At 36.0% G+C, this 144,179-nt stretch overlaps 2 protein-coding genes across 2 annotated transcripts; both read left to right on the top strand.

The window, feature by feature from the left end:
- The first annotated feature begins 29,043 nt into the window (after positions 1-29,043).
- LOC128860136 (frizzled-2) lies at positions 29,044-135,282 on the top strand. The gene is made up of 3 exons (XM_054097413.1): positions 29,044-30,377; positions 71,765-71,848; positions 132,882-135,282. Exon 3 carries the CDS (start codon positions 133,168-133,170, stop codon positions 135,280-135,282), a length of 2,115 nt encoding a protein of 704 aa, XP_053953388.1. The 5' UTR covers positions 29,044-30,377; positions 71,765-71,848; positions 132,882-133,167.
- Positions 135,283-135,309: 27 nt separating this feature from the next.
- On the top strand, positions 135,310-136,276 carry LOC128860137 (uncharacterized). Its single transcript, XM_054097414.1, has one exon. It carries the CDS (start codon positions 135,310-135,312, stop codon positions 135,721-135,723), a length of 414 nt encoding a protein of 137 aa, XP_053953389.1. The 3' UTR covers positions 135,724-136,276.
- The last annotated feature ends 7,903 nt before the right edge of the window (positions 136,277-144,179 follow it).

Genomic DNA, 144,179 nt, shown 5'->3' with positions numbered 1-144,179 from the left:
GATTCACTGCTTCTTAGCACAAAAGTGTGAAATGACCTTACATCTTTATTCTGCTCTTCACAAATTTGCATTGGAAATTTATTTGTTGTTTGCGTGAAGGTGTTAAAGTCATTGAAAAACAAAGTAAGGCATGCAAATGATAGTGAAGAAGTTGTATATTTGTACAATATTTAGCTTTTGGTTGACCTTCACTTGACTTTTTGGCCGGCCGTAGAAGTGTGAAATTTCAATGGAAAATATCTTTTTATACACATACGAATTTGAATAAAGAAATTTAGTTGTGAATTTTAATTTTCAACTCTTTATTTTCTAAGTGTTTGTCTAAGTTTTAGTAAATACTTAGAACCACAGCGCATGCAAACAATCAATGATAGGATTAAAATTACTTCGTAACAGCTCCCAGTATGGCATAATAATAGCCATACACTCTCAAATTTAGCCATAGAAGTCGAAATTAAACTCTCCAATAAGTGGAGACTATATACTTTTTAAAATCGTTAACCAAATAAACTCATAAGTGTACATAATTACTTGGAATAAAAGTGCATGTGTGAACGTTCAGCATCAGGATGAAAATACTTAGACACAGGCTTTCCCTGCGCCCTATGATCCACCAGGAGGTAAAGGAAAACACATATATATTTCACTGCAATAATAATAAGTGATTAGTTTCGAGGCATAAAAATAGACGTTTAAAACGAACTCTCCAAAAAATGGTGACTTTTTACTTTTACTTTAATTACAATAATTTATAATATTTTCATCTTTTATGGACTGAGTTACACACTTACAACATTGTTTTAACTCGCAAGCTTTTGGAGACTTCATTTTTTTTTTTTTGTAAGTTGCCCGTTTTAAGCTCAAATGAATGTCAATTCTTTTTTAAAGTTTGAAGCACAGTTTTATAAATCATCTATTTTATGGAAACTTAGTTTGTAACAAAATTTGTGTATAATATTGCATAATAGCTAGTAAAAAATAACAAAAAGCATAAATTTTAAAACATGATCTGTAAAAAGCGAGTAGTTCTAATATATTTTTTATCTACATATGTATGTTTTGTTACATATGTGCCAGAATATTAGAACATCCAATGCAAAACTTTACAAAACTATTAAATTCCTAATCATATTAAATCCTTTTAACTCTCCAACAATTGCGGTTGCAAATCGACAACTTATTTTCATTTTATTGATTTTTAGCACAATAACGTTCGAACTTTTCGTAATTAAATTTGACACTCCATTAATGAATTGGATTTGTTTACGAAATTCAATCAATAATGGATACAATGGGGAACTACCACAAATAAGAGCCATTATGAAAATTTAGATATTTTAGCTAACCAAATAGTTGCCAAAAATGAATAAAATATTGCACAAATGGAATTTAGCGAAGGACAGAATTGTAAACCAGAATGCAAAACAACTTGAACTCTAAAACAATAATGATTTAACAAAAGCGGTCAAGTGGAAATGTTTTCAAGTACTTGCTTTCCACAAACAAGCACAAGTATATTATACAATTTTTACCAGTACCAAGTCAGTGTTTGAAATTTAATTATTACTATAATATTTCCACAAAGTGCACTTTAAACTTGAATAATGAAAATAGAAGAATCATTATTTAATTATGCACACAGACATACAACCACATGGACGATTGAAAAGTCTGTGCAACTTTTTCTTTTTGTCCTTTGTGAACGGAGAAAAAAACGAAAGCAACACCCTTAAAATATAGCCAATAAACATACTTACATATAAAAAATGGGCTAAATAAAACAGGCACTTCAAGAACTTGGAAATGAATTGGTAAAGTATGCAGAAATAACACAGAAAGTAGTAAAATAGTGCAAGCGTAATTTTCCAGCATAATATTGACGGAAATGAAAACAGCAACGCTGTTCGATAGTGCGAAGAACGCAAATTTATGAAGCGTTGAAGTTTCATTATCACTTTCAAAACTAAAAAGATTAGAAAGACACAAAACTTGTGGCTAAGATAGCAAAACAAAAGCAAAATTAAAAAAAAAAACTTAAGAGTTATTTTGGAGTCGAACTGAAACTACTAGCACATTACTAATAGAAATACTATATTTACATCATACTCATAGAATATTATTTATTTTTATATTTAGTATTTCTGTGCAATTTGTTATTTTGTAATTTTGCGCATAATAATAAAAAATTATACAATTTTGTCATATATGTTGCGTCCATGTGCGCAGTGGCTATACAATTGTGCCATTTTTCATGACCTCTTGAATTTTCAACATATAGGTTTTATAAATAAAAGTCTACACTTGTTGCATGGCTATGAAAATGTAGGTAGCGAGTTTGTTTATGTGCCTACTCACTTTTCATTTGACTAACTGCTAGATTGAAGGTTCATAAAAAGTCTCCAATTTTTGGAGAGTACCCAAAATGATATTATTTCGTTTCTCTAACCATATTAACGACATAGCGCGTCAAATATTTCCACTTTTATAATAAAACAAAAGTCTCCACAATGCCGAATCTTTAAAATTGTGCAAGTTTTGCAGTATTCTGTTTTAATATGTGTTGAAATTCACAATCAATGAGCTCAGTTTGCAAACATTTTGCTACTTTTTGATGTAGAAGAAGAAGAATGTGGAAAGCATGAATTCGTGAAAAATTCTACACATGTTGCAAAGTGACGAGAGCTAATTTCCAGACCTGATTAGTTGCATTAGTACTAGTCTTAATACTATTAGTACTCGTATGAATATGTAAGGGGATACGATTGTACAAGTAGCAACGTAATAAGAGAACCTCATGTATCGGTTTTCCCTTACACTTACTAAAATGAATATACGTATTGACTTTTAAATTATTATTTTTTAGCATATGTATCAAGTAGATAAGACTACTCGCTCTTAAATTACTGTCTTAAAATTGTGTATGCATGAAAAGAGCAGTTTTGGTAATAAAAAATAATCCCATTTTAGCTTAAATTATCAGCAGCAAGTACAAAATTGCACTTTTTTTTCTTTATCGTAAAAAGTCTCCACTTTCTAAAATGTCAGCTAAAGGTTGCTTCGATTATTTAAATTCTGCAATACTGAAGCTCATTTAGTTCTAAAACTTTGGATTTGTAGTATGCTTTGATTTAAAGCATACCTAAGTCTCCAAAATTGGCACACTTCTTCCTTAATTTGTAAGCTGGAAACCACTTTTACAAAATTATACGTATAATTTTTCAAATTCTATAGGTGTTTTACGAGGGGTGCCTTTTATATTGCGGGATTGGAGAACAAAAACAAATTTTAATCATCGAAAATCCCTTTATTGTTTTTCAAAATATTCACCATGAAGATCTATACACTTTTGCATGCGTTTGAACCAATTGTCGAAGCACTTTTGTCACTCTGAATGAGGTACCTCCAAAATATGCATTCTGAATTCCCCAACCGCTTCTTCAGGTGTCGAAAAACGTTGACCTCTCAGTTTGTTTTTACGTACGGGAATAAATGACTTCGGTGCCAAGTCAGGACTATACGGCGGATGACCCATTAATTCGATGTTTTGGGTGCTCAAAAATGCAGTTGTTTGAGTCGATGTGTGAGAGCTCGCATTGTCCTGGTGAAGAGTGATCCATCTTTGGTGATTGGTTTTCCTAATTTCTTGGAAGACAACTGGCAAACAAATAGTTGTGTACCACTCAGAATTTACTGTTCTGCGTTGTTCTAGTGGTACACTTGCGACATGTCCAGTTTTTCCGAAAAACAGGCGACCATTTGCTTGGAAGTGCTTCGTGCGCGAACAACTTTTGTTGGATTTGGCTCATCTTGAAACACCCATACAGTCAACTGCTGTTTACTTTCGGGCTCATACGCGTAAATCTATGATTCATCACCTGTCACGATGTCATAGACGTGTTTCGAAGCCCCGCGATCGTATTTTTTGAGCATTTCCTTCGACCAATCGACACGAGCCTTTTTTTGAGCGATTGACAAATTGTGTGGGATCCAACGCGAACAAATTTTTTTTGACAGTCAAATGTTTATGCAATATTGAATATATGCTGGTCCCACTAATGCCTAAGATTGTCTCAATCTCACGATAGGTCACATGACGATCTTGCAATATCAGTTCGCACACAGCATCAATGGTTTTCGGAACAACAACTGATTTTGAACGAACTTCACGAAATTCATCTTGGAGTGAACTACGACCACGATTGAATTCACCATACCATCGATAAATACTGGCCCTTGATGGAGCTTCAGCACCAAAAAATGAATTAAGTTCATCCATGCAATGTTGCTGAGTTAATCCACGTCGAAAGTTGTAAAAAATAATCGCACGAAAATGTTCACGATTTAATTCCATTTTTGGACCGAGATGAATCTTTCAAATTACTGTAAACAACACAAATAGCGCTGGTATTTCAAAACGATCTGAGTACGTAAAAGCCAAAAAATGTCAAACTTTGCGATACAGCTGTCAGTTGCCAGATTGCAACACCAGGGTTGCCAAATCCCGACGTATAAAAGGCATCCCTCGTAAAAATCAAGTACAGCACTATTTCCAACTATATTTTAACTGAAAATTAAACAAATTCAGCAACTAATAAAATCAGTTTTCAAAACAAGTTTGTTCATTTTAAAAAACGAGTGCAAGAAATATATTTCCATTTTAGCAAAGTAAATGCCGCAGTCATATGTAACTGCATTACTGCATTTTAACGAAATCCCTATGCAGTTACTACATATCTGACAATTTCTTAGCTATTCTTTTGCGTTACAGCTTTTATACACACAGCCGCTCCTTTGCGCACTCCTCAAATCACTCTTGAATCTTTACTTCTCATTACATTCAACTTCCTGTTGCCAAAAGTTAATTTTGCAAATTTGCTCCAACTTATTCAAAACGAAGTCACAGAGCACAGCACATAGTTTAGGGGCTAGTACTGCGCTGCCAGAGATCATAAAACTTTTCTAGTGCTGCTAGTTGAAATTGTTGTTTTCCTGCAGTTGGCATCTTTACCAATAACCATTATTCCTCTTATCTCTTTGCCACAAGGGACACTCCGTTATTCTCGGTTTAAATCCTTTCTGCCAGCTTTGCTGTTGTTGCCACCTAACAATTGTTCTGCACAATTTTGTCTGATAAATGTAGGGAAATAGTTTTCTTCCATGTAAAAAAAAAGCAAAAAACGTGTGTATTGTGGACGGCAACAGGAAAAAGTTTAATAACCGAAAGTGAAGTCGTTGAAAGTAGCAGAGTGCCGTTGCAGATATATATTCGCATTGTGTTGCATTCGTCTGCAGTGGCTGCTGTTTGTTTCATTGGCGAGAAGTTTGTCGCTTTCGCTTCATTTCCAACTTCCTGAATTTCTTTGCTTTTCCTATTCATTTTATACTATAGCAAGTCCCTTTGTGGGTTATTGGCAGTCTTCAGTGTCACACTTATGTCAACACACTAAAAATGCTTTTAAGTAATGAGTTGTGGTAACTGACCCCATGGATAAAATAGTATTCCACAATTGTACACAAAATAGTGATTTCTTTTGTTATTGGTGCAACGTGAAAAATATTTTTCTTCTAAGCTGTTAAAGTGTATACAGATACATATTTTTATTTATGTATTTGAGCTCAGCAGAGACGTGCAAGCTGGGTTAAAGTTTCTAGGCGTATATTGCTGGTATATAGCAAAAAAATAATTGTGTTGAGAATTGCAGGCATATAAAATCAAATGGAAAAACATATAGGAGACTCATTTAAACGAAAGTTTATAGAGGCTTCAATTCTAAAAATGATAAAGAAATATTTATCGCAAGAATATTGTATTTTATGCATTGTATGTTTTATAATCTTTGGAAGTTTCGATTTAAATGCACGGCTTACCATGTTAATAGGTATATGGAGTTTTCAATCTCAATTTAATTGAAAATTTGTAGTAAAAAGCTTCCTGGTATAAAAAGTATACACTAATGGAAATGATGTTAGTGCAACTTTATACCGAGTATTATATATACGAGTAAGTTTATGAATTTATATCTATTTATAAAGTAGTATTAATGTTAAGAAGTCACGCCTTTTTGGAGCCCAAACAGATTCATGCAATTTAAAACTTGTTTAAAGGCAGCAAGTTTTTTCAGGATATACAATAAAAAGTATTAAATATTATTTATTTGTTAATAAATTGTTAATATTAAGAAGTCTTCAAATGCAATATTATATAAATTAAAAAGTATCCACCATTTAGAAATAGCGTATTAGTACTATATTGTATCTAGTTATAAATAATTTGTTAATATTTAAAAGTCTCCACTTCTGGAGAGTAAATGTAATTTACAATATCTTGCTGCAATCTAAAAAAATTTAAGAGATGCTATTTTTTCTTTATTTAGGTGAAATTAGAAAGTCTCCACACTTTGTAGAGATGATAGATTTTTGTCTCCACCGCTAAAATTACTGAAAGTAACAAGTTTTTACTTTAGTGTACTTAAATGAAACGACTACTCCAACTGCATTAATTACTTCTTATTATTTTTTCTTTGTTTAATTGAGAAACTCGTTCTCTAAAATTATCTCTTAAAATCTCTTCTTATATTTCGAATATATTTTCTTCACTATTGTATGGCATTAAACTGTCACCAACTATACAATATAAGGCATGTGCTCTTTTGAAATTTATGACTTTAATTATATACAATCATTCGACTTGCTTGCATATCTGACTGTTGACACCGTAAACGCAGAATGCTTGGGTTACAAAATACCCGTTACTGTTGCTGTGCACCCATTGTGGCTGTCAGCATCTAATTTAGCCAAACTTTCACTCTAAGTCATCTTCATACAAATGTATATTAAAATTACTCTCAATGTCATAGAGAAATGAGTTGATATACTGCAATTACAAGCCAGCACTAGGGTATGCAAGTACACACATGAGTATGTATTATATATCAATTTGCATGCGTGTAATTACATATGTATGTATGCCTCGTTTATATATACATATGTCTTCACAATTTCCGATACTGCGCTTCGTCACTCACTCATCTTCAAGCGCATCTAGCCGACAAAGCGACAAATGTCGGAAATTGTCTGTAGGAATAGGCAAATATTGTTAGGGCGTTGAAAGACCAGCAGCAGCAGAAACAACAACAACCCTACTACCATTAGCAACCGCTAGACACAACGGGTTATCTGAGTTGTGGAAAGGGAGCACAAAAACTGTCCCACATGTTGCTGTCAATTTACGATACAATAAATTTCAATCTACTGCCCACTCGCGCGCCAAACACTTTAGCGGAAAAATGTATGTAAATCCACATATATACAAACGCAAATATGTGCTGCAAAGTAATAGAGGCTCTGAGCGGTCCTCTGCAGCTTTTTGAAACAAACAAACAAACAAGAAGGAAAGCGAGCCAGCGAAGACTACCAGCTAGTCGGTGTGGCGCGCTTTAGCTTCAAACAACAGTTTTGAAGCACTACTTATTCCACCTCACGTCTACCCTAGAGCCCCAGAAGCCATGCTCTCACCCAGCGTCTAGCTATGAGCTTGCTTGCTTCCTTGCTTGCACATTCTTATTCAATTATCTATGCGGGTTATCTGCGTTGAAAAGAAAAGGTTATCAGTATCGTGGCTGTGACTGCGTTTCAGCGCCCAATCAAGCGTCGCTTTCCCACTGTCGGCCTGTGTCGCTGTGTTGCCTTTGCTTTGCGTTGCTTTGTTGATCTTGTTGGTATTGTTGTTGCCGCCAGTTGAACGTATCTCCGCGTGTCTGTCCCTGGTTGAGGTGGTTGGCTGCCTTAGCGTACTGCTGCTTGATCTCAATTTTCTATACGGTAGTAGCGGTGACATATATCTCACAAACGCTACATACAAACATGCATACCTATATATATATTTATACAAGCATACATACATACCTACATGCATCCACACATAATATACATATATACATGCGGACACAGAAGCACACGGCTCTGTGCAGTATCTTATTAGGCGAAGGCGGCGGCGGCTTTTAAAATATAAAGAAAAAAGTAAGCTGCTCAAGCAATATTTGACTTATTGTCGTTATTTACAATATTTACTAACAATTGCTACTTTTTACTACTACTTTTCGACTGCACTTCTCCCTTGCCTGCTTTGTCGCCACTCTTATCATTAATTTATATTTATTACAATTTTATTCTATTTTCCAAGCTATTTTTATGGCATTCTACTATATTTACGATGTGTTGTGACGCACTCTTGTTGTACTTCGCACCCCTTGGCTTTGTCGCACTATAACTCGTGCGGCACACACGCAATTATATGCATACACACACACACACAAATTCATACGTATGCATTTTACATTTTAGTTCGGCTGTCATTGGTGTAACTCGTTTAGCGCAAATTTTATTATTCGGCAATTTGTGGCAACTCATTAAATTACAAACATGCCTCATGACAGATTGAATGACTAACTATAAAATCTTATCGGTTTTCCGAACCTGCATACCCTGTTTTCACAGATCCGTTTTAATGTGTTTCATACTTTTTCCACATGCAACAGGCAATTCAAATAGACCGCTGATACTGAGTCTATTTGCTTTGTGAGAATTTATGGGCAATAAATTGATTTGTTGTCACTGCAGTGAGTGAACTTTTGATAAGATTTGAGCTATAAATGGAAATGCTGCCAAGTATGTGTTGTTGCTTTTTCGAGTTTTGATTTCATATTAAATCAAAATGGTGATAAATTGCAACAATTTGCCTCTACTTGTGCATTCAAATTGATTTAATGATAAAGAAAAAAAAATGAATATGAAAGTATGTAGGATTTCATAAATATGTAGAATAAGGAATTTTAGACAGTCATTCTATTAGTCAACTTCTTTCTTCTATTTTGAATTAATAGAAGTCTCAGTCCGATGTGTACCGTACCGATTACTTTAAATACATTTTTCAAGTTGACATGAACAAATATCGACCGAATGACTTGAAGTTTGAAAAAATTAATTCATAATTGAATTCTGCATAAAAATACGTGGAGCTTTGTTTTATAAAAAATATTCGGATTTCTTTTTTTTTGTCTTTGAAAATGTTTCAATTTGTAATAAACAAAACCTTGTCGCTTTCGCTAAGAAGCGAAGATACCTAGAAGTTTACGCTACCGCCGCACAGCAATACCTTTTTATGAGTAACTTTTTTTCATGGCCAAAATGCAATATTTTATTTATTTTATTAATTAATTGAAATATCTATTTTATATCGACATTGCCCAATCAATAGAAACTGTCTAAATCCCACAATAAGTGCAACCGTTAAAAAGTGTCGTAAAAGCACAAAAACTAAAAACTTCAAAATATTGCCAAATACTTCAATAAAGGTCGACGGAGTAGGGATGAATACTCCAAAAATACTCTAAAACTACGTGTGAAAAAAGAAATATGACAGCGCCAGCAACAAAAATAAACAAAAAGTGAAATCATAAAAACCAATAAGGCACTAACAAGCCATTTACGTCAACAACACCAGCCGTCAAAACAACAAGAAGCCCCCGTTGCAGCAACAGCGGAAATGATGCGAACGAGCAGCAATGAAATTGCCACGAAAGGCTGCAACAGCGAACAAAGCAGCTGAAGCAGGGGCATTAATGTACAACCTGCAAAGGCAGCACCAGGCATAAACAACAACAAACGCTTCGAGTAGTGGTGTAGAGTAGTTAACTGCAAAGACATTCTATGTGGCAGCACTCAAGACTCACTGCCACACATGCATATGTACGTACGTACGTACTTGTGCCAGAGTGATCAGCGAAGCTAACAAGAGGTGTTGTTGCCACCTCGGTCGTCTGTCAGTTTGTCGGTTGCCACATCCGCGAACATATCCGCCCCAGTGAGATGCAAGCAGACGTACGCTCTTTCATGCTTACATATCTGCAAGTGCATGAGATGAACTGCAAAAACAATGCAAAAAGATGCGCACCACTTCGCTTTTAGTGGCAACATTTTAGTTGTGCAATATGTCTGTATGTATGCGTGTAGTTCGCAAGTTATGATACGTTAAATTCGCTCTAACCAATTCGCAGTTATCAAAGGCACACATATTTATTGCTTTTTTTTGTTGCTATTCTTATTTTTTTTATATGCCGCTGTCGTTGATGTGCTTGCAAGAGCTCGACTCTGCGCAGCACTTCATCAAAGACGTTTTTATTGACTGAAATCATCAACAACATGACGATATGTTGCAGATGAACTTGCGTACTTAACTGTTTGCATATGCACGGTCTTAAGTATTTACATTGTATGTGTATTGGCGCTCGACGTATCCGAATGGGTTGGTGCGTGACTACCACTTGGGAGTGCGTAGGTTGGAGTCTCCGTGGATGAACATCGAAATGATAGAAAAACTATTGCCTAATAGAGGTCGCCCCTTAGCAGGCAATGGCGAACCTCCGAGTGTATTTCTAGCATGGAAAATCTCCTCATGAAAACTATTTGCCGTTCGCAGGCGACTTAAAACTGTAGATCCCTCGATTTGTGGGAGAACAGCTAGACGCACGCCACAACAGATTAGAGAAGCATGCTCGCACACATCAATGAAGCTGCACTGAAAGCCTTTGCTAACCCACGCTGCTCTTCGAAGTTAGTCGGTGAATGTAATGAAACTGAACAGTACAGCAAAACACAACAAAGTTAGTTTTATTTGGGTGCCTGGACATTGTGGTATTACAGGGAACGAGTTAGCTGATAAATTAGCTAATGAAGGCTCTACAAGTATGCCACAAGGCCCTGCACATTTTCTAGGTGTCTATTCCGCATCGATTCAACTATGGATTGACGACCTCATGAGGTCTACCCATAGAAGACGTTGGTCTGGATTGAACTCGTGCAGAGTAGCCAAGTGCTTTGTGAAAGAACCAAAAAGGAAAATTTCTCCTAAAACTCAGTAAAACTCAGCAGAAAGGACCTGAGAGAATTGGTTGGTTTAATCACAGGGAACAACGTCTGTGTTCAGCATATGGCTGCTATGGGGGTCGTAGACAGCCCGATATGCCTAACCTGTCTTTAAAATGACGACACTGCAGAGCATTTTCTCTGTAGCTGTCCGGCGTTTTCCAGAATCAGACTTATGATATTGGGTTGCGATATACAGAGTAGGAGTAAAGTTCATACTCTTCCTCTTCGGAATCTCTTAAAATTCATCAATGAATCCAAGAGATTTATGGAACAGTGAGCTCGAACTAATTTATCCGGCTTACCACCCACTTTTTATCTTTCCTATATTTATTCTTTCTACTTAAATCTTTCTGGGTGTAGTACAAAGGTCTCCTGACTGAGCGCTTGGACTTGTCGAACCTCCCACAAATCTAATCTAAGCATGCTCGGAACATCAGTCACCAAGTCGCCGCAAAAGCAATAGCAGAATTTAGCCACGACTTAAAAACATTTGCAAAGGAGCGAATTTTGGAAACATTCAGATGCTATATTGGTCGGCGAGCATCTCAAGGTCTCGCAGTCCCGTATTTCGGTCCCTCTCTTTTTTCTTCCCTCTTCCTTTCTTAAATCCAGCAGCGTTCTATCCAAACGCATCGTGGCAGCGTTGTCCATCCTTCGTATCAACTATTTATTCGGTCTCGTCGTGATACAACTTTTTTTTATCGATGATACACAGATACGGTGTTACGAACGATACGTAGAGATCGAGAAATGTGTCTTTACTGCTCACGCGGTTCATTTTTTTTTAGTAGTAGGCTCTAGGAGTGGGAGTAAGGAAGGCTCTGGAAGTGGAAAGTGGTGAATCTACAACACTTATGTAGCGATTTCAGCGACCTCTATTTTTCTTTGTAATACCGATTTTAGAAGTTAGTAATGCAAGCCCATGTTAGGTCTACGGATCGAATATAATTCTAAACAACTCAAAACATGCCCGACGCCATGAACACGTCATGGATTGGATTTCTCACTTTCAACCACATGGCAGCCAGGTTGCTTATCTAAGGCAAGACACTCGTTGGTCCTAAGGTCCATTGCAATATCTGCATTTGATTTTCTTCCCCTAACTAAGTTTCTTAAGCCACTTAGATCTTTTTAAGAAGGTAAGTAGCCCCCCAGTGAGACATATTGCAAATTTCCCAGGTCTTCAAAGAAATAATCGGCAAAATATTTAGCACGGCTTCTTCGACATACAGGACAATCACAGAAGAGGTGCCATACTGGCTCAATTTCTTCTTCATCTCCACAAATTCTGCGCAAGCCACTGTGAAGTACACCCATTCTACTAGCTAGGGTGCCAATAGTGCAGTGAGCCGTTATAACACCTGTGGGGGTGCTGGTGGTTGATCTGTTGAATCCAAGCTGACATTTTGTCTTTTCAAGATTCAGTTTTGGTAAGAGCGCTTTGGAGACCCTGCTGATAGTAGTCAGAGACCACCTTCGATTGCTTTCCGTGATTACACTGGAACCATTCACAGTGTACAGTTCGTTTAGAGAGGAGTGATTATGTCCTCTACTACTCTCTCAAGGTCAAGCTTAGAGCCTTTTCTTGCACACTCAACTGCTTTTTCACATCCCTCTACTCCAGAGTGGTCGAAGATCCAACAAAGTGTGGTGTTATGTCGTTGGATAAGCGAGAGCGACTTTCTGCATTCTTTAACACATCTTGAATTGATGCGCTGAGGTTTGTTCCTTGATCGCTGCTTGACGATCAACAAAAATGGCAAAGTTTACCGGAGGTAAGTCCGTTAGCCTTATCGTTTTTGCTGCTTTAAACTCGTTTTTTTTTTGTCTGAACAGACTAGACACAATTAAGTCCATTGTACTGCACTCAGATTCTCTATTTCATTTTCTTTAAATCTACTTGACTTCTGAAGAAATCTGAATAGATCTTGTGGTTCCAAGGTGCCAAGCTGGTGCGGCTGAGTCGAGCGAAGGCTAGGCAGACACACAGAAAATGGTCCGCCGTCTCATCCTCCTCTCCACATGCTGGGCAGAGTGTACTGTCTGAGATGCCTATCTTTTCCATTTCCGTTGCACATAGAAAGTGGGCCCGTCATCACTCCAAACAGCTGCCTACAGTCCCTTCTGCTTAATGAGCATCTGCGACAGTCGGTGGGGCATGACAGGTAACATCATTTTTGTCCATCTGCAGCCTCTCTCAGCCTACCATGCTCGCTTGTGGGTTAGAGAAACCCATTTGCTAACCGTGGCATTGATGGCTGCAGAAGGGAGACTCAGAACGGACTCCGGCCCAAGAAAGTTGCCACCGCTTTCTTCTTTCCCTCCTTGTCACGCTCTTTTTTCGTCGTGCCACCAACGAAGTGACCTCACAAATCAGGACTTCCGAGATTTTTTCAATATTCTTTGCGTTGGACTACATATCCCTTCCCACAATAAAGTTTTAGTAAGACTGCCTTCCACTGAACTGGTGCCTACATTCCTATCATAGTTCAACATTCTTTCACTTAGCTGGCACCAATTCTATCGTACAAAGTTAATCTGTGGGGCTTCCAACAATATCTCGGCATCGTCCCTCCAAGCTCTTCGCCTTGCTGTCGCCTCTGCTTTATCCTACGCTACTCGTTGTATTAAATCTTCTCATCTATTACACTTTATTGCTTTTGCATTCGTCTGCAGTTAGACTATAAATTATTGGTAACTGCAAATTATTGGCAAAATGTCATGCGAATAGCAATCGTATATTAAAACCTAACATCTTCCATTCCTTGCCAAGCTCATTCGCGAAACTTCCAGACAAGTTTCACATAGTCAAAGCAGCTCTATGGCCAAAGTATTTTATTTTGCAATACAAAACAGACTGGCAAAAGCAATAAAAGTATGGCATAGCAACTTAGTATTTCCAATAACCACAAAGATTATAATAGCGTGTTTACAATGCCAACGGAGAAGGCAACAACAAACATTGTATTAATAATATATTGACAGATTACGAGTGACATTGTATTTACTTCTATTTCAGCTCTTTTCAAAGCATATGTTTGTACAGATGTGCGTACGGAGCGTTGCAGTGGCGTGTTACCTTGCGCTACGGGTAACTGATGGCTCGCTGTGATAATTCAATTATGTACGTTGAAGAATCGCAAGCAGGAATTCCCGCTGGGTTGCATTTTGACGGAAAGGGAGGAGGGTTTGCGCTGAGATATTCTCGGAAATCGCTGATAACTGGACAGTGTTTTGACAAGCACTTAAACATTTTTTTTGTGTGTATATATGGAAACATATTAATTTTTTTTTTTACATTTTGTATTTAGTTTCCAGTCGAGTCGAAAATGTTGTCCAACGAAAATAACTAAATAAGTTAATATGAGATGCTTGAGAGAAAATCTTGAAAAATGTTTTCAAAGTTTCAAGCGTTGAAAATTTTAACAACTTGCATATGTTGTTAAGAGGGATATTGGAAAATATTTCATATTTTTATTTATACTTATTTACTCACATATTTTAAGTATTTGTCGTATAAACTTTTCCCTTCCGATCGGAAATTTGACTCTTCCACTTCTTAATTTCTGAATTCAGAATTCTCGAACCCTTCATATAGCAATTCGGGTACTAAAAGGACGCAAAAAAATTTGAACTGGCATAAAGTGGTACATACACAGCTGGTAACGAAGGTAATCCCAAGAATTTTCCTCCATATACGAGGGTCCTTAGAAAAGTTCGTGATGAGTCAGAATCTGGGTCTATTGGTGCCGATCGAGGTTATGCTTTATAAGTAGCATCTTATGGAAAAACACACATCAAGTTTCAGCCATCAAGCTTATATCTTTGTGTTTGGCAGCCGTTTGAATCGATGTCGAAGTCGAGGGTCGAAAATGGACGAAAAAGAATTTATGGAATTTCACGCCTCAGCAACTGTGGTCGCAAAATTAATCGAAATAGAGTTCCAAAACGTTTCACATCCACCTATTCTACAGACTTGGCTTCCTCTAACTACTATTTCTTCCCCAATATGCAGAAATGGTTGGTGGTAAAAAGATTTTATTCAAACGAAAAAATATTATAAAAGGAAAAAGTGACTTATTCTGATAGCACAAGTGAAACTGTATTTAGCTTTCTAAAGGCATAGAACTTCTACATCAAAAAATGCAGTCTTTTTCAGCACACCTTCAGAATGAAGTAAAATAAGGGGATAAAAAATGGCTACCAATTTTAGGAATATCGAGTTGGAACCCAACTTGACGGTATTTTTCATCATGAATCAGCCATAAAATACAATCTTAAAGGCTTTGTAGCCCTTTTTTCTTTTTTTTGTGGTTGAGGTTGGATTCAAAATGCATTCACACTTACAGCGACCGTCGACTACTGCTCTGAGTGTATGGCCACTAAAATAGTCCATCCTCTGGGAGACTCCCATCCCGGAACTACGTTCGGGAGGGCCCATAACTAAGTCCAGGAAGTAGACCAGTTCTATTCACCCACATCTGGCTGCACTATATTTCTAGCCAGTCTCCTGGTATAGGCTCGTGTTCTTATGCCTCTTTCTGTGCGCGTTTGTATCTATTGGTTACGATTGGTTCCTGCGTCCTTTCCTTTTGACTCATGGAGGTTTTATGTCCTCCATTGCTCCGCGTTTCGGAACAAAAGGAATATCGGAAGAATGCGATATCAAATTTATTAGTATCGACTTGTTCCCATCATGAGCGTTACCTCAGGCTTTCGTCAGTAAAACAGTTAGTGCCTCCTTACTCAAAAGTTCCTACTCTTCAGCCGCCCACTCCGCATATCGTAAGTACTGCATTATTTTATCTGAAAAATGAAATAGGAAAATTATAATAGCAGAGTGGTGACTACCGACTTTTTCCAGCCTTAACTTTATTTTATGAACTTGTAAGTTCTTTGGTTTTAGCGATATGATGCACTATTTCAATGCGCTCATCTACCTAAAAAATTTTTTTCAGTTTAATAATCGGCCTTCTACCGATGTCCATTTAGAGTTGTGAATTTACCCTGATATACGCTTTTTGTAGGAGACCATTACATAATGATGTTACACGGCTAATCTTGAAACGATGTGCAACGAACGTAAAATGGCTACAGTACTGGAAATCGTGACATACAGCCAAAAATCATCATCAACAAGGCCTTAGAAAACTAAAAAAAAAGTTTTCCATAAATTATAAAATTTTCTATAGATCTAGTAACAAAGGACTCCCATAAAGAGTCGTATGTTCTTTACCAATCCAGGCAAGGTATCCTGGTGCTATGGCCAAGTGCCCTGGTTGTGCTTGTTGTAGCAATTTAAGGCAATGTAGGTTCTGCCAGTGCGGTGTAGTCACCGATCGTCATCGTCTACCTCAAAGGCTGTCTGCAGCGGTGCTTCCTACGGTAACAACCAATCAGAAATGGTGCGCTAAGCATTTTTCAGTGCTCCTTAACCGGGAGCATGGAAGCCTCGTTGTGAGGGTGTTGCAGGGAAGACATCCCTTGGATGTCCTGACAGTAGTACGTTGACAGGTCTGGACAGTTTTGTGCACTGCGACACACTAGTGCCAGGCCACCAGACGAACGCAAATAATTTAGTATCGACCAGCGAATTACTTTAAATGGCACCAGCAATAATTCTTTGCATTTGCCTCAAGTGATGCCGGCTAGCGATTTGAGAACCTTTTTGCGAGCTTAAATCTTAGTGGCCATTGCGGTTGTATGGGCCGAGAAAGAATGCAAACTGCCCACACCCAAAATTTTCGTGTTGTTCACTGTCGGTATTGGTGTCATCGACTTTCACCATTAACTGCAGTGTGACGTCCTTCGTCCAGGTGGTAAAGAGGGTCGCCGTGAATTTAGCGGTGGAAAGTTGGAGACTCCTCGCAGCGAAAAAGCAAGAAAGGCTGGCGGGTTAAACGTTAACTTTGGAGCACAAGTAATCGATTTGCCTTGGTGCTAGAACTCTCTTCAACTTGTGAAACCCGAAAGCACAGAGGACGGATGTACTTGAACATCGTTGCCCAACTCTTGTCTCAAACACCATCTTCGTATTCGTCTGCTTCTTCAATTCGCGCTACACCAATATATTGGAGTACAAAGTGCAATTCGACGATGTGGAGTCAATGAGATTGTGGTTGGTCTATATATTCTTGAAGGTCCTTCGAGCGAATCTTTGTCGCTTGGGAACAGGAGATTTTCATCTTGAAGAGGAGAATTGGCGCAGAAGCGTGGACGATGACAACATCCGACGAAGCGACGCTTGGAGTGTTTGAGAGAAAGATTCTGCGTAAGATTTTTGGACCTTTGCACGTTGGCAACGGCGAATATCGCAGGCGATGAAACGATGAGCGGTATGAGATTTACGACGGCATCGACATAGCGCAGCGAATAAAGATCCAGCGGCTACGAATGGATACAAATGCTCCGGCTCTGAAAGTATTCGATGCGGTACCAGCTGGTGGCAGTAGAGGAGAGGAAGACTTGGCTTCACTTGGTGTACCCAATTGGCGCCGGTTAGCTCGAGAAAGAAACGACTGGCGCACTAAAACGATACTGGTAGTGCAAAATGCCCAACCCTGCTTGGAAGCCTGTAGGTATTTCTCAGTAAGATTTGCTTCTGATGTTTTTCTAAAACCTTTGTAAAGTTTGAAGTTTGAAATGCCACAGTCTTTATCAATAGAAAAGATAGAAAAGTCTGGGCCGACGACAATCTACTGGGTTGCCCATATTCGACGGACCCATTTGTTTTTCTTTTAAATCAAAGAAAAAGACAATTTTTTTGATGTTGACTATAATAATCATTTTATATGGTTCAAGTAGATTTGTTGACATCACTTTTTGAATATGATATCTCTTGAGCCTGTACGGCGTATTGTGCCCTTTTTGCAGCATTTTCCATAGTTTTAGCTAACGTTTCGGCTGGAATAGCGGCTATTTCCTCACGCTCATGTTGTTCTTGAGCTCTTCTATGGTCTTTGGCTTATTAATATAATCCTTTGATTTTAAATATCCCCACAAGAAGATGTCAGGTGGCGTTAAATCGGGCGAACGCGGTGGCCAGTCAAAATCGCCATTTTTCGACATCAAACGACGAGGAAACAATTTCTTCAAAAAATCGATTGTGGTGCGAGCTATGTGTGGTGGAGCGTAGTCTTGTTGAAACCAGAACTGCCTCATTCGCTTTCGACGAATAATTGGCATCACAAAAGGGGTTATCATATCGCAATATCGCTCCTGATTGACGGTAACAGCTTGACCATCTTCATTTTCTTTTTGGAAAAACAACGGCCCAATAATCGTTTTCGCACTAACGCCGCACCAAACAGTGACTTTTTCGTCGTAAAGAGTTACTACATGGTCCAATAAGTTCATAAAGTGAGGCATAGATGGCGGCGTCAATATCAAGAGCATATGGTATTTAGTGAGAACCGCCCTTTAGGAGCTACTTGTCAAATTTTACAGTCGTTTAAATGAAGTTACTTTTGGTTTTGTGAAAAAAATGGATTCAAAAGATTTTCGTGTATTGATAAAACACTGTTTTTTAATTTTAAAAACACTGTGGAAACACACCAATGGCTACCGAAGTATTATTCGGACTCCGCTCCGTCGATCGGAACCGTTCAACGATGGTTTCGTGAATTTAGATGCGGTCGTACGGGCACTGATGACGCAGCGCGTTCAGGACGTCCAAATGAAGCAGTTGTTCCAGAAAACATCAAAAATATCCATCGTATCATTCTGTTCCATCGCAAAGTGAAAGTGCGCGAGTTAGCAGAGGCCGTAAGCATATCCTCTTGAATTTCATGAGGATTTTCAGTGGCGTAAATTCGGCAATTTTGCTTGTTTAACTTCCCATTCAATAAGAAGTAAGCCTCATCGGACATGACGATTTTGTTCTTCTACTTATTCTTTTGACTTCTTTTATTGAATGTAAATTTCAACAATTTGGGAGCGCTCGCTTGGCGTGTTCTGTTCCATGGTAAAAATCTGCTTGGACTGACGCTTCCAACGCGGTATGTCATTAAGCGATCTGACGTATCTGTCAAAAGATAAAGGGTTGCCGGATGGGTGCGTCGAATATGGGCAACCCTGTATTCTTCATCGTTCCCACTACAGCCTGGGACGATCCGAATTTATGCATATCCGGCAAAGGATTATCACTCCGGCAGCATTACTCGAACATTAATGTGGAATGTTTTATGCTACAACAACTGCTGTTAGTGGGAAAATTCTGTTCGGGAAGTTGAACTCGCGTTTTTCATTTAATTTTTTTATCTTAAAAGCTTAAATTTATCTTCTTCTTGTCACTACTTAATTTAACCTTGCCTTTTGAGTGTCTTTCTTTACATTTTCACACCCTGCTTTCGGCCACAACCCATTTCTCGAATAATCAACTCAAATAATCGATGCATTTAAAGTCAATTATAAATATTTCAACACCAATTTAAACTTCCACACCTACCTTAACCCCCGTCCCTATGCCCTTTGCTTGTCATAGCTCCATAGTTCCTTCAACACTTTCTTGCCACTGCACTTGAAAATCGCCTGCCGGCCAGATGCCACCAATACTAACACTAACACCAACACCACCGCCACCAACTCCAACAGCAACAGCAATCAACAGCGCCAACATTAACATTCGATGTTCAGTTCATTAGCTTGAAGCGCACGAATCTCTTGTCCAACAACAAATGCATAAGCACCCAAAAACAATGGGTATCAAGCAAACGGCACAATTTTGCACCTCAACCTCCTTCGAAATTTTTGTTTATTTTACAAAATTGTGCATCACCTCGGGCGGCTTCAACTCCAAAAGACACATGCAATTTCGTGGAGCTCCGCATGACATTCAGTGAGACGAGCCAATATTGAAAAGTATCTGCTAAACAAGCGGGACCATTCGGGTCAGACCACAAGCCAGTCAGCCAACCAGCCACAGTGCCACATTGGTGTGGTGACTGGAGGTGCGATCGGCGCATGTTTATGGGAGATAACTAAACCAGCATGAAAATGTGAAAGACGCAAACAAGCAGAGAAGAAGAAATAGCGCAGAGACAGGCATTTGTTTGGGACACCCTGTGGCGCGCAACATGTCCAACTATGTATGTATGTATGTATGTAGGTAAGTATGGGTTCATGTGTGTATGTATGTGTTCGCCTGCTATATGCCTAATTGTGACGGTAAATGTTGCAGGTACACTCAGTCGCTCACTTCGTGCACAGATACTCTGTAACTCTGATCGGCACAGCAACATAACACCACCAACAACTATCAAGAAAAATCATATAGCATTGCGGGCACAATGGGTGTATTGAACTTGTTGCGTTTATGATGAGCTAACAAGCTGCAGTGATCGCAGGGAGAGCACACCATCCGTATAGCGCAGCAGCAGAATGCAAGAGAAGCAGACGAGGGAAACCACAAACAAAAAAAAAAAAAAAAAAAAAAAATTACGCAAAGCCACAATACAGTGTGGCAAAAGTCAAAACGTGAGTTGCGCTGCTGCAAAACCGGCAAAAAGAATATGCACCAATGTGTATGTATGTATGTATGGGTAGATATCCGCGTGCACTCTTGCGCTTGACGCTTCTTGTTGATTCCATACAATTGCTAGCATGCCTTGCTGCTAACAAGCCACAAGGGTTGGAGCGTGGCTTTCTGCTTTGCTTTCAGTTGAGTTTGCTTTTATTCTTCATTGCTTCAACTGCTACCACAATTCTTAGTTTTTTGTTTTTTTTTTCTGCCCGCCGATACTCAGATTGAGCTCGTTCTCATAGCCGCTGGCGTTATCTGGTAACAACGTGTTACGAATTACCTTTAACAAGACCCTTAAAAAGATAAAAGAACCAATAACATCGCAAAGGTGAATTAAAGAATAGTATTTTGCTACAGAGTAGCAACTCAGTGAGTACAAAAAAAGAGTAAGAAGTTGTGGAAGGTATGCGAGAGAGAGTGCATACCACTTTAGAGTAAAACATAGCAGTATTATCACTGCTCGGCAAGTGTGTTTAGCGAACAGTGGCTGTGACGAACAGTGGCTATACAAATATATGATTTAAAAAACTGGTTAGCTACACTTCACTATCCCGAAACTTGATACAACTAACCACCTTTTGTTACGTGCGCTCTTGTCTCTTTTGCTCTCTCTCTCTCTCTCTTTAATCAGTTATTTTCTCGGTATATTTATTTTTAAATATATTTTATTTGAAGAATTTTCTAATAATGTAAATAAATTTGTTATGAATGAGCATTACTGGCTGCCTACTCTCCCTCTCTCTCACTTTGTGACTTTCTCATCTCTTTCTACTCTTTCTCTGCTTCAGTTCACCTTAGTTGATGCCTGCGTGTATTGCTATGCTTACTTGGTCTTGTCTGTATGGAGCACAAACAATTATGGCAAGGGCGCCCAGCTATTAGATATGGGTAACGATTCTCTAATTACTATTATGATAAATGATGTTAAAACTGCTTGGCGTGTTTTTTTTTTTACTCTTTTTCTTTCGCTTTACTATTCTTTACGTAGGCAGCGTGAAATATACTTAACTTTTTTGAGTAGTTGGTGATGCGCATATGCCTAGACGATGTCATTTCAACTTGATCCTAGGTAAATATTTTGAAATGAATACCTTTTGTGCTTGGCTCTTATGCAATACTACAAACGAGGTATAATTATAATTGGAAAATTGATGAAAAATTGTAGCAGACAAGGCGGGGATCATCAAATTTGTTTACAATTTGTATGAAAACAAAAACAAATGGTTAGCCTCTAACTTTACCATTCAAGTGATGGTTTTAAGACTGATCCCCTCACCACAGTGCCAATTAAGGTTCGCTCCCGGTCCGTTCTCGGTCAAGTAAAACACTATTAAACAGGAAGCAATTTCTGAATTCGTACTATTTGGTGTTGTTGGGGTTGTAGCAGTTCATCCAGCCCTCCCAGTACGATGTATTCACCGATTGTCACCGTCTATCTCATCTAGCGGAAGGCACAAGAAAAATTGCTGATTCGATAGGTTGGGTCCAAAAGGAGAGAGCTGTTACGTGGGTAAGTTTAAGAGGGCATAAAAATAGGTGGTAGGAATCGTGCGGAATACCTTGACATGCAGGGCGTATGTCGTTGAATATTTCGAGACTGATTCCGGATAGGTGGGAGTTTAACCTGCTACAACACGGTAACACGGGTCCCACAAAGCAGTTGAAACTCTTCGTGTGCGGTAGGTGGTGGGGTCCGATGACGGCATCCACGGGTCAGGACGTTAGCAAGGAAGTAAGAGGTTCCCGATGGATGCCCTTTAGTGCTTGTCTGTAAACCGGCTGATCCAATAGTTGGAGTTGTATTCGATCCTGGTTGTCATCAGTATAGTTCAACAGATGTCCTCTGATCTCTTTCCAGCTTAGCCTCGAACAAGAGCCTGCAGCGGTGCAGAACCATTTTAGCAACCCAGCGGGAATTCCTTGATGAGTATCTTACTACGCTCTTTCACTGCAAGCATAGTAGCCTCGTTGTGGAGATGTCTGAAGCTTAATCCTTTGTGATTCACTAGTGCCAGGTGACTAGACGGGCGCAGCGTAATTCAGAACCGATCGGCGAATCGATTTAAATGATGAGGTCAAGATTGAAAGGGCACCACCCTCGGGCACTTTTTGCTTTATCATCTTCTGTTTTGAATTTTGGTCTCGCAATATGACAGACGCTTGTCAGCCACATAAGTAGTTCGCGATCAATTCTTCAGTCCCGGTGAGAGTGGAATATCATCTAGCAGCATTGAGTGACTAAATGTATTGAAAGCTTTCGATAGGTCTAACGCTACCAAGGCAGTCCTCTCGCAGCCCGCGATTAACCTGTGTGTTTATGGCGGGAAGTGCTGCGGTTGTAGTGCACGCTCTGCGTAAGTCATACTGATGCGTAGCTGGGGTCAACAGTTTTGTGAAGAGTGGGAGTCAGTGGACCTCAAGTGAGTCAAGGCTTGCCCCGATCCTGCTACAACAACAACTGTATTCCATTCCAGACGATCAGTTTGAAAGAAATCGCTGTTTGAACAAAATCGAACTTGGAAAGATGTGATCCCTATTATGGCTAATATTAGTCTATTATAAGACTGAACGGTGAACTAAGCCTAACCGCATAATGTGGACAGAATAACATTTTATCATACCGAGAACGAGATCGAACAGAGGATCAGTACCATGAAGTAAAGCGGCCCTTAGACCGCCCATCTGTAAATCCGAATGTTTCATGTGCCTCCTTTATGGACCTCTTTGATGTAATGTGTGCCAAGCTCTAGTACTCTCTAAGCCGATTCGGGTTTCCTATAGGGATTGGACTCTTGCCATTAACCTAAGATTGTTGGCTTGATTAGTTGTTTTGACAGAAGGGATGGCCATGCAAAGGATGACTTGAATACTTCTTCAATGCGCAACACCTTTTTGGGTGTTTGGCCGAGCTCCTCCTCCTATTTGTGGCGTGCGTCTTGATGTTGTTCCACAAATGGAGGTACCTACAGTTTCAAACCGACTCCGAATAACAGATATTTTTTATGAGCAGCTTTTTCATGCCAGAAATACACTCGGAGGTTTGCCATTGCCTGCCGAGGGACGACCGCTATTAGAAAAAACTTTTTCCTCATTTATATCACCATCTTTATTTTCACACTCAATATTCCTTAAAAGCATCATCCCAGCGAGCAAAAGCAGCGACGATGCCGTTATTTTCATCCTTTTCCCATCTTACACATACCACCCTTAGAATTCTGCAGAAAAATCGCATCTTTCGAAGTTCTATTGGCTTGTATGTAAGTGCGAGCAACGTGAAGTTTCACTACAACTCAAACTATCTCAGCACCTATGTAGATGGCAAGCAGGTCATCGCGACACTTCAAACTCCATTTGAAGATTCCAAGCACCCAGTGCAAACCCTCAGCGCCTACCACTGCACTCACATAAAAGTTTCAACAACACCTCTACTACATCACTCCAAATTGTAAGTCTACGGAACAGTAACACCAAAATCATTTAAAACACCGAATCGTTTACCCAACATCTTTCCGTCCAAACCCCCACCCCTTCCTGATCACGCTGCCAAATGAAGAGCAACCAACCGAGGCTGATGCTAATGATGAGGCTGCAATGCCATTCCAATTCCAATTCCAAACGAAACAACGAGCAGCCACAAGCCAGCAGACCACGCAACCAAATCAAACAATCAGCGGGGCGCTACATACATAAATTACTACATTCTATACATACATACATATGTGGATGGATTTTGCATACAAACAAACGCACATAAGAAAAAATTTCCATATGGTTACATGAAGCAAATGAGTGGTGGCTGCATCGCAAATTGAAAACGCGCACATATTTTTACATTCAATTTTTTGCTATATTCTTTTATTATTTTCTTATGCATGCAGGCAACAACACTGCAAGGCAACTAAAATCTGTTGCAATGTAACGAGAAAACCAATTTGTTGAATAATCTCACTCGCTCTTACCGACGCTCTTCCGCACGCTCACCTGCAATCGAACATGGGGAAGTTCGCTTGAAAGTGAGTGTCAAAATAGAGCAATAAATGCAAAATACTGTCAACTGTCAGCGCTATGTGACAGTTGCGTAGTTGCGTCAGATTTACGAGGCTGTTGTGTGACATGGTAGGAAAAGGATTTGAGGATTAGATTTTACATTTAATTTTTTGTCAGTTGTAGATATGCTTGTTTACAGACACAAATGTTAATACTTACCTATGTGTGTACATATGTATGTTTGTAAGTTTTATTTCGTATTTCGCATTGTTTGTTCGTAGTATGGACGCGTGCAGCGGATATAGGGTGGAAGCGAGCTTCTTGGGGGATTATAAGTGTGCATAATGCATCTAGCGTTGCAGCAAATATGGAATAGGTGTGGGATATTTAACTTACATACAGACATAAACATATCTATATCGATGTACTTACATATGTAGGTATGCTCAGATATTTTATATCTAAAAAATATAGTGAAGAGAGGTTTCTATATAGCGAATGCGCGATATTTTCTATTTATAGGGAGAAAATACAAAATATGGTAGGGGAAAAAAACTATAAAATATCAACGGAAATTTTGAGCGACTTTAAACTTGAAATTTGATACTAAAATTTAATGCTTTATAAAACTGCGTATTCCAATTTTTAAAATTTGATCAAAATCTTTAATAAAAATTCTGATTAAAATTTTTACGAAAATTTATCGAATTCTGGTATATTCTGTATAAAGTTTGAAACTCTAATTATTGCGTTTTTGCTATTGAATAAATTACACTTTGTGAAATAATAATTTAAATAAAAAAAGTTTTAAGTAAATATTCAACATATTTAATAAAAATTCTGATTAAAATTTAAAAAAAAATTTTGATTAAAAATAAATAAAAAAATGGCGAAAATTTATCGAATTCTGGTAATATTTTGTACAAGTTTGCGTTTTTTGCTATTGAACAAATTACATTTTTATAAAATAATAGTTTAAATAAAAAAATAACAAGTAAACAGTCAAAACTTGTCAACTACAGCTTAGACAACATTAGTCAATTCTCTTATAAGGTGCGTTTCATAATCATAAGACACCTTTGGTATACAATTTTTGAACTACCATAAGCTCGCTTTTACTTTCCGGAGTAGCTTTTATTTGGCATCATTTTAACAGTTATAGACTTAAGACTTCTATCAATTGTTTCTGGTGCGAAAGTTCACTCTATTTTTTAGAACCGTTGTATTTTTACAAGAAGCTGCACTTTTGCTAGTCTTTTCAGCGTTTCATAATGATAAGACACTAGTCGAAAATAAGCTTCTGAAGAGATAGAAGGTGCTGATTGTTGTTTTGGGTGACTTTAATTATAATTTTATTAAATTTAACATAAAATGCCAAGGGGTTTCATATTATCACAAGGGGAGTGTGGAAAAATTTTGGCCTACAGGGATTCAAAGGAATCAAATTAGTTACAAAAAAAAACAGGCAGAAACCGTTGTGTTATCCGGAATTTTTTACGGAGTCCTGAGAATTACAACATTTTGAAGCCTGTTGGAAGAAAATTATCTCTATCAAGTCGAGAACAGCGTAAGAAAAGCTTCTAACTCGACTAAGTCTTGTGCCAACTTGGCCGCTGTCGTTCAAAATAAGGTTTCAAAAACAAACAGTTTGCGCAACTTTTATTATGGTTTGGTGCATTTACATCGAAAGCAACTCTTGATATAGTGGGACTGCAAAAACGTTTTGAAAAATATTCTCCTTCCTTCTATTCAGGATTATCGGGAAGTGCCCGTCGTTTCTCAGCAAGACAACGTCCGAATCCACGTAAGCAGGGAAACAAGGCAGTATTTGACCGATTGTTTCATAGAAACTATGGACTAACCGGCGTGTTTTCCGGATCTAAATCCAATAGATATATTAGTCAGAAGAATTTATGCCAACAATCGCCAATTTGATAACACCAACGAGCTTAAAGCGGCAATTAAGGCAGAATGGACTTCTCTAGATGTAAATTTACTTAAAAAGTTCGCATAATCAATGAAAAAAGTTATTTTGTGTCGCTAAAGCAAATGGTGCTTCCATAGAATACTAAAAGATTCTAGACGACAGAAAAAACAAAAATCGAAAAAAGTATACTTTTAGTAACGATCACTTTAATTAAACAATGTCTTATCATTTTTAACCGCCTGGAAATACGTTTTTGCTAAAAATGTTCTTTATATATTAAAAAAAGTTCTAAATTCTGTAATCAAACAGATCACTTTTGTTACTGTGATCGATGTGTAAAATTTTATTTTTTCCTCTGAAATCTATAAACTAAAATACTTTGAAAAATTACGGGTATCTTATGATTATGAAACGCGCTTTAATAAATTCCGAGGGTGATGTAAACGTCCAAATCAATTTTTTTTTTTTTTTTTTCAAAATAATAAGGTTCCACTGACCTATTATTGTAAAAATGTATAAAGTATAATAACTAATGCATTTCCAATTTACGGCTAAATTTTGATTTATGCATGTCAAAGATATTCCCTTCTTAAGGATGAAACAGCTTAAAAAATCGCAAGGGCCATGACGTTCCCACGGCAGTCGGTTATATGCTACCAGAACGACCCGAATTTATGTATATCAGGCCAATGATAGTCACTTAAGCAGGGGAGAATGTTTATGCTGTTACAACAACAACAACAAGACTCATGTATTTGTAATATCAAATAAGTCCAACAATTTTTCCCAGTATACAGCGAGAATACTTTTTTTGAAACATATATATCCTTTACCCTCTTCATATTGAATCGTTCCTTACTGAGAAAGTGGGCAAAGCACATCAAACTGAGGTGAAAGTCATCAAATTTGTATGTTTCTGGCTCGAAAAATGGAACTTAAACTAATTGCTTTTGTGTTGATAGACATTGCGAAATTTCAGGCATTCAATTCTCTACAAAAATGGCAAACATTCCGCTATTTATTTAAGCACCAAAGTGTGATTGCAAAACACTGTATGAAAAAATTGAAAAATGCCCTGCCTACTCCAACAAATCCCACTGTTTTCGGACACCTTCTATGAAAACACACTAATGTTGTAGTCTAGCGATCAATACATTGATGGTTACGGCAGAGGTAACCATTTAAGCTTGTCCTGATTTGAATATGTTAACGTAGAGATGGACTAAATTACTTATACACATTTAAGTATGAAATTCGATTTCTTTTGCATGACCACCGCGTGCACGGTTTACGAAGTCCAATCGTTGAACCCGATTTTCGACCACTCTTTTGCATAAATCGGCCGAAATTCCAGCAATTTCGCGTTCAATATTGGCTCTGAGCTCACAAATCGTCGCCGGCTTGTTACTGTAGACCAATGACTTCACATAACCCCAAAACGGGACGGCTTGTTAAATGGACCGTAAAATGGCCGTAATGCTCTTAAAGTAGCAGAAACAGAGCGATTATTTTCATAAAAAATTTGCACGATTTGCAGTCGTTGCTCAAGTGTGTAGCGTTCCATGATGAAATGTATACTAATGAAGTTTGCAAATGACAAGCGAAAAATAAAAAATATTGCGTCGTTCGCCCTCACTATCGGAAAAAAGTTGAAGCGCACCTATTGAACAACCCTATAAATGCCTTTGTATCATCATCCAAAAATATCAAGAAACTGACTTCTAGCCTTACTGTTATGCCATAAGTCTGCCTGTAGTGTTGTCACGTATGTTGCACTGAATGTATCCAATGAATTTGCCAACTTTTTTCTTTGCTATTTCGTTATTATTTGCTAATTACTTTGTTTTCCAAGCCAGTAAATGTATCACAATAATTATATTTTTCGCTCAATTTCAACGTGTTCTACCTTAACTTTTCTTTCTTTTCTATGTAATTAAACATCCTTTTAGGAAGTTAATAGTTCCTTACTAAACACTAGTCGAAACAAATGTTTCATGACACAAATCGTAAAAAATCGCATGCTACTACGTAAAACCCAACATTAACAAATGTAACCTCAAACGAGCTACAATATTCTCACTCTATCAACTCACCCCTCATTAAACTGACCATATTCAACGCTCTTTAATGCTCCGCAAAATTATTGAGTAAATATTTCATAAAATATTATTCTCAAAAAAGGAAATGCAAGTATCTAACTACACCTTGCCTGCGTTCACTGAGGAAGCATTGTGTATCTCGCACGCCGTCTACAAACGATATATTTCTCAGTACTCTTCTCTCGAATATCGCACAATTTGACACTCACCCTCCGGAAATCTCCATACATTACACACATATTTTGGATTTGTCCATGATTCATCTGAACCATCTCAGTTATGTAGCGCATAAATAGTTTGGGTTATTTTCTTTTAAACTAGAGGGAATACTCGCATGCTCACCTACTATACTGCTCATACATTTTTTCTTATGAGATGTGTGTTTGTATGGTAAGCAGCAACCGGTTAGAGAGAGCCGCAGCAACAACGAATTGGGGGAGAAACACTGCCACTACCACTACTAGCAGTAAAGGAAAAATAAACAACAAATTGTTCGAATTTTCGTTGTGCACTGCTCATCGTTTGCTCTGCAACGTTGCCCACATTATCTGCGAGCCACTTTAATTCAGTTCATTTCTGGCGATCGTGTCGTTTGGTTTGTTATAAAATTCATGCGGAAGTGGTAGAATATAAAGCTTAGCAATTGCATTTGCGGCCGAAGGCAAACGTATAGGGAGTGACAATAAAACACTGCACCATTAAATGGATGTATTGTGTAAAGTTATGAAAGAAAACTGGTGATATAAATAATGTATCGACTTTGCTGATACAATTAATCGTAAACTACTTGGGCAATTGTGTGTACTTTTCGTTAACTACTTATTTTTGTTTGTGTGTACCATTCACTGCTACTCTCAAACACAAAATTGATTTTTGGCTTAACTCGCAAAATTCTCGTTACAACCACTACTCTCCGTTGGTCCGGTTTTTGGACATACCATACCGGGTATCTTCGTATAAACGTCGCTGTCATTTCGTTACGACTCGTTTGCAGTAATTTATTTTCCATAAATAAATTTGTTATGCTTTGTTAAAATTAGCGGAATATAAATACAACAAAAGAACGATATAAGAAACGGAGTATAAAAACGAAAAAAAGCAACGAGCCAGTAATTCAGCTAAAAGAAAATTGGGAGAATTTTCGTTAGCGGCGGCAAAACAATGACAGCAACAATAAACATGTGAACGAATGCAATGAGAGCAAGAAAAGTTAACGAAAACAAATTGTACAAAAAAAGCTCTTCAAATCAAACGAGTTAAACGTAGAAAACGCGGTGAAAACGTTGAATGAAAATTGAGAATTTCTCGCGCTGTTTACATGCTGCAGTCAGTCTGGCAGACAACAGACAACGAAACTCATTTATTCTTACACATTTTTTGGTTAATGTTGCTATTGTAAAAACTGTTTGCTTTTGTTGTTATTCTCAATGATTGTGAAAATATGTGGCGGCGGTGCGTTGGCCGATGATCGATTATGATGGCGGCGTCAATGAATGCAACAGGGCAGACAGCAAGTGGCACAACCTGCCAAGCAGCACCAACGATTTATAAAAAATAGAGTAGACGAGTTTTTTATGTCTGATATTAAGTGCTATAAAGTAACAATTGCTTGAAGAAAAAAATGAATAATAGTTTCCAATAAATTACAAGATAAAACGCGCGCGCTAATAACAATTCAAGTTATCGAATTTATTAAAAACCATTTGAAAAAAAGTGTGAAACTTCTGCAATTTTGTACGCTCAAAATTTGTTGGCAAGTTGTACTGTATTTCTACTCACTCGATTCTTCTACACATTTCGGATACAATCATCCAAATCTTCTAGTTCTGTGATTCTTGTGTGCCAAATTTACTCAAAATTCGTATTAAAAAATTTTCTGAAAACTTTTTTTGGATAATCAACTGCTGAGAAAAATAAGGTATGTAAAGTAATTGAAAATTAACATATATGTCGATGTATGTGTTCATTTATCTAAATCAGTTAGCATCTATATAAAAAATATTACGCTGGATTAGCTCAGCAATGTATAGCTGCATTATTTTTCGACAGAGGCTAAAAAAAACTTTTTCCTTTGGGTCCCTAATGGAGGTATTCTGGAAAGAGTCACTAGTCACTATAGCATAACAAGGGATAATGTAAAAAACAGCTTCCAGTTGAAAAATCTTATAAAATAAATATAAAAAAGATGTATAAATCCTTTTAATTACTGATGCAGAATTTACAAAAATACATCCACAATGTTTCATTCAAAATCAATTTGTAATATTTGCCCTACTAATATTAGTACTGAATGATTGGGAATATTGCCATCAAAAATCAGTCAGCGATCACTTTAGCAGTTGGTAATCACTAAAAACACTGTGCGGCAGTGAAGACATACTTATGATACTTCGAGATATATAAGGACATGGGTCGTCGTAGGCGAATGGGTCGATATACGGGCTCACGGCTCAGTTTATTCAGAATTCACTTGCTGACGCTTGCCAAAAGAAGAATCCTATTTATTAATTCGATGAAAAAATTCAATTCACAATAAGGTATTTATCTGCTTATACTCGCATATAAAGTGTTAATATATTATATATTATGGAATGTTAGAGCTAAAGGGTGATTTTTTAAGAGCTATAGGGAAGTTTTCAAAAAAAACACACGCAAAATTCAGAAAAATCTTTGAAATTTTTATTTAAATCGATAGTAGAGTCCATATAATTTAATGTTTGAAGATTATTTCATGCATCCATCCGCTTAGTCCAATTTTGGCATACTTCTTCCAATGTTTCGGCCGGTATCTCACATATAAATGCTTTAATGTTGTCTTCCAATGCGTTAATTCAAGCAGGCTTTTCTGAATAAACATGAGCTTTAAAATATGCCCACAAAAAATAATCTAAAGGCGTTATATCGCACGATCTGGGTGGCCAATTGACAGGTCCCGAACGTAAAATAAAATGTTCACCGAACTCGCCTCTCGACAAGTCCATTGTTACGCGTGCTGTGTGGCATGTGGCACCGTCTTGCTGAAACCACATGTAATGCACCTTTGACCTTTTCTGGATACATTGGCAACTCTTGCAATTCTTCTGACTGATCTTCACTCGATAAAAAAGTGGATATTCGGCCAACTTTCCAAGAGGCCATTCACCAAAAATTTTGCGTTGCGGTAGGTCGTTCGGCTTGAATTCTTGCACCTAAATCCTTTCGCAAAATTTTCCACGTTGTTGTGTAACAGAGGCCCAATTGTTGCGAACGGCGACGAATCGATAATTGATGGTCATCATTAACACTGGCCGATACAGCTGCGATATTGTCTTCAGTTCGCACTCTCCGTAAGCGTGTTGGTAATTTCGAATAGCCGCTTCAGTTGGTCGATTAGACTGACCATAAAACGAAAGAAGCGCGCGATAAACTTTCTTAACAGAACACGCATTTTTATAATAAAATTCAATGATTTGCAAGTGTTGTTCGTTTGTAAGACGATTCATGGTTAAATTATAGACCAAACTGAAGATGTTTGACAGTGAAACAAAACACGAAACGTGCGTCAGCTATTTAAACCAACTGTTTAAAAAGATAATAGCTAAAACATCACCTGTTACAAACTAAAAGTTAGGAAAGAATTGGATAGGATTGAAATTTTTGTACACTTTTTCATTTTGAATAGCTTTTTTAATGTCTGCTTGTTTATCAATGTATGTTTTAAAATTATATGAGAATAAGCTACTTTCAATTCTGTCTTCAACGTAAATTATAAAAATCAATTGAGGCTCGTCGAACACATTGGACCCTTTTATTTCAGTACACAAATGGAATGGAACAAGGGCCGCACAAACCGACTGTTTAAACTAAACAGGAAAAACATGAGAAATCTTCTTGGTTCAATGAGGACAATATAGAGTGAGGAGAGGGGACAGCCCTGATGCTATCACAATGCCTGCAGCAGACCTAGGTGTGTCACCTGCAACCACTATACCTACCTACCTACCCACCTACTCTGAACAAACAAAAAAAAAAAAAAATAGGAATCCGATCAAATAAACGTTTTTCATTTACTATGCGTATCTACTTTACTAAGTCTTGCTGTTCTTTCTAAAATCATTGAAAAATGATTTTATGATGACAAATCTCCGAACTAGCTTTATGTAATAATTTCAATACGTATCAGAATTACTAGTTTTTTCGGTCATCCTGAGTTCGCAAGAGATTCAAGAAAAACTCTATTAGTCTTCAATGCTTCGTATTCAATTTCTTGGATTCCTTACTTAATAAATACATGAATGTGAAGAAGTTTGCCCATTTCGACGAGATTTTCATTTAATTAACATGAAATATAATGGGTTCTATTATATAATATTATATTTGATAATTCATTTTATCATTCATTTTTTCTATCATCAACGACCTTACAAAGTTTCATGCAAAGATTGGCTGTGTTTCTGATCTACCGGGTAAGATCGGCAGATCACTGCTATATTCCCTTCGCTTCTATATTCTCTTTGGATTTAAGTTTATTAGTAGTAGCCCTTCAAGATAATATAAGACGTAACAGCCTGGCTTAATAAACTTAGCTAACAATTTCAGGATCAGGGTACTAGCGAAACTAATAGGTAATAAATACCACTCAAACCTTTTCTACGTTACCGGAACAACACAGATTTATATTCGGCAAAGGACTCTCATTCCAGCAACTTTCACCATGCATGTGTGGGTAATGTTTTTGCTACTACAACAACAACAAGAACAAGAATTATCTTTTGAAACCTATAATTAAATCTATAGTCCTTAGATGGCTTTATATTACAAGAGAGTTAGCTTTTTGGCAAAAATATTAGCTTGCCGTTTTATTTCGTGCTTGCCGCAAGGAGGAACACTTCTTCTATCTATACATCAAAGTCCAAAGATCTCGATAGAGATCATTACTACGTTCATTATGATATGCCGTAATACTTTACTCAAGAAGAATTAGTGGCATTTAAAATTGCATCTGAAATCTAAATAAGAAGCTGCTTCTTGATAAGTAAATTTGTTCGCAAAATCATTAATGAACCCCACTGAATTCTGCACTCGGATGCTGTACGATTGATAATACAAATTTTGTTGCTTACTTCGGAAAAGTTTCACTAATTCATTTAAGAGGTTGAAAAGAAGAGTAGAGCTGCTTTTTCGCTCCAACTATTAACCCTTTTGCATCATTCGACGGCTTAATTCGCGAACAAAAACTTTGTTTTATCACCAAAAACGGAATAGTCCGCAATAAATTATTTATTTTATTTTTAAGGAAAAATAATAATTTTGGTAATCCTGTGATATTCTTTGTCATTAAAACAAACAGTGAACATCTTGCCGAGTTCATCGCGCATTTCGAGCAGTGATGCTAAAGGGTTTATTACTATTTAGTATAACTATTCCACGCTATATCTACATTTTGTATATGACAAGTCTTTAAAATTTTATTTAAAACTATTCATCTGCTCATCAGGCAGTACTATAGGGTCCGATACTCGAAGTGTAACCAATTAAGAAGCCCATAAATTTAGTTTAGAAAATAATAAAATAAATAAAAATATTCAGTTCAAAGTAAAAAATGTGTGAAAATAATATAAAATTATGAATCAATTTACTTTTGCTCCATATGATCACATTTTGCTTTGAATATGGCGTTGAGACGGTCCAGAAACGAATCACAAGCTGCCCGAATGTGACTTGCAGGTATTTCGGCCCACTCGCCGACAATGGCTTTTTCAGCGCCTCAAGACTGGTGAATCTTTCAGTTCGGACTCTGCTGTCCAAAATAAGCCTAAGAGAATAATCCATCGGATTCGCGTCTGGTGAATTTGAGAGGCATTGTGCGGACGTTATAAAGCTCGGACCGTTGCTTTTTAGCCATTCTTGCTACTCCTTTGCTCTCTCAAATCTGACTTGTTGCTGCTTTGATGTGAAATCATGCGCGTTTTGGGTCTTCAAAGGCTTAACTCTGAGATCATTTTTCAGTATGGGGCGGATGCTACGGTCGAATATTCTCAGTTTTTTTCGCCATTTGATTGGTACTTCGTCGGGGATTTCGCTCAAGTCGCCTCTTCAGTTTTTGAACCATTTGACGTGACGTTGCAATCTTTTGATGACCACCTCCATGACGTTTTGCGACGCTACCAGTATCATTGTAACGAGTAATGGTGCGATAAACAAAAACTTTATTTACTTTAAGGGGCTCGAGCTCACGCACAATCCCTGCTTGTGATTTTCTAGCCAAATATGATGCAATCACACTATTGAAATCCATTACTTTTACTCTCGGCAATATGCTTCCGCGCGCTTGTAAACATTACTCTGAACTGTCATTTAGCCATGCCCGTGCATCACATAATAGTTTTTTACTTAATTGTGCTACCTTTACGTTTAATTTTATCTTATTTTATTTTTTTCTCTTTATCTGTTTTTTTTTTTTTTTGTTTTGTGAGTAAATCGACACCATCTCGAAACCGCAATATCGTTAACTTATCAGACAAATCTCATATCATCCGTCTCATAAAAATAGAAAAAAAATACATGTATGTATGTATGTACATATGTATGTAGCACCTCCGATCAAATTGAAAGTTAGTTGCTTCAAAACATGATTAAAAATTCTGCAGCGCCTGAAAAAAAAAATTATATTTCGTGCAACATTGAAGCAACCTTCGAACACAAAAAAAAATAATTCGTGCAATGCATTTTAAGGTAATGAAATTCAAACTAACAAAAGTGACAGAATGTGTGAGGTTAAAGTCAGAGTTGTGAAAAAATGTGAACCCAGAATTATGGATTCAATAATTTTCATATTTTTTTTGTTTCATTTGCTTCCAGAGCGAAATTTGATACTTTGACGCAAATGAGCACTCAAAATAGAAAACAAAAATTATGGACAATATATTCGAAGAAAAACAAAACAGTAAAAGATATTATGTAGATTTGTATGTAAACTGCTTGAGTGCATACTAATGTGTGCACATACATTTCTACATATGTATGCATGCGTTTGTTTGGCAAGTCAAGTATTATTTTTCCAGCAAATTGTTGTCACCATTCTCAGGCGCATTCGTTGCTTGTTTACCAAGTTAAATTTTTGGTTTTTTGGTTAAATTTTTGCTCTTTTGGCAGACATATGTGCGAGTATGTGCTTAAATACAAACATACATACATACATACACATACATATGTGCAAGTGCGAAGTGTAAAAGGCGTTCAGTTGTGATGCAAATATATCTATAGAGACTATTCAGCTTGCTTCACATTTTTTTTGCTGGGCTCTTTAACTTTGTTCGACTTCTAAGGTGTTATTTTTGGTAACTTTATCTAGCCACTGCTACAGAATAATAAAAGAAAAAAAAACAACAACAACCTAAGGCCACATATGCATTATGTACAGCTATACAAAAATGCTCAACCGAACTGTTATACGCTTTTTCAAATAAAAAAAAAAATTATGCCCATACATTTAATTCAGTTTTTTTCTTTCATTGCTCCAAACTGTTTTGTTTTCGCTGCCTACATTCCTTCTTTGCACTTATAGATCAGTGTTGTTTTTGTTGTTCTACTTTATTACTGTTTGGTGGCTCATCAGTAGTTGTCAAAAATGAAAATTTATTATTTTTTAAACGTAGTTTTTTTTTTGTTTTGTTTTTGTTGCCACTATTTTGTTTGATATTTACACAGTTAACAGTCACTCTTATTATCTATGTTTTCCCCCACTTTCCACTGAATATTTTTCTAATCTCTGTTGTTGTGTGCCTGCCTACATGTACGTGTACTTGGCGGGAGCGAGAGAGCACCTGAACTAGCGAGTAAACAATCTAGTTCGCAAAAAGAGCAATTGATAGGTAAATACGAACCAGTTTGGTAGTCTGAAGGTGTTCACTACAATGGGATAATAAACGTAAAATTAAATATCTGCTATTAAGGGATTTTTTGTTTCAGCTAGGAAATATAACGGTGTCAACTGTGTCAGCAAAAAAAATTTTCAAAAATCACTGAAAATTTTGAGGCATTTCAAATTTGGACTTTATTTTTTTAATATATATATTTTTTTAATTTGTTTTAATTTTGATAAAAATGTAAATAACAAATAAACATAAATTACAAAATTTGTAATCAACTTTGCACAAGATTTATAAAAATTCTACTAATTTTTATTAAAAACTGAAATTGAAATTCTAATTTTAGTCAAAATTTTATATCTAATCATATTCAAAATTTTTTTTTTTTTTGAAGTTAGTAGAATTTTTATAAATCTTGTACAAAGTTTGAAACTTAAGTTAATATGGTATTTGTTATAAAATGAATAAATAAATATTTTTATTCATAAATATATTAAAAAGAAATAATAATAAATAATAAAGAATATTTTCCATTCATCCCTTATGCGCTCTCTGCATTTATAGCTCACTTCTAACACATTCGCCGGGTATTTAACAACAAAACACTTTTTTTTCCGTATTCCGACTTTTTCTCCAAAGTCTACTAAATTGGCAACTCTGGCTTATACATGTCACCTACTTAGATTTATATCATTTTTCCTCACTCATATTTTTGTTTATACAATGAAAATTTGTTAGCATTCGACAGGCCGTCGGCATTTACGATAAGCATTGAACGCCAGCCAGTTGATTTGCCGTCGCTAGATGTTGTCGTCTTGTAGCGAAAGGTGTTGGCGCTGCTGCCCGCCGCCAGAGTTAGGTGTATTGATGATGACGGCGGTGTGTGCAGCAGCTGATAACATATGCGTGCTTATCGCTTAGTTGTTTGCTGATACTACAAATTGTCCGATATATACTTTTTTTTTATCTTTTACATATTCCTGACATCGCTCATAGCATACATATGCATACATACATATTTATGATTATTATTGTAAAGCCTCGAAAACTGCACGATTTGTACGTTGCTCGTCGTCGAGTGTTAGTTGTGACGTTATTCACGCAGTTTCTAACAACTTGGTAGTAAACAAACGGCCTGATAAGCAAGCTGCTAAGTTTGATGTTATTGGAAGTTTTGAAAGCGCATAAAATTACACGAAGTACATTCTGAATTTGGTCAAAATTTCGCTTACAAAAATTTGCACAGCCAACAACTATTCGTGCGCGTATATTATTTTTGCACTACTCCTTAGAGTTAGAGTCTAGTCGCTCTGCTTCCGCGCATAATAACGACCTCTAATTTGAAAAATTGCACACGAAACAGTTCTCTTTTGGGGGAATCTTCATACAAAAGTACTAACAAAGGCTCCAAGAATTTTTCTTCTGTTCATATAAAGTACCTTCGGAATATCATAAGCTTTTAGCAAGCCAACAATTTTTGAGATCAATTGTGTCATCCTTAACTTCACTGGCGGTTTTGCACTATATTCCGCGCATAGATTCCTACTATAGCTCAGTTCCCTGAGAAACGAATTAACATGAGCGAAGGTTGTGTTTATTTTTTTTTTGTTTTACCAACACAGCCTCAGGTCAATCTTATAAAAACCATCATAACGCAGGTGACATCAGCTAATCAGCTTCACCTTCTTTATCTCCTTCAAAATCGCTGAGAGCCAGTTAACAGCCTGATATTGGTTACACTTCTGCAGTCTGTACTCCATCCATTCCTATGACAGCCGATTCTACATGGCAATGTCCCAAATTTTCCCCAACCAAGGGCTGAGGTCCCAGTAAACTAGCACTGCCTAGTGCGCTGAGCGTTACAACAACAACTAAGTGTTTACAGTTATTTTGCATTGTGAAGCCGTGGTAGGGGCGCAACCATCACTTCCTTCTCTCTCTCTCTCTCTCTTGCTCCCTATCTTTCTCTAACTCCTCATTTCCTCAAACTTTTTTATCACTCTTCGTATATACATAAGTATCCGAACTTCCTTTTATTGAGTGTCAAATTTCTCTAAGCCTTACTTTTAATCATATAATTCAGCACACACTTTGGTGCGTAGCCTTTTCATTTCGCATCAGTTTTGACGCCAATCTGATCGTTTTCAAGTTAGTTATCTTGTTACCTTCATTTTATTGCAATTTATTATCCATTGCAGTTAATTTACACATAACTTACTGACGATTACATGCAGCTGGCCGCACTCAACTTCCACCAAACCGCTGGATGCGCTAAATTTGGTTCCATATGAACACTCAATTTGGCTTATAGGCGGTCGAACGCATTGCGACACCGCTCCATAGTTTGGCCATGGTGTTTGGTGTGGCTGTGGCAAGTACCATAAATGTCAATACAAGTTTTTGCAGCACAGCAACTCCATTCGTACATTCATACATACATGCATACACCCTATACACATACATGGCATCTACTCGTTTGGCAACTTGCGGCTGACAATGCTTTTTCTATAAAATAAACATTTGAAGCAACATTCATGCCGCGCAACATATACCGCTAGTAAGCAACATGCTGCGTGACGTTCATTTGGCGAGTCGATCGTTTGGCCAACAAGGTCAGCTCGTTAAAATTTCACTACCTGACTGTTGTCCATTCCATTGGGATCGGTACGTGTAGAAGAGCAATTTTCTCTACTCTACGCGTCGTCTTCTCCATTTTAATTATTTTCTTTTGAAAAATGTCAACATTTTCCGGCGACAAGGTCCCTCATCTACTTGAAATTGTGTTGGACATTCGTCGCCGCAGGGCGCATATTAAGTAATTGAAAAATGTTGCTACGTGTTTAGAACTCCAGTTGAAGGTAATAGTGCAGTCAGTGACTGAAATATCGCCAAGACCTTTTACCTATATCAACTGCCTTTAAATATAAAAATAAGTTTTTCGATATGTCGAAGGGAAAACTGGTAATCTACTCGATCAGTAAATTCAGTTTAACATGAATTTTGGGTGACAAGCCTGCACACACACATATGTACGTGCTTACGTATATATGCTGGAAATTGTATACCATGCAGTTATGGTGGATATATGAATGTGTGTAGAGATATTTTTTAAAAATATACAATTTGTGGCTTGTGTAAAGAGAAATACTAACTATTAGCCACAGAGTCATAAATTATGCGTAACATGACACCTTTTGCTTGTTAGGTCTGCTGTAAAGCAACTTGCTGCCATATTTGAACGGCTAATAAATATAGCAGCCTAGCATATTTATGTATTATACTACGTACATATATATTGGTATTCGTATTCATGCATGAGGTGACACTTGAGCGCCGACTTAATAGCTTAAAACAACAGGTTTTCATCGAATAGCCAGCCACCAAAGTCAGGTCAGGCATCCAGCCTGCCAAGTCCGCTAGCCTAACGAAATGAAACTTATTTTGTTAAGTTTTTTTAAGTTTCATTTTAGCCTAGTTCAGCCTTTTCTCTGTTGTATGAGCCAATGTGTATGTATGTGGTAAAAACTTTGTAATTGAATATCCCAAGGCTATGGCTACGCAGGAAGATTGCGAAGCATCCATGTTAAAGATTTTCTTGTTTTAGTATTTTTATCCTCATAAAAATTTCAATTAAATACTTAAGTTTAGAGGCGTTTTGAATTACAAAATGTGTAATGTTGGCAAAGTTGAAGAGGACTTTATTTGATTATATTACGAAAGTATTGAATTTAGATAAAGATCGCTGATAATAAGATAACTTAATATTTAATGTGCCTTCGTTTCATTTCATAATCTTTGGATGTTAACAGCTTGAATGTGACAGCTTAAGAGTAAATAAATAAAGCTGATCTTTACTGAGATATTCGTAGAATAGGCATAGATATTTGCTCTGTAAGAACTTCATTTACTATGGTAGTTATATTTTAGAGTTCAGAGCATTTACATTAAAGACCGACCGAACTTCGGATACGGACATGTTTGGCAACAAAACTTGGTACGCTCTATGTTCGGCTTCAGCAAAGAAAACCGAACTTTGGCCACATATTTCTTAAACTATTTTTTTGTTCAAAATTTTATAAACTCTTAGTTTTTGTGAAAAATGTGTTTAATACTGCTGACAAACCCACATTTTCTTAAAAAAAATGGTTTCAAATACCTACCTACTGGCCAGCGGGGGATATGCCATGAGTAACGTTCTTCACTGTATACAATCAAGCATAGAACTTCCTCAAAATAGCTCCGAATCGATGATTGTAGATGGAGAGACCAGACGACATGCAAAATTAGCAAAACGTTATGGCCCACCTATACATTGATAAACACGAAACGACGGAACGCTTGGAGACTCACGACAGTCATCATTGGCTTTTGACACACTGTCACAGTTGTAAACAACCCTGTGAATGCCCTCCTCTATGGAAGGAGAGTATGTCAACCCTGAACAAACCGCTGTTTGAGAGTCTCGCACAACTGACTGACTTAGCCGTCAACAACCAAATAAGGTTTTTTTTTTGTTTTTGGAAGGAGGTTGAAATCAAAATGTCAGAAACATCTCAGAGGTGCTGTCACACCAAGGGTATGTGGGGCACGATCCCACTAATATATTACTATAACAATCCTCCACCTCGGCTAATTTGACCCTGGGACCATAAAAGTATAACTTCTGGGTAGAGCCGCGTTTATGTCCGAAGACACAACAGGTACCTGCGTCCAGGTTCCTCTCCTGCAGGCATATGAGGGCTATAAACCGTTGATAGTCCCAATTACTCCCACTGTGTTTATAGGTTTAACTCACTACCGTCTGGTCTTCTATACGATACTGTATTGAGTGTTTCACTCAAACGTCTGTGCTTGTTGTCAGTTCGCCAGAAACTAACCGCCTTCTCTGTTATTGCAACTGTTGCTGAAACGCTTTGCGTTCCCAATCATTATGGCGAAGTTGCAAATAAGGTTCTAACAAAATTGTGCAGAAACGGTAGTTGGATGCTGAAAAGCACATGGAAAAGGTAGGCATCTCAGACAGTGCACTCTGTCCAGCATGTGGAGAGGAGGAAGAGACGGCGCACCATTTTCTGTGCATCTGCCCGGCTCGACTGAGGTTTGAGGTCCTTAGCGCTGATGTGTTAAGAAGCAACCACCTTGGCTCCTTGGCACAACAAGATCTATTCAGATTTCTTCGGATGTCGAGTAGATTTAAAGAAGTGCAGTACAATGGACTTAATGCTGACTGAGTGCTGTACTTACTTGTTGCCCCGATAACAAAAACAAAAAAAAAACAGAAAAAGCACTAGCGAATTGCGTAAACTTTGGAAAGTGAACGCTATTAACTACGCGTTTTTGGTGTACCATCAACTTTGTCTTCCAGTGATATTGATAATTCAACCTCTCAAAGCCATGTTGTGGTGCCAATATCGATAAGCGTCTCTTCCCACGATAGTCGGTTCGAGATCCAGGACCAAACGGACCTACGGTTTATTGGCAGACCTTAAACGGCATTCATAGGGAGACTCTTACCTGTTTAAACTCCCGCTATCTGAATGCCGTCATGGGAATCTAACCATAGGCAACCGTAGATGACGAGCTTCAGCTGCCTAACGTTGATGAGATGACAACCGGAGACTACACCCTACCGGCAGCGTTCGATGAACTGCAACAATACCAGCAACAATTTCAGTCGGTACTATGTTACCGAAACGACCCGGGCTTATATCCGTCTAAAGACGGCGGGCGTATTTCCGGGTAGTATTTACCATCAGAAACCTCGGCAATCGTCAGTGTATAAGATCAAAGAAACTCTCAACTGGTAGTTGCGGCAGTTCGGAAATATGGAAGTTGAAAACCTAAAGGAAAGGATACCCGCTTCGGTACCCCTTGCTTTATGCTCCTCTATTTTGAAATTTGGTAACGAAATACTACCGACTACTGCCGTCCACACAAAAAGTTTGCAGAGGTGGTCAGTGCCTGAGCGCTTATGGACCAGTGGAAGAGTAGATTGTTCAATATTAGCCTAAGATCGCTGGGAAAGCTTATTACATTGCAGATAAAAATTGGATTAATTTAGCAAGCGATCACTCATTCTCATCTCCGAAAAAATTTACAAAATTCAGTATTACTATCAATATTTTGTAGGAAAAGAATCATTTAAGTTTATTTTTGACTCTCAAGGAATTTGGTGCTGTGATGGCATAACTTATAAGTAGGATCACTTTACGATCATCACTGAAATGCGTAGCTTTGTCACACAACTAAATAATGTGTCTGTGTCTCTGCCTGATCTATGAACTCTACTAATTAACATATCGAAAGGAAAAAATACTTTTAATGTAATGTCACTCTCTCGTTCCTAAAATATTCCGACCTTCAGCCAGTTTTATCAATTTAAATTTAGTGATCTTTGTGCCTTGAATTCGAAAGTATTTTTACTCCAATGTGACTGTTCATTGATCTTTTATTTCATTCTCTCCATTTTACTCACACTGAAGAAAATTCGTTAAATCGTTTACATAAATTCGCAATTCACACGCCCCGCTTGCAGCTTCACAATTTTTGAAAGAAACTGCGTAAACTTCATTCAAAATATATTGGCAGTGTAACCTGTAGCAGTGCCGCTTAATCAGCTTCCCAACTGCCGTAAACCAGGCACTAAACCAATGCCAATCATCTACCTTCCTTACCTCACCCCAACGCGAAACCCTCGGATCTCCCGCATAGCATGTCCACATATTATTAATCTGTCGCATCACCTCAGGAGGTGTTCGATCGTATGCGAAAATTTGTATGCACCACCTCGCCGACGCCATGAAAAATAAATATCAATTTACATATGAGCAAAGCAAACAAACAAGGAATATGAAGAATCGTATAAAAAATTACTAAAAATAATTAAAAAAAAGAAATAAAAAAACAACACACAACAGCACAAGTTAGTTGAGGCCGGATCAGCATCTTCCTGCCAACGTCCAACAAGATCGATCGTCTGTTGTTTGGTGCCAAACAAGTAGAAAGTCAAGCGACAACAAAGGGGGGTGCGCAAAAAGAGAGGAAACAAAACGAGCGAAATGACTTGAATAAAAAATTCAAAAAATTACTTACTCTTGTCACTTGGCGTGGCGCAGCATGTGTGCAACAACAAAGCAAGCAAACAAGCAACATGCAAGGATCAGACCGATCGCGCCGTCTGATCAGCCGTGCCATGCAGCCAACGGCATGATCGCTTTTAGCCGATGTACGCACATACGCACACACACATTTTTACAATGCTGCCCGCTGTGCACATGAAAAGTACGTACTTATTTATGTACGCATGTATGTATGTCGTGTAATTGTAGGTTGCTTGCTCGCCAATGCAGGCGTGGTTGTGAAGCAACACAACAATGAGCTCGCCAAACTACATACAACAAGCAATGACTTTGCAGCAGTCGAGCTCCCGCAGCGCATTGTCTTCTCGGAATATTGCCTTGCCCACGTTTTCGTTCAAAAATTCATATGGCTTTGTCAAAAAAATACTGATTTCCTATAAAGTATGTGCATATGTACACAGTTCACAGCGCTGGCGAAATCTCGAACAGGTGATCGGTTTAACAAACACGAAATTGGGCAAAACAATGGATTATGGAAGGCAAAAAGTCAAAGTTTATGAGCCTAGCCATTCATCCATGCACAAGTGTGGTTGTGTGTGTGTAGCTCAATATTTACCTGCGTTTTGTTGGTGCAGCATAAGTTGTCTAAGGTAGCCAAATGACCGTATAAACCAACCAAATGTGGCTGATGTCTGTGGTACTAAATAGCTGTGTGCTGTTTCCCGTGTGGCAGTCTGATGTCCGTAAAGAGATGTGTCTCTCTTCGTTAACGCTCATTAGCGCGCTCACGCTCTCTCGCAATAAGTTTACACCGTTTCACGGTTTTGTTTTGACTACACTGGCGATCACTTCCTCGCTCAGTTCCTGTCTTCCGTTCTGGTTGTCTGCTTTTGTCTACTACAGAGCACCCAATCCAAGTCTCTCATCAACTCACTTCACTTGAAAAAATTCCTCACTTTTTGCGTCTACCGCCTGGCACTCTTTACTAACTACTCAGCTCATATTTTAAAATTAGCCCGTAAATTATGATTTTACGGGCAACTTCTGGTTGAGTTGGCTGTTTATGCGCCAACCTTTTTTGCCTCCGCATTTTTTCCTACGCTACTCAAAAATCCTACCAAGCTTTTTAGTTGTGTTCTGCTTGTTATGGTTCCAAGACTTTACGACTTTTTTTCTTTTTATTACTTTTATTTTTCTGCATTTCTTCTACATTTTTGTTTTCTACTTTTTTGTTGTTTTTTGTTTTTTTGCATACTCCACGTGCTTTTGTCGCAGAGCAATAAATTTTTCGACTTCTTGACTAGCTGCCAACTCGCATATCTCGCTGTCATTCTCCTTTCTCCTCGCCTTCATTTCTCTTTCACTACTTTAGTTTAATGCAACTCTGCGTATGTTTAAATACTTATATGTCAATGTCAATGTTGCAATGGGGATATGTTGGCAGGATAATCACTTGCAATTGCAAAAGCAGCATATTGGCAGCTAGTGAGTTTTTGATATTTATTTATTGGCTTTTGACTCTGCTTCTTTGCTTGATTACTTTTCTGTCTTGGCTGCATTTTTTACGACTTTTTATTGGATGAATTAATTTTTTTGCAATTCTTTTGGTTGCCTGATTTATTTGTATGCATCCAGCGCTTCGAGATTTATTGACACTATTGACAGTTCAGTTGTCATTTGGCGTTGATTCGAGTTGAGTTGTCAAAGTTCTGGCGGCGTTGTGACGCGAAACGCTTCTGCCTTGCCTTGGAGAGTAAAAGTGAAAAAAAAATAAAATAAAATTGGTAAAACTGTATTCCGGAGGTGTGGGAAAATATTTGCTATAAATTTAGAGTTACGTAAATAATTATTTGTAGTTGCATATGGAGGCTTCACTTTGTGTGAAGTGTGAAGCACAATAAGTATTTCTTTTATTTTGTGTATATTGTTCATTGATTTTTCATTTGTATAGACTAGCATAACTTTTTCATTTTTTATTTCTTTAATTTAATTTTTTGATTTTGATTTGGTACGGACTGAACGCGTTAAGTTTCACAATAGTGATTACTAATTATGATTACCAATACCATTATCAATTACCAATACCATTCTCCTTACCATTAAACTCATCAATATCATTACTCCTACTCACCAATACCTCTAAATAGCATTACTATTATTGATAAAATTACTAGTAGTATTGGCGTTACTATTACTATTACCATTATCATTGTCATCATCATCATCAATCATATTACCCTCTGAAACCATTAACAATACTATTACCAATCTCAGTTACATTACCATTACCAACACCTTCTTAGTGACCAATATCATTATCTTTACCATTAAATTCACTAATATCATTACTCGTAATCCTAGCTTTATTATCACCAATACCTCTAAATACCATTACCATTACTGATAAAACTACTGTTACCCTTATCATTATCATCACCAATCACATTACCTTCTGAAACCATTCCCAGTATCACTACCATTACCAATACCATTACCAATATCAAGTACATTAGCATTACCAATACCATTACCGTTACCAATTCCACTATCATTACCAATACCATTATCAATTACCAATCCCAATATCTTTACCACTAAATTCACCAATAACATTACTCCTACTCCTAGCATTATGACCACCAATACCATTACTAACTGATAAAATCACTGTTACCATTATCATTGTCATCAGCAATTACATTACCTCCAGATACCATTACCAATACCATTACCATTACCATTACCAATACCATTACCAACACCATTACCTTACCACCATTATTCTTACCATTAAATTCGTCAGCATAATTACTAGTACTCCAAGCTTTATTATCGCCAATACCTCTAAATAGAATTGCCATTGATAAAATTACCATTATCCTTATCATTATGATCATCAATTACATTGCCTTTAGAAACGATTACCATTAACATTACCAATACCATTACCATTACCAGTCACATTCCCTTCCTAATGACCAATTCCATTATCCTTACCATTAAATTCAGCAATATCAGTAAGCGTTCTCCTAGAAACGATTACCATTACCATTACTATACAGTAGAGTAGAATGGGGTAAGATAGGTATGGGGGCACAATAGGTAGGTGGGGTTTTCGCCGCACTGTTTTTGCAGAGGTCACTCGTCTTATGTGAATTGAATACGTGGTGGGGAACAACGTTCGCGACTGTCATTTCGGCCGTCACCATTGATTAGTTATCCTAGTTCTGGCGTCGTTTAGGTTTTTGTGAGCTTTTCTCCGGCATAGCATTTTTTTTATTCTACGGTGCAGTGCATTTAATGTATGTAAATATTTGTTAGGTGAGTTTTATTTTACGTAGAAAATAATGCTGAACACGAATAATGTGTTAGTTTTTTGATATTTTTGTTTTTAAAAAAAATATCGACACCAACATAAAACATGTGCTTGGGGGCACTATAGGTCAGCCGTCTGGGGGCATTATAGGTCACTCCTTTAATTGAATAAAATAAATTTCAATTGTTTTTTCAGCAAAATGGTGCGTAATTATGTGCGAAAAACGCCGAAACAAAGTGAAGAGGACGTAAAAAACGCAATCGCGGAAGTCCGAGATGGCGCTAGTGTTCGATCAGCCTCTAAACAATTTAAAATTCCGTTCGAAACATTACGTGCTCGCGTGATGAATTAAAGAAAAATTCCTAACTTTTATAACATGTGCAGTGTTCATACTCTATAAATAAAAGTTAAAACGTTACTTTCCAAGCCATGTACATTGTTCTTTTCCCCTCACATATAGTGACCTATCGTGCCGCCCGATTTTAAAAATATCGGAAAAAAGTACCTTGGTCTTATTGAATGCAGCTTCCAAAATATTTAGCCAAACATAAGTCAGTATAACCAAAATGTTAGCAGATAAATAACCTTTCAAAACCTTGCTTATTTCTCAAAATCAATGCAAAAACACCGTAGCAAGAGCTCTCCAAAAAAAATGACCTATCTTACCCCATTCTACTCTAATGTTAACTACTTTTATTCTCACAATTACTATTAACTTTCACTATTACCATGAAGAGAACTTGAATGCACCAGCAATTCTGATTTTACATTTTTTTTTCATAGCAACTTCATATCTATTCGAACATTAAATACTCACTTAGCCTTGCGACTATTAACTACTCTTCTACTTTTATTATTCAATTTTTATTCCCTTTCGAACTACTTCGCATTTGTATCACTTTTCAGGGCATAATTTTTCAACTCCCAATTACACATTTGTTGTTTGTGGTAATTTTCAACTTGATTTACCGGCATCTCGTCATCATAAATCATCGGCTGTTTTGTGGTGTATGCTTTTTTCTACCGAATTACTTCTACAAACATGCGCTTACATACAAACGTACATGTATACGAACGAATACATATTATATGTACATATGTATATGTATGCGTGTGTGTTTCATTGCAGCCTTCCCATAATGGGTGATATGACAGCGCTACCGTTCTTTTAGGTAGTACATAGTTATATTTTTATAGTATTTATCTGTGAGATTGCTGCTGCAAACACACGCACATGCACAAACATACATTCCCCATTTTCCCCACTTATACACACACTCCCAACCAAAACGACATCCTCGACATACTCAATCAATTTCATAGCATATCTACTGGTAGGTAGGTGCTCATAGTTACCGTTTTGCTGCTCATTCAACTGCAAGCAATAAATAAAAATCATACACATATACATATTTATATGTCTGTAGGTGTATGTGTGCGCATGCTTTTCGACTAGATACGACTATCCACGCGTTCGCGCGCTTCTCATGCGCTGTGTTGATCAATTCCTCATCGATATCTACAGTCAATAATTTCTTGTCTCATGAAAAGTTTACATGTACATACATACATACATACATACATACATACATCCATACATGGGCATGTACACATATGATCACATGTGGGGTATACGGGTGCGTGTGTGTGTTTATTTATAAGTTTATTTCATCGATTGGTTGCGTTCTTAATCAACAGCAGCAACAGCAGTTATTGTTCTGATTGAACGTATGACGGCATTTTGTAGCACTGTCGGCCTGCCGTGGCAGTGAAGATAGAAGAATAGCTTTCTAAATTGGAGCTATAACGCGTTTCGTGTTTGTTTCGTATATTTGTAACGTTGTTTTCTTTTTTTTTAATTTCTTTTATACCAATTTTTACATTTTTCCTCGCTCAGCCGCCTAAATTTTTTTTACCACCCTTTCAGCTATTTATTTATCTCTGTTGCATTGCTTGTTTGTGTTATTGAATATTTTCCTTATTGCTGCAAGTACACGTGTACTTGACTATGCGCGCCTACATCCATGTGCGTCTAACGCTGCTCCAATAAATTCTTCATCACTTACACACTTATTTACATATGTAGGTACAGACATGCATACACACATAGGTGCAAGCAGCACCCGTACTTCCGCTCAGCAATTGCTCACGTATCGTTAGCTTTGCTCTTGTAACTGTATATATTTGTATTCATGAATATATGCGAGTTAACATGAATTTATTTTTAAACCTCCGCCTACATATGCACGTATGTGTGTGTAGACTCTGCTTTATAATGGCATGCAACCTTAGCTGCTGTTTACGAATTCCAATCCTCATTGTCTCTCATATTTAGGTTCTCATAAAATATGCCGAGTTGATTGAATTACTTGAAATCGGAGAATATATACAGTTGCGTATACACTGTTGATTGGGGAAATAAGAAATGCAGCCAGGGTGTACATGGAATGTACTTTCTTGATGTAATAAACACCTTATTTTTTTGTTTTTTTGAATTTCTTATACTTTTTATTGGTGAAAATTAGTCTTGAAATTGTCGGCAACTATCGTGGCGCCTGATTTTTTGCGGCCATCAAATGGTGTATTCCACTTTTACATAAAAGGTTTAGAGCGTTATATTTTCCTCACTTTCTCTAGATGAACCGGTGACCCTACTAAAGAAATAGTCCCGAAATATTCATGTCAATATCAACTTATGCACAGATCAATGAAAATTAGAAAATTATAATACGTACTTGACTCCCAACTTTGGCGCTGCGCTGATGTATTTTTTAATTTGTTGTTATGATATAATTTTTTTTGTTTTGTTTTTTTAGGTTACTAACCCAGGCTAAGTCTCACCTCTTGCTTGTAGAGTGCTCATATATGCACTAAAATTTAGTGTAATTTTTCGAAAATATTTTGGCGCTAGCCTTACATAATAATAAATTTTATAATTTCGATGGAAAAATAGTATTGTTTTTTTTTTTTTGTTTTTCGTATATATATGTATATGAATATATAAGTACAATATATAAATACAAGCGTATATGAATAGCACATCTATGGCTTATTTTATCTAAGCCCGTATTTATTGACAGCAATAATTCAGTTTCTATGTCTGGTGGAATTGACACCTTTATACAAATTAATTCAATTCCGTCTCATTTTAACTTTATCGGTTTTTTATTAATATTTACTAACAAAGAAATATTAGAATGAAATTTTTATAAACACATGTGTCTATATTTATGTTTACTAACAAAAATAATAACTGTACATTTTGTTTTTAACACACGTGTATGTATGTAGAAATGCTTTGTCTGCACATTGGTGTTAATTGCATTTAACAAGCTGTTCGAATTTTTTTTAATTTATATATAATATTAGCTCGTTTGCTTCTCCAAACAGTTTATTTGTTTAAGCTGTTGGCTTTTTTCTTAATTTGTTTGTCAAATACACACATAAACAATAAACTAATTTTATTTTATTTTTTATTTTTTTTGGTTTATGTATAGAAAATATTTTAAATATTAATTAATAATACATATTAATAATAATTTTAATATTCATAGAAAATATCTTTAATATTATAAAAGAAATTATTTATTTTATCCATTTCAAACACATATTCAATCTCTTTCTAATTACCCAATATTTAGCAGCAAATTTCCAAATTTTTAGCGGTGTTGTTTCTTCTATGAAATGTTTCAGCTATTTTAATTGCTCAAATTGCTGGGAAAGCGTCAAGTTACTGCTTTTGGGGTTGGGCGCATAAAAGCCGTTAAATAAAATTGCGGTAGATATTTTTCTGCAAATCAATTATCTTGAGGGAGGTGGCTGTGAACAAAAACATATTTAATTTTTTTATTTTAAATTTCTTTTTTTATTAATTTACTTATTTTTTTTTTTTCTTTTTATTTAATTTCAGTAACACATTTTATTTAAGTAACACATTTTTTCAGTTTTCTATTATTTAATATAATGGAGCTATTCAAGACAAAATACGCCTTATAATCGAATTTGTTACCCTTTCCCATTCTAAGCACTGAGTATCTAGCTCTGGAACATTACTTTCAATGTAAAGTACTCATCTGGATATAGCAAACCAGTGGCGGAGAAGGTGCTAATCCAACTCGTCTTCTTCTTCTTCAACCAGACAGTCTCCGCAGAAATTACATGTCTACTCATCTTGCCTCTGGCATTTTGTTGTTGTAACAGCATAAACATTCCCCATAAATGTAACGTAGAACCGATTGTCAAGAGAACATACTATCTGGGCGTGTCTGCCTTTTAGCTAGAGGGGAAACAGAGAGCAAATACCTTTGCTACATCTTCTGACATCGAAGTCAACAGTACCAGTGTATTTTGTTTTTATTTTAAGGTAGCTATGCTTGGGGTGTCTCCAACAACGCTATTTCTTTTCCAGCAACAAATATTAGGGAATTAAATTGTTAGGTACTGCGAATTTCAAATTTTTCTCATTGCTTACTAGAATTTTCTCCCCATGTTTGTTTTTTAGTAAATAATATGGCCTTCCCATTAAAATCTACCAACAGTTTGACTAATAAAATGTCATCACGCACTATTAATTTCCCAGCAAACTATTGCATTATTTATTGCCTGTTCAATGAACCTCAAAGAAAAATGATTTTTCAACAAACGGACTCGGACCCTTTAGCTTTAAAAGCCATAGTAGTTACATAGACACACATATACACGCATTTATGTGTTTACTACTCACAAAGCCGTATCTCCGTTCTTCAGTTACTAACTTTTTGTATTTATTTGTTACTTTATTTTGACATTCCTCCAATTCATTGTGTGGCAAATGATTAATAATTTTAATTTACTTGATTAATTTCCGAACAACATACAAAAAGCTTAAAAGCATCATTTGGTATTTAAGACTTTCTCAGTTTCTCAAGCTGATGGTTTGGTTGATTGCCTAATCGAATATTTAACTGATGGAGTGACTGATTGGCTGATTGCCTGGTTGGCCAGTTAGCCAGTTGGCTGATTTGCTTGTTTCGCGCGAGTTGGCTCAAAGTGATTGTTTAGCTCACAGCGCGTGGAGCCCATCCGATTGCTGTGGCTGACTTTGAAGCATCAAAATTTGTTTGTTGTGCACAGCTTTGGCAACATTTTTTTTCATGTTCTTCTTGTATTGTTGAACCTCCATCGTGTCATCTTCGAAAACATCATTCGCATCATCAATTCTTCTTACCATTCATCTTTTGTGTTGTAATTCATCAATCTTGTTTGTTTGATTTATTTTGCAACAGCGATTTTCGGTTTTAGTTTTTTGTTTTATTTTCTTGAAAGTAATGGATACTATTCAGTTTGCTTTCATAGTCTTTGAATGGTGTCTTATTTGCAGTCGCTGGTGGTAGCCAGCTCATTTAACCCCACTTCGCTGACATCTGTGTGCATACTCGCAGTTGCTTGAGTATCTGAAATCGAACTGGCTTGCCCAGTAGTATCGACAGTAACACTTTTTGGATCGTTGTGTGCTATTTTACATTGCACTGTTTTCTTTTTACTCCTCACTTTTTCATTTGTTGACTCTGCGGCTTGTCGTCAATTTCAGCTCTACAAAAAGCAATCAATTTTTTGAATCTGCAGCTCCCGGCTACCAAAACCGCAATTTCTTGTTAAGTTTAGGCTGGGTGGCTGTGGATAACTCATTGTGGTTCTAGGCGAAATGATAGCTACTTGGTTGATTGTTTTTTTTTTTCAACCATTGACCTGTGTGTGGGCAAAACATCAATTTGACATGATTGCATTGTTCAATTTGCTTGTCCACTGCGATTATTAGCGTTCATAATTTTTGCCTTTGCCTTATTTGCTTTTTTCAATATTAATTTTTCTTCTTTTTACTACTTTTTTCCTTTTATTTATTTTTTCTTTCTCTTCCAACTTTTTGCATGCGCAATTTTTCCCTCATCTCAATTTTCCAAGTCATCTTCAACAGCTACTTGCAACTTGCCTCCAATATTTTCTTTTCATCTGCTTTTTTCTTCCTTTGCTGTTTGCTTCATACTATCATCATCTCCATCAAATACTCGCTTAACTCGCTTGTTTGTTTTGGCTTTACAAATTGGCCTGCTTGCTCGTTTGGGCCAGCAGTTGTTTGCGCGCCCTGTTTTGACTGACGGAATGATGCTCCAATTGACTTGGCTAGCTCACTGCTAGCGGATTGGCAAACAGCCCTGTTGTGCCTCCAGAATAATCATTTATTAGAGAACGTTTTTGTGATGAGTTCCAAGGGCTTAAAAGTCCCTTACTGTTGCCCCTCCGTCTCACTCTCTCTCATTCCCTCCTTCTGCCTATGCTCTGCCCAATCATTACCTTATTGATTACTGCTTGCGCGCTTACTGCCCGCCTGCAGCTCAATATTCATTATACACACTAACATATTGTGTATGCACGCTCGTTGGAATTGTTTCGCCAGGCAATTAGCCTCGTCAAAATACGAGCACATAATCATATACATACATATATGAAAAATGATAACCCCAACACATGCCAACAAATACACATATCATGTTTGTCGATATGTATGTATATACGTACATATATTTCACACTGTGCGCTGATTTATTTTCTCATCTCCCTCACTCATACTCACGATCATCATTACCGACTAAGCTTAACAATCATTCGGCTGTATTGCGGCATTAGTTCGGTGAGCATCATTATCAACCAACATTTGCTGCAGCAACTTGTAGCTAAGCTATGCTAATCAACAATACCTCCGCAGCCTCGTGCTGTTGTGATTTCTTTTATAATTTTTGTCTTTTTCGGAATATTTTTCACGGCATCCAATGAGCCACAGGCTTACTAGATGTACATAATTACTTGTATATTTATGTATATCTCTTTAGTTATGCTGGCGTCTATTTGTTTAGAAAATGAAAAATGACAAAAGATTAGTCACAAACAAAAGTCAGCAACATCTTCAGTTTTTGTGTGATGTTGCCGCCTCAGCTGCTGCCTAAGGGTTGATGTTGTTGCTATTATTAGTTTATTTTTTTCATTATGTTTTATTGTGTTTGTTGTTGTTTGTAACAAATTATTTTTCCTCGTGTGGCTTAGCGCAGGTGCCGAAGTTGTAAAGATGATTACAAAAAATAAATTTTGACTTCAAAAATTAAATGAATACAAATACGTTTTTAGGCACTATACATAGATATATTTGGTATGTACAATGTACAGACATATGTACATGTCTAAAGATTTTAACATTTTTGTTTAATAGTTTCAATTTTTGTATTTTATTGCAGGCGATTCGCAGCAGTTAATTGATTTTTGGTTAATTTTTCTTAAATTATTTTAATGCTTTGGCGGCTTTTTTATTGATGTATTAGACTCATCGCAGAATATAGCCTTGAATTTATTTTAGTTGAAATTAGTGCAGACTATTAGAAAAAACTAATTTTGTGAAATTTTGATGAACAATTAAATATAGCCTTCACGTAAACAATTTAAATTTAATTGTATAGTCTATCCCTGATAGTTATTACTTATTACTTTCGAAAAAATAGCTGAACTCAAGAGATGTCTGCAAAATCGGTGTTGTCTAGAGAGCTATCCAAGGCTTATCATGGTAACTAGACCGCAATATCGAGCCACTTCAATAATATGACCAGGAGTATCAAATAATTTTACGTAGAAGTACACCCAAAATATCTTCTTAAGTTCTTCCAATGTGTATACATCCATCTCGGTTTTACTATTTTCCCCACATACCATCTAACGTTGAATTTCATTCAGAAAAAGTCTGTTGTCTAGACATTATCGTAAGATATCAAGTTAATACAAAATACCCTGCATAAATATTCCCAAAATATTGGCATACCTACGCTCACTTGTCGCGACAGCCATTGTTTGCCTGCTATCGTCCACCTCCATCTGTGTAACTGCTCTACCCTTTCGCTCCACATGCTTTCCCCATGCACGACCAGAACAACAAAACTTTATGCACAAATTCCCTTTGGTTGTTTGTTTGCCCAACAGCATACGCTAACAGCAGCCGTCGGCACACATACATACATACATACGAGTGCATAGCATCTTTATACACCCTTGCATTCGACTTTACACTTCCTTTTTCTCAATTTAATCAATTCACTAAAAATCTTCGAAACATGATTCCCAAGAATCAACTTCATTAATTTTCACCCATTCGTGGCCTGGCTGATGAGCTTGAGCGCTTACGAAGCGCATCAATTCCAATTAAAAATGCCAAAGGAGCATCACGAGCAACAACAACTGCGGCAATTAAAAAAATAAGCATCGAATTAAACAAATAAAAAGGAGTACGAACATGTTTCAATCAAAATAAAAAGAAACACTAACCATTAAAGGGACAAAGTCTTTAAAATAACATGCATATGTATTTATATGTATGCAGGCTTGTTGATATATAAACAGTGGGGCGTAAAAGTTTATTGCCACAACCGTTGCAGTCGCCTAATGAACTTGAAGATATCAATCTGTTATTGCCAAGTACCGCATGTTCCCTACGCATCAGCATGTTGCAGCAACCAATGTCTCCGATTGAACGCGATTGCAGTTGACTGCTGCGGTCACCGGTAGTGACGGCCCTGGTGCGCTGCGTCTGTTTAACCCTGAAATGTTAAGATCGACATTTTTTAGGAAGAAAACATAAACACCTACCTAGCATACATAAATGTATGGATGTACTTGAACATTGGCTGTATGTGTGAGGCTCATTAAAAAATCTTACGTTAATTAAAATGTAAATAAAAATTTTAAGCTAAAAAAATTAATCAAGAGACCATGGAGGAACAATATTAACGAAAATTATAATAAAAAATAAAAAAAAAATTATGTTTTTTTTACCAGCAATTTATCGCGCATGCCTTGAAATAAATGCTTAATTCTTATTATGGAAATTTTTAGCCAAAAGAAAAGCATAGAAATTTCACATCATTTTAATAATTTCTACTTTCCTTCCTATTTTAATTGTTGCAACATTTGAACTATGAAATATCTAAAAATAAGTGTATTTGTTTGTATGGCGTGATAGCAATCGCCTACACAGCGGATGCTGGTGTTCTTTTGCTACAACTTCATCAAAGGGGTGGTTCAAAAACAAACAAAAAGCGCTAGCAATGAAAATATCACATCTTTAATTGTCAGGAGGAATTTATTAGAAATTAGAGGTCAAGTTAAACTAAATTCAAATTGAAAACAGAATTAAAAAGTTATAAACGTATTTTTTCTTTATTTCGACGAATTATTGCTTTATTTCACTTTGTTTGGTCAACCTTCAGTACCTCTACACAGTGTTCACATGCCGATCCGACTCCACGTTTTGCATGATTTCGTAAACGCTTTCCGTATTTTGCCTCACTTTTGATATCCATGTCACCAAAGCAGTCAGGCCTGCAAAATCCCTCAGACGAGGTGAAGAATGCGAAACAAAGTGCGCTAAGTAGCGTTTTGCAAAGTGTTCAGTAATGACAAAGCATTCTCACAAGAGTCGGTTCTACATTACCGGAACGAATCAGATTTATATCCAGTCAAGGGCTGTCGCTCCAGCGGCATTCCCCGTACATGTATGGGAAACATTTATGCTGATACAGCAACAACGACATTGATGGCGCTACTCGAGCATTGCTTTTGTTTAGAAAGGACCATATGCACTTAGGACTTGGATGGGCCGCGTGAATAGGTTAATTTCCAAACTACTGTTCTATCTACACTCTATGTAACTTTGGCATTACAACAAAACATTGATGCATGCAACAAAGTGTTTGTCTTTAGAATAAAACCAAAGAAACTACAGATTTCTAAATCTCTTCTAAGGCTGCAAGTTTTTACATTCACTCCATCATTGTAAATACAAGAAAGATTCGTATACATTTTTCCTTTTATGTATTTTTAGGTTGCATCACCTTCAGTTATGATCTAGACGGACTCGCAGTATCTAATCATCAAATACCCGGGACCGGGTCGTTAGGGAGTTTATTGTTTAAATGGGTTTTTTTGGGGTGGCTGTCTTCCATGTGCACAGTGTCTCCTAACCTTCGAAGCCTTTGGCGATTTATGTGTTTAACGACATCTTCTCCCCGGCAATTCAAGTGCCAGATGAAATGTGATTAACGTACGATGCTATTTTCAAAAATTATAAATTTTCTGATAGGGTGACTTATTTTGCGCCACCTTGTATAAAAAAAAATTACCATAATTTTGCGCAGCAATAACAAATTATCACAATTTTTAGTTTTTTAACATACAATAATTACCAAGTAACCTATATAACAAAATTTAAAAAGGGCGTGTAACTTGGAGCGCCATACATATACAGCATATTTTGTGGGTCTGGTCGAGTAATAAGGAACTATGTACCCGAAATTTTAAATATTTCCTCAAAGTCTGAACAAATCGTCAAATAACAGTTCTTTTTTACTAAATAAGGTGGCGCAAAATTAATCATCCAATTTTGTTTTTGAAAAACTTTTTATTAATTAATTAAAAAAAATTTAAAAAAAAATAAAATAAACACAAAAAATCATTTGAGCGATGAAAATATTTATTTTGACCTTTACGTGCTTCATTGCTTGTCTGCTTTTAAACAAAAAAGAAATAAACAAAAAATACGTACAAAAAATTAATTTTGAGCGATGAAAATATTTATTTTGACATTTACATGCTTCATTGCTTGCCTGCTGTTATTTAGGGTGATTAATTTTGCGCCACCTTATTTTTAATTTTATTTATTGTTTAATTTATTTAATTTTTTTATTTTTTTATTTCCTTATATTTTGCTTTTTGACTCCAAATGAGTTCTTAGTATTGGAAAGCAAAAAATTTGTATTACCTTTTGGGCGCCTGATTTTTGAACCACCTCGCCGCACATAAATTTACGCGCTCACTTGCTGAAGTTGCACATTAATTTAAATTAACCGCAACAAAATTGTAGAAAATTTCAATTACGAAAAAAAACCAGCCTGCCCCATTCAATGAGATGGAGGAGAACAAAATGATGCAGCTGTAAATTGTAGGTATGTATATGTGTGTATGCGTGTGTTTGAATATAAGTAAACAAGCGCTTAAAGTTAGTACTTCAAGTAAAATTATCTGCCGGCTAGTTTTTTTTCATCGTTTCTACGCGTGAATGTATGTGGCGGCGTTCATGATGCACTCACAACCGCCACAGCGCAGTGAATTTTTCGGTTGTTGCATCTGTTTTGCATTTGCTTGCAACAGTAAAGAGCCCAGTGTAGTATTTTGTTGTAGTGGAGTATAGCCTCATTTCAGCATGCTTCATGGCTATTTTTTGGAAACTGTTTTCTTTTTTAGTTCTTTTTTACTTTTACTATTTCTCTGTTTTGGTAGGTTTTTTCTTTTCTTTTTATTTCCGTAATTTTTTTTTTACGTTTTATTTTTTTTCCGCTTTTTTCGCTCTTGTCGAGCCTTGGCAAACACTCGGTTACTTCATTACCGCTCTTACGTTTCGTGCCACTTCCTTTGACTGCCTACTTTTGCCTTTGTTTCCCTTTTCTGGGTGTATGTTTTCGTATATTTTTTACTTTTTTCCTTGAGTTCGCTTTTACGGCAACAGCATGTGGCCAACAATAACAACTGCAGTAATTTCGAAGTTGCTATAATTCGTTTGTTTTTTTCGACTTGTTGCCTCTTTGCCACAGCTGCAACAGCAGCAACAACAAAAAGTGCGTTCCTCTGCTGAGCTACGTAGCTGTTCGCCGGCCTTAATGTTGCCCAGTTAGTTTGTTTTTGGTTCACTAGTAGTACGCGCATCTTCATCAACGCCGCCAGCATTTATCGAGGAAGTCAGCATCAACACTAACAACAACAGTGGCAACAGCAACAGCAACAACAAAAGCATCAACATCATCAGAAAACAAACAAGCGGCCATGTATTTATTTTCTTTATAAACATACGCAACGCAACTAACCAAAAACGGAGCGCACAAAAAACTACAAGTTTCGTATTGAAACATAATTAATTTCTGTTTGTTTTTCGCCTTGCGCGTCCTGCTTCCCCTCACGAGTTTTGGATGTCGGCACGACGTACATACCTACACACATGTGGCACAAACACATGATGTGGCAAGCAGCAGCAGCGACGGCAATAGTTGGCGCTGACCGGCCTGATTACTGTTGACTGCTTATAGTCAGTAGTCAACACTGCCTTGGTTCGTTCGCTTGCCTTGCTTGCCGGGCTTGCCGTCTTTTCACTGCGAAATTCTTTTGAATTCAATTTTTGTAATTCACAGATACGAAATTTATACAATGAGCGCGCATACATACATATTCATTATATTGTCGCGCTGATGCTGACGCTGCACCACCACGAAGCCACCAGCACTGTCGTTGTCTGTCGCATTTAAATTAACCAAGAAATTACACATACAAAAAGGGAGACAACTGCAATAAAATTGCGAAGGAAAAAAATGTATACAATAAATAAAATAAAAGTGCAAAACGCTCGTTGAGCTCGCTCGCCTGTCAAGTTGTTGGTGGCTACACTTGCTTGCTGTTTGTCTCATCCTGTGTTTGCACATTCTGTTTTTTTTTTGTTTATTTTTAGTCAAAAAGCTCATAAATTTGCAGCACTCATAAATTAAACATTTGAAATTGATCGGCGAGCGACAAGGCAATGCAAACAAATTTTATTATTTGTATATACAATACCTATTTAGTAGTTGTTGTTGTCGACTACGTTGCTGCTGCATGACAGCTTGAAGCGTCCATTAGTTGCGCCAATATCCCACAGGTATTTGCTATAAATCTTCAAAAATACACATTTTGTCTTCGTAGTATATTATTTTTTTGTTTTTGTATTTTTTTTTTCAAAAATTAATAACATAAAATTTGTTGTTGATTGTCGGGTCTTTGCAGCATTTTTAATTTCATTACCTTCAAACATAAAATAAACGAACAATCATCGACAACACGCCCTTTTTATTGCACATTCCGCTATGAGCGTCCTAAGCTCCTCAACTCAGCAGCGGTTGGGCACCCGGTGAGCTAAGGAGCTGAACACAATTTTTTTCTTTTTATCTCTTCTTTTTTTTTACAATTTAAGGTTGCTTCCAACTCATAAATATTTAATAAAAATTCTTGATTTAGTCCCAAAACACAGTTCCATCCTATCTTTTCACTTAACTTTTCTTATTTTTTCCACTTTGGCTATATTACTATAAAATTATGCCATAAATTAGTTTAGTAATTAATTGCACTGCGCATGCCATATAAATGTGCGTTATTTTCAAATTCAGCGCACTAACTGAGCAAGAAACTGTATTTTTTCTCAATTAAGTGTAAGCAGCCAGCAACGCATAGCGCGCAAGGATAGCGCGCATTGAGCTTAGTCCGCAAACTCGTGAGCCACCACAAGCTCAATACTATTACACTAGGCTTGCTCTGTATATGTGGTAATTTAAAAAGAGTCACTTGTTGTAAGTGAACTATTTTACGCTCTTACAGCTGCATTAAGGGGTAACACCACTGTACACGCGTAAAATATACACGATTTTTAAAGAATTTGTTTGTATAGAAGGAAAGGGAAAACAATCACTCTGATTTGAGAAGTTATTACTTATATACTAAAATACAAAACTACAAAGTTTGATCGAAAAATGTTACAAAATGGCGGGGTTGGAGACATTTTTGTAATGTGGTTTCTCTTGAAGGAGCTCCGCGGCACGCAGCACAGAGGGTGCAAATTTTAATCTGGAACAAAGAAACATTTTTTTTCTTAATCTAGATAAGAATAGCTAGAGAAACACGTAGGGGATTTAAAAAATATTTATTTTTGTGGAATTAGCAAGCATTTGAAGGAAAAAACTCTATTTTGGACTAAAAAAACGGCACTTAAATAATCATAACTATCGTTTAAATTAATCTATCGAAAATCCCCTACGCTCTTCTCTTAAGAAGATTATTATACAGACGTAGTGAAAAACCTGATTAAAAATATTTAAAATTGTTTGAGTTATTCTGCGTGCCAATTTCAGAAAACGTGTTTTGAGAAAAACGCGTTTAAAGTTTGGAAATTTGGAGAAGTCGTTAGGTAGCAGTCACTAACGCTTGGTTAAAAGCTTAAAATATTTATGAAATGAACTTCGCTAATGTATACAACTTTTTGTTCTGTATTTTAAAAGGTTCAAAGAATTTTTTAAGCTTATAAAAAAAATCAGTTTTTTGAAATTTCTACAGTGGTGTTACCCCTTAAACAACAACAAATTCGTGTGCTGATTTATATTAGATCAAATATAATATTTTAGCCAATGGCAGTGCTTGCACTCCCTCTCTCAGTACCTCAGCTGTGCTGCCAAATAATAATATAAAGTGCATTCGCTCAAAAACGCTTATATAATATTTTACACTGGTGTTAATTGTCAAAATATTATATATATTCTGTTTTTAAAATTTTTGAACGAAAAATGGATAATTTCAAAGGGCCTTTGGTAGATGACAGTAATGAATAATTCCAAGACGATACCTTTTTTATGTCATCTTTGACATTTGGCAATGAGACGGGCGTACAATTTTGCACGATAGAGCAACGCATTAAAATTATTGAAACTAATTATGAAAATGGTCGATCTTTAAGAACAACATATCGCAAAATTCGTGATTTTGTTTGTGTAAATATTCATTCGAAACTTGTGCTGTCGAGGATAGAAAATGAACTGGCAGACCAAACACTGGACAGTTGAAGAATGGGTTTGTACAAGTTCTACAGATAGCCTAATGAAATTTCAAACCGAGTCGTTTTACCGATTCGAATTAAAGAATTTTTGTCTTCAAATTGTTGCCACCCAGCTCGAAGGATTTTCAATAATGCTCAGATTTGGGGAATACAGTAGTCATGCTAAAGATTTAACGTTTTTGGGACGGTATCCAAGTTTTCACCACACTTGAAGTGTGCAAAGGTGCATTATCCTGTTGAAATATCCAATTGATAGGTCTAAATGTTTATCGATTCTCAGGAAAAGACGATTCCAACAGAGCTTCAAAGCCGTTTCGCGTCATTTTGTAGTATACAGTTTTCTATTCAAACGCGGCATTGTACGATATTGCTCCCCATAGCGCAACACCGCCCTCACGGCTGTGGTGTCAACTCAAGTATTTTTCCTTCTTTCTTAATTCGCGGAAATAGTAATTGTATCTATCCGGCTCATCCAGATTGAAATTTTTTGTTACTAAATACTACTTTTTTCCATTCACTAGGATCGTAATTTGTAACAGAACTCCAAGCGATTTTGCAAAGGAAATCGAGGCAGCATTCATTACAAAATTTATTGCAAGGTTTTTTTCGTAATTTTGTACGCTTCAGATGTGGCGCATTTAGGCCAGCCCTTCGAAAAGTGGATTTGCTGGCTGCAATGCTTGCCATTTCCTTAATTTTTGTTGCTGTAAGAGCGGAATTTGAGGCAATCCTAAAGATTTTGCGGGTTTTCTTCGCTATTAAAGCCATCGTAGTTCTGCCTTTGTAGTTCTTACCATAGGAAGCACTTTGTTACACGTAAAGATCCACAACATTTGGACTTGGAACTATCTTTTTAGCAATTCGGCGATTTGAAAGATACTCTAAGGTCAATAAAACGATTAGTTTTTTTTTTTTGCGATCTTTTAAACCTTTTTGCTTCTTAATTCTAATAGAAACTTTCCGGCCAAAATTATGAATGTTAAAAAATCCGATACCAGCTCTAATGCACCAATAATGTAGGCAAACTGAGCGCCTCCATTCAAGTGAACCAATAAATCAAGCACAATATTATAGCTGCTGAAGTTTTACTGTTGCAAAATACCGTTAGCTGGAATAATATATTATTTCATAATTATCAAAAAACATTGGGCTACTAAATAAAATAAGGTAACCATTTTATAAAATAAAATAAAAAGTAAAAAAATTGTATAAAATAAAATAAGAAGTAAAAAAATTTTAAAAAATAAAAAAAATGTATAAAATAAAATAAAAAGTAAAAAAATTTTATAAAATGAAATAAAAAGTAAAAAAAGTTTACAAAGTAAAATAAAAAATAAAAAACATTTATAAAATAAAATTCAAAAAAAACATGTTATAAAATAAAATAAAATAAAAATGATTGCCCCTGTATGTAGATTACCGTACTGCAATGCTTCCACTCTCACAATCCACCTGCCTCTCTGTTTCCGCTATTTACCAACAAATAACCACCAATCAGCTTGCTTTATTTCTTCTGAGGCTTTGAAGTTTCTTGTTCCCTATGATTGCTTTTTTTTTTGTTTTGCGCTCTTGTCTTGTAGAAACATTTCAGTATTTATTATTTTGTTTAATGGGCATTTCATTTGATTTTATAGGCGAAAATTTATAGTCAAATTTAAATAAAAAACATCCGATACATATATACATAAATAAATAATAGTACCTATTTTGAAGCTAAATAAATACGTATCTCCTTGGACTCATACATACTTGTATATTATATATATATGTATATGTATATGTATGTATGTATATATATGTAGGTATGTAAATGCATATACATCTACTCATTGCATAAACGTTTGGTTAATTTCAAAGCTTGTTGCTGTTTTATTGCCCACCAACAGGCACCATTAAGTAAAAGCATTGATTTGAACATAAATTTGCAAAAGTTTTTGCTTTGATGTTTTTTCAGTTGCTGGTTGTTGTATTTAGTTTTTGAATTTTTATCATTCTTTTTCGCCTTTCTTGGAATCTCCTACCATAAATTTTCTGTTAGTCAATTTTTTTGTGTATAAATAAAATTTGCTGTGACTGTTTTGTGAAGCTGAAAAAATAAAAATAAACAATAAAAAATTAAAAATAGGAATTCACCGAATTCATCTGTTTTATGAAGTCGCGCGAATTTGTTGCTGCGTTTTTTTTTCTACTTCGAATTTACTGATTAATTAGCATTGAAAGTGCTTAACAAGCCACGCACCAAGCACCAAACACGCACACACACGCCCACACCCACAAATTAACTTTCAGTATATAAATCAAAAAATGCAAATATGACACATGCAATGTATGAGATTTTTTTTATTAAATAAATAATTTTTGATAAATTGCAGCTGATTTAGCGCAAACTCAATTTATTTGCGTATTCTGTCGCTTTTTTTCCTACATCCATTGTTTCGCAGAATTAAATTTAGAAAATCATTTTTAATATTGCGCATGCAAATGATGTCAAATGGCGAGAATGCGCCTTGTCACACCTAAAGAATGCTAACAAGCCTCTTAAATTAACTGAAGCCTCTGAAAAATATCTTCTGCGGGACAAATAATAAATTCATATGAATCACTGATTTATGACTTCTTCGTTTTTTGCACTTTATTGCATCAGCAAAAATGCGGTTGAGCAAATTTTATTTTTTTTTAATTTAATTAATTTTCTTTGGTATTTAATTTGTAAAATTCTATTTCTCTGATTATCATTCAAAAACACTTAGACAGCCTCTTAATTAATCTTCAAACATAGTCTTGAAATGTCTCATCCTTTGTTTCGCTTTACTCGCCTCTATTACCCACCAGCATCAGCCAAAACCTAGTCACCGAGTAGCGTTCGTAGTTTATCTTTTGGATTCCACCCTCCCTCTAATAACGGCAAAACAATATTATCTGCGAGAGCTAGCATTGACAAACATTTGTGAGACAAGTGACGAAATTAAAAAGTTAAAACTTCAAAGACGCGCCGACCCATAGCTCGGTTCTGTACTCTGCAGGTACCTTAAATTAGTTGGTTGGTTCTTCAACTCGTAAATGAAATGAAACCTACTCTCCTAAATATAATATTTAACTACCTCAGCGGTAAACAAACTTGCTTGTCGGCAGCGGTAGTGAAGTGGCTTATCATTGAAACTGTTAGTCGAAATACACACTGAGTAGTAGTGGAACAGGGTTGCCATGTACAAACAACTAAAATACTAATTCATGTGATGTGCTGAGATTTATTTTTTAGGAAAACTAGAGTTGTAGATGGATTGATTTTTAGCATTGCAAGGTAATAAATGAATCTAAAATTTTAATCTCACTTCCATATAAGTGGCATAGCTGACATGGAAGTTTTGAGATCGTACTACGAAACTGTATAATATAATAAAAAATAGCGTCGATTGTAGATGAATTTTGAAAGTCATCTTGAGAGTAATCATTTTAGAAAGAAAGCTTTCATCTACGTTATATTTTTTTTCTCTCTCGTGGAACGAAATGCCCAAAACGTTGCATGGCCTTGAAATTTTACTCTCCATTCTCGCTCGTCCATCGACGTATAAGAAGTTTCACTTCAAAAAATTTTAAAGTGTAAGTTGTAAAAAAAAATTAATAATTGTAAAAGTTATCGCTGTTTGTGGGGAGCTCGTTTCTCCAAACGTTCCTTGCGGTGATCATCACCAGTCCTTGGAGATTCATCTAAAATCAATCGGACAAAAGAAATTAGTTTTATTAATAAATAATCTTGTGCCTGATCAAAGCTTTTTGCATTCAAAATTAACAATATGGCGGTCTCAAGAAATATTTTTCAGATTTTCGAGAAAAAAACCGGCAATTAATTGTTTAAAAAAAATCAAAATATTTAAAAAAAAAAATCCTTCAATCAGGCATAAGTTTTTTATGTTTTTCAAAAGTAGTAGAAATTTTATTGAAATCTACCAAGCGGTTTTTAAGTTGCAGTGATCACCAGTTCAAAAAAAATAGTTTTGCGACAAACGCATCCCAAGTTTTGCTATCTGCTCCAGAGCGCCCTTTGTTAATTGTTGAATAACTCGAAAACTCGAAATATAACTTCTTGAAAATTCAGACTACCCTTAACCCCTTTATGGGAGTAAGCAAATTAATGTAATAATAGTTTCTGAGCTTTTTTTTTTAACTCTTTTAGATACTCCAAACATTTCTTTGTCGTATTTTTATTTGTGACCTCATAATCTTCTTAACAATAAAACAACAAATTAAATTATTTCACTTACTTATTTGTCGATATTTCAACCTTAATTAAAAATCATCATCATTAGCTCCGCATTCTTTGGCAGACTATAGCTTCCACAGCTAAACTCCTCCATTTAACTATATCCTCCGCAGCTACACTCCTCCATTTAACTCGATCATTAATCAGTTCCTTCCAATAGTCGAATCTTATTGTCCTTAAATCATTCCCGTCAAAATCCAGCCACCTTTTCCGCGGTCTTCCTCTGCTTCTTTTCCCCACCGGTGTGCTGAGATACGCTATGCTAGGAGCTCTAGTCTTTGGCATTCTGCTAATTTGACCCTGAAATTATCTCTTGGCTGTGCCTAAACGTTTTTTTTTTTTTCAATAAAGAAAGTTTTCTATCCTATCTAAGTTTTCTATTGCTATCTTCAGTTCTATAAAATGCATATACTCTCCTCTTGAAACCTCAATTTTTGCTTTATAACTTCATAGATTTTCCAGAAATTACTTACGTTAGCTGGCAACTCAAAATATCACCAAGTCACTCACTCATAACGCGTTGTCAATCAAATAGTTAATTAAATTGTAACGAAACATCTCTTAATGTCGGCATTCATTGATTACGAAATGACAACGCAACAGCAATAAACAACACTTATGTTATAAGCTCATAAGCGCATACACTATCTGAGGCTTTTATTAAAATAAAAAAAAATAAAAAAAAGCATCTGAAAAAATGGCATGCGCTACATTTCATAAAAATAACCCAATGGTGTTTGCTCTGAGTTATAAAAAAGTATGTTGAAGATCTTAATTTTATTTACTCTTTTCTCACAAATTCACTTGACTGCGATTCCTAAAAATTGTTCTGGTAAGTAGACATAATAAAGTTTACACATTCACTTTTCACAACTCGAAGAAAGATCCGATGTAGCTTTCATTGTAACTCTTTAGCCCAGAGCTCAGAACTGGGAAGAGTACAACGGCATGCGTAAGTAGATTCGCCAGCCTTATTATACTCGTATGTAGCCCAGAGTGACTCAAACAATAATTTTTGTTTGGCCTGATGCTACACCGTAAATTTGTTCTAGAAGGCGCCAATTTCTTTTTTTTTGTTTTTTTTTTTTATATTTGAAAATTTTTTCTCCACTCTCAGGAAGCGGAAGGAGGCGAAAATTCGTTGAACACTGTTGCAATTCTAGCAGTTAGCGACAAGCGAAAGAATTCCTGACGCCGGCCAAAGGAATTTCTGAGAAGTTGCTTTCAGCTAAGACGTTTAACTGGTTACTTTACCGGGATACTGATATATCACTTAAATAAAATTGGCCTTTCTGAGACCATCTTCTGCCGATTCTGGGAAATGAACATTGAAAATTCGGAACACATTATTTGTAGCGCACTTAAAATATAGGGCACCTCAGCAGTCTTTGCACAATTTTTTGGTCGCGGTGCGAAGTAGCCTATAATAATAAAATAATAATACAGGGTCGGGCACTTGAAGTGTAACCAACTTCAGACCACTCGCGCAGCGAACGCACGGCCATCTCTGTCTGTTATTTGGCTAAATGACAGTCCAGACTATTGTTCACAAGCGCGCAGAAGTATTTTGCCGAAAGTAAACGCGAAAGAAGCAAATCAGTAATGGATTTCAAATGTAATAGTGTGATTGCATTATATAATATTTGGTTGGAAAATCACAACCAGGGATTGTTCGTGAGCTCGAGCACCTTAAAGTAAATAAAGTTTTTTTTTATCGCACCATCATTCGCTACAATGATACTGTTAGCATCGCGAAACGTCATGGAGGTGGTCATCAAAAGACTGCAACGTCACGTGAAATGGTTCAAAGACTGAAGAGGCGACTTGAGCGAAATCCCCGACGAAGTGCCAATCAAATGGCGAAAGAAATGAAAATATCTGACCGTATCTACCGCCGCATACTGAAAACTGATCTCAAAGTCAAACCTTACAAGATCCAAAAGACGGATGATCTCACACCAAACCAGCAACAAGTCAGCCTTGAGAGAGCGAAGGAGTTATTTCGCTTAGTCGAAAGTGGTCAATTTCAGAAAGTCAATTTCGGGAAAGTATTTTGAAGGTTGCTTTGCAACAGTGGGCAGACAAACATTCCATTGGCAGACCATGGACGTTCCAACAGGACTCGGCACCGTCTCACAAAGCTGGAGTGAACTAAGAATGGCTAAAAAACAACGTTCCGAACTTCATAGCGTTCACACAATGGCTCTCAAATTCATCAGACGCGAATCCGATGGATTATTCTCTTCGGACCATTTTGGAGGGCAAGGTCCGAACTAAAAGATTCACCAGTCTCCAGGCGCTGAAAAAAACCATTGTCCGCAAATGGGCCGAAATACCTGCAAGTCACATTCGGGCAGCTTGCGATTTGTTTCTGGATCATCTCAAGGCCATAGTCAAGGCAAAAAAGGCTATAGCCATATCGAGCAAGAGTAAATTGATTCTTAATTTTGTATTATTTTCACACATTTTTTACTTTGAATTGAATAAAAGTAATTTTCCTACCTAAATTTATGGCCTTTTTAATTGGTTACACTTCGAGTGTCGGACCTTGTAAATATACGATAATAACTGCACACATCAGTTCTGCTATTTTTCATATACCACAATTATAACTGTTAATTACATTATATAATATTTATAAATTTTTATTTTTTTATTTTTTTTTTTTGTTCAATTTTTTTTTTGTTTTTTTTTTGTTTTTTTTTTTGTATTTTTCCCGTTTTTTTCAATTTTTTTTTTATGTTTTTGGTTTTTTGTTGTTGTTGTTTTTGTTCCTTTTACATTTGCGTCTTTTCTTTTTTTGTTTGGTATATAGGTACATAGTTTTTTTGTACTTTTTTTATTGTAACTTATTTGCTATTCTGAGGGAAATGCGCTAAAACCACTTTCCTAATCAATCGTTCCACCGTTTCATAAACTAAAGATAGAAACAGTTTATATTTATATTTTAGCCACAATGTCAGAAATTTTCTTCACTACTCAGTACTACTTTGAAATTTTTGCATTCCCTGCTCCACAGCATCGTCCTAAGCGTTCTTACATCCAAGTTTTACTTCCTCGTTCGTTTCCTTCTCTTCTTAGGCAAATTATAAACTTTATTTATGGTCACAGTTTATAGTTAGTTAAGTTATGTCCACATTTACTTTCCTTCCCTACTGTGAATTGAACATTACTCAGCCACTAAGTTGTACTATCATTTGGCACTCTTACCTTTCTCGCGGCTGTTTACTTTATCTGTCTACTTTATCTTTGCTCATTTTATTTATAAATATCTAAGTACATACCGTATTTTATGCATTCGTATATTCTGCCTGCCTCCACTTAATTAATTTTTTCAGCTCTTATTTGTTTTGCCATTTTTATTATTTTCATTTTATTATTCTTGTCGCTAAATTAATTAAACAAAGGAAAGCGGCGACGACAATAGCCTCCCACAAGACCTCAAAGCTTTGCAGTTATTTTCCAACCCACTATGCACTATAACCACTTGATATATGTATACAGTATATGCATAGTGGTATAGTAACGGAAATATACCCAGTAAAGGAAAAGTGCAATGCATCTAAAATCATTCAAATTCTTTACTAATTTAAGCATATCTTCTGTTATTACAAATAGCGGAGAATCAAAAGCGCGAGCAAACTGTGAGCATGCCAAGAAGTTGGTTGACTGCTGTTAGGCGCTTTTGCCGAAAATTTTCACACTACTCTCCGTACTCTCAAAAGAAGTAGCTGCTGCTATTCCAAAATATCAGAAATCTGTTGGTTGGGTTATTGTCCCTACTTATTCTTAATAAAATCTCCATTCTCGCACTGCTCCTTTTTGTCGTCACCGCCGTTTACACTCGGCCACAAATAGCCTCTGCGGCAGCGCGTGGAAAAATATTCTCTCACTTCCCCTCCGCGCATTTCCTTATCTTTTTGTTGCTGGCAACTTTGCTTTTCATTTTCAATTTATCATAAATCCTTTTACTGTTTATGTAAATGTGGTATATCCTTTTATTTGCGTTCATAATTAAAAATGCATAATTTTAATGTAACTCTCCACTTATGCTTACAATCCGTTGTAGCAGCTTCCAAGCTTTGTTGCGCCTCTTACCTTCTCTTCAACGACTTACTGATTCACTTGTTTACCTTTTTCATATCATTTTGCTTATCTTTACGCTTTAATTGTGGACACTTTTCGGAATTTATTGTCTTGCGCACTTACCAATGGCTGGGGTTTTACAATGTAGTAGTTGTTGTTGTTGTTTATATTTCGTTATATTATTTTCTATAGTATGTTAATATTTCTCTTTAGTTGATTACTTTTCATATTTAATTAATAAATAAAATGCAAATATTTATGCAAATTAATTGAGTGAGTTGAGTAAATGTTGATAGAGTTGGAGAGTAGGAGGCGAGGAAGGATAGTGCCAGTTGGGTGAGTAAAAAAAGTTGTAAATGAGTCATGAAAGGAAGACTTTTGTTGATTTTGCAACAAGAACGCGTGTTTATAAATCAAGGAATGAAGTGGTTGTGGATTTATCTCTGATTAAAGCTTTAGCTGTGTTTACAGAGTGGGTCATAGTACTATACAATTACCAAGTTTGGCCTTCAACTATGGCGAAAAATCCAACTGAGCGAGTAACTCTGGCTGCCACATCTCCGGGTATATGCCACCAGATCTCTGCCCGCTCATTTCTCACTCTTCCAATCAGCAGTTGTTTAGACAGACAACGAAGTATACTGAGCGGAGACTGTGTTGATTTTCTTCCAATATGACCAGCGATATATCAGATTTTTCGTAAATAAACCGCTTTCATGACCCTGTTTGGCTGGCGTAACTAGCTGATTTTTTCAAATGCGCTTAGAGCCGGTTAACGGTCTGATATTGGCCACACCTGAATTTTTTCACCATAATGCAATTTCTTTTTTTTTTTTTTGGTTTTTCCCCCTTGTTCACTCCTCCCGGGAGCATAGGGCCGCGACAAGACTCAGTCTTGCGTTAGTTTCGTTAATCTATTTTGATGCAATTACCACATTGCAAATTTTCCGACGTAACTAAAAAATACCTCTAATGCAAATGAAGTTTATGACTCTCTCCTAACGGACACCTCTATTGGCGAACATTTTTTTATACCATATCTTATGCATCGAGAGAAGTTACCCTCTTTTGAGTGGGCACCTCTCTTGGGCGCACAAAAGTTGACTGCCGGTGAATTTTCACTCAAGGGAGATTTCACTGTACTGATTTATTTACAAAAGTGAGAGGTACTGCATTCGAAAGAGAAAGCTTCAGAATAACTATTGTTTCGCTCTTACTTATTTCTTCTTCTTAATTTGATTAGTTCCCATTTATTCACGCTAAAATTATAGAATTTCAAATTTACTGCTCAAAACTGTTTTCCTCTGACTGTCTTGACATTCTAGAGGTCAAAAGAAAATAAAATACTCATGGTTTTTACATTTCAATCATGCGCCGTCTTAAAATTATATGCATTGATTTTTATTGTTTTTGTAGCATCGTCTAACTCATCTAACGATGGGTACAGGAAACATGCTGTTGGAGTTGTGTTCAGAGAAAGAGAGAGAGAGGTAGAGAGAGATAGGTGTTGCGGGAATAGATTTAAGGGGACATATGAATAGCGGGCCAACTGACAAACGGCATATATTCAAAATGGCGAGGTGGATTCTGGATAGATAGGAGTTTAGCTTGCTACAATATCCTGAGCGTGATTGTGCCAACGTAATGGGAGTCTCCCGAGGCAGGTGAGACTTTCCGCTTACGAGGGGTGATGGTTGGACTGCAATCGGTGGTCACTGTACTGATTTATTTACAAAAGTCGGAGGTACAGCGTTCGAAAGAGAAAGATTCACAGCTGGCGATAACGGTTGTTTGGCTCTTGCGTGTTTCTTCATCTTTAGCAGCATTTGTTTCGTTATTTGATAGCCACATTTTGTTTCAATCACTTCACCAGCTCTTTCAGCGTGTTCATCACAGAGTCCCGTAAATTCAATTTCTCTCTCATTACTATGTAATTACGTATGTATGTATATGTCGTTAAAGTTAAAGCGCAACTTTTAGCAATTTTACTCATTTTAAAAACTTTATTCTTCTCTTTACAGATCTGCAAATTTTTCCTAATATTTCAAAGACAAATGCCGCTACGTAATTAAACCATAAACAACGACAAAATGGAATTGGAAATGGTAAGTACTAAAATGGAAAATTATAGCGCATTCCATTAACAAAAAATAATTAACAAACCAACTTGCCACTAAACTATTAGCAGTAAAGAGTACAAACAAATTAATGAGCTCAGCTGTAGGCAAAACTTGTAAACAGAAAGTGGCCTGAGATCACTTTTGACTTTTAGCGCTGAATAGAATTGCCATTTAAATACGAATTGAACACATTTCAACTTAAAACAGCCAAAACGAATTGACTTTTGCACAGTGAAAGAGCCTGGCGATTTGCACACACTCGTCTGTATGGGTGTATGTATGTGTGGGTACAGGGTATAGTAAATGCGCACGAAATCCCAATAATATAATAAAATTGCGGCTACTTAACACAGGCGCAAATACCAGCAAGTACACACACATGCATATAAGGTACTTATACACACTTCAGCGTCACTTACTCCAGCGAGCACATACGCATATGCATATGTATGTATGTCCGTATACAAGTAGCTGTAAGAGTTAACAGAGTGATGGCTCATTTACATCATTCCAAACTGCAACGCTGGCTTTAATATTCGAAACCCATTTCCATTTTCACACCCCTACCCCCTTTGCATATGCAATTTCAATTTTATATTTACTTCGGCGGCACACATAAAAAAACAACAACTGACGCTGTCCACTCTTGACCCTGAATACCACCTAAAGCTTCGTGTATGAGAAATCCAATTTTTCAATCCCAGACAGTGCGGCAGTCAAAGTGGTGATGCACTCATCATCAGCTCGACCACATCAGACATCATTCCGCATTTGAGTTGAAGTCAGCGGCGGCAATGCACCATCAGCGTCATCGGACTACTAGTCAGTCACTCAGCTTACAGCGCAGACAACTAAGCTTGTAAGCATTTTGACTATTTCGTTTGGTATTATTAACTTTATTTTCTTAGTTTCATTTTTTCACCATTTCGCAAAATAGTGTTTTATTGCATTTCTTCTTCTCTTCTCACTGGGCATATCACAGCTATTCTGCAAGTAAGGCATCAGCAAGAAGCGCAATTCTTTGCGTTAAGTGTGGTTATTGCGCTGCACCGACTCCTGTTGCCCGCAAGCGACTTGTTGCCCATTGTTAACACTTTGCTTTGACTTTCGGCACTCTCAAGTTCAAGCTAACCTTCTTTGTCGCTTTGCTGCCTGCCACTACTTGAGATTTTTATTTTCGTTTGCTTATTGAAACGAAAAATTTTATATTTTTATTTTCACCTTTTTTTGTGCTGCTTTTTGGTAAATTTTAAGTCTTTGCCACATTTTATTTCCTCTTTGAAACGTTTTATTTCGTTTTTGTGTCCCTCTCATTTGCATGCTGCTATTTTGACTACTTTTTTCCACTCCATTCCATTGCTCCCTACTTTTGTCCAATGTCAAATCGCGTATTTGTTGTTCCTTTAAGCCCGATTTTGACTACCTGGCTGCTACGCTGCTACCTTGCTGCCTTCTTTCTCACTGCAGCCGTCCATGCAGACGAGCAGCCAGCCAGAACCAGCCAACTCAACACTTTAGTACTCGTTGCGCTTCAGCACTTTAACTTTAACGAGCTGTTGACTTCTTTCTTCAAAAAATCGCATGTTTTCCTGCTGCCACTACAGTGTTGCAAGGTACATTTTGTCAAAAAAGTTCCACGGATTCTAAAAATTCACAGAAAAAAGTGTCAGACCAAGTCACATTGAGCAGATAGTAAAAGTAGAGCAGCTTATTTGATTTGTTCCTAGAAAAAGAAAAAATAAAATACTCTTGGTTTTTACACCTCATGGTGAAAAGATTTTTAAAGGTGTACCACCTAGCAGACCGTTATTCGGCTCTGAGCGAATTTGACAGGTAAGCCGACGTCATTCGTTTTATGTTTCACTAAGCTAAAGCTAAATTTTGTTAAACACAAATCGAATGACGTAGAATCTAAAGTTCCCTTAAACATTTTTTTTCACCATACCTAACGAGCAAACCTGGTATCTATCATCCTTGTTTACACCGCAATCATGCGCCGTCCTAAAATTATGTGCATTCGTTTTTGTTGTTTTTGTAGCATCATCTAACTCATCTAACATGCTGTTGAAGTGGGGTTCAGGGAGAGAGGGAGAGAGAGCGAGGTATTAAGAGAGTATATTTAAGGGGGCATGTGAAAAGGGGAGCCAATGGCATATATTGAGTATGTAGAGGTGGATTTTGGATAGGTAGGAGATTAACCTGCTACAATGTCCTGAGCGTAATTGCGCCAAAATAAGGGGGGACTCACGAGGCAGCTCAGACTTTTCGTTTACGAGAGCTTAGGAAGATGGAAAGAGATTCCAGATGGATGTCGTTTAGATCCTATCTTCAAACTAACTGACCTGGTATGAATTGATCATGATCCTTTGTTCAATCACTCAACTGATATATTCTCAAAAGCACCCTCTTCCCCCCGCTATGACGGCATCTGACATTTTTCTCATTCCAAAACTCGAATTACTACTTCAAGGCAATCATTTTCAGTCGATAGAAGCCATAAAAGAGTATACACGGTTAGAATTGAAGTCGATTCCGATAAGTGGGTTTAAAAAAATATTTGTTTGAATGAATTAATTTCATTACCGTAAATGTATTATTTTGGCCTGCACTGAAGGCAATACAATAATTTTAAATAAATAATAATTATTTTGTGCTTTGCTAACCAATTCCCGACAATTTTGTAACAGTATATATTTCTTTGCATCGTCGTGTCTTTCTTCGCCTGCCTTGCCAGCTCTCTTTAACTATCATCAGCATCATCCTTGACTGCAGCTGTTAGCCAACTTGTCTGCTCATTCTTATTTTGCTAGTTTTTGTTCAAGGTCTTTTCTGTTTTCCTGCTTACTTTTATTGCTTATATTTTTTTATTTTTTATTTCTACTTTGGCTGTAACGCTGCTGCCTGCCTGCCTGCCGGTTAGCTTATCGGTACCTGCTGCTTGCTACTCTCATTCCAATTGCCGTTGCACATTGCCTTGTTGCTGCTCATCTCTTGAATCTTGTTTAGCCTTTTATTCTCCGCATAGTTCTGTGGCTTCTTTCTTCCTCTGTGTCTGTCGTAGTTTTGTGTTGCTTCAGTTTGTATACAGCATGCAGCAGGTTTCAAGTGTTTGTCTGTTTGTCTGTTTGTCTGCCACAGTCGTTTAAGTCTAGTTAGCATCTTTGTGCTTCACCCTTCAGTTTCGTCTCCGGCGCTTGAGTGTGGCTTGTTTAGTGTTTGTGTTATGTCTGATTGCCTGTGTTGAGATAAGCAGGCACGACATGTAAATTCGTATGAATTTAAATTTGCAACAATACAAACTATTAAATGGATTGAGGAGTAGAAATAAAAGATATACTTGAATTTATATGAATGATGCCGAATAAAAAGTAAACTTGAGTAGGAGGGTTAGCGTTTCTGAAACTACACCTGAAGTTTGAACTAAAAATTAATTTCTTGTTGTACCTTTTATTAGTTGACTTAAGTACAGCTCATGAATTTCCCATAAAAGTCGAAAACGCTCCTTGCCTATCCAGAAACATATGGAAGATAGCAGTTATAAATCAAAGCCTGATTTTAAAAGAATTTGTAGGGATGTGGAGTGTGTTTTTTGGAGCTTAATTTTAAAATTCATCTATTATAGGAATCTAAGTATCACTTAATTCTGTAACACAAAAATATTGAAAAAAGACTTCCAAGCTTAATTTAAGATACTCAGCCTTATCAACGAATCCATCGTAGAAGAGTTGCGTTTACTATCCTGCACAACGATAACGAAAAATTTGCCCTCACTGAATCCATATGAACTAGAAAAAGAGTGCTGCCAAATTCTAGCTTAACAAATTACTTATTTAGCTTTATTTTGAAACTATGTTCCTTTCCTTTTGAGCGAAATGAATGCCCTTGGAAATGCAGTATAATATTTTTGAATGAAAAAAGACAAGAATTTTTAAAAATACTTCAAATGCAGTAGAAATCAATGCGGTGCTTTAAGCTCTTTGTTAGGAAAGTTGGCGATCCTACGCTGTTCTCCTCAACAACATTTTTCTAAAGTCTTCCCTATCTCCACTTTTTGGCATTTGGTTTAACTCTGTCGGAAATTCTGAATTTTCTTGCAGTAATACCGGGGTCACGATGAATAAATGCTTTACATCAAACGGAAAAAGACACAAAAGCAAATTTTAAAAAAATATTTTTCTTAAATTTAACACTCACATTTTACTAGATGATCGCGTTTTTATAATTTTATAAAATAGGAATAGCTAATCTTTCCGCATTTTATTTTGAAAATTTTCTACCATAACCAAGGCTCTTTCTTACGACTTCTACGAAATTGTGTTAGGAATGGACTCAGCTATTCAACTCCACGAATCTCGAACTTACCACGTTGCTGTTGGTGCAGCAGCATAAACATGGGAAATGTCGCTAGAGTGGCAGCCCTTGGCCGAATATAAATCCGCGTCGTTCCGGTAACGTAGAACCGAATGTCGTGGAAACGCTACCACGTTGCTGTTCGGACTCAGTGATGTGTTTCGAAAAATCTATGCATATCGCACTGTGATGGTTTAAGTAATAAAACTGCTTGAATCAGGGCTTTCTGAAGACCTGAAACATTTAAATTTTCTAAAGGCCAAGTTATGAATTTACGAATTTACTGCATATACCATCTTAATTAAATTCAGCTGCGGCCATTTCCTCGCTATCTTGCCAATTTCTGCGATTAATTTTTATCTGCTCTTTCCAGCTTGCTTTGTATTTTATTGACCGCTGAGTGTGTGGCCCTTTCGAAGACGCCTTCCCTCTGGCGCAGTTGCTATTTAAATTCCTTCCTTACTTCGTCGTAATTTCATGTCTCACTCATCCTTTACTTCTAGTCAAATTTATTCGCTTTCTTGCTATACATTTTAGCAAATTCCTTTGGCATTTCTTTAACACTCAACTTCAATCGAATTCTGCCTAGTATTCATTGGAAAAAAATAAATCGCTTTGAAGCAGCCAATTCCATAAAGACTACACATTTTTCTTGTTGAGTTTTCACACCTCCGCATGTCAATCGGGGAAACAAGTGGCAGCTGCACCCCTTTCATTTCTCTGTCTTACCGTCACTTGGCCCTTCACGTCGCTTATTTCCTAGTTAGATCACCTTTGCTTTTGCCCTTCACACCACTCTCAATCACCACTATTGCGCGCATGAACCGCGGATATGACCCTTTCACCCTGTCATCTACGTTTTTGAAAATTTTCATTTTTGTATACTTTTTAGTTTAAGGCTAACACTCAATTGCGCGCTCATGCAGCGCACGACGGGCGCATTTTTCTACTTCTACTTCCCATCTGGTATGAGTACTATATAGTATAGCTTTCTAAGCATTTCGGTATGAATATACGAGCATTTCGAAATTCCACCTCCACATGCTAGCGACTATTTCGACACAGCATTAGTTGGAAAATACAACAAGCCGCCCAAAATGGCCAAACGTCCCGACGGGTGGTGGCCTGTTGCTTTTGGTCTTGCTGATTGCACTGCAGCCTTAGCTGGCAATGTAGAGCGCATTGTGTTGCTGTTTATTTCCACTGCTGTGACTGCTGAGGCGTGCCGCTGTTTGGGAAATTTGAAGAATTCAAAAATAAGCTACTTTGTTTTGAAAAATACTGCAATGTTTTCAATACGCATTGGTAAAATGGCTGATATCGACAATAAAACGAATACGTGCTGCCCGTTTGGCCCGTTTAGCTGCTGGCTCTTCTTCTACAGCTGTGAGGCGTACCAATTCCTCTGGGTGCTGTTGCCATAATTTAAAATATTTAGATATAAATTTTTAATCTCGCCGATGTATATAAATAATTTAACGCAGAAATTTTGAGTGAAATATTTAAAAATTCCAGTAGAAGCGTGAAAGAATTATGCTTTTACTGCTCTGGTGAGTATGTGGAAAAAAATATTTTTATAGAAATATTGAAAAGCACATTTGTGTCTAAGTAGAAAATAACAAATTGCTACGTCCGCAGAAATAATAGCGTGAAAGATATTTATGACTGCTCACTGTGCGGTAAAGAGGGCGCACAAAACAATGCTATTAGTTAGAGATGGGAAGCAGAGAATCTAAAATTATTAACACAATTAAATATAATATTTGAAGAGTGTATGAAATCGCAGAAGCCGCCAGAGATGCTGATTTAAGAATTAAAATTCGATACTGCAAACTAAAGAATTCATATTCTTGGAAAATTTAACGTTTAGTTTTTAAGTTTCTTCTATTACTTCGCTGTATCAAAATTTGTTTATTTTTATTTATTTATTTATATAAGCTTATACAATGTAAATTTACGTATGTACAACCTAAAAACCATGCAGCGCTAGCATCAGAGGCTATCAGCTGTATCAAAATTATTTTTCCATATTAAAGGAAAACGCTTAAAATAAAATTTGCTAGTTGAAAACAAAAAAAATATTTTTTTTTATATATCGCGCTACTAAATTCAGACTTGCAGAATTACACAATCACCTAAAAATGCATAGAAAATATGAAAATCAACTGACGAAACGCTGGAAATTTTACAGAGGTGGTCTGAATATCACAAGCTTGCGCTGCGGTGTTAATGAGTGGCCACATAAATCATATAATTTGACTATGTTGAATTTTTTGATGTATGCCAATAGGTTAGGTTAGGTTAGCCTGGTTGGCATTAAGCGATACCAGATGGAGACCGACCTCTATAAATTCTGAAAGTAGACTTCATATAGGATGTCAACGCTTCTGGCGAATCTAAGCAGAGCTCTGAGATCCGCTTTGGAGACGACCTCCAGACTCTCAAACAATTGGGCTCCCAGGCATTTTACACGCATTTTTAGTAATGCCGAACAAACGCACAAAAAGTGTTCTAAAGTTTCCTCAATATCTTCTCCACATTTCTTGCATTCGTCCGGGTAAGCAATCTCTATCTTGTACGCATGTGTAGCTAATAGATTATGGCCTGTTAGCATACCTATAATAGTTCTGCAGTCCTTTCGCGAGAGCGTAACCCAGGAACAATTTCTGAACAGAAGAGCAAAAAATTTTGTTTTAATAAAAATTTCCAAATACACTACAGTGTTTCATAACCATATAAAACGTAGCATCATAATAATCGTGCAAATTCAAGAACAACTCAAAAAATGTTACCAAACTTTCCTAACTTTTTAATCAGAATTTGTAAGAAATTTTCAAATATGAGGTTTTATTGCAGTTTTTTCAATTCAACGAATGCTCGACATTTTTTTGAGCGACTCCAAACGTCCACTTTATTTTACCAAAATTCATACCCAAAATGTTTCAAAATATTTTGATTAAAAATTTGAAAACTTTGATGACGATTTCCTGAATTAAATTTTTTTTTATTTGAGTAAAATTTAAAACTTGGATATCCATTGTTTTTGTAGAAGAAACGTTTGGATTTCAAAAAATTAACACACCAAAAGTTTTTCTTTTGTAAATACAGTGCGCTCGGGAAAACGTCAACTAATTAAAACCACGAGTGTTGACCTTTAACAAATTGTTGACGTTTATGAATGTAGAAACTTTTAATAAAAAAACATATTGATAGTGTGCTTTAAACGTTTTTATTGACTATAAACTTAAACTAAACATAAACAAATACAAAAAAAGAACAAAAAAGGCTTTCAGCCTAACTAAAACTAAAGGAACGCATTTCAAAAGAGATCACATTTCACATACATACTTATGCATCTAAAAAAATCGGTTATTTTTTTCTGTTGTTTTTTCCTTTCCAATTTTTTTCTATTCTATATACATAAATATGTATGTATGTACTTAAATATAAGGGGAATACCCGAATTCTGAACTAATTTCACGAAATAAATGTGTGTGTGTGATTGAAACTGTGTATTTTAACTGTTGCTTAATTCAAAATTTTGATTTATTGAAAGTTGACGTTTTAGAGCTTTGTGGTTTGGTTGACGTTTTAGAGTAGACAATGTAAAAAATTAAGGGTTGACGTTTTGGGATGTTGACGTAAACTAGTGTTGACGTTTTCCCGAGTGCACTGTATTGCGAAAAGTTTTAATGTATAAGTAACTTAATTAGATATTTTCTTATTTTGCTTGAATGTGGACTACGAAGGACTACGCATATTTTTGCTTGAATAGATTTAAAAAGGCTAATAAATAAATATACATAAATTTTTTTACAATAAAAATGATTTTAATACTAACTGAAAGAATTTTTTTTATTAGTATTTTCATTGCAACTAGTATAACATTACATACATATACTATCGCGCAATTTTTTGCCGAGTTTTGTTACAACAAATATTTTATGTTAATCCTCAGCAAAATACAATTCATACTTTTAACTGCTTTTTGATTATTTATTAGTTTAAATCTAGCGGTTTTTTTCGTTTGAGCCTTCGTTTCCACAATAAAAATGTTTTTAATACTAACTGAAGGAAATTATATATATTTTTTGAATGTATTTGGAATAAAAACAATATTTTTTTTTTTTGAAATTTTTTCTTTTAAAAATTTTTTAATTTTTTTTTTCGTTTGGAATTTTTTCTTTAGATTTGGTTTTAAAGTTGTTGGAAATTTGCAATTTATCTGTTTACAACACCAAACAATTTAATTTTTTCAAAAATATGCACATTTAAATTTGTTTTTTTAATATTTTTCTTGAAAAAAATGGCTTTTTAAAGCAAAACGTCATGAAGGTATATAGTATAAACAGCTCAGCATGTTTTTTTATAGAGGCAAAAATTTCACATATTACTTACTTGCATAACAATGTGAACTAAGAGAAAATTCCCCGATTTGGGCTTCTATTGAAAGTTCCGTAAAAACTTAAACAATCAACAGGGTGAAAATTCTGTCAAACACAAAACCAATTTTATTAGCCTTTTAACTATTTTCCTACTGTGCCCCAGCAGCGCTTACCCGCCTTGTTAGTATTGTATTTTAAGTAAATGCGTCTAGTCTTCATAAAAATGTTCTCCTTGAAATACTAATAAAATCTTATAGAACCCAAAATTAAAATAAATAGAGAACTGAAACCAAGCAGGCATTCTTTATTATGCATCTTTATGACCAATTTAATGTCAGCTATTCACTGTTGCTTTTACGTCATTTCGCAAGCCTAAAAGTGGACTTCAACAAAACACACACGGATATCTTGGCAGCAATTGTCATGCGGTTTTGCCGCCCACGAGGACCTTTTTAAGTGTATAGAAAATATAAAATTTTTTCTCAGCTTTGACTGCCACAACAACAGGTCACACGACACTTTCTGTGCATTTGCTCCTTTGTCTGGTTTTCATCACCTAACAATTTATGTGGTTGTTATTTTGGTGTTGACTTTTAGTAGGCGTAAAAATTCATTTCAACTTTACCACGTCGAAACTTATTTTTACGGCCTATCAATAGGCGCACAAGCATGCACATTATTTTGCTGTAAGCGCACACAAAATCACACACACACACACGCACTCACTCGAACTAAAATAATTTCCTGCTTCGGTCGCATATTGATTTTTACACGCTTATTGCGGCTGCTATGCCCTGTTGCAACTTTATACTTGTATGCGAATGTATTTGTTGCAAGTCACAATTGAAATTGCAATTAAAATTGTTGCGCTTCAAATAGACAGGAAAAATGAAAAAAAAATGTAGTGAAGTTTGCACGGCACACATATACGCGCGCGCTACCTCGCTGCGGCACGCTGACGGTGTTGTGCTCTCTGCCTTGACTTGTGACTGCAACTCCATGTTTTTATGTATTTTTAATAGGTTTTTTCATCACCCAATATTTTTCTCTTCTTATTTCTTCGCGCATGCTATCATTTGCTGCCTATTTGGATATTACTGGGTATTTGTGTGGTGCCTTGTTTTCGAGCTTGTTTTATGCGCCAGCATTTGTTACCTTTTTATTAGCACGCCACCCAGCAACTCATGCCTCTCCTTTGCCTCAGCTTTTCTTTGCTACACTACATTACATTACAGCTCCACGCCATGCTATGCTATTCTATGCCCATTTTTATCAATTTCATGCCATTTTTTGCCGCCCAATTGCTTGGCTGTAACGCCTGAAATCTGCAATCGTGTAATTGACGAACTTTGACACATTTTATGACGGTCTTAACGTTGTAGTGAATGAGACAGTGACATTAGCGATTGGCACGAGGGTGGCGTTCTCTGACTCCATCTCATCGATTGGAGTTTTTATTGTTATTTGAAAACAAACAAAAATACAAAAAAGTTATAAAGTGGCTACATAAATACTATGTATTTGTGCGGGTGTGACTGTGTACGAATATTAGCCTCAGTTTTATATTCGTTAAGTGCAGCTCTAAGCTCATTATGACGTACTGCAAATTGTATGTTTTTGCAATAAAAAGTCGGCAAAACAATCGGTATTGAATGCACAGGAAATTGTAATTTTTAGTAGTTGGCAAAACTTTGTCATAAAACTCCCTCCATCAATATTAATAATGAAAGTGTGGTACCTAAAACCCTGACAGATATAAGCTGAGCTTCATTTGCAATATACGATAAGCACTTCCTTTTCATTTTTATAACAAAAGAAGGGAGGTTTAGTTTATGGGGTGAGCGGATGGAACGTGTAAATACCAGCCTTTTTACCGCTTCATTGGAGTTCACTCGACAATTTGAGCATAGCAAATGTGCGGAGATATTTCTATAGCTTGAGTAAAAAATTTATTCCAGAGCCGACCAGTAAGGTGATGTTTTATATTGCACCCATACTTTATATTATATTTGAAACTATTTTTACTAAATTCCATTCATTTTAATTAATTTCCGATTCAATATTTAATTAAATTAAACATTTATGTATGTGAATTTTTTCCTCGCTACTCTACAGTTTTCGGTTCGATATTTTATTGAATTAAATTTTTTTATGACAATTTTTTTGTCACTACTCTACTCCTCAAAAAATTTTCCATTCCTTTTATATCAAATTTCGATTCAAAATTTTACGAAATTAAATTTTTTGACTAAGAATTTTTTCCTCACTAAACTACAGCTCAGAAAATTTTCCATTTCCGATTGGATATTTTATTGAATTAAAAAAAATATTTCTCACTACACTTCTTTTTTTAATTTTGCCAAAAAAAATGTCCCAATGGGCCTCGCGATGTGGAAAAAGTTGCGAATTTTGGTTTAGGGTTCACGTATATTTTAACGTATAGCTCTAGATTCAGTGAAAATAGCTATAATAATCTCTCATTAAATTCTGCTTCATCTGCTTGATCATTACACTGACAGCTATAAAGGATGCCGCTCAAAACCAATACCAATACTGCTAAGCTGCTACTAAATGTCTTCATTTTAATAACGACATCTTCAAAGTACATACTGAGTGTTGGCGTTTCATAATCGAGTTGGCTTATTAATATACCAAAAGCATAGCTCAAGTCCTTTGCAACAGATACATCCTTGGGAACTGCATCGCTGATAAATTAGCAAGAAAGGTAGCAGGATTTTCCATGATAAACTCTGTCCGAAGGGCAAGCAACCCAACATATTATCGTAAGTACCGACGTCGAACGATTTTTCATACTACGTTACCGAAACAATCCGGATTATACAAGGAATGTTTATGTTGCTACAACAACAACAACGATTTCAATCGAAGAGACGAATAGCTGATACGCCGGAAATCTACCTTTAAGGCAAAAAGAAAAATGGGGCCAAAAGTCGTCGAAAAGAGATCCAATTTGCTACTACATCTAGAAGATGTATGTATACTTCAGCTTGGCAGTGGGAAAAAGTATAGGCAACATTTTAATTGATATACCAAGTAGAAGGTTAAATAACTGGTAGTACACAGCACCTCTGCACCTATTTTGCTCTGGCAAAGACACCGGCGCCGATAATTCAATAAGTAGTTTTTCGAATGCTTAGCAGACCTAGACGCACAATTGTTTGCTTCAAGTTTAAGAAAAGAAAAAAGTACCAAGAGCCATCATTATCATAGCAATTACAGGTCTGGGTAAGCCAGTGCTTTCTTCATAAACGCGGTGAATACGAGTGGGCTCACTGCGTCGCTTCTCTTAGCATTTATAAGGCGTAAATGTGCTTCAACATTGTCGGCTCATCGCCTTGTCGACCTTCCATGCTTTTTACTGTCCATAATAAGCGAATTGAAGGTATTTTTTTTCTGTCGTCTACCCTGAGGAGGTGCCCATTCGCAGCTCAGGTGTCGTTGTGTCGTATTCTGTAAAATCCATTAACTTCCCTTACTGGTCCAAATATCCTTCTAAGGATTTTACACTCAAAGCAGAGAAGGTAGTTTTTTATGTTAGATGTCAGTACCGATGTTTCGCAGCCGCATGTTGCTACTGGTTTTATTCGCGTCCTGTAGATTTTTAGCTTACATGACCTCGATAGTAATACATTTTTGAGAAGATTCAGATTGGCAAACTACCTTCTATTAGCAGCTTGTAGTCTATCATTCATGTCGATTAGTGGGTATTCAGCGCTGCTAAGGTTTACACTTAGGTTTTTAAAAGACTCCGCATTGTGAAAAGTACCAAGAGTTTTAAGATAAATAACAGTCTAAGATGAACGAATTTTTAGTAATTTTTTATTTAATCAAATATATTAATAATATTGTACTTACGCCTTTGTTAACTGATTTCTTTATAAAGAAACAAAATTTAATTTTGCCTTTAATAACTTCAAGAAAAGAAATATACGACAAACATGGCATTTTGTGACAATATAAATTTTCGGTTAGTTTTCGTGTCTTCAATATCAGTTTTTCTATCTATTTTTTTATCATTTATTTATGTTAAAAATATTGTGACAAAGTTGCTCTCACAGTCATATTTCCCAAGCGGTATTTTAAAGTGGAAACGTTTTTTCCTGCCAGTATCATATCGGCTTTATTACTTTCTATAAATAAGTATGTGCATTTAATTCCCATTTTGAGTTGTTCAATTACTCTAAAATGTTTGACAAATTATAATTAATTTAATAATTGTGTGCTTCGAATCTAACTGTATAATATTAAATGACCAGTGTGCGTGCACGTGAGCCGAATGCTAAGTAGATTTGAAAGCAAATATTACTCGAATATTAATTTATAATGTACAGGTATGCAAATATGCATGTAGGTATGTATGTGCATACACATGTATAAATGTACAACGCACGTAAATACAAAAGAACCTTAATTAGTTGCGCTACGACTGTTGAATCTGAACCTGCTTTCTATTTGTGACTTAAAATTCTAAAAGTAGTCAAGATTTGTTTTCGAGACCCTATAAATTTTCAAAAATTTTATAATTTTATTTTGAAGTAAGTTGGCTTGAGGTGGTGGGCGGAGTAAGAAACAGCACAGTTATACCAAAACCAAAGACTTAAATATCCTTAATGAATCTTTTCTCATATCTTAAGTTGACATCCACTACATGACCTCATAAACCACAGCTTTCCTTTTCACAGAACTCCTAAAATACTTTGCCATATTCTTCGGTCTTACAAAAGCTAAGCATGGCATGCGTTTTTATTAAAAATTTTAACTTTAGTTATATTGTTATTATAATTTCAAAACTTCCAACAAATTATTCACATTTATTGTCTCCCTTTTTTGCTCTTCTCCTTCTCTTCTCTTTTGACACCTGTTGCCATTTGCGCACACAAAAATCATATTTCATGCGTACCCAAATCCATTGAAAAGAGCATATTTACATATAAATGCTTTTACTTATACACAAAGCACACATTTGCCAAATAAATGCAAAACAATTCATAAATTTGTGAAAACCTGCCATTATACGCGCCATAAATTATGCTTTGACTTCGCTATGCGCACTTCTGATGAGTTTTTGTGAACAAGTTAAACGAACTTTTAGTTATTCTGTGTGTCGTGTTACTTGTTTCTATTATAAAATTGTGTTTTCGTGCACAATCGTTAATGCTGTTTTTACCGCTTGTAAATTTAGTCCAATCGAATTTTATACCAATTCATTGAAATGCGCTGCCTGACTTTGATTGTTAATATCTTGGGTGCTTTAGACGTAGTCATGTTTGGCATTTTGAGTAGCAACAATGGAGAATTTTTATACAATATTTTTTATGCAAATAAGTGAACGTAATTATTGGCAAAAGTGTTGCAGAAAATCATCAACTTCGTCAAATTAACGTGCTGAATATGTTAAAAATTATTCATATCCACTACATTTTTTGCTTTGGCTAGTTAAATGAAGAGGTAGAATAGATTTTAGTGAAGTTAATTTTCGTAGAAAATAGTAAAATTTTAAATGCGTCTTAAAATTAGTTAATGTTTCGTTCAAAGTATGATTTATTGCGTTTCTTGTTCTCCACAAAATGTGGAGAGTTTCGTTTCTGTACATATTTGAGTTTTACTTTCATAAAATATTATCTAGTACAAAAATAAATATTTTAGCACATTTGTTTGGTACTCTCCAAAAAGTGGAGACTTCATTACCAACTTTGTATCTAGCACAAATTTAGGGAATATTGCACTGGTATATTATTTTACCTTTAAAAACTATCTCCACAAAATTTTCATGACTTATGAAAAGTAGTTATGGCAGTATTCATAAAATAAAAAGTGGGGAATTCATAAACAACTGCGTATCTAGCAGAAATTTATGAAGAAATGCACTCTGGATATACGGTATATTTTCTTACACTTAAAAACTAGTGTATAAAGTCTCCAAAAAATTTTCATAATACTTATTAACCGTAGTTGGGGCAGTGAATCCTATGTTGAACTCCCTCTTGAGATCAGAGGTCATTATTTATGTTACAAAACATAGATCATAGTTCGTGGATACTAAATCATAGGTCATAGGGCATGTCTCATAGATCCCAGTTCATGCCCTCGTATAATATAGCACGTAGATCCCAGACTCGCGGAATTCTTCAATCCTCACAACAATTTTTGCTTTCTTTAATGTAAATTACAGGCAGCAGTGATTGCTCATTAGCGTTGTTCATGTGTGGCTTTTATTTCAGTTGATAAAACTATTTTTACAATCAACTTTATGTCATACACAAGTACATAGTTTTTCGGTTTAATATTACTTTGCACAAAAGTGAGTTGCCAAATCATTAATGATTTAATAGCAAAATTCCATTAAATATTACTCAACAAACCTTTAAATTTTGTTGTCTTCCTTAAAAAAATAGATGCACAAAATTTTAAATAAAAAATTGCACTTAAACATAGGTAACATAAAAATGAAACAAAAGCTTAACAAAGACAAAAACTTAAAACGTGTAAGCGATAAAAAAGAATCAGAGAAAAATATCAACAAAAAAATTAAAATCCATTAAATGAAATCCCCAAACAAAAAAGACAAAAACTGGTACGGCCAGCAGACAGACAGACAGACAAAGCGCAAACGTTGAGTAAATAGACAAAAACACTTATACATATACATCCTTGTTGTTGGAATTGCACGTAGCCATGTGTTTGCATGTATGCATATTTACTGAAAAGTAGAATGTCATAAAATAGAAAATGGAAAATCATGCAATGCCACTAAAAGCGCCCACACAGAACGGTGAAAGAGCAAAGGAGATGGAGGGCCAGCAATGAGGTTAGAGCGTGTCGCAAAGCGTTGAGCAGAAGAGTGAAGTGATGTAGAGCTAAAGGCCGGCTGATACAATCGAAGCGGCCAAGTCCCCAGATGCGTATTTGTGTGTGTGCGCGCGTGTGCGTAAGTGCCTGCGTTACTGGGTGGGTGGCGGTCACATAAAAATGGCTAACATGGCATTGACTATCGTTATGGGATATTGTTAACACACATTAAAGCACAGATACACGCACATAAAAAGGCATTTCCCTTATTTGTAGGCAGGCAGGCAGGCAGGCCTGCATGTGAACAAGGATCTGCTGTTTAGTAAATACACATACGCTTCGACCGCTTGGAAATTTATGACAAGTTCTGCATCATACGCATTGTTCATATACATATGTACATATATTTATATGTATGTGTGTATGTTTGTAGGCGAGTGTAGCTATGCGCGCGGACAATTTTATATGTCTACTTAAGTCGATGTTGAACTGTTTGTGAAAAAAATCATAAAAATTCCTATTACACATGCATACACACAGACATACATACATACATATATTTAACGGACTAACAATTGGTGTAAATTATGGCCAAAATCATTTGTTGTTGACCAAGCAGACAAGCAGACGGCAAAGTAAACAGATTTGCTGTGTATAGAAATGAGGTGGGAAGTCTCAAAAGGAAAGAATAAAAGGAACGCTAAGCTGAGCAAAAGCAGACGTAAGCAAAGAATAATATTTAAAAAGAAGGGTACAACAAAAATGCTTTGAAAACAAACATTTCAAACATAGAAGACTAAGTATTTCATAGAGAAACAAGCGAAAATGCTGCGAATGTGTTCGTACAACGAAAGCTAACAGGAAATTTTCAAAGTCAATTGAGTGCTAAATCACAAGCTCGCTCAACAGTAGCGAAGGAAAAAATCATTGTAGAAAACCCAAAAAACACGCATTTATACTAATTTATGGGAAAACTGGCAATCAATGCATGTGTGGATGTACAAAGACTTTTGATGACAACATTGCCACTTTTTTTTTACTATTGCAGTCTTTTGTTGCTGTAAATGTTTTTATTTTTAATTGTTATTGTTACTTCTTTAATTGCCTGCTGTGCGCTTCGCTGAAAACATATATTTCAACACGCCCATTAAGTCCATACATTAATTTATTAGCGCTTCCCCCACTTTTCACCGAGGAACCCATTTTCCCTAGCGCTGCTTATTTTTGGGCATATCGAAAAGTATCACAGGAAAAAACTAAATCATTGTATCAGCCATAAGCTATAAGGTATTAATTAGCCCAAGCGCATAAACAATTTAGTAGCAACAGCTTTATAACTCCCCCTCTGCCCATTCCCCGACTTTGTTTTATTTTTATTACACAAAAATTCATTCAAATCGTTTTATGTGTGCAAGTGTGTGTGTGTGTGTGTGTGTGAGCGATTTTTCACACATTATTTGTACATCAACAACGATTTGTTATTTAATTGAAACCATAACATAAAACACCAACAAAGTTAAATGAAATCAAATAATGAAGAATGAAAATAATAAATACACTACAAAGCAAGGGCGTGTACAGAGGAGAGTTCAAACAAATGAGCAAACGAAGAGGATGAGAAGGAAGCAGGAAAGGCAGGAAGGAAGGAAGGGTGTTGGTTTTATTTTTGTTAGCTGCAATGGAGTGGAAATTTATTTTAAAATGTTATTTATGTGCATAGGCATATGTGTATGTATGCGTCCGTTCAACAATGTAAGCAAGCATAAAAGTATAGTATATCGTATGTGTGCCTACTACAAAATGTATGGCTTCATAAAGGTAGCCACAGCGTAGTTCAAAAGCTAGATGAACTAGAAAATTGGATTGTGGGCGCAAAAAGGTGCAATGGTGCAATGCGCGAATGGCGCACGTACAGAGCAATAAAAAAGAAAAAATGATAAAAAGTTCAAGTGCGGACAATTAAGAGCGATTAAAAGAGAGATTTGCCAAAATTCGTAAATAAACCTTGTTACCCTAAATAAGAATTAAAGGATATGAGTGAGGTTTTCTTTTATTAAACTAAAATACATTTAACTCATATTCTAGGGGCAAGACATTTTTCGGCTGCCTGCTCGAATAAAATTATATGAACTATTATACAATGCAATTAGTATTTTTTTATTTCTAGGTTCTCATTTTTTTGCAACACTATATAATTGCATAATATTGTTTGGCTAATGTCGTGCATAAGACGGACACTATTTATTGCACTCTGCACTAAGTAAATATCTTCAATTAATACGTAAATAATTAAGCTTCTGTCTATATTTGGAATGCGCAATTTCTATAGGCTCTCAACGATATGCTTACAACAAACAGCTTTTGTTACTCTCCGTTTGATAGAGAGTATTTTTTTAAGTAGTTTCCGTATGTCCTAAGCGTCTTTGAATGAAGTGCATTATATTTATTTGTAATTTTTCAGCTCTCCAAAAATAAAGAATTTGGGTTTTGCCTTTATTACAATTTTACTTCCACAAAACTTTATAAATGTCAAGCCAACACGTCGTGATACATTTTTTGACTACTCTCCAAAAAATGGAGACTTTTCATTTTGCTTAGCTAAATCACCGGATATCAAAATCACATCAGTTAAACCACTTTCGACAGTCTCTTTGTGTTTTTATTTATTTATAGCGATCGAAAGTTTTAATTTTGCCCGTTTACCGCAGTATCACCTCCATGCATCTCTTTAGAAAACACTGAAAAAATGGTCTTTCAAATGCATACAGCGGAATATTTATTTATATACATACATATTTATAAATTGATGTGCAAAAATTTCGCAAAACTGTAGGAAAATGCGATACAAACGTAATTTTTTACTCTGTTCAAACCAGCAATATTCAGTTGACCAAAAACAAAAATAAAAAAATACACAAAAAGAGAAACTTGACGCTGCAAAAACTAACCCCTCCAAATATTTCAACAAAAAAATGTAAATAATTATGAAAACGCTTTTAAAATTTAATGAGAGGTGTGCGCCACAAATCAAAGGAAATGTGCAGTAAATCCTCAATGAAAGTTTTGGGCAAAAGTAGGAGACGACGATAAAAAAATAATAATTTCGCATTGAAGTTAGCGGGCGTTTTGCAATGCATTGATGTATTCAAACGAACAGGCGGACAAGTAGTTTTAGGAAAAAAACCTAAGAGTAGGAGACAACATATGAATACTCAGCTAGCAAAAGAGGAAACCAGGAAAACACAAAACGCCTAACCATTAACTAGTTTGTAAGTAATGAGAGACGTGATAAGTACTGAGAAAGACGACAGACTCTAATTTTATTTACAACAACAATCCACCCAACTGAACCGAGAAAAACAAAATAAAAATGTTTTTGTAATCAGCAAAACCAACAACATATGTGCATTTGCTGTCAATCCAACAGTCAGACAGTCAGTCATTCATTTAGTCAATATGCATGCCACAACAGAATTTAAATTGTACACTGACACACCAGACATATGCTAAAAACTACAACACCAAACATATGTACTATAAACAACATGAATGCGCACTAGAATAATAAATAGAAAACTACACCTGCGCGTATGTATGTATGTATGTATACATTCGCGTACATGTCTACGCTTACATGCATCAAATAATACTGTCTAATAAAATACGATATAAATAGTGGAACTAAATACTAGCAGCATTCATAGGAAGAACGAAACAGAATTTGCTTTATTTGAAATTACTGACGTTCGACTTGGCGTATGAGTGATATTCTAATGACAGGTTGAGAAGCAAGTGAAGTACAGCGGACACCACAGCAAATGGGAAGCGAATGGGTTATGAGAATATATGAAACTGCTTTGCAGCTACTAGTAGCTGACAGTTGCTGAGAAAATATTGTTCTGCTTGGAGACAGCCAGAAACAAAAAAATTATCAGCGCTTTCGCGAAATGAAAGTTCACATAAAAGTAAAGAAAATAATAGATAAAGTAAGCTGAAACTATTTCCGCCACAAGCAGATGTGCTAAGCTGTCAGCGTTAAATGCTAACATGCTTTACTAATTGGCCGATAAAGGTGTCAGAGCTTGACAACTGTTATGTGCAAAAAATATTAGATGAGTTATTGATATTAGACGCTTTGAGGTTTGTAATTCAAGCAACCAAAGCGAATATGTGTTAAGGTAAAGATAAAGTGAGTTTTGAAAAATCGTTATAAGGTGAAACTCTAGCATTAAGGCAGTTAGTTCAATAGGTCCACATTTTTATTTGGTATCGTTTGGTATTTTGTACTGCACTAACTTAAAAGAGTGTTGAGTTTTAACAAATCATGGGAATTCATCTCCAAAATCAGGTTTCAGTACATTGTTTTTAATACGCCTAATGTTAGCGTGTAATAGTGGTGCTGGACATATTTCTTTCAAAAACTAAGAATAGCAGATGTCACCTCAGAGAGCAAAGAAAGTAGATATAAACTGATTTGTGGCGTGAGTCTTGATGTTGTTCCACAAATGGAGGGACCTACATTTTCAAGCCGACTCCGAACGGCAGATATTTTTTTATGAGGAGCTTTTTCGTAGCAGACATACACTCGGAGGCTTGCCATAGCCTGCCGAGGGGCGACCGGTTAGAAAAAACTTTTTCCTAGTTTTGGTGTTTCACGCACCAACAAATTCAGCTACGGCGGACGATATAAGCTGATTACAGGAAAGATATTGCGATGTATATTTGATGCAGACTCATGATAGATGGGTCTACGTTATCGGAACGAAACGAATTTATATTGATCCAAGGGCTGTCATTTCAGCAGCATTCCCTAAAAATTTAAGAGGAAAGTTTTAGCTGATGCAGCAAAGAAAAAAATTAACACATAAGAAAACTGAATGTTTTTTATTTCCAAAAATTTTTTGATATGGTCCCGAAGACCATTGATTCCAGCAAAGTGCCCACAAAAGGAACGATTTTCGTAGTAAGTGACATAGTTTTTTTTATAGCAAACCACCAGCCAACCACAATTACTGCGTTAGAAATCAAAACTTCAAAAAATTGAAGCTGAACATTAGTGGCAACCTCCTCAAATGCTCAAAAAGTTGTCGAAAAGTTGCTGCTCCCTGATTGCGTGCCTCAGATATATAACAGATGTAAATTAGGAAAAAATGTTTAGATTCTTGCGCTAAAAATCTGCTTCTGATGTGCGATTTTCAAACCTAAAACGCCTCAATAATAAACTGTTAGTGAAACACCCAGCGAAAAAGAGCGACTCCCTTATTTCCTTTGTTTTACTTCTTCTAATTGCCACATATCTTTTAATCTTCTCTCTTTACTTCCACTTATACTCCATGCAACGCACGCGACCTTTGCAGGAAATCGCCCCAGCGACATTAATTGCCAATTGATTGCAGTTTTTTATGCCTATAATGAAAATCAAATAAAACATTTTTATGAGTCTGCACATTAAAAACGACACGTCGAAAGGCGTCATGAAAGCAAATACAGGCTTACACTTACACAAATTTATATGTACATAGTAGTAAATAGGTATGAGATTTCCGAACATAAAATACAAACCAACATCTGTGTGTCTGTTTTTGATGTTTACAAACAAACTGAAACATATGTTAGTACATACAAAACATACATACATACACACAAACTTACATAAATGTGTGTGCTTATGTCTCCTAGTTTATTACAAGAAATTGACGTCAAATAGCGCATTCAGCGGTCGACAGCGCCAAAGGTCAAGGTTTTCTTCACGATCATAAAAATCACAATAACAATGACGCATAAAATGATTAGGAAAATTATGAAAATCTGAAACTGTGCGAGCAATGAAGTAATAAAAACTGTTTACGTACATGTAAAGGCGCCGAACCGCAGAGTATTGAACTTTTTGCTGCTTTTACTTTTCACTTACTATTCATTTGCCATATGCTTTTATTTATAAAGTAGTAATTTTATGGGCTGAAATGTCCCGTGCCTAAAACATAAATGTCTATAGTTTTATTGGATTCACCTCTTTTTAGTTAGTACTAATCTTAAAAAGGCAGTTTTTAAAGTTTCGTGATATTCTATTCATTAGTTCGTGAGTTATTGTCCTAAGAGCGACGCTACTTTTGTTATTTTCAAAACAATGGATTAAAAAGAATTTTGTTTTTTAATTTTACACTGCTTCTTAATGGGGAAAAATACCGCTCTAGCGAAGCCTGGGCTTAAAAAGTATTATGGGGACTCCGCTACATTAGAAAGAATAATACAGCCATGATTTGCTGATTTCACATCTACTACTGGCTACTGGCTGTTCGCTGAAAAAAATGCTCGGCGATAAAAATTTCGCTCGAACGAAAAGGTTATCGATAATCGTTCTACAAAAGTGGTATTGAAGTGTTACTCCTCTCTATGGGTCAACACACCATCAAGGAGAAGCTTAAAAGCGAAGAGCTAGGGCTAAGAGACATGAACTGGCACTAAAATATCGGGCGAAGTCCTTACTGGAAGGTGTATTCAATGGTGGTTCAGGCAGCTCAACTTGTCCTCCTCGCTAAGGACAAAGCGCGAATGCTCACGGGCATTCTCACAGGTCACTGCAGATTTCGCAGCCCTCTGCATTAGATTGGGATGTGCTCCAGCAACTCCTGTCGTTTCTGCGCCCAGATTTCGGAGACTGCAGCACACCTACTCCTCGAATGTGATGCCATGGCGCGAAGAAAAATGAGATATCTCGGCCGGAAGAAAGGCACATACGCTCGGCCCAATCTAGCTCTATCTTAGGTATATTAAGAAAACTAGGTTTGGATGAGGCACTGCGATGAGTAAGGTCACAAAAGACCACGAAGTCGAAGTGCAAATCTCATTTGCAGTCACTCATTCGTAATAGCCATAGAAATCCACCTCAGTTGCAACCAATTATAGTACAGCAGCTAATAAGCATAATCCTACACTATTTAGTACCTCCATTACTCTTTCAACGTGATTTCTTTGCTCACAATACCACCAAGTCGAGCAACTGCGATCGTCTTATTCCGATCATATGCCTGCTGCAAGCTATACATTGATTAGTTGCCCTCGTGCCTTCGATAGCGCGGCATTCCTGCTTTGATGTTCACCAAAATGATGTTTGGTCATTTGTTATGGTCTATTTTTCTCGCACAAAATATTGTTTTTTTTTTTCATTTAGTAAATTTTATTATGACTCTTTAACGATAAGCGCGTGTAGAGTGGGCAGCACAGAACGATTTATTTATGATTTGATTTTATTTCGAAGGTACTTAACGATCGCTTGTCACCATCATTCGCTAGCGTTAAACAGTTAGTAGATGCCTTCCAATTCACACATGAATAATTTTGAATGTTGCTGCATATAAACTACAATACATACCCTCTTGCATGCCTACATACATACAAGCACATCTGATTGTATATTTTCAAAAGCCCAATACTCTGAGATCATAAATTTAAATTTTATTATGATTTCGGTTCTCTTTTTTCTATAATTTGTGATCAGACTCTCGAAATACACACTGAAAGGTTTATATGCCGCAATTTTATTATAAATATGTTTATGTGTGTATGTGGCGTATTGGCAATGCACCGAGGTGTTTTATGCCATATCAACAAGCACTCGTAGTAGTGATAAGATTTGTGCACGAAAAAATAAAATAACAAAATCTTGTCATTGTTGAGCATTAAAAGTTTTTCGAAAATTGCCTTCAACTCATCGATAAAAATGATGGATTATTTTGATTTTCGGATAAACGTGCACGACATGAAAAATAATGTACACTACTACCAATGAAAAAAAAAACAAAAAACAGGCCATTGATAGCGTGCTGAGCTCAATTGGTTCATTCTACATGAGCTTATTATTCTACAAATAATGCTATGAGTATTTAGTAGATCGCTGAATTGGTTAGTTTGAAGGTTTGCTTGCTGTGTGCTGCCTGTTGGCGGCTATCTGCGTTGCTTATCAACTTAATGTGTTTTTTTTTCATATATATTTTTTGCTATTTTGGCATTTTGGTATGTTTTTTGATTGAACGTTAATAGTTTTTATCCGTACTGGGGCATTAGTACTTTTTTCACATAACCGTACTTTGTAGCGGCAAAACAATGGCGAGATAGGCATAACTTAAGTTTGCATTCCAAAATATTCTAAGCCATGGGAGTAATCGATTTAGGTGTATGCACCTGTCCGTCCTAAATTTAGTACGTTGCACAGTTGGCTTTGAAAATTAGCAAAATCGCATAATGATCGCCCATCATACGTAAAAAGTGTTTTTGAAAAATTAAAAAAAAAAAATGATATCGACTGTTTTTTAGCTGCATGAGAATTATCGATATCAATAACTACATATGTTATAGCAGCTGAGAATGGCAAACTGTGTTGACATTTCGGTTCATTGATCGATTCATTGTAATATTCAAGCCACCATTAACGTCATGCGTCCAGATTTATTTGGAAAAATAGTACAAAATTGGACTGATTGGTATGGGCCATGTAACTCGTAGTCGCGACGGGCATATGCCAATTATTCAAATTCAAAAATTCAAAAAATAAATATCATGAAATTATCTACCAGACTATAAAAAAAGTTCCTTCAACCTTATTTTTGGTTTGCAATATAATTTTAAATTATCAAGCTCTTAAAAAACACACCCGATATTTTATTAGCTACTCTAGATAAATTTTTCAATATTAATATGAGCTATGATCTTGGAAAAAAGATATAATTATTACGGTCTTAGGTAAATGTGCGGGCCTCTAAGGCAAATTTACTCCTTCTTCTTCTTCATCTTCTTTTTAGCGTCACAGTCCTTGGAGAACCATTGCTTTCTTCACAGCTTCTATCTCGATTTACAACCACTTCCCTCCAATATTACACATGCATTTTCCTAAGGTCAGCTTCTACATCTTCTTGTCTCCTTTTTCCTCGTACACCTCCTTTTTCTTTCTTCAATTGGGCAAAGATCTAGTGCCTTTTTCGTTGATCGCTCCCTTGGCAGTCTAGCCACATGTCCCCCCCCATATAAGTAGTTGAGACTTAATAAATCTTATTATAGTTTCTTTCTTAACTTTGTCTTCCAGTTTAGTATTGTGCCTACTGCGATAAGGCAACTTTACACATTTCAAAACTTATTGAAGCCGAACAAAAGCTACAGTCTCTTATAGAAGGTTGCCCGCAAGGTCGTCCTAGATGCTTAAAGACTTTATTATTATTACTAATTTCTGATTTCTGCGTTGAAAAGATCAGGTGGAAAATGACTTGGCTTCATTTGGTGTGTCCAACAAACGCCGGTTAGCCAGAGAAACGCGCTTCGGCGTAAGGGATTATCGCACCAATTAAGAAAAAGCGAATTCATGATTAATTTAGACATATGGCAAGATGTCCAAAGCTTAACCATTCTCGAGATTGTCGATTTTAAAGGTCAGACAAATTTTTGAATTTTTTTAAGGGTCTAATTTTTTCAGTTTTTCGTTCTAAAATATGCCCATTGATATTAATTTCTGCTAAGTATTTCTAACGTCACATCATAAAAAACTAATCTGTATGGAAACTATTCTGCAAGTTATTTTAAACCCCAGCATGTCTTTTCAGCTAAAGTTATCATGAAATATAACCAAATTAATTGGGCGACCGCCGTAGCCGAATGGGTTGGTGCGTGACTACCATTCGGAATTCAGAGAGAACGTAGGTTCGAATCTCGGTGAAAGACCAAAATGAAGAAAAAAATTGTCTAATAGCAGTCGCCCCTCGGCAGGCAATGGCAAACCGCCGAGTGTATTTTTGCCTTGAAAAAGCTCCTCGTAAAAACTATCTGCCGTTCGGAGTCAGCTTTAAACTGTAAGTCCCTCCTAATGTCCGGGACGACTTTGCCGGTAATTCGGCATAACAGAAAATTTGTTTCAGAGAACCTTCTGACCAGCATAAAAGCACTTAACAAAAACTAACAGCTCAAATAACAAAAGACGCATCTTTTTACCCTCAAAATAGCATTTCATTCGCTTTGCTGGCCTTTCGATGTACCCACCTTAGTTTCAGCGCATACAGAATTTTCCGTTTTCTAGAATCTAACTAATATCATGTCCCTGGCCTCCAGTTGCAACGAATGCACATAACAGTCACTGTCAAAGTTCCGTTTTAACTTACACTACACTTGAATAGCGTCTACAATTTCCTTCAATGCATTTCGAATTTCAATGGCCGCATAGCAGAGACGGAAGCTGCTCTGCGAAATAAAATTTCAAGTCATATAGTTTGCAAATATTATTGGTATATAAAAATGTATACGCCATCAATTAGCCACATTCGCGCGCGCTGAAAACAAAAATCTAACTTGAATTTCCTCCGTGCAATACTAGAAATCTCAGCATAATATTTTAAGCCACGCCATGAACACGAACTCCTCATTTGTTTGATGCAATAGCAGAGAAATGTGCTAGAAACAAAACATGAAGCACACAGCTCATACACACGCGTACATTGGAAAGAAATAAACTTGGCGGACGCGTAATTTGTGGAATTACAACACTGCGCAGACGTGCACCATGTGGCCATTGTCGCACATAAATACATACGTAAAAACATGTACTCGTACGAGTAGAACAATTTTTGCACAGCTTTATGCACATATGGAGCACAGGCTGGAAGCTGTGTTAACGAGCTGCAGCGATAAAGGCCACAATGCATGGCCATGGCGCGGCCATGCAGCCAGCAATTCCGGCTATGGGTGCTTGCTTTGCTGCTAGCTGCTGGTTGCAGTCTGTAATTTGCTGCCGTGCTTTACTTTACATTTATTTCACTTTTTTTTTGTTTGCTTTTTATTCTTACTGTTTTTGTTTTTTCCTTTCCATTTCCATTTGTCTCGTTCTGCGTTTTATATCCGTTTTTGTTTTTTTTTTTACACAAATACTCAGCTCCACGTTAGCATTTATTTTTATATTTCTTCCATTTTTATTTTCACTACCGTTTTGTGTGTTGCCTTTCATCAACTGCTTTGCCGCAATATTACAATCGCTGTTGGTATGTATGTTTTGCAGTTGCTGCTGCAACTTCATATCCAGCGCAAATGTGTTGCCTGTGCTGCCTGCAAATCGCTTTTACACTATTCCGTTTGTATATTTGTGTTGTTGTTAGTGTTACATTGTTATTTTTGTTGTTACCACTGCTGGCTGCTGTTTATTTATTGTATGCACTGCAGCCAATTGTGGCTGCCAACAACAACGTATGTAGCACAACTAGCAATTACATACGTGCAACAATAAGTATGGCAGTCGGCAGTAACGATGTGCTGCAATAACTGCAGAGCAACTAACAGCAACAATGCACACTGGCAGTCAGCGTGTGCAGTAAAGTCTTGAGCCGCCGTAAAAGCCTCAACAGCAGCAATTTTCACCCATCATCAGCAATCAATGAACTTGTTTAGAATTTCGAACTTTTTTTCATTTTCTACTTTTTGTTGCTGTGGACTGTCGTTACCGCGGATGTCTGCTGTTGCACTGACTGTCTGGCCATTTAACCAGATTTGGTCTTGTTCATATGGACTTTGTCGGCTATTTCTTTTGTGCTGATATTATTATATTAGTTCGCTGCCTTTTCCCAGTAGCAAAATGTGGAAGTAAGCTGAAGTAATAGCTGAATGAGGCAGAAATGTATGTAAGGAAACAGCAAATTGTGCGGAAGTAATAGGACTATGAATAAGTTCGTTACGGTTTTACAACAGATGGCGTAACTTGATTATTATTCCATCGATCCACATTTCCAAACATTCATTGGAGAGCTACTGTCGTAAGGCACAAACGTCAGTATAAGTTTTTTATTTGAAGCGTAAACAACAATATTTTTACCACACTTGAAAATGTCGAATTTCGTGCCAAATATGTGTTTTTGCGGGGAATTCTTCTTCATTATTTTAATATGAAGAAAAAAGCAGCCGAAAGTCATCGTATCTTGGTGGAAGTTTATGGTGAGCATGCTCTATCTGAGCGAACGTGCCAGAAGTGGTTTGCACGCTTTAAAAGTGGTGATTTTGGCTTGGAAGACGAAGAACGCGAGGGTGCGCCGCCAAAGTTCATGGATACCGAATTGGAGGAATTGCTCGATCAAGATCCGGCTCAAACGCAAGAAGAGGTTGCAAAAACTTTGGGAGTTGATCAATCAACCATTTCCAAACGTTTAAAAGCCATGGGAATGATCCGAAAGGTAGGCCATTGGGTGCCGTATGAATTGAAGCCAAGAGACGTTGAACGCCGTTTTATGGCATGCGAACAACTGCTTCAACGGCACAAAAGAAAGGGTTTTTTGCATCGAATTGTGACTGGCGATGAAAAGTGGGTCCATTACGACAATCCAAAACGTCGGGCAACGTATGGATACCCTGGCCATGCTTCAACATCGACGTCGGCGCAGAATATTCATGGCCTGAAGGTTATGCTGTGTATCTGGTGGGACCAGCTGGGTGTTGTGTATTATGAGCTACTGAAACCGAATGAAACGATTACGGGGGATGTCTACCGACGACAATTGATGCGTTTGAGCCGAGCACTGCGAGAAAAACGGCCGCAATACGCCGATAGACACGACAAAGTTATTTTGCAACATGACAATGCTCGGCCACATGTTGCACAAGTGGTCAAAACATACTTAGAAACGCTCAAATGGGATGTCCTACCCCACCCGCCGTATAGTCCAGACCTTGCGCCATCCGATTACTATCTCTTCCGATCGATGCAACATGGCCTGGCTGACCAGCACTTCCGTAATTACGATGAAGTCAAAAAATGGATCGATTCGTGGATTGCGGCAAAACCGACCGAATTTTTCACAAAGGGAATCCGTGAATTGCCAGAAAGATGGGAAAAAGTAGTAGTAAGCGATGGACAATATTTTGAATATTAAATTTGTAACCATTTTACGTCAATAAAGTTTCAAATTTCGAAAAAAAACCGCACGAACTTATTCATAGTCCTATTAGCATTGGTTGAAGTTAAAGAATTACATCGCATGCACTTATCCAATACGTTTTCCTAAATTTATATTGTTCTAATCCATTCTTTTTTCCCGCATTCAATATTTTTTCTCAGTTTTATAAACATAAAGAATCATTTCGCCCTTCCCTCTTTACCGTCCCCAAGATTCCACCCACTTAAGTTCTAAAGTCACCCACTTCCTTGTGCTTAAATCTGTCACCTCATCCTGCCGTTTGCGGCGCAAAAATAATTGAAGCTTCTATTACCCACAACTTATGACTGGGTTTATACCAGTTTCTTGCTTTCAGATTTCTTCATTACACCATTATATGATCTGCAATCTTCATTTTCTTGCCATCCAACCGCGTATCGTACGTTTCTTTTTTATGAACTTCTCATTTAAATTTGTGGTGTAAACACCAGCGCTCAACTCGTACACTCAACTCCGATGGAGAAGTTTGTTTATAGCAAGTAGACTGCCATTCCTAGACGCAGTAGTGTATCAGTGTGATCAGTACATTAGTATGCCAACGTCAGACAATTGATCGGGGAATTGACAGTCGATGGGGAATTGCTAATGTGTTGTAGTAAGGGAATTAGTCAGGTTGTTTATTTGACTTTTTTCTTTTTATTTATTTTCTTCTCCAATGTACACGTGTATCGCGCTTGAAAATCCGCTAACTACAATAATGAAGATTTTTTAACTACAAAAATTATATTCGACTTGTTGCAAGGGTGACTAAGAAAAGAGGAAATTTTGAATAATGAATATTTATTAGACTATTTATATGTATATTTATGAGAATCTAATACGTGTTAAATGAAATGAATATTTATGGAATGTACTAATAAATAAAACCTTTAATGTAATGCAAAAATAATGGATTTCTTTTTACTATCCCTTATATGCGAGCACAGCTAGCAAATATATTTTTAAGGAGCAGCTCTAAATTTGATTTACAAAACAAGAGGCAATAAATGAATCAAAAAATTAAAAATAAATAAATAAAGTAAAATATAAATAAAATTAAACGAAATTAAATAGAAAATAAAAATTAAAAAATAAATTAAATAAAATGAGTAAGAGATAAACTAATAAGAAAAAGTAAGTTAAAATAAATAGAATAACGTAAAATATAAAAAAATAAAATACAAAGAAACAAATCAAATAAAACTGATTTAAATCAAATTGAATTAAATAAAATCAAATAAATAAAATTAAGACTTAAATTAAATTGCATTAAATAAACAATATTTAAATAAAGGAAAAAATATATGAAATAGAATAAAAATAACATAACTTAAAATTAAAAATAAAATAAAATAAAATAAAATAAAATAAAATAAAATAAAATTAATTTAAAACAATAAATAAATAAAACAAAATTGAATTAAGTAAAACTTAATTTAAATTAGGTAAAATAAAATAAAACTAAAATTAAAATTAAAATTTAATTAAGTAAAATCAAACAAAAAAATTAAACTAAAATTTATTAAATTAAATTAAATAAATTGAAATAAAGGAAAACAAAACATGTAATAAAATAAAATTAAATTACAATAAAATAACTTAAAATTAGTTAAAATTAAATTAAAAATATAAATTGAACTTAATTTAAATTAAGTAAAACAAGCCTGATGCTAACATGGGTTCCGGGACACGTGGGTATCACGGATAACGAGACCTCTGAATCCTTAGCTAGGATGGGCTTTGAAGCCAACTTCTTTGGCCCTGAGCTCGTTCTGCCACTCCCTTCTGCACCCATCAACGGTTAGGAACCGGGTTACTACAACCCAAAAGCGAGCTTGGCAGGCTAAGAGAGGCTGCAGAGGGACTAAACTGATGTGACCTGTCATGTCCGACCAACTGTCGCAGTTCCTCCTGTCATTAAGCAGAAGGGGCTATAGGCCGCTGTTTGGACTGATGGCGGGCCACTTTCTGTGAGCGAAGTACATGAAAAATGTAGGCATCTCAGACAGTGTACTCTGCCCAGCTTGTGAAGGATGAGACGGCGAAGAACTTCCTGTGTGTCTGCCCCGCCTTCACTGAAATCAGGTTTGAGGTCTTTGGCACTCATGTGCCTTAGCAGGCCACCTTGGCATCACAAGATCTACTCAGATTTCTTCGAAGGTCGAGTAGATGTGAAGAAAATGAAAAGGGAATTCGAGAACAGTACAATGGACTTAATTTTGTCTGAGTAAAGTAAGATAATTTTAAATTAATTTATGTTAAATTCAATTAAATATAATAAATTGAAATAGAGCAAAATAAAAAAATTAAAAGAAATAAATTAAATAATTTAAAACTGTTTTTAATTTAAATGAAGTAAAAAAAAATACAAAAAGTTAAAATTAAGTTAAATCAAATCAAAATGAAAGAAATTGAATTCAAATTAATTAAAATTAAATTAAATTAAATAAATTGAAGTAATTTGCAGTTTATATTACAGTTTTTCGAAGACAATAACAATACCTTCACACTTTTTTATTAGTCCATTCACTATTATCTTATTGTCTTCGTCACTGTCTTCGACAGTGGCGCGTACAACCTTTTTGCAGAGACCAACAGTTTTAAACCGACTCCGCTCGGCAAATGGTTTTTTATAAGTAGCTTTTTAATGGCAGAAATACACTCGAAGATTTGCCTGCCAAGGGTCGACCGCTATTAGAAAAAAACTGTTTCTCCATTTTGGTGCTTCACGGAGACTCGAACCTACATTTTCTCCGAATTCTGAATGGTAGTACGCACCAACCCATTCGGCTACGTCGGCCGCCGCTGGCTGTGTATTAGAAGAATAAAAAGTCAGCCTCTAATTACTAATTGCACCTAAGTTATTTGATTAGTCAATTTAAAATTTTTAGATGGGTCTACCAAAAAATATTATTTCAAAAATTATCGCACAAATTCCATCACTAAATTAAAAATTTCAAAAATATTTTATATCACTAATGCGGTTCAAAATGACTCACATTCTCGCTTCCTCTACCATTTCGTATGGCTTGCTTTTCCCAATGCCCGAAACAAAACTTTATACGAATAACTGCCTCGACTTCGTTTTCATTTGTCTTCTTTTAGGCGCACAAGTTAAAGTTTCACACTTTAAAATTGACGCCAAACTCATGTAATAACTAATTCCTATCCACCAGCTGATTTTCACACTAAGTACATTTCTACATTTTGCCTATCATCCCTCGGCCACTTAAAGTGCATTTAAACGTATTTTATGACTTCATTAAAATCATTCACAGTTTCCGCCATTTTACGACACTTGGACGAACGCAATATGGTTACTCATTATCCACTCATTCATTCGCATTTATATAAATATTGTACTTAAACCACCATTCTCGATAACAAACCACATTTATTGCTATACGATTTTCATTCTCCTTCGCTTCGCTATTTAATTGTGCCACACTTTTATGTTTATTTTTCATTACTATTTTATAGCAATCGATTATTTTATGACATTAAAACATAACCGCGCGAATAACCAAAAGTAACCACTGAAAAATGCGTAAATGGGGAATCGAATGTCTGAAGAAGCCCCAAACATTAATGTGGCACGATAGTAAAGTGTGGTAACACGTCTGCTGGCAGTTTAATCCTTTTCTGATGTTTCGTGGCGTATCATAATTATATTGGGATGAGCGTTATGCATCGTAAAACTCAATGACAGCTAAGTACAATAATAAATAATGGCACTACTGGAATGAGTGGTGGCATGGGTAGGAAAATTTGTAATAAAATTTGCTGTTGCTCAATGGCAATTGACTGGGAATGAATATTTTATTTGATTGAATTGCCAAGAGAGTGTCATGGATGAGGGTGGACAATTTGTCGTGCGGCGATTTTTATAGCAGACTTCAGTATTGTCTTTTCTAGTGCTTAACTTTTTTATCGTAATTAAATTGATTCTACAATGTTGACGAATCGCTGTTAGGCATTGTTGCTGGCCGTCTGGCGTCGTAGTAAGTCCATACTGCACTGCGCTTGAAATGTTCGCCATTTCAACGTATCATAAATAAATATAAAAATAATACAAATTATTGCATAGAACTTTAATCCCTTTCATGGAACTTTTTTACGCCTTTGGTGAGGAGACGTATTAATAGTTGACATTTCAATATGAATGAGAAGTGAGAATTTCAAAACTGCAGCGGCATAGATGCTCCTCCAATTAAAGTGTAAGAAGAAACTACACAAAAAATCACAAGAGCGCTCAACGTTGACTTGACAATGAATAAGTGACAGCCCCAGCCAGTGACAGTAAAAAATGTTGCATGCGCTTATTAATTATTGTCACAGTGCTGGTGGGGAAAAAATAGTTGACTTGAGTGCGCGTCGGTTGGAAATTTTTCAGTTATACAAGTCGACAAGTAACACAAATGAGATTTGCTCGCGGATATCGCTGACAATGCTGCTAACAATGTTAATTAATGGGCATAATTTGGTGACTACTCCTTTTTGAGTTGATTTAAAAAGTGGGGGACTCCTGTAGCGGGTTTCGAAATAATATTTATGTAAAAAAGAAATCTCTTCTAGATATTAAATTACAAACAGACGTGAGTATTTAGGAAATAAGAAGGATACAAATTTTAATATCCGTTCCATTAAGATTGAAACGCGAGTTTTAAGGCTCACATAAAAAAAAATAATTGGCACGTACACTTCTGTTAGGTATTTGGCCAAAGCTTACATAGGATTGTACTTATAAAAAATTTTGGTGGCCAGCAATGTTTGAATCGAACATTTCTATCATTTCTGGTAGTCTCTTACCATCTTCCTAAACTCCCAACCCCCGAAGCCGTCATCGGAGTACAACCACCACCCATCGCAAACGAACAGCTTCAGCTGTCTCATTAGACCCGGGAGATTAAACTCCTTACCCAGAATCGACGCCGACATACTCAATATATGTCTGGCATGTGAAGGTACCCCGCACGATAGTAACCACCTTTTAATATGCCCTCTTAATAGCACTCATCTAACATCGCTCTACCGCAGGACCCAACCCGTCGAAGCAGCTTCCTTCCTAGACCTACCGTTAGATAAGCTAGGCGTTGCCTCCGTACACCGAGCTGACAGGGCTTGATGAAGTGCTACAATAAGAACAACCAGTCCTAGTAATCAGTATGGTGGTGCTTTTGCCACGCGGTCAATGGCTTGAAGTACGCCATAGAGTAACCATAGAATACATAACATAGCTGGTTGCATTAACCTCACCTACTTTTTCATCATTGTATGCAAAAGTTGGCTATTTTGACATTTTCCTCTCACTTCTCTCACTCATAAATTCTCTACAATGACGTCACCCTACATCGATTTGCTTATTCTTCTATTCTAACATACTTGCGATTTCAGGCGCTACTGTTTCTCTTTGAGGGAGTATAATATTGATTCATCATCTTATTATAAGGGTTGCCATGTTACTATAGAATCTTCAAAATAGCACAGTCTCCATTTGGAGGAATCTGGCCTTGTTGGTTGGCATATTTCAGCCTAATGTGGTTCTTGATGCTTCTCATAAGATTCAGTATTATCTACTTCAAGAAAATTTGTTTAATACTATTAATCGTAAAATACTCCAACATTTTATTCCGATGATCTGCAGGTATTATTTTCGCTATTTTTATTAGGTAACCGGCTCTTTTAGTTCTTTAAACGTCAACACTCAGTAACGTCTGCTCGATATCTCACGTTTTCTTCAGCTGAGTCAAACCAGAGTTTAACTACCTTGCACATATTCGACCACCATGACCTTAAAGGTTTCATTATCCGTTGAGGGGTGACAGCTGTTAGAAAAAGCTTGTTTGTATTTTATGTCCATATGTATCCATATGTCACGAAAATGGACTGGAATCTGGAAGGGAGCAGAGGTCGCGGTTGGCCAAAGATTACTTGGAGAAGGTCGATGTAGCAAATGTCGTCATAACATGGGACGGCGCAAAAACAACAGCTCAAAACTGTGTACGATGGAAGAGTCTTCTCGAGACCCTATGCTACTGAGTGGAGTGAATAAGGATAGTGGGTAGTGAATGTATGTCCATAGTAGGGATCGAATCTTACGGCCGACATGCCACACACAAAACCCTCGTTAACATACCGATCAACTTCTTTGAGACGATCCAATACAAGAAGACCTATTAGAGTGAAGCACTTTGTAATCTCATATTTTAATAGATAATTGGGTAAGCAATCAAAGAACTACAGTGGCTTTTAAAAATCGTTGGGGGCGCGAAACACCAAAATGATAGTCAAGGTTTTTCCTAGTAGCGTTCGCCACTCGGCAGGCATTGGCAAACTTCCGAGAGTATTCCTACCGCGAAAAAGCTTCTCATAAAAAGCCATCAACCGTTCGGAGGCCGCGTAAAGATGTAGGTCTGTCCATTTATGGAAGAGCGTCAAGACGCACACCACAAATAGGAGGAGGAACTCAGCCAAACAGCTAACAAAAGATTTAAGCTCCAAGTTTCAATCGTCACTTATTTACGTTTATTTATTTATTTATTTTTTATTTTTATTTTTACTTAAATTATTATATTTAAACTTTCACTCCACTAGGTCCAACTAATGTGAAATTTGTTGCAAAAATCGTACATACAAAAAATTAAAAAAATACGCACATGTGCGTCGTGACAATGCGTGTTATTAGCAAAATTTTCTATACAACGTACGAGCATACTTTCTTAATTTATTTGTCCTTACATACTTACATACTAACACGCTTCTCTATCCGCCGCCCAAAAAATACATGCACACATACGAATGTACAACCTTGTCAGCGCATTAAAGAGTATACGCAGAAGTTGTGTTGTTATTGCTGTTGCCCTATGTCTTGTGTACTCGTATCTTTGTGTACTCTCGTTGCCATGTCGTGTTGTGTCAAAAGGAAAATCGTAAATTTAATTTTATTTCCATGTTTTGCCACATTTGACATTTGTAATTCTATGCGGCAGAATTATGGCCGGTATGCAGGCAAACAGGGAGGTAAGTGATGTTATTGTTGCATGGCCATTTTGGTTGTGCGTATGTTTGTGTGTATGTGATTTTGCTTGCCTTGCCACACATTTTTGCTCTCCTTTACTTTTGCATTACTAAATCAAGGGTTCGTTGCGCGGAAATGAATGACAGACGTAAAAATGTGGGAGGGAAATTGAAAACGAAAAATGTGCGTGTACAACAAGACAAGAGTAGAGAAAAAAAATCAGAAAATCATTTACAGTAGGTTGGACAGACAAAATCACTAAGAATTGTTACATTTAAGTGCGTTTTGCGGTGTCATTTAGTGTGCGGAAAATTACTTGCATGAAGAGGGGGTTAATATGTAACCAGTAATGCAGGAAGCAGCAAGTGGCGGAAATTTATAGCTGTGTGAGGCAAGTATTGTAAGTGGAAGTAGAAATGGAATTGACAAAAAAACTAGCGCCGATTGATTTTCATATCATATATGTATGTGTATGTATGTATGTTGATGATACTAAGATCCATATTTTATAGTCGATAACTTTTTGCTGGAAGTTTATTTTGATGTTGGTCATGAAAGTCAATTGCGTTTCTTCTTCCCATTAAATACGTGCACACATACATATGTACTCGTTTTTATATTTGTTCCACAAGCTCCTAAAGCTACAAACTGATGGAACACTTCCAGTATGGGAGAATCCAAGTCCGATGTGGAGAGCAGCGTCTCCAATGTGCTGCTGTACTTTTGCACTTGTTTTGCTACCCTCCGTTACTGAAAAAATTAAAAAACGATATTTTGAATTAATGTTTTTCAAAATTATTATGAGTCCAATATTAAAATTATATACTTAGCACAGATGCATAGGCATTATGTGCATACTTAGTCTGAAAGCATATCTTTTAAATGTTATTTCTGAAGTTTGGAAGAAAATAAGTAACACTTCATATCCATAATCACCAGATCACCTATTTTTTAACAGCTTTTGAAAGGTTTCTCGATGGCTATGCGAGAGCTGGGACCATACCTCATTGTAATAGACTTAGTAATCCACTTTAACACATTGAGTGTTCGACTTCTTGGGTTGTCACTGCGCACGAAAACGTATAGTATGAAAAAGTCTGAAATGGATATATGTAATTACATACATTTTTTTATGTTTTCAAGGTAGAGGCTTAATTGCAAAAAGATTTTATAAGATTTAACATGAAGTCTTTAATATTTTAAGAGTAGAGGCTTAATTGCAAACATTTTTGTATAAGATTTAACATAAATATTTTTATGTTTTTAGAGTAGACTTAGACTTGCAAAAAATTGTGGTCAAATTTTCGTAGCGTTATGATAATTTTTACGATTCCAAATTCGTCTTACAGGCCATTTTGTACAAAAACATGCGGCATATAAAAACTGCTCTAAAACCTTGAGTATGCATCACCTTAATTTAGTCCCCGTATTATACGTGCCAGGCTGATGTTGAACGAATTCAGAAATTGAACGAATCCGGAAAGTATTCCTACATCTTGGTTTTCATTTTTGATTTGATTCGTTGTGCTACTGACTGTCCTGTGCTTCTTGAGAAAATTTTCTTTAATCATCATATTCTGATGTTTTTTCCCAAATAGAGAGACCTACAGTTTGCCTGCAGATGGGCGACCGCTATCAGGAGCAACTTTTTTATCATAGAATAGAATAGAATAGAATAGAATAGAATAGAATAGAATAGAATAGAATAGAATAGAATAGAATAGAATAGAATAGAATAGAATAGAATAGAATAGAATAGAATAGAATAGAATAGAATAGAATAGAATAGAATAGAATAGAATAGAATAGAATAGAATAGAATAGAATAGAATAGAATAGAATAGAATAGAATAGAATAGAATAGCTTTTATTTAAATTTAAAGTTCACAATATTTACTTACAGACTAAAAAAACAAATTTTTAAAGAAAAAATAAAGGAAATATGGCAATAGCCCCTTATTTACACTTAGAAGGCCGAAAAAAAGCGATTTTACACATATTATGTTACCTTTTAACTGTATTTTAAGGCTTAGTATTAGTAAAAATATTTATTTGGAAAAGAGCCTCAAAAAAGACGTTTTGCGGGGACCACTATATCTCTGAACTGGATCCTGTGAAATTAAAAAACCAAACAGGTTTCGTTAAAGTAATGTGAAATTTAGTAATTAATCGAAGGAATACACAAGATACATTTTTTGACAAAATGGCGGTTTCTCAAAAAACAAAAATTGGTTTTTGATCAAAATTTCGGCCTTAAATTGTTTATAAAAAGAAATTAATCGGTGAGAAAAAAATCTTCGATTTATTACTAAAACACATATTTAAGAAGCTCGTATTGAAATTTGAGACTAATCGATTTAACGAGTAATGTTGGGCACCGACTTTGAAAACACCATTTTGAGAAAAACGCGTTTAAAGTGTGAAAAGTACTGCACTGCCGCTCCGGCCTTGTACTTTCAAGCACTCTGAAACGCCTTTTCAAATTTGCGTGTAACTTCGAAAGTATTCACCAAAACGATATCTAATTTTCTGTTTATATTCTTAAATATATGTCCATTAAGAAAAAAAAAAACTAAAAAAAATCGGTTTTTTTTTTAATTCTAACTGTATACAACCCCTTAAAGTTCGTCTGCCGGAATATGCGATATATTTTTAGCGTATCACGCAAATTCATCACCTTGAAGTGTGTATTATCAAGAAATAAACTAAAACAAACAAAAAATTATCTGTCTCCTTTTACATCACTTCTCTTTTGCTTTAAAAAAGCTTTAAAGCCGCGCTGGCAATCATTGTGCTCTCCAAGGCACTTTGAAGCCTGCTGCTCGACTATTCTATACGCTTTATATAGCACACATGTCGAATGTATGTATGTGTGTGTGTATGCGTGTATATGGATACATATAAACAAGTTCAGTGTTGTAGTACGAAGTGTCTTTGGAAAAGGTTCATTACACTTATTGATTGTGCATTATTTGTGCACTTTACCAGGATGCGCATATTTTTATGTTTTGCTAACGTTTTTTGATCTCCTCTTTTTGTTTGATGCAACTTTCAACTACGTAATTACACATGCAACTACTTTGCTTTTATCACAATACCAAATGGCAGCAGCGCATGTATGCGTACACTCGTATGCGTTTCGAATGCGCTCTCGTATGTGTAACTACTTTATTGCTGTAAAAGTTTTTTTCCAATTCCGTGCGCCAAAGCCACGGAAAAAGCCTTTTATAAAATATGAAGAATCCTTTTTGATTTTGTAATATTACAAATGCGCTCATTTGTAGAACTTTTAAAGCGGAGTCGTATTGAAAAAGCATTAATTAATGAAGCGTAGGCGCTGTGGTATGTGTGTTTGTGTAGTCATGTGCTTTGAAGTGGTTGGCAAAGGAAGGTAAAGGAAATGAGAGGAAATGAAGATACTTATGAAGTGCCGTGAAAAAAAATTGGCTGTGCCGCTGCCGCAGCATACTCTTAACTGGTTATTACTAACTTTATATATAACGTTTGAATAAAAAACTCATTTCTCTTATAACTCTACTCAGTTCCACATTAATTATATGACGACGGCGCAGCAAAAGGCTTGAGAAATAAAAGTAAAAGAATGAAATTAAAATGAAGTCAAAAGCGCACTGCAGAAGCAAAGCTCAACTCAACGAAGTAGCAGAGTAATGCTAAAAGTAGCAAAATATGCAAAAATCCGATAAATTATACAAAGTATCGACACACTTACCAAGGCGAAAGCAATGCAAATGCAGCGAGAAAAACTAATTTCAGTATACGCCTGAGAATTTGCCACAAAGCAAGTGCTGAGGTATTAAATACTTATTTCCGCATGCAATGTCAAAGCAAATGCAAATACAGGGCAGTAATTGAGAAAAAAAGTAGTTAAAAACTGCTAGGGCGCAGCGCTGCAAGAAGTGGCTGCAAAAATAGTAATAATAATAACTGTTGGGGGCACGCAACCTTTTCAGAATTGGGCCGGGTTTCTCCGCCTATGCCTAATAGTGTCTTGCAAAGGGAGGATCTAACAACTGTATACCATTTTGGCTCCCGCAAGTATTTTTATGTTAAACTTTTTCATAACATAAATACACTCGGAGTTATATTCTTTTGCTGCCGAAGAACAACCGCCTATAGAAAAGAAAAGTTTTTCTACAATTTTATTTTGATTTTTGGCAGCTTAAGCAAGTATCGAACTCAAAAATCTTCGATCTGTGGGCAGAATGCCTCACCTAAGCCTACTGAACTACATCGTCTAGCTGGTACTAAATATTGAACGTCTAGAGAGTTTGCGCTGTAAGAGAGCTTAGCCTTTGCTCTTTCTACGCTGTACTTTGCATTCCCTTTTACACATAGAAGTCCTATGCACTGCAGCCAAGCATATGTGAAATAAATTTCTACCTCGGTTATGTCGTGAATCGTGAATGCTAATAATAATTATAATAATAGTAATAAACCCATCGGTTGCCCTGCACTTCATCAGATGAATAAAAGACTAAAGAGATACTCTCGTCAATCAATTAATAAGAGAAGATAGAAAAGATTGATGGCAATAAGCGGTTCCCATATATTGAAAGCGCTAGAATGAGATTAAAAATTTAGGTTTAAGGATCGAAATGGTTCATTACGTTCATGTTTTCTTTTACTAGGTTTTGAATAAAAGAGGCCGAAAGCACACTTGTGCTCATATTTTTTTCTTTCAATATTCGCAACATTTTTTATAGAAAGTTTTGTCAATTTTTTATAATAAAAAATAGTCATTTGTGAAAATTTATAAATCAAAACTCTAAGCTTTGTACATACAAAATTAAAAAATATTAAACGCTTTTGAAAAAATTGGCATGGGAATTTTCTACATTTTAATCAGAATCTGGTTCATTAAGTTCGTGATTTGTGTTACTTGGTTTAAAAAGGAGGATGAAGTCGCTTGATCTTTTTATTTATTTATTTTTTCATACAAAATTCCGTTATTTCCTTTAAAAAAAAAGTAATTGCATAGCAAAAACCTTATAAATCAAAGCTCCAAACTGTATACAAAGTTCACAAAAATTTAACGGTTTTGAAAAAATTTACAACAAAATTTTCAACATTTTAATCAGTTTTTAAAAACTTCTGGGTATGCAGTTTTGTAATCTATTCAATGTTAGTATGATTATAAAGTGTAAATTTGATGGCGCTTATTCTTTTCTGCTCTTTATCTGCGATTAGTGGTGCCGTATCTAAACCATAACCGTAACCATAGCAATCAGCTGTTCTGATCAAACATATGGTCATCACTGTAATGGTTAATGGTTGTAAAGGGTTAAGGTGTGGCCCTTTAGCTCTGCGACCATATTGATCTATTGTGCACCCCATCACTGTAAATTATCCGTCTTTTTATGACAAAATGTAAATGTTGCCATTAATTCTACTTCAACATCAGCTGTTTATGGTAATCGCATGATAAATCGATGAATGGTGTAATGTTACGGCTATGGTGTTATGGCTAGGGAACCACTAATTGCAGCTATACTCTTATGATGTTGAGCATTTCTTCCTTATAAAAGACTTACGAATATATACAAAAATAAAGTGACTTAATTATGTGAGCACAAGTGTAACTTGAAACTCGAGAAGAAGCATTAAGCAGTTTAACCGAACCTTTAAGCAGTTTAGTCCTAAATATTATTCCCAGCATTTCTTGGCGTCTAAGAAGAGTACGGAGATTGATAAGCTCTAGCGAGTATTTTATGGGGGTTGTTATTGTTGTAGCAGCCGAATTTAAATCCAAGTCGTTCCTGTAACATAGAACCCATTGTTGTGCGAACGATTTGTATGGCAGAAGATCAGATCGTTGTCCTGGGTATCTTCAGAGCATAATAGCACAAAACATGAACAGAGAGAAAGTGTAACTTCCGAAAGCATTGCTGGGTAAAATTCAGAAATTGCTCATATGAAAAATACCATATAGGGAGCGCGGACTAGTCATAGTTCCAAATTCACTACAATGCGGGACAGTTAGAGCTAGGAGATTTCTCTTCAGGAATATAATACAAGAAATATATTTGTATGTATGTGCATATACTGTGGTGGCCGCTAATTCAGAATTTTATACCAAGACAATATTCACTCTATAGTTTTTATTCTTAATCAACTAAATGATTACTAATTTTTTTTTTATTTATTAATTTCTTATTTTTTAATTTTTTTTTTTAATTTTTTGGAAAGTTGTTTACTACTTTCCTTCCGCATAAAACTCATTTACATGCAAATACCTACATATATAAAGCCCACCCAAATTCAAACTAGCACTAATAGATCCTGCCAACCCTTTATTTAATCAACTGTAACATTTGCTGTGTTACTTTTACAAGTCAAAAGCTCATTGAGAGAGTAATGAGAGTTTCATAAAAAACCAAAAAAATCCCAAACCCGTTGGCGCATAAAAACCCACATTTAAATATCAAAGAACTTAGCGTTTTAACTCGCTATACTCGTAATTTTTCTTCTATTCTCAATACGTCATTTCTTTGGGGGAAAATTCGTGCTTCAAATAATTTTTCTCACTTCTAAGCTTTTGACTAAAACGCGCACAGGACTATTTCACTTTGGCATTTTAATGTGTAGAAAGCTCCTGGAATACTCATAGCAAAGAAATAAAAAGTAAATAAATAGAAAAAAGTAATAGCGTCGCTGTTTGCGGCAATGAATGAATGAAAGCTTCAACTGGATGGCACTTTGAGTTTTCCATTGTGTTTGTTTGTGCGGCTTGGCCTGCTTGCTTGTATTTGCGTCTGCATGTGTTTGTGTTTTTGCATTTGTAAGGTCATAGAACTTACTGTCTGCATTTGAGTGAAACTGGAAAAACTTTTGCATTTTCGCTTTTCACCAACCAACCGCAAACCGAAAGGGGCAGTGTCAAGCGGCTTAGCGATGTGGTGCAAATCAAATGCATGAAAAATGAAGGGCAGACAAAAGCGAGAGGCTAAAGTATTGTTGTGAATTTGAGTGAAATACAGGCAATTGTTGTATGAGTATTGTAAATTAATTTGCAAATTGCTAAAAGTAGCAAAATATGCAAAAATCCGATAAATTATACAAAGTATCGACACACTTACCAAGGCGAAAGCAATGCAAATGCAGCGAGAAAAACTAATTTCAGTATACGCCTGAGAATTTGCCACAAAGCAAGTGCTGAGGTATTAAATACTTATTTCCGCATGCAATGTCAAAGCAAATGCAAATACAGGGCAGTAATTGAGAAAAAAAGTAGTTAAAAACTGCTAGGGCGCAGCGCTGCAAGAAGTGGCTGCAAAAATAGTAATAATAATAACTGTTGGGGGCACGCAACCTTTTCAGAATTGGGCCGGGTTTCTCCGCCTATGCCTAATAGTGTCTTGCAAAGGGAGGATCTAACAACTGTATACCATTTTGGCTCCCGCAAGTATTTTTATGTTAAACTTTTTCATAACATAAATACACTCGGAGTTATATTCTTTTGCTGCCGAAGAACAACCGCCTATAGAAAAGAAAAGTTTTTCTACAATTTTATTTTGATTTTTGGCAGCTTAAGCAAGTATCGAACTCAAAAATCTTCGATCTGTGGGCAGAATGCCTCACCTAAGCCTACTGAACTACATCGTCTAGCTGGTACTAAATATTGAACGTCTAGAGAGTTTGCGCTGTAAGAGAGCTTAGCCTTTGCTCTTTCTACGCTGTACTTTGCATTCCCTTTTACACATAGAAGTCCTATGCACTGCAGCCAAGCATATGTGAAATAAATTTCTACCTCGGTTATGTCGTGAATCGTGAATGCTAATAATAATTATAATAATAGTAATAAACCCATCGGTTGCCCTGCACTTCATCAGATGAATAAAAGACTAAAGAGATACTCTCGTCAATCAATTAATAAGAGAAGATAGAAAAGATTGATGGCAATAAGCGGTTCCCATATATTGAAAGCGCTAGAATGAGATTAAAAATTTAGGTTTAAGGATCGAAATGGTTCATTACGTTCATGTTTTCTTTTACTAGGTTTTGAATAAAAGAGGCCGAAAGCACACTTGTGCTCATATTTTTTTCTTTCAATATTCGCAACATTTTTTATAGAAAGTTTTGTCAATTTTTTATAATAAAAAATAGTCATTTGTGAAAATTTATAAATCAAAACTCTAAGCTTTGTACATACAAAATTAAAAAATATTAAACGCTTTTGAAAAAATTGGCATGGGAATTTTCTACATTTTAATCAGAATCTGGTTCATTAAGTTCGTGATTTGTGTTACTTGGTTTAAAAAGGAGGATGAAGTCGCTTGATCTTTTTATTTATTTATTTTTTCATACAAAATTCCGTTATTTCCTTTAAAAAAAAAGTAATTGCATAGCAAAAACCTTATAAATCAAAGCTCCAAACTGTATACAAAGTTCACAAAAATTTAACGGTTTTGAAAAAATTTACAACAAAATTTTCAACATTTTAATCAGTTTTTAAAAACTTCTGGGTATGCAGTTTTGTAATCTATTCAATGTTAGTATGATTATAAAGTGTAAATTTGATGGCGCTTATTCTTTTCTGCTCTTTATCTGCGATTAGTGGTGCCGTATCTAAACCATAACCGTAACCATAGCAATCAGCTGTTCTGATCAAACATATGGTCATCACTGTAATGGTTAATGGTTGTAAAGGGTTAAGGTGTGGCCCTTTAGCTCTGCGACCATATTGATCTATTGTGCACCCCATCACTGTAAATTATCCGTCTTTTTATGACAAAATGTAAATGTTGCCATTAATTCTACTTCAACATCAGCTGTTTATGGTAATCGCATGATAAATCGATGAATGGTGTAATGTTACGGCTATGGTGTTATGGCTAGGGAACCACTAATTGCAGCTATACTCTTATGATGTTGAGCATTTCTTCCTTATAAAAGACTTACGAATATATACAAAAATAAAGTGACTTAATTATGTGAGCACAAGTGTAACTTGAAACTCGAGAAGAAGCATTAAGCAGTTTAACCGAACCTTTAAGCAGTTTAGTCCTAAATATTATTCCCAGCATTTCTTGGCGTCTAAGAAGAGTACGGAGATTGATAAGCTCTAGCGAGTATTTTATGGGGGTTGTTATTGTTGTAGCAGCCGAATTTAAATCCAAGTCGTTCCTGTAACATAGAACCCATTGTTGTGCGAACGATTTGTATAGCAGAAGATCAGATCGTTGTCCTGGGTATCTTCAGAGCATAATAGCACAAAACATGAACAGAGAGAAAGTGTAACTTCCGAAAGCATTGCTGGGTAAAATTCAGAAATTGCTCATATGAAAAATACCATATAGGGAGCGCGGACTAGTCATAGTTCCAAATTCACTACAATGCGGGACAGTTAGAGCTAGGAGATTTCTCTTCAGGAATATAATACAATAAATATATTTGTATGTATGTGCATATACTGTGGTGGCCGCTAATTCAGAATTTTATACCAAGACAATATTCACTCTATAGTTTTTATTCTTAATCAACTAAATGATTACTAATTTTTTTTTTATTTATTAATTTCTTATTTTTTAATTTTTTTTTTTAATTTTTTGGAAAGTTGTTTACTACTTTCCTTCCGCATAAAACTCATTTACATGCAAATACCTACATATATAAAGCCCACCCAAATTCAAACTAGCACTAATAGATCCTGCCAACCCTTTATTTAATCAACTGTAACATTTGCTGTGTTACTTTTACAAGTCAAAAGCTCATTGAGAGAGTAATGAGAGTTTCATAAAAAACCAAAAAAATCCCAAACCCGTTGGCGCATAAAAACCCACATTTAAATATCAAAGAACTTAGCGTTTTAACTCGCTATACTCGTAATTTTTCTTCTATTCTCAATACGTCATTTCTTTGGGGGAAAATTCGTGCTTCAAATAATTTTTCTCACTTCTAAGCTTTTGACTAAAACGCGCACAGGACTATTTCACTTTGGCATTTTAATGTGTAGAAAGCTCCTGGAATACTCATAGCAAAGAAATAAAAAGTAAATAAATAGAAAAAAGTAATAGCGTCGCTGTTTGCGGCAATGAATGAATGAAAGCTTCAACTGGATGGCACTTTGAGTTTTCCATTGTGTTTGTTTGTGCGGCTTGGCCTGCTTGCTTGTATTTGCGTCTGCATGTGTTTGTGTTTTTGCATTTGTAAGGTCATAGAACTTACTGTCTGCATTTGAGTGAAACTGGAAAAACTTTTGCATTTTCGCTTTTCACCAACCAACCGCAAACCGAAAGGGGCAGTGTCAAGCGGCTTAGCGATGTGGTGCAAATCAAATGCATGAAAAATGAAGGGCAGACAAAAGCGAGAGGCTAAAGTATTGTTGTGAATTTGAGTGAAATACAGGCAATTGTTGTATGAGTATTGTAAATTAATTTGCAAATTGGCTTTAGCGTAAATTTTTAAACAAAATTTTATTTTTTTTTTTTACTGTCGCACTTGTGCATTTACTACTTTAAAAAAATTTAGAGCGTTCTTTATAGGGAAGAAAATTCATAAGATCGACCGTCAAAAATTTGGATACCTTTTTTTTAAACTTTCTTTAAATTTTTTTTTTTTTTTCATTTTTAATATAAAAAATTTTAATACTTTTTTAAATTTTTTTTCTAATTTTATGCAAATTTTAAAATTTACAGTTATACCTATGGGCTTTGTAGTTGCAATATGTTGCGCTGCTATTATTCTGAACACTACTGTACATTGATAACTAAATAAATAAAAACATCAGAATTATTTAAACATTATACATATATATTTTCTTTAAATTTAAAATTCATTAATTTTTAAATTTTTCAATTCAAACGCACTTACAGGTATCTTCTTTCCGAATTTACCTCCTAATATTTTTCTCTTCCAACACTGCTAAGCCCTTAGCGCACGCACTGTTATTCTATTTATTCAATTGCTTATCCAACTAGGCATCTCATGACTTTGGTTTGAGGTTCCAAATGTGGGTGACAGGTTCGCCTCACTTCGCGCGCACACGCTTTTTGCTGCCAACACCCGATGTACACTGTTACTTTCGCAAGGCTGAATAGCTGTATCTGCACGTCCATTTGAAGCGTATTCTTGCTGCGGCTGTTTGCTTGTGTGCAGCGAATTGTTAACTTTATTTAGAAGCTACTCCGACTGTCGTTTTGCTGTTGCACTTTGCAATTGCAAAAGCTGTTATACACCAATTGCTTTTCGCGGTTGGTTATTGCTGCTATTTTCGCTCACATCCGCTGCACCCTGCACTTTGCTTCTCGCTTCCCCTACTGCTGCAACACCGTTTCAACTTTGTTCACCTCTAACTGTTATCCTTATTGTAGCAGCGCATTTGTATGGCACCCACGAACTTGTTGGAGTGAAGTTAGCTGCAATTATGATGAGAAGAAAAAAACAGTTAAAATCCACCAAAAACAGTTTGTCTCTCCTTTTACTCCAATCCTATGAGCAGTGTGCAGTCCGCCGTACTATGAATGTACAAAAGCTTCACTGACTGCAAGTCTGCGCCTGTTTATTCGATTGTTTGGATATGTATACATATTTGTATATATGTAAGTATTTGTGTGTGGCTACTATTTGTATTTGCAATTTGTACTCGTATGTGAGGGTGGACGTGTTTGCGGCTATTTGCCTTTGTAAACGCCGATTTACGTTGTTTTCGTTCACTGACAACTGTGCAAACGAAAATGAAACCTCTCTTCTGCTACTCTGCTACCCCAACCGTAATTCAATGGACCTTATCGTGGGTCCTTGTCAATAGCACAAGGTGGTATGCCGTAGTATGCAGTCAGCGATTGAAAATATTTTTCTTTTTTTTTCGCCCAGACAATCGCGGTTCAAGTTTTGATTTCAATTTGATTGGAATTCAATAAAACTTTTTCGCGGAAAAGTTTGAATCGACAGCAGAAAATAGTGCAAAAAGTTAAGGGATCTTTTAATCGCACAGATATCATTGCATTTAGTGAAAATATTTAAAGGAATATAAATTGAAAATTTTATAATCGTATGAATCTCTTTCGAGACACATGGGACTCAGCTCAAACCAACGTTTAAATTAAGATATTTTTGATTTTTTGGATTTTCGTCTATACTATAAGCGGCGTTATTTCAACTTCAAATACACAGAAATTATGTTGGTACAAATTATGTTCCTACAAAAGTCGGAATAAAAAGGCTAAATTGGATGGTCAGTTCATAAATTCAATTTAGAGAATACATAAGATCCTAAATAAGGATCCTAAGCATACCAAATAAAGTAGATAAGTAAATAAATGCATTAGCATTTAATTGATATACATACATATGTACATATGTACGACGTATGTTCAAAAAATAAGGCGAAGATATGTTCACGGTTTTACGAATATAGCATTTTTAGTTTGTGTGTGAGAGGCATTCTCTCTATCGACTCTTGGCTCTCCTGGTCACTTCCATTGGGACGATTGGCCTTTGTTTTCGATGTCATAACCATATACCCATGATTCGTCACCAGTTATGACCCCTTTGACGAGTCAAGTAGTCACCAATCTACTGATTTATTGAAGCATAAAAAGAGTTACTGCAAACACATAGACCTCGCATTTATTTATTGATGACAGATACTCTGAAATGTATTTAGCTAAGCTCGCTACTCTCAGTGAGAATCTGAATGGCTCAGGCGCTCTAAATTTCAGAAAGGTCTAACTCACGAGCGGTTTTCAACAAACAAACTCTGCATCGGTGGCTCGTGACCTCTACAAGTCGGCGACTCGCTACTGTGAGTAAGAGTCTGGATGGCTTGGGTGATCTAGATTTTGGAAAGGTCTAACTCACGAGTGGCTTGCAACAATCAGCTCTACTAGATTTGCTCTAGATTTCAGAAAGGTGTAACTCACGAGTGGCTTGCAACAAACAAACTCTGCCAAGCTGGCTAGTGAGCTCTTCTAGTCGGCGACTCGCTATTGTGAATAAGAGTCTGGATGGCTTGGGTGCCCTAGATTTGAGAAAGATCTAACTTAGGAGCTGTTTGCAATAAATGAAATTCTGCGTCAGTGGATGGTTCCAGTGCTATAAACTTCAGAAAGGTCCAACTCACGAGCGGTTTGGAACAATCTGCTCTACTAGTCGGCAACCACTTGCTTGCCTGGCAGTTGCCGACCAAGCGCTATTGCTAAGAACCTGGCTTTCATTGGCAAAGGCAAGCTAGATGTATAGAATATTTTGCAGTCCTGTATATAGAATGTTTTCAAGACATTACACTACCACTAAGCATTTCAAAAACTTTTATTTAGATTTTTTTTTTTTTTTTTTTACTACGAACTCCAACTTTCTTATTTACTTGTGAAATACTTCTCTGCAAATACAAAGCTCAGTCATCATTCTCAAATTCACAGTAGCTTTTAGGAGTGTATACTTTTAACATTCTCATGCAAACTTACTACTTCGCTTTGCTTTCCTGCGACTGCCACTTTCCACGCTACCTGGTTACACTAAACTCTCTTCACACACTTCACGCTGTTGCCAACATTTGCTTTGCCTGCTTCAGTTGCCCACTTAACTATGCGTCTGCTCGTTCCTCTAAATACCTCTGTGTGTGTGTATATATCTTAACGACTATTTACATAATTAATACAAACGCTTGTCGACGACGACGCTGAGGCGCAGGCAACTTCAACATGGGATAGTCAAAACACAAGCCAACATTTACTAATGCGCCTGCAACTGCTTACCACAAACATTGCAAGCGACATGGGTCATATTTGTAGGTTTGCATGCATACACACATACATACACACATACACGATATGCATAAGCATGAATAATCGAACGTACAAATGCAATCTCAAGTGATCTTGGCGACATTCTGCATGGTCGATGATGGCACCAACAGCAGCACAACAACAGGAGTGCGATTATCTTTATCAACGTTGGCCATCGTCTGCAACTTGGCCTGCAGCTGATTATGCGTGCAAGTATGACTACTGTTTTTCTTAATACATGCATACATACATACATACATATGTACCTGTAACTATGATGTTGGTAGTTAATAGGCCAACAGGCTGTCACTGAGCCGGTGTTTGTTTTAAAACGCCTTTCTTCGTGATTTTGCTGCATTTTCCTCAAATTTGTTGTTATTCTTGTTATTTTCTATATCGTATTCCTTTTTTTATTTCTTCTTTTTTTAATTATTATTTACTCTTTGCTTTTTATTTATTTCCACTCTCCTTCCACAGTCACTCTACCACTCTTTGCATTGCCTTTGTTGTGTATGTGTGTGTGTGTGGTGTGCCTGGCCGCACGCTTTACAAGTCTTTAGCAAACAATTGTCATGTTAAAAGCGCCAACGGTTGGCTGATCAACAACTAACAGATCATTGCTATGATATTGCAGCAATGCTGTGTGTGATTGTAAGCAAACGAACAATAACAGAGATCATGATTGTACTTTTCTTTATGTAGATAGGCGTGCATAGCTGGTTTCTTGCTCCACGTTGTTGTGACGTTCCTAACGATCGTGCGCGCTATTTTCAATGATCGTCTTTGCCTGGAGTGGTTAAACATTTCTGAGTGTCGAACTGTGGAGGAGCCTTTCAAAATGTTGACTCATTTGCCTCCGCAATTCATGGTTTGTTTAGCGAAGTATTTCAAGGAGCTGTAATGTTTGCCTAAGCATCGCATGACTCCTGACTTGTAATGGATTTGTGCTGTGTAGGCACAACTGAAGTTGTGCACGATGATCTGCTATGTCTAATGTATACATTTACTGAAGTTGTTAAGTTAGTAGATATGTATGGTAAATGCAAACGAACTTGTTCTGGTTTAGGAAATGAAGTGAAGTATTTGAAATCGTTGAGTAAAGGATTATTTTTTTTATAGATTCTAAAACTAGGAAATAAAAAATAAATACTGTTTTTGCAGTTCGATATTTTCCATTACCGCCATAAAATTTTATGTAGAGTTTTTTGATAAAATAAACTAAATAAAAAAAATTAAATAATTTGAAAAATATATTCTAAAAATATTACTAAGAAAGCGAATCATTAATATGTCACTGATTGATATTTTCTCCTCTAACAAAATAGAATAAAAAGTAGTAAGTAATAGAAATAGAACGTAACTACTAATTTCTTGAAAAGTATTGAAAGCGCCATCTATATACTAACCATCAGAAGAATTAGAAATTGTACATCCTTTTAATATTTCAGCTATCATTTCAACACACAAACATTATTTCTTCCAAACTAACAAAATGATATTCACAAAGAAAAAACTATTGTAAATATAAGGCAATGGTAAAATTCCTCGCCGTAGCAGCTACAAGAAAATGCTTTAAGTGTCGCTTTAAGTCGCTTCCTCATACTTCCGTGCATCGTTGAGTTTTAGAGTTCAAATCTGGTTGCACAAGCGTTAAAAATTAACCACTTAGTGGACGTCCAAAAAGTCCAAAAGCACAAGCAATCAGTGAGCAATTGTATGATATTGTTTGAGAAGACCCAAATTTGGCTTACCGTAAAAATGCTGATACTATAGGCATCGAACGAGTTCTTCATGTATGTATTTTACATGAAAAATTATAAGTAAAATAAGTGAAAAATTATCAGAAAGTGAGTGCTATATTATGAACAATTCAACAAAAATGTGTGGAACAGTATTTAGCAGAGCTTAGGGAAAATCATTACAAAGATGATAAAAAAAGATATTGAAAAATTGATAATTGATGATAAAAAAAGATATTGAAAAAATTATTATCTTTAACAGACCGTAATCCGGCTCTGAGCGCATTTGACAGAATCAATTGATGGGCTGACGTCACTTGAGGTGTATTTACAAAAAAACTGCAATTGTGTTGGTGATATACGAAAAACATTAACTAATGGCACTTCGTTGCCGTTTGAACAACGACTGATTGGAAGAGTGTCTGAATATATGTGAAATGATCATGCACAATACGTCTGCCGAATCCCCAAGTGACGTGGTGGCCAAAGCTCCTCTCACAACTTTCTTTTTCACCATGGCCAATAGCAAACCTGGGAATTTATCAGTCTTTGTCATCATTAAGATTATATAAAAAACAATTTCATTTAAAACTTCAAACTACGCTATTTTACTTTTTGCTTTCTTACTTTTCTATAAATCCATGATTTAAATATTTTTAATATAAAATTTTACCTCGTAATATTTCACTAAAGATATGCCCCGAATCACAGACTAAACAGTCATATTATTTTGCTTTGAGCATCTTACATACTACGCACATACATACATATATACCATGCATTTGTAGTTCGTACAATATTTGTATGCAAAAAATATATCTTTGTGAATGCCGAATGAACCCGAACTACTGACGTCAAATTTTGATCCACAGCTTCGTCATGCTACTACAGTTAATGAGATGTCAACCTCATGTTATGCGAAAGTGATGTTAATTCCTCTGCCCTGTACCGGATCGTTATGTTATTCATAGTGGGTGTGCTGTTAACTTCTATGCTCTGTTCCGGGTCGCCCAGTTATTCATAGTGGGTGTGATGTTAATTTCTCTGCTCTGTTCCGGGTCGTCCAGTTATTCATAGTGGGTGTGATGTTAATTTCTCTGCTCTGTTCCGGGTCGTCCTGCTATTCATAGTGTGTGTGATGTTAACCTCTCTGCACTGGCTGGAGTTGTTATATTTCCGCCGAAGAAAAATAAAATTGTACGGGGTTCGTCTTCTCTATACAGTTTATTCTAAATTTAGATCCTTTTTGAATAGCTGTATTTATATATAATCGTAGACACACTCGAGTTCTTAGTTTCGTTGTGCGCTAAATAACTACACGGCAAAACTTATTCACATCAAGCGATTTGTTTCAAGGCAAGAAATGCTTAATTAATTCTGAAAGAACCTAAAAGCGCAAGCAAATGAAATGGCATGTGAATACCTTTAATTATTGAAATAAAAAGAGCAGCTTCTACTACCACTGCCGTACTCTAACAACAATGCGACTGCTGCACTTAACAATTAATTCTTTAAACACCCAACAGTTTTAGAGGTAATACATAGATATTAGATATCTCCTGCATTCTTTAAAAGAAATTCTTTGGTTATAACTACCACACAGGGAATATAAAGGAATGGAACTGAACCCGCTCACTTGCCATCACAATGTTCGGTTTAACCTGAAAATGCCATTGTCTACCCTGTTAAAGGTAGCAATCACAGTAATCTAACCTCACTTAACGTTTTATTTTTATGGATTCAGAGCAACTACATACTTAAATAAAGTACTTAAATAAACAAAAATGCAGGTCCTAAATAATTGTTAATTTGTCATTATTGGCAAAAATTCAAATTTTTATTTCTTTAATTTTTTACTTATATTTACTTAGCCTATTGGGATCTTTAATATCCTCAAATATTTCAGTACAAACCATTAAAGTAATCAAACTTTTAGCCACATAAAAATTTTCAAAGCTGTCTGCATATTTTTCAATTCCAGCACATTGAAGAGAGAATTCATGCTTTCCTGTGAAAAAATCGATTTGTAATACATAAGCGCTTGCATGTAGTTAGTTTTTCTTACAAAAAAAATCAATTAAAATTACCGTCCCTCCCCGAGCGGTTCGATCTCTACCACTCCCACGCCATGCATTCAAGCATTTCAAACATAACTCACTCATTTGCTTGCAACCAAGTTTGCACACTTCCTGCCGACTGCTGCCTGTGGGGCAACGTCTTGTCGACTATGCAATCAATTACAAATTAAATAAACATGATTACCAGTAAAGTTTTTCTTACCACTCACCCAACTCACCCCAGAAAAAAAAGCGATGGACGGCAACGTGCATCGTAAACTCTCCATTGCGTCTCGGTTGCGCCGCACGCTCGCGCCTTGGTCATTTGGCTGACTTGTTGGCGGATAGTTTGCTTGTTGGCTGACTTGTTGTTGACAATTGCAAACTCCTGACAGTTAACGCCTTTTCCTTGCAACGCTGCTAGGCACACTCAACGAGCACGAGTGAGTGGGGCAAAACAAAACAAAACAGCAAAAACGTAAGGAAGAAACAACAAAAAAAGAATTTGCTTTTTTTTGTGCGAGGAAGAAATTGTTAGAGTGACGCGGCTATAAGGAAAAATATAAACAACAAAAGCGCTGCTTCATTACAAATAATAGCAAAGAAAACATGTTGAAGAAACACACACACACATGCACACATACACACTTACTTTAGTGCAGACTGCATATTTCCATCTTTTATGTCTCCTTTTAGCAGCTGCTTGCTAACTTACGCCGCTGAGTTAACTTTAAGTTGCTGAGATAACTTGCGTCCATTGCTGATTTAAATAGTTAAATTATGTACATATTTATGGGTTTTTCCCCCCTTTTTCCAAGCGCATGTTTTCAAAAATGGTAAGTGCATTTTCTATAGCAAAATATCGACCTCATTTAGCAGTAACTCGCACTTTGCAATGTTCTGCTGTATTTTTTTTACTCAGCACTTTCCCATGAATAAAATATTAGTAAACAGCAAACAGCAAACAGAGCCTAGCCTGGCGACCATGCTCAAATCCTAATGAAAAACGACTCGGCACTTAAACCAACAATGACAAGTCAAAGTCGCACTCACTGCGCCGATTTTAGTCATACGCAGTCATATGTAACATAGCGACGCTCGGTACACACTACATTTCCACTTCAACTTCAATTCGAACTTAATCAACGGCAACATACTCATCAGCGACAGTAAGAGCAATAGCAGCAACCATCTCCTTGGGATTTGTCTTTAAAAGGCAAGACAAATATTGTTACTAAAATGCTTTCTTTAGCTTGAATGCAGTTGCATGCTTAGATCCATTCCTTTTGCTACCGACCAACACCATTTCCTACTCCAATTCCAATTTCGTTGTTTGCAATGTCGCTATTTTTCTTTGGAAACATTACTCATCCTTACTCGTTCGCTCGTTCGTTCGTTAATGCAACAATGTCCAAATGGTATGTTTATTTAGTACTAGGTATGGTTGTACTTTTTCGAAATCAAATCAAGTGGTCACAGTCTGCAGCATCACCAAGAGTGCCAGACTGCACACTTTGCTATTTACAAAGTTCTTGAGTTACCAACAACAAAGAAATGCCACCGAAAAGTGCAGCACTAACACGCACACACACACACGGAGTGTATGTGTATGCCATGTGTTGGGTGATGGAAGAATTCAGCTAAGAAAAGAGTTTGCTATCTCATTACGTTTGACAAGTTTAACTGTTATGCGCTCGTATTGCTTGCATGTTGTTCTTTACAATGCTGCGCTATTTTTTTATTTTTCTTTTTATTTTATTTATGTAGTAATTGTTTTTTTTTTTTACTTGCTCAGAAAACAACCCAAAACAATCGTAATAAGAAAAACAGTCAGACGCGTCGCAAGTGTTTACCTTTTTTTATAGTTCCCTCTCCGTTTTCTTTACCCCAAAGTCGTATTACGGCGCGGCAAATATCAGCGCCCAAACGCGCAGCAGTGAACCTACATAGTTTAAAGTACTTTTGTAAGTACTCACTCATTATATGTGCTTGCCTTGTTGAAGTTAGTTTGCTCTTTGCACTCGTTTTATATTTTTCTATTGTTTTGCTGGTTAGTTTTCAGCTTTCCCGCTTTTGTTATTACTTCTTTAACCTCCCAGCACCTTCTTGCCTTTTTTGTTATTATTATTTTTTTTTTTTTGCTGCTCTAATCACTGTTGTTTTGGTTCTTCAAAACATTTGATCACGTTTTGTGTGCTCTTTTTTGTTTTTTGAATTTTCCTATGCATTTCTTGTGAGTGCCGCAATGTTGGCAATATTTCACTAGTTGCTGTATGTTTCTCGTTGAGCTCTTTTCGCTTTGTTTTTGTATAGTAAATGCTTGAGCCAAGTTCATATTTCACGCTGTTATTTGCTTTTACACAGTCATTACTGTGTAAACATGCCGCAAGCGTAGATAGAAAGCCTTTTTGTGGTTTATAATTTTTGTGCCAGTGAGCGCTGTCGAGTACCATTAACGAAATATTATTGTATTTTAAGTGGGAATATAAAAAACGGCACAATTAAATGGTAAAAAATGGGATAAAAATAATAGATTTTAAAATACATAATTACATTTGTACATTTTTACATACCATACCTTGGGCTCGACAGCCAAATCAATGGATTTCTCACTGTTTTAGGTGTCCATTCATAGGAATATACAGTTACTGCACCTAATTACCTAAACGATATTTTGAAGACTTTCGGCTACTTTTCTTCTTTTTTTTATTTTGATTCATTTTTTATAAAAACATAGTTCATTCTATAACAAATATCATATAAATAAAAGCTTTATTATCCCAACCCATTCTAACATATACATATAAATATGTAAATAACACGATGTGTACTAACAAGACGGCGCCATTTACAGACCTGGAATGGCACAATCTCACATTCTGTACTTCTTTTGTAAATAATAAAAACTTAGCCCAATTTTAGCTGCCTTCTCCAATATCAAATTTCTCCACCTTAGAATAGTACTTCTGCACTCAGCACTCAACCTTTATTTGCTTGATTAATTGACCAACAAATAAATAAACAAAATTCGTGAGCATATTTGTATCTCTGCCGCTCAAAAAGATTCTAGAGAAAATTGACAATACAGCAAAAAAGAAACTAAACAGGCGAATGTATGTCTGTATGTAAGTAGATCAACAGTATTTGGAAACTCCCCTACAAAGAACGACAGCATTCTCATTTTACTCTGATCAACTGCCCCCTTATACACAACATATGTTAATTTTGCCTCTGTGTGTGTGCATGTACGCTTGGGTTGTGAGAGTGTCAACAAATGTTATTAATTAAAATGTCATTCAAATTTAACAAAATCGACTAACTAAAGCAGTCATGTCATTTAACGACAAACTAAATTGAAAAACTTCACAAAAGACATACACACACACGCCTCTCTTTCTTAGTTCACATCAGCATTTTCATCAACTTGTCGCAGCTGAGATTCATACATGCATACGTAGTATGTTAGTTCATGGCGAAGATCAACGGACAGCTGTAGCGACACAAATTCCCTTTTAGGTATTATTGTTTTTATAGCAGCTAGTCAGCCCGCCAGCCACCCACCCAACCCTAAATACAGAAATCAAGTGAGAGTGGCATATATACCATATTCTCGTCCTTGTGCTACCCAAAAGTAGTATCATTTTAGGGTCGCATTTGTAAGGCGCACATTCCACCCCCTGTCAGCAGTCAATTTCTGCGCCCTTGCTGTTGCTTTATGTTTATCCTCTTCGTTGCCTGCTGTTGCTGCACAATACTTTTTGCTGTATTTTAGTATTTCCTTGTAGTCACGCAGACTATCTGATTTTCTTGCTCGTTCTCCCTCTCATACACACAAAGCGCACTCTGCATGTTTTTCCAACATTTTGCTTCTGCGGGAACTTTTTTTTGTATTTTTGCTTTGTATGTGTGGCAGCTTTCGAAGTGTCAACTCGGTGAAGTGTACACTGCCGCTGTTGTTGGTCATCACTCGGCTTCATACTTTACTATGTAGCGCCACTTTCTGCTCGACATTTCTCTCCTACTTGGTTAACATTTTTTGCTTTGTGCAGAAAGCGCTTATTATTTGCCATTGTAGTTTGAGTACAACAGCTGCTACCGTTGACAGCTTTGCCATTGCTGTCATTGCTATTTTACGCCGGTCATCCTTAAATCGGCTACGCTCCAGATCTTTGCATAAATACGTTCTATTCAACTCGCTAGGGTTTGAGTTGGGCTGCCAAAAATGATACACGTTTCCCTCGCTTTGGAATTACCAACGTTTGAGGAAAAAGTGGTATTAGTGTTTGGTCAGCAAAGGATTTACGATGGGTAGCATTTGGAAATTTTGTGAACCAGAAATTGAAAGTATACTTTCATAAATTGGCTAGCGATTTAGGTTAGATTGATCTTTCTTTGGCAAATGGGATAAAATGAAATTTATATTAAAAAAGTTCTAAGTAGTTATTTCAACGGCAGCAAAGAAAATTAATGGAAAAATAACTGAATTTGTAACAAAAACGAATATCAAATAAAAAAAAAACCTATTGAATTTAAGAACTTGAGCACAAGCACTTGTTGGTAAGTTTTGAAAATTTATTTGTTTTTTTTAATTTAATTTCATTATTGTTTTAATGAAATTATTGTTAAGTTTCCCACAAAAACCATACAGATTCAAGTGTATAGCTTTGTGGAAATTAAAAAAAAAAATGTATAAATTTCCTTCAAATTTCTAATCAGAATTTTTAGAATTTCTTATTTCCCAGGAAAGCGCAGAAAAGATAGAGCTCCATTTTTCTGCTTCCCCCTGTGTCTCCAGTACAATAGACGGAGGACTCAGAAAGTCCTGGGGACTACACGCCATTGAATTTCCAACCTCGTAGCTGTGTTTACCGGTCTCCAATCGGATCGTCCAATCGGCTCACACGCGGAAAAGCTAGGTTTACCATTTAACCCCCATTGCATAAGCCCTGTCGGAGGGGACCTTTCGTAGAGGGAGACTGTTGAGCACTTTCTCTGTAAGTGTTCAGGTTTGGCAGCTCGACGATTAAGGCCACTAGGTACTCCTTTCTTCGACAGCTTGAGAAAGTGTGCCATATTAAATCTCATCAATCCTCTCCATTACTTTAACAGCTCTGACTAGCTATAAATTTCTGCCTGTTGAAGGTCTCATAACAGTATCAAAACGGCGCTTTAGTGCTACTTGGGGAGTGTCAGAGTGGTATTTTAACCATTTCTCCTACCTACCTAAACGAATTTTGAGTAGACAGGGTTATAGGCCACTGAATTTTGTGTAATACATTTCAAGTGTTCAATGTAGTTCGTTGATTTTTTACCATTTTTTTATGTGTTTTCTTCCACATAAAAAATGTCGAGCATTCGTTGTAATATGATAAACCATATTTTCTTAAAAAATATTTAATTAAAAAGCAAAAAATAAGCTGAAATAAATATGCCACATAAATTCAAGCTTTCCCTGTATAACTTTTTCTTTTTTGTTTTTGTTCGCTCTTATTTTAGTTTCATTTCACCTATTTCATTTAATTTTTTATCATCTAAAAATTTTGCAAGTAAAATTTCTCTACAGCCTTTACAAATCTGACAGCTGTCAACTATCTCGCCTTACAGTTGGTGTTTGGTCACCAGCGAATATGATCGCCCATTTGAAGGTGAACAGTAGCCTAATTACCGTTTCAATGTGTTTAATTTAAAATTTACTTTATACGAGCATATCTGCCTGCGTATAAACTTAAAGTCTAACAGTCGCCTTACCTACAACTGTCACTCATCTGAGGTCTAACCACGAAACTGTCATAGCGCGCGAGTACATGAACCTTCTCGACAGTTAAACCACAACTTGAAATCAATACTTAAAACAATATTTTGCTTTAGTCGCTTTATAGGTTGAAAACTTACATACATATTTATATGTATTTGTTATAAGCTCATTCGTATGTTTGCATGTATGTATGTAGGCATATCTATGAAATGCAGTGCTGCATATCAGCTTGGGTAATGCCAAAGTTGCTCTGGTATTTTTCATAACCACAAATATCGCATTTCACAACATTTACAATTAATCTAATAATATATGTATGTATGTGAGTGCACGATTATGCATGCGTACCCAGGTTAATATCTCTTCTGGTAATCTTGTCTATATAATAACGTAGGGGGTCGCATCAAGACCTGTTTTGAAGTTTGGAAAAAATAACCACAAAATTTATTTAAAAAGCTCGAATTTTTTCATGACAATAAAACAAAATAAATACAATATTTTTTGCATTTCATTTCGTACTAGAATTTTGATCAAATACAGAATAATCAGATGTCTTCGATAGAGTTTCATATCCGGCCAAGCTCTGTCACTTTAGCAGCATTCCCAGTATATGTGTTTATGCTGCTACAACACCAACAACAACATAGATATTCTATGCATATTTTGATATTTTTACCACTTTTACATTTTTTTTGTAATTTTTTTTTTTAATCTTCATTACTATTTTTATAAAAGTATAACGCAATGTCTAACAGAAGTCATATGAGCCAGAGTTTCGCATTTAATACAAAAGCCCCAATTCCACTGTGTGTTTATAAATAGTTGGCTTGCAGTCTCATAGTCTATTAAGTTTTAGTGTAAAAAAAGCTGATTTCGCTTCACCAACCATCTATCGAGTAGGAATAAAACCAAAAATGTCTCTTGAATCCAAAGTACATGATTTGGCAGCACTGTATTATTTTGTTTTGACAAACTGTTTTTTTATAATTCGATCGATTTTCAAAGCATCCCAATTGGACGCTCAAAACATAAGCATCCTCCTTCTCGCCACAAGTCAGTGGCTATATACATATATTCATATATTTTATTATCTATGATTCCAAACCTCATACATCAAAGATTCAAACCGGCGGTCACTTACATTACCAATTACGTAATAATTCGTTAAACAAACTTCGCTTTCTTTATCTTTAATTCCCCATACAAATTTTCTATTTTAGCAGCCACTACTTGCTCACCGTTGCATAGTCACATTGTCAACACTCTTGCAAACTGTCAAACTGTAAAATGAGCAATTTTCTTAATTTACGTAGTTTCTTCCAATCAACGCGCATACGATGCATACGCATATTGCAACATATGTACATATGTATATCCCCAGCACAAACAAAAAAAACTAGCAAACTCATGCTGATTATTTGCTTTCAACTCTCACCCAACGAAATTCTCTATAATCCTTTCCCCTCACATTTATTCTTCTCCTACTACTCAGTCACTCATTTCACCACCACTCCAGCGCTTTAGATTGTAAATGCAGCCGTTTGTGGCTGTCAAATTTAATAAAAATCACTGATTTTGATTGATGTGACACAACTGAGCAGCGGCAGCATCATCTGGTCCACTGGCTGCTGCCGCTGTCCAAAGCAAATCTGAGTTGTATGGGTGTGAGTAAGTGTATATGCGCAAGTGTTATATTGTCACACTCTCTGCGTACGCTTCATTATTTGTTTAAATTTAAGAGCATATGGTAACTCCATGGCATTGAAGGGTTAAATGCATACAGCAACTGCTTTACTAATATCATCAACTTGCCATAAGCCTCCATTGTACTATACATACATAGATGAGCGAACCACAGTGTTAGTGTTACTTGTCACCCCGAAAGCGTAGTGGTGCGTGCGGCTAAAAGTCTCTCCCTTTGCCTGTTTACACTGAATTGAAACAAATGAAATGGAAGTAAGATAAGTCATTCACAGCTTCTAATATCTTCCTAAGTGTGCATGTGTTGATTCACGTCGATAGTTAATAGGTTTTTGTTGATTTAGGATCGATTGTTTGCTGTCATCCTCTGGGGAGAATTCGCGCTCGCAGCGCAAAACTAAAACTAATCGTTTGAGGTTACTAACCAAACAACTGTGTACCTACTACTTTTAAGCACTTACCCCTGCTCTAGCCTGTGACGCATTTATTAATTTTTTCCTTTTCATATCTTCTCTTCTCATTGCAGTTATCCTTTGTTTGTCGTAAGCCGCTGATTTGACAACGTGCTGCGCCTGCGGTTTAAACGGTAGTACAACGCGGCTCGAGCTTTGCTTCAGCTACTTATTCACTACTCAACTGAACTATCGACTTTAGTTAGCTGTGGCCTGTCGAACGCAGCTGAACTTTTCCAAAGCGCAACAACTCTGACTCCACATTTTCGGCGCGTCTAATAAGTGTGTACTGTTACGCACAACTTTACGCCACTTTCTCCGCAGAGAAACTTTACCAGAAAACATATACATAGACACACAATGGCCATGTCTCGCGCTACGGCTAACAGGCGCAGAACGATAGAACGGCATCCGCTTGCGTTCTGCAATTCCGTCTTCATCCTCAGCGTCGTGCTCCTGCTACACACACACAACTGCCATGCGGACGGCATGCAGCATTTAGCGGATAGCGGCGGTGGTGTTGGCATGGGCGGCATGGGCTCCCATTCGTTGGATGTCAGTCCCGCGCCTGGCTATGGGCTCCCCGCCATACCAAAGGATCCCAATTCTCGCTGTGAAGAGATCACTATACCAATGTGCCGCGGCATTGGCTACAACATGACCTCCTTTCCGAATGAAATGAACCACGAAACACAGGACGAAGCGGGTCTGGAAGTACATCAGTTTTGGCCGCTCGTAGAAATCAAATGCTCGCCCGATTTGAAATTCTTTCTCTGTTCTATGTACACGCCAATCTGTTTGGAAGATTATCACAAACCGTTGCCTGTTTGTCGTTCGGTTTGTGAACGTGCACGCGCTGGTTGTGCACCCATCATGCAGCAGTACAGTTTTCAATGGCCAGAGCGTATGGCTTGTGAGCATTTGCCACTTCATGGTGATCCCGAGAATCTCTGTATGGAACAGCCTTCGTATACTGAGAGTGGCAGTGGCGGTTCAGGCCGTGATGGCTCGTCAGGCGGTTCGAGTAGCTCAGGTGGCGGTGGTGGCGGCGGCGGTAGCGGTGGTAAGCGCAAGCAGTCTGGTGGATCAACTTCACAGAAATGCAAAGGCAAAAATTCAAAAAACTGCCAAAATTCCCTAGGAGAAAGAACAAACACAAAGGAATGCACGTGCACGTGTCTCAAACCACTACTACTCCTGGGGAAGGAAGCGCTCATGCAGCCACCACTCATGCACTACCCCTGGTACATGAATTCAACTGTACAAAGAATCGCCAGCGTTCCAAATTGCGCGATCCCTTGCAAGGGCCCATTCTTCACAAACGACGAAAAGGACTTCGCCGGCGTATGGATCGCCCTGTGGTCGGGCCTATGCTTTTGCAGCACCCTCATGACGCTAACTACGTTCATCATCGACACCGAAAGGTTTAAGTATCCCGAAAGACCGATCGTCTTTCTATCCGCCTGCTACTTCATGGTCGCTGTAGGATATCTCTCGAAAAACTTTCTGCAGAATGAAGAGATCGCTTGCGACGGAGCTTTCTTAAGGGAGTATTCGACTGGACCAAACGCATGCACAATGGTATTCCTGCTAACGTATTTCTTCGGCATGGCATCGTCGATTTGGTGGGTTGTACTCAGCTTCACTTGGTTCTTGGCCGCTGGCCTCAAGTGGGGCAATGAAGCCATTACCAAACATTCGCAATATTTTCACTTGGCCGCCTGGCTCATACCCACAGTGCAATCGGTGGCCGTGTTGCTGCTCTCAGCCGCGGATGGTGATCCCATACTCGGCATTTGCTATGTTGGTAATCTCAATCCAGATCATCTGAAGACATTCGTACTGGCACCGCTCTTCGTATACCTCGTCATCGGCACCACCTTTCTGATGGCGGGCTTCGTTTCACTCTTTCGCATACGTTCCGTAATCAAACAACAAGGCGGCGTTGGCGCCGGTGTTAAGGCGGACAAATTAGAAAAGCTTATGATACGTATTGGCATATTTTCCGTCCTCTACACCGTCCCCGCAACCATCGTAATCGGATGCTACCTGTATGAAGCCGCCTACTTCGAGGACTGGATCAAAGCGCTCGCTTGCCCGTGTGAACCGGTGAAAGGACCTGGCAAGAAACCATTGTACTCAGTGCTAATGCTGAAGTACTTTATGGCACTGGCCGTAGGTATTACATCGGGCGTTTGGATCTGGTCTGGTAAGACGTTAGAAAGTTGGCGTCGTTTCTGGCGTCGACTTTTTGGCGCACCTGATCGCACCGGCGCCAATCAGGCACTCATTAAACCGCGACCGCCCATACCGCATCCGTACGCCGGCTCTGGCATGGGTATGCCTGTGGGATCGGCGGCTGGTTCGCTGCTCGCCACACCATACACACAGGCGGGCGGCGCATCGGTGGCTTCCACCAGTCACCACCATTTGCACCATCATGTTCTTAAACAACCGGCAGCGAGTCACGTATGACATGGAGAGTCAGGCGGAGCTTCAACCATGGGCGGTGGCGGTGGTGGTGGCGGCGGCGGCGGCAGTACAATTGGCGGTGGCAGCGTGCTGGGCGGACACGGTACTCTAATGAGCACAGCGGGTATGAGCAATAGTACGGTTGGCGGCGGTGTTGGTGTTGGGGCTCCTCCTGGCAGTATGTTGCACGGTGGCGGTGGCGGTGGCATCGGCGTCGGTACGCCTGGTAATATGAGTATGCCTGGCGTTTATGGCAATGGTAATGGCGGTGGTGGTGGCGTTCCAATGGGACCGGGTGGGGGCAATGGCGGCGGGGGCAATGGACCAAGTACGGCGCCCGGTTCGGTGATCGATTCACGCGCGGTGTCCGTGGTCGTTACGTTGCCCGGTGGGCCGGGCGCGCAACACCCCGGGCAGGCGCTGAGCGACTATGGTCCTATATAGTTAATGGTACGACCAGATACAGCGCACTGGGTGTCCACGAGCAGTTTTTCGCAGCTGTAAATGAGCACAACCGCAACGAGATGGTGAAGAGAGAGAGAGAGTTAGTATGTGGAAATTAGAAACTAGAAAAGAGAGTGAGTGAAGAGCGCAATTTGCTATTGGTAGAGGTAGAAGTAGGTGTAAAACATGTGCTCTTTTGTGATCTTCAATATAACATCTGGCAGGTGTTGCGCTCATTTCCAGCATTGCATTTTTTAAGTTTATGCACTTTTGAGCTTTAAAGCTGTTGAAAACTTTATGTAGGAAGTGAAAAGTTGTAAGAAACAAGTCGCCATATTACTTTCTGCTATTTTATAACTGTAAAAAATATGTTTAAATACTTGAATGGTAAATTTAATGAATAAAAATATAAATTACAAAAATCTATATTATAATAAAACCACAAACTAAAAGCAAGCTAAACTACGTAATTCTAGTCCATTTTCAATGAAAGCAAAAAACATAAAAAACAAAAAAAAATACCTTAATGGAAATGAATGAAAAAAAAAACAAACAACAGCAAAGCACAATTTGTATAAAACTTCACTAAACGAATTAACAGAAGTCAATAGCTTATAAAAAAAGTACATACCCTTGCTCCATTGTTTTTCAAATAAATAATGTGAAAAGTTATAAAGCGAATTAATGGTAAAATAGTGAAAAGTGTGTTAAAAATAGGAAAAATGAACGAGATACGAAAAGCACATCAAATGGGCGCGTCAAAAAACGTTCTATGAAAATATTTTTTTTTTATTAAAATATATATGTATCTATATATGCATATTTATTTCACATTTTCCTAATTCGTTTTTCAACTCTCTACTCAAATAGACTGATTTAAACTAATATAAAAAAGCATATTTCACTAACAAAGCGAAATGCAATGTTTTGAATGAATCACGAAAAAAAACAAGTAAAAAATGTTAATGAAATGCGTATGAAAAGCATACAAAAGGTAGACAGAGCAGGGAAAAAGTGTTTTTTGTCGTTGCCCAGCGGGGTTGAGAAAAATTACCACTGCCAAAAACGCCAACGCCATATTGCATTACAAAAATAACAATAATACTACTTATACGTATACAGACGCATGTAAAATTGCTAAGAAAAAAATCGAATATCAGCAAGGGCACGAAGTCAAATGAGAAAATAGAAATATAATTAAAATATTATTGTAAAATGTAGAGAGCGTTTAAAAGCATTTGTAAAATATATTTCATGTTTATTTGTAGCATTTAATAAATGTATGTAGTGTTTGTAAGTATGAGTTTGAAGAAAAAACAGGTTATATGAGCTATTGTGAGAAATATATGTATGAAAACATTTATCAAAAAAGCACTACTATCAATAAAAACAAAGAGCCAACGAACCAGAGCAAGCACGAAATACCCCACTGTAAATACTGAATGTTAAATTTAATTTAAAGGCATAAAATATAATTTAAGTGTTTATTACTGCGTGGAAATTATTTTATTTACTATACGTAAAGCGATTTACAATTTACCATACGTAAAAGTAGTTCATTAAAAAATTATTTAATATTAATGCAAGCAAAGGAGAAGTCTTGAAGCAGGCATGGGCAATTCAAATGTATTTATTTATTTTTGATATACAAGCAAGTGATTGAAGAATGTTTGGTTCCGATATTAAAAAAACACATCTTTAACTTTCTCATGTTTAATATGCAATAAAATTGATACATTTCATATAAACTAAAGGGCAAATTTTTTGGGGATAGGCTACATTTTTCGCGTTCAAAAGTAATAATAAATGCATATGAATTTTTTAATTGCAGAGTTGCACTTGGACTATTAATTTAGAGTCTTCGAAGTAATTTTTAAAACAATTCAAAAGCTTCATCAATTAATTAAAAATATAAATAAAAATAAAAATAAAAGAATTAAGCCTAAATAAAAGTAATACATATTTGAATTTTTCGTAATTTTTATTACTTTATTTTTAATTAAATTTTGCTCCTAGAATATTCGCTTACAGTTTTCGAAATAGTTTTTTTAGCAAATTAGAAATTTAAAATATTAATTAAAAATAAAAATACCATAAAACTTTAAGCAGAAATGCAATTTTTGGTATGTTTTTTTCAAATTGTTTTTCCAAAAAAGTTTGTTTTAGTGCAAAAAAAAATATCTTTATTTGTTTAAAACGAAGAAAAAATTGGTTTCTCTGAAAAAGTTTATTATTAAAGTTTTGTTTTTTATATTTTAATTAAATTTTGCACTTGGAAAAATAATTTACAGTTTTCAAAGTAATTTTTTTAGCAATTCGAAAAATTTAAATATTAATTGAAAATAAAAATAAATATAATAAGCTGAAATAAAATTAATATTGCAATTTTTGGTATTTTTTGTCATTTTTTCTCAAATTATTTTTCCAAAAAATTTAGTTTTAGTGCAAACAAAATATTTTTATTTGTTTAAAACTAAGAAAAAATTATCTTAGTTTCTCTAAAAAAGTTTTCTTTTTACTTTTTTCACGTTTTATTTCTTAAAATGTTTATTCTAGTACAGTTCCTCTGAAAATATTTTTTTCAATTTTTTTTAATTTTTTCAAATTTTATTTCTCAAACAATTTACTACAATGTAAAAAAATTGTGTTTGTTTAAAACGAAGAAAAAATTATTGTAGTTTCTCTGAAAATGTTTTTTTCTAATTTTTTTTTTAGTTTTATTTCTTAAAAAGTTTATTCTAATGCGAAAAAAATTTTATTTGCTTAAAACGAAAAAAATAGTTTCTCTGAAAAGATTTTCCTTATATTTTTTTTTAATTTTTTCAAATATTATTTCTTAAAAAATGTATTACAATGAAAAAATGTATTCTTAAAAATAATTTGTTTCTCTAAAACCATTTTTTATTTAATTTTTTTTTTTTTTTAATTTAAGTTCTATTTCCATAGTTCAACATTTAAAAAAATAATTTTTTTTTTTTTGAAAAACTTGCACAAAATTTTTTTTTTTTAATAAACAAAAACCAATTTTATTTTTTTCCAAATTTTTTTTAAATTCTTTTTGTTTTAAAAATGCATAATAAATTTTTTTCAAAGTTTTTTTAACATTTTTTTAAATTTTTTTTTAACTTTTTCAAATTCTTTTTGTTTTAGAGGGTTATAATTAAATTTTTTTTTTAATTTTTTTCAAATTCTTTTTGTTTTAGAAAGTTATAATTAAATTTTTTTTCATAGTTCAAAATTAAAAGAAAATATTTGTTTTAATAGAAACCTTGCACAAAAAACTTTTTTTTAATTAAAAAAGCAGTTTTAATTTATTTTCCAATATCTTTTTCCAATTTTTTTTTTTTTTTTTAATTTTTTCAACCCCTTTTTGTTTTAGAAACGTATACATATTTAAATTTTTAATTTTGATAGATGTTTTCGTGTAAAACAAATTTTTATTGAAACAATCTTTATGTGGAACAGTCAAATGGTTATTAAATTGTCCAAAAGAATAAAAATTTATATTTACATACATTAAAAAATTTTAATTTTGAAAATATTTGTAGTTGTCAGAAAAGTTTTTTTTTCAATCAAACGAATGAATTAAAAATCAAAATTAAATTATAGCACATTGCAATTTCTTAAGTGAAAAGGCCGTTTTCCCCACAATTGCTTGCCATTTTTATCATACTTGTATTATATTTTTCACTTCGAAAGAGAGCTTGCATAAAACTCGCTTTCTACAATATAAATACTAGAATAATTTGCATTTTACAAGAAATCAATTAAAAACGCAAGAGTAATAAATACATACAGATAAGCCGATTTGTAAGTAGAACTACTTACACACTCATACATATGTATAAATTGCGTATTTCATAAATGCATTCAAGAATTTCCTACTTATTTCGATAAGTTCAGTTGTTTTAAATTTACGTCAAATTATTGATAAGTATTATTTACTTGTTTTAGTATCGCTTGTATTGCTTATCGTTTAAGGAATTGTAAAAAGTTGCATGTAGCCACATATTTTACGTTGTAAGTGAATTATATTTTTTAATAATTTGTGTATTTATAAAAACATTACGCCAACTATTTGTATAAGTGAAAGCAAACCACAAGTAAATGTTTGTAATTTGCAAAGCATACAAAATTATTTTACTAGTATATATTAATATTTATGCACAGGAGAAGGCGAAAAGAAAGCGACAATTTTCAAAGGAAAAACTTTTGTTTAAATTTAAGAAATTCAAATAAGCATACGGCAGAAGCAAGAAAAAAGTAAAAAAAAAATACAATTTTTTTCGCGCGCAAATTTCCTGCACTGCTTTGTATCGAAGGCACGCCAAATCTTTCATTTGACGAAAGTTTAAAGCTATGCGTGAAAGCTTCGTGGTGACGCGCTTAGTCTTTTCTCGCCTCAATTTTGCTGAACGAACAACTTCTACTTTCTCTTCGTTTAATTTTCATTTAACTTAAGTAAAACATACGAAAAGTTGAATTGTGTATTTGATTTTATAAATAATATACTTTACCTAAAACTATTATAATTTAAATTATAATTTAATGATTATTGTTTTTATTTAATAATACGAAATAAAATGCAGACGAAAAATAATTATTTAAAAAATATAATTTGCGTTGTTTTTATTTCTTATGATTTTATGCTTTGGATTCTTTAAAATAAATACATGTGTTTTTATGGTATAGTCAGATTTTTTTTTTTGCAATTAAATCTATTCACGAGTATTTAAATTTTTTTTATATCAATTCTTAATTTACTAATTTACTTCATTGATCTATTGATTATTGATTATCTACGCATGAAAAACTGTCATTTGCATACCGTTCACATCTGTAGGTGCATCAAAGCACATGAACATGAGCAAGAGCAAAGAAAAGAGTGCGGCAAATTCGCAATTTGAATTCTCATCGCACTTAGTCCATGCATTTGAACATATCGAGGCGTTGCTTTTGCATATTTACAGCATTCGCTTGCATTTCACACACTCATTTGCAGTATTAATACACCTGCGCATTCGCCTTTCGCCTTTCTTCAGAATTGATACAATTATTTCCAGCGCAAGTATAGGATACTCACTCTCACGGGAAGTTAATTTACCATAAGCAGATCGCGCACTCGCTGCCTTAAAAGTATGCAACCAATCATTGTTATGTAGGCGACACACATTGTTGTGTGTGCATGTGTGTGCCAAATACACGTCGGCCTTTCATTGCAATTGCAAAGAATGTTACTAAATTTTTGCGGATTCACCTCTCGGCGGATTAACGCTCTGATTTCTCGATAGATTTCTCGAGAGATTTCATCGATTTTATTGATCTTGGCTTCCAAAGAGAAGGTTCGATTAATGTTATTCGCTTAAAATAAGGTTTTCGCTGTTACTGCTAGAAAATTAATGCTAAAGAAATTCCGTAAAATTTTCTGAAAGCAATCATTTAATTTTTTTTCTTGCTAATTTATGTTTCTTATAAAAACTGGTGTTGCGCATATTATCTTTCAAATGGTTTTGTTAATTTGTTTTAAATGTTACATATTTGTTCTTGTACGTGTGTAGTAGGAAAAAAGTCTTCTGGTAAAAAATTTGTTTAGCAAAGTATGCAGAAATGACTACCAACTCATGTGAAGGCACCCCGCACGACAGTAACCACCCACCTTTTCACATGCCCCATCAAACCCATAAATCTAATAACCCTCTCCCTCTGGAGGCAACCTGACGAAACAGCAAGTTTCCTTGGTCTACCGTTAGATGAGCTAGACGAAGACGACCGGTGATTGCACTACACTGACAGGGCAAAGTTACTGCTACGACAACAACAACCAATTCTTCTTTTATGCTGCGTAAAAAATTCATGCAGATATTTACTAACAATATCTCATCAGAAGAAAATGCATCTTAGGGAGACATAGTAAATTGAAAAGAGTTTTACTCGAATACTAGAAATTTTTGAGTTATAGCGTACTTCCAGCAAGCAAGCTCACAAGTTTAAGGAATGAAACAAATTTTAATATTTTCTGTAAAGCATTTTTTTTAATCTTTCGGAAATAAATTTTATGAGCTATTCCGCTTGGTTGGTCGCAATATTTGCATTAAAAAAATATATTTAAGGCACTATTTTTGTTGCCTGCAATTTTAAATAATGCAGTATTATTCATCATCGGTGGATCCAGCATCTATGGAAAAGCAATAGCACATGGCTTATTATAATAGCTTATGGTTATAAAACCATAAACCATAGATAGGTAGACAGAGACCTCATGGCCTTTTGTGCCCTTTGCTAATCACAGTACCTCATCCAGACCCAGTTCCCTTATTAAACTCAGAATATAGCTGGGTTGGATTGAGCGTATGTGTCTTTCTTCTGATTGCAGTTAGCCGAGATGTCTCAAACTTCCCCGCTCTACAGCGCTACATTCAAGGAGAACGTGCATGAGACTTCAGTGGGATTGGTCGCAGAAACGGAAAGAATCAGTGAACCATATCCCAATCATGTGCAGATGAGTACGCAGTCTGCTGTGGCCTGTGAGGGTGGCTCGACGGGCGAGCGCCGCCGAACACGAGAGATATTAGAGTGCGCAGTAAAGAAAATAAATACGTTGAACGTTGATAAAACTAAGGGTTTATTTAACAGAAGAAAATTAATTCATAAAATCAAAAAATAATTATAAACAAACAAATTGAAAAAAAAACAAGAACAAAAAGAAGTTTGGTTGTTTTTATGTTTACGTTTTATATTCAGGCATTGTGTGGCATCGTTCAAATTTACAAAATAATGCCGTCATCTTCCGTCTTATCAGATTTACAAGTAATATTTGTCAGAACTGTCACTATCTAACGTATCATCTCTAGATCGCATAGCCATCGGGCGTAGGGTAAAATATAAAATATATAAAAAGCCTGCTGGTCCCTCTGGCAGTGACACTGAGAGGCTGAATCGAAGAACTGAAATTCGTTATGGCTCTACCGTCGTGTCACATCGTAAGTTTACATTATAAGGAAGATAAGACTTCATCGCTAATGTCCCCTAATGTCTTTGAATGGAACGTGACTCTTTCACTAAGCCTATGCGTATCTTATCGCTCAGAATGACAGACGTTAGGAGCCTTACAGCCGCGAACTAATTTGGGCGACTAAATGCCGACACGCGTCCGCAACGGTAAAACGGCTTGGGCGGCTATATGGCGACAATCGTCCCTAAAGAGTTAAACCTCTTTTGGTTGTAACCTCCCGATAAGGATTTCACCTGGCGTAGCCCCATAGAATACTATACTAGAAGGACTTTGTTTGTGCATACCGGTGGCTTTGAATATTTTTTTATTTATTTACTTATTTATTTATTTATTTATTTATTTATTTATTTATTTATTTATTTATTTATTTACCACAAAAATATTGATAAACGATTATATTAAAAGTTATCAGCCTGTGTTTTTGTTTTTGTTTTTTGTTTGTTATTTTGGATTTCTCTTAAAATATTATATCTTAAGCTCGTTTATTTCCAATGGCCTAAAAACAAAGTACATTTAAATTTCTGATACAAAGAATTATTATGATTAAACAAAAGTGTAGCGTAGCCAAATCCTTAAGCACCTCAAAGTGGTGCAAAATTAATCATCCATTTTTTTTTTTGATATTTTTTTTTTATTTAATAAAAAAATTGATAGAAATATTTATTTCGAACTTTGCGTTATTGTGCTTTAAATAACTTGTTTACTAAATAGAAAAGAATATTTGAGTATTGAAATTCTTTATTTCGAACTTTACGCGCTTTATTGCTTGTATGTTCTTATACTACAGCTTTTTAGTTCACAAGTGTCAAATATGATTGTAAAAGTTTAAAAAAAAATTTAAATCTTCCGATGGGATGATTAATTTTGTGCCACCTGTTATTTTAACTTATTTGATCTCCATTCACCTCACAATAACAAGCAACAACAATTTATACGTATCATTCGAACTGCAGCTCTCCACTTCTTTGGTAAGCTTTAAAATAAAGAAAAGAAAATATTTAATTAGCAAATTTGTATATCAACATAACAAAATAACAAATAAAAGAATATAAACGAATAACAATAAATATTTAGAGTAGTTCATGTTAAATGCAGTGAAAATAGGCTTTACATACTTTAATTACGATTAGTAGCTACTCTTCAATGTGCATAGGCCTATTCACAATAAACCCTCCTCATATAATCAAAACGAAGGAAAATAATATATAAAAAAAACTTCAAGAATTGTGTGAATAAATAATACCCAAAATATGTATGTATGATAACTTAGTAGAGCAAGTAATGTAGATTAAAGCTTATTTGTAAATTATTAATGCATTTTTGACTTATTTGTAAATTATTAATTAGCGTACCTTAAACATTTTACTCAATAATAACACAAACAGCTGATGACAGAAGATGGCAGTAAAGCAATTTTTTTTATTTAAAAAATCTCGCTGTACTA

The sequence above is a fragment of the Anastrepha ludens genome, chromosome 4 (assembly GCF_028408465.1).
Source record: "Anastrepha ludens isolate Willacy chromosome 4, idAnaLude1.1, whole genome shotgun sequence".
NCBI classification, from domain to species: Eukaryota; Metazoa; Arthropoda; class Insecta; order Diptera; family Tephritidae; genus Anastrepha; species Anastrepha ludens.
This window is presented reverse-complemented; position numbering and strand designations above follow the sequence as displayed.

Excerpts from the sequence above, each read along its gene's own strand:
- LOC128860136 (XM_054097413.1), top strand. The coding sequence starts at position 133,168 with ATGGCCATGTCTCGCGCTACGGCTAACAGGCGCAGAACGATAGAACGG.
- LOC128860137 (XM_054097414.1), top strand. The coding sequence starts at position 135,310 with ATGGGCGGTGGCGGTGGTGGTGGCGGCGGCGGCGGCAGTACAATTGGC.